Source organism: Necator americanus, chromosome X, assembly GCF_031761385.1.
Source record: "Necator americanus strain Aroian chromosome X, whole genome shotgun sequence".
Taxonomy (NCBI): domain Eukaryota; kingdom Metazoa; phylum Nematoda; class Chromadorea; order Rhabditida; family Ancylostomatidae; genus Necator; species Necator americanus.
Genome location: NC_087376.1, coordinates 28,752,634 through 28,896,812, shown reverse-complemented (window position 1 = coordinate 28,896,812; position 144,179 = coordinate 28,752,634). Strand labels below are relative to the sequence as shown.

The 144,179-nt window shown below is 37.3% G+C and overlaps 10 protein-coding genes across 17 annotated transcripts in view; 4 read left to right on the top strand and 6 right to left on the bottom strand.

The window, feature by feature from the left end:
* The window catches only part of RB195_025815 (uncharacterized protein), a gene marked incomplete at both ends in the record, with an annotated part of 5,204 nt that extends 2,961 nt beyond the window's left edge, over nt 1-2,243 (bottom strand). The window contains 3 exons of the mRNA XM_064214120.1: nt 1-28; nt 489-545; nt 2,136-2,243. The exon at nt 1-28 is cut by the window's left edge and continues 106 nt beyond it. Of these exons, the coding sequence (XP_064070001.1) occupies nt 1-28; nt 489-545; nt 2,136-2,243 (193 nt within the window). The remainder of the gene's footprint in view (nt 29-488; nt 546-2,135) is intronic.
* Nucleotides 2,244-4,039: 1,796 nt separating this feature from the next.
* On the bottom strand, nt 4,040-8,237 carry RB195_025814 (uncharacterized protein; the record flags this gene model as incomplete). The annotated part of the gene is made up of 10 exons (XM_064214119.1): nt 4,040-4,184; nt 4,702-4,868; nt 4,931-5,071; nt 6,321-6,488; nt 7,002-7,152; nt 7,214-7,365; nt 7,569-7,695; nt 7,791-7,924; nt 7,999-8,055; nt 8,130-8,237. 10 exons carry the CDS (start codon nt 8,235-8,237, stop codon nt 4,040-4,042), a joined length of 1,350 nt encoding a protein of 449 aa, XP_064070000.1.
* Nucleotides 8,238-14,291: 6,054 nt separating this feature from the next.
* RB195_025813 (uncharacterized protein) lies at nt 14,292-19,479 on the top strand (the record flags this gene model as incomplete). 2 transcript variants are annotated; one of them, XM_064214118.1, is made up of 8 exons in its annotated part: nt 14,292-14,462; nt 16,565-16,639; nt 17,205-17,272; nt 17,372-17,381; nt 17,446-17,448; nt 17,558-18,349; nt 19,251-19,364; nt 19,429-19,479. In XM_064214118.1, 8 exons carry the CDS (start codon nt 14,292-14,294, stop codon nt 19,477-19,479), a joined length of 1,284 nt encoding a protein of 427 aa, XP_064069998.1. The 2 variants fall into 2 exon arrangements, with proteins under 2 accessions (XP_064069998.1, XP_064069999.1); XM_064214117.1 differs by lacking the exons at nt 14,292-14,462; nt 16,565-16,639 and having other exon boundaries at nt 17,215-17,272; nt 17,372-17,448.
* Nucleotides 19,480-23,984: 4,505 nt separating this feature from the next.
* RB195_025812 (uncharacterized protein) lies at nt 23,985-29,311 on the top strand (the record flags this gene model as incomplete). Of its 2 annotated transcripts, XM_064214116.1 has the most annotated exons (9): nt 24,285-24,347; nt 24,398-24,418; nt 24,481-24,551; nt 24,665-24,782; nt 25,624-25,731; nt 28,535-28,656; nt 28,896-28,971; nt 29,036-29,138; nt 29,232-29,311. In XM_064214116.1, 9 exons carry the CDS (start codon nt 24,285-24,287, stop codon nt 29,309-29,311), a joined length of 762 nt encoding a protein of 253 aa, XP_064069997.1. The 2 variants fall into 2 exon arrangements, with proteins under 2 accessions (XP_064069996.1, XP_064069997.1); XM_064214115.1 differs by lacking the exon at nt 24,285-24,347 and adding an exon at nt 23,985-24,036 and having other exon boundaries at nt 24,398-24,551.
* Nucleotides 29,312-30,140: 829 nt separating this feature from the next.
* RB195_025811 (uncharacterized protein) lies at nt 30,141-39,427 on the bottom strand (the record flags this gene model as incomplete). Of its 2 annotated transcripts, none has more annotated exons than XM_013453971.2 (7): nt 30,141-30,282; nt 30,426-30,550; nt 30,624-30,668; nt 33,124-33,351; nt 33,488-33,722; nt 36,195-36,288; nt 39,340-39,427. In XM_013453971.2, 7 exons carry the CDS (start codon nt 39,425-39,427, stop codon nt 30,141-30,143), a joined length of 957 nt encoding a protein of 318 aa, XP_013309425.2. The 2 variants fall into 2 exon arrangements, with proteins under 2 accessions (XP_013309425.2, XP_064069995.1); XM_064214114.1 differs by having other exon boundaries at nt 39,367-39,427.
* An 11,635-nt stretch (nt 39,428-51,062) lies between these two features.
* On the bottom strand, nt 51,063-66,307 carry RB195_025810 (uncharacterized protein; the record flags this gene model as incomplete). Of its 2 annotated transcripts, XM_064214113.1 has the most annotated exons (27): nt 51,063-51,181; nt 51,410-51,474; nt 52,133-52,266; nt 52,865-52,985; nt 53,047-53,105; nt 53,828-53,908; nt 53,977-54,186; nt 54,252-54,308; nt 54,393-54,548; nt 54,617-54,711; nt 55,762-55,841; nt 56,479-56,550; nt 56,607-56,727; nt 57,727-57,831; nt 60,121-60,278; nt 60,371-60,482; nt 61,011-61,385; nt 61,448-61,510; nt 61,568-61,633; nt 61,696-61,865; nt 63,221-63,314; nt 63,944-64,189; nt 65,089-65,192; nt 65,255-65,380; nt 65,641-65,716; nt 65,780-65,868; nt 66,258-66,307. In XM_064214113.1, the coding sequence occupies 27 exons, from the start codon at nt 66,305-66,307 to the stop codon at nt 51,063-51,065; spliced, it is 3,204 nt and encodes a 1,067-aa protein (XP_064069994.1). The 2 variants fall into 2 exon arrangements, with proteins under 2 accessions (XP_064069994.1, XP_013309424.2); XM_013453970.2 differs by lacking the exon at nt 66,258-66,307 and having other exon boundaries at nt 65,780-65,849.
* A 23,954-nt stretch (nt 66,308-90,261) lies between these two features.
* RB195_025809 (uncharacterized protein) lies at nt 90,262-114,546 on the top strand (the record flags this gene model as incomplete). Of its 3 annotated transcripts, XM_013453964.2 has the most annotated exons (42): nt 90,262-90,386; nt 91,709-91,809; nt 92,187-92,329; nt 92,775-92,851; nt 94,340-94,480; nt 99,961-100,063; nt 100,248-100,330; nt 100,398-100,452; nt 100,529-100,606; nt 100,661-100,810; nt 101,241-101,374; nt 101,434-101,605; nt 102,871-102,995; nt 103,063-103,179; nt 103,236-103,407; nt 103,468-103,578; nt 103,696-103,821; nt 103,884-103,988; nt 104,043-104,141; nt 104,253-104,408; nt 106,132-106,249; nt 106,304-106,418; nt 106,484-106,582; nt 106,653-106,746; nt 106,802-106,936; nt 107,000-107,119; nt 107,174-107,251; nt 108,210-108,293; nt 108,351-108,463; nt 109,123-109,210; nt 109,267-109,396; nt 109,454-109,565; nt 109,643-109,796; nt 109,891-110,085; nt 110,157-110,257; nt 110,993-111,092; nt 111,159-111,232; nt 111,288-111,360; nt 111,830-111,948; nt 113,921-114,101; nt 114,185-114,327; nt 114,387-114,546. In XM_013453964.2, the coding sequence occupies 42 exons, from the start codon at nt 90,262-90,264 to the stop codon at nt 114,544-114,546; spliced, it is 4,959 nt and encodes a 1,652-aa protein (XP_013309418.2). The 3 variants fall into 3 exon arrangements, with proteins under 3 accessions (XP_013309418.2, XP_064069993.1, XP_064069992.1); XM_064214112.1 differs by lacking the exons at nt 90,262-90,386; nt 91,709-91,809; nt 92,187-92,329; ... (3 more) ...; nt 114,185-114,327; nt 114,387-114,546 and adding an exon at nt 112,113-112,194 and having other exon boundaries at nt 99,929-100,063; XM_064214111.1 differs by lacking the exons at nt 90,262-90,386; nt 91,709-91,809; nt 92,187-92,329; ... (34 more) ...; nt 111,288-111,360; nt 111,830-111,948 and having other exon boundaries at nt 113,937-114,101.
* A 330-nt stretch (nt 114,547-114,876) lies between these two features.
* Nucleotides 114,877-115,400, bottom strand: RB195_025808 (uncharacterized protein; the record flags this gene model as incomplete). Its single annotated transcript, XM_064214110.1, has 4 exons — nt 114,877-114,946; nt 115,053-115,108; nt 115,177-115,307; nt 115,394-115,400. 4 exons carry the CDS (start codon nt 115,398-115,400, stop codon nt 114,877-114,879), a joined length of 264 nt encoding a protein of 87 aa, XP_064069991.1.
* An 848-nt stretch (nt 115,401-116,248) lies between these two features.
* On the bottom strand, nt 116,249-129,030 carry RB195_025807 (uncharacterized protein; the record flags this gene model as incomplete). Of its 2 annotated transcripts, XM_064214109.1 has the most annotated exons (16): nt 116,249-116,321; nt 116,944-116,964; nt 118,268-118,350; nt 118,960-119,012; nt 119,681-119,721; nt 120,868-120,923; nt 121,363-121,513; nt 124,949-125,193; nt 125,252-125,390; nt 127,448-127,512; nt 127,583-127,637; nt 127,690-127,775; nt 127,885-127,999; nt 128,058-128,152; nt 128,858-128,954; nt 129,008-129,030. In XM_064214109.1, the coding sequence occupies 16 exons, from the start codon at nt 129,028-129,030 to the stop codon at nt 116,249-116,251; spliced, it is 1,398 nt and encodes a 465-aa protein (XP_064069989.1). The 2 variants fall into 2 exon arrangements, with proteins under 2 accessions (XP_064069989.1, XP_064069990.1); XM_064214108.1 differs by lacking the exons at nt 118,268-118,350; nt 118,960-119,012; nt 128,858-128,954; nt 129,008-129,030 and adding exons at nt 124,004-124,158; nt 128,551-128,571 and having other exon boundaries at nt 116,293-116,321; nt 116,944-117,052; nt 119,637-119,721; nt 121,363-121,487.
* A 13,070-nt stretch (nt 129,031-142,100) lies between these two features.
* RB195_025806 (uncharacterized protein) overlaps nt 142,101-144,179 on the top strand; it is a gene marked incomplete at both ends in the record, with an annotated part of 3,103 nt that continues 1,024 nt past the window's right edge. The window contains 3 exons of the mRNA XM_064214107.1: nt 142,101-142,164; nt 143,656-143,723; nt 144,157-144,179. The exon at nt 144,157-144,179 is cut by the window's right edge and continues 67 nt beyond it. Coding sequence (XP_064069988.1) covers nt 142,101-142,164; nt 143,656-143,723; nt 144,157-144,179 — 155 coding nt within the window. The remainder of the gene's footprint in view (nt 142,165-143,655; nt 143,724-144,156) is intronic.

Below are 144,179 nucleotides of genomic sequence, written 5' to 3'. Positions count from 1 at the left end.
TCCCTTTTCTGCCAATTAAGGTTGTTAGCTGAAATTTTCATAATCATTAAGAAAATGAATGCATTTCGCTTAAAGTAAATTTCACATAAAATTTGGAATTTTTGCTAGCAATCATTTCTGCTTTAGAAGAAGAGCACCACTAAAAGTTGAATAAAAGTATAAAAATACTCTAACAATAAGCGAAGAAAACATTTATTGGCACTGTATCATTTTTATATTTCACTTTTCTCAGCTATTCATTTCCTCTTTTTTCAAATAAAAAAAAGTACTTCATGCAAAAAGCTTTGCTTTAACTCCACCTGCAAATGTTGTTCACACTTCATTAAACATATCGAGAAGCAGAATCCATGAAGTAAATACATAGATCTCCCTCCCCCGCCTACTACGGCTCACAAACCAACAAAATAATACTGTTTGTGAAAAAAGTCAAAAAGATCTTAAAAATTACTACTTCAAAACAGAAAATATTCCAGCTACGAAAAACCAACCGTATAAAATGTAAGATATGTTCGCAACGAGACCCAAAACCCGTTAGGCGTTGCAACCTGAAATTTGAATTTCTTTTCCCCGTTTAAATCGGCGGATCGAAAAGGCAACAATAAAAAAAATAAAAACTTTTTCTGGTAAAAAAATGGAAAAGGTCATGATAAAAACATCCTTGAAAAGTGTGTTTTTAGAGTAAGGAACTAAATAAACTGAAGGTGAACTGATTGTTGGCAACTAGGATTCCTGAAGGCCGAATGACTCTGTTTTTTGATCGTTGTTAGACTTTATTTTTGATCAACAGTGAGTTCATGCGGAATTTATCCAATTTTTTCACATCATGGTTTTATAGAAATGTTTTGGTATTGTGTTCACAGACATGCACTTTGGAGATCGATGACGATACATTTGTATTATGGATGTGGATTCGAAAATGGTGCATGGATTTTTAGACTAAGGGTACAATCTGGTTGTTATCGGTCAATGACCGTAATTTTTCCAAACTTGCGTTCACAAACTCAAAATCTTCATTTTTGAAAATATTTTGTACCAACTACAGAGAGTGGTTTCGTAGTAAAACCTCCGTTGAATAAACCCCAACCTAAGAGGAGACGCCTGTGTATTAGATCCATATTCGTGGATCAACCGACCCGCTTTCTAAGCAGAACAAAGTATTTGAAAAAAAAAAACACGGCCATTACTGAATGGCACCAATTTGAAATTTTGCCATTAATTCTGTAGAGTTCCAAACTATACGACTAGGTTTTTCCAATTAAAAACCCGAAAAGAGTTTCAGCAATCCAGTCCTATGGTATACCCAATCAAATGACAGCAAATGCCCTGTTATTTTCGCGGAATTAGAAGATCGCAAGGAAAGCATGGTCCTATTTGTATTTTTCTTATTCGAGGAGAGGGATTAACGCATCGCAAGTCGGAGATGCGTCGCAGTAGCTCATTTCCACTTGGCGACATAAGCAGTAGCGTCTGTACAATCGTAAATAGCTTCACAGTCGCTTCCATTTACCAAAGGTTAGGCAAATAATGGCAATTTCTACAGTACACCTACTATGAGTCCAAAAAATATTCGACGCCATATGTAAAAACTAGGCTTCGAATATGCATCGATATTCGACGCCAAATGTATTTAACCGGGTGAGCGCAGTGCGTTGTCGCCCGTGCAGAATCCTAGGACGTGGAAGTGCTTCTCAAGCATGAGAGAATTGTGCGCTGCGACAAACGCGTCGCGCTCACACGGTTGAAAAAGGTCGAATTCGACTATGTACACAATCGGATAGGCATTGATTCTAAGTAAAATTCGAAGCAAAATAATTTCAAGGAAAAGGCACAAAAGACAGGACGTAACTGGTGGACACATACCTATTTATACGCAATCACACAAGAAAAAAAGTTGAAAAAAATGCGAAAAAATAAAGCATCAATAGTCAGTAGAAAACTACTGGGACGGGGGGCAATGCGACAAATGGATGGTCATATGCGAAAGATCAGAATAAACGACAGATTCCAAATTTCATTTTAAAAAATAAGAAACCGTCACTCGATGTCTGTAGGGGTTCAGAGCAGCAAAGATTGGCACAGTGCCAAAAAAGAGGTTGTTACGAAAGAAACTCAACTCAAATCATCAATTCACTTACCCAAATAGCCTTATAGCAATCAGGCTCCCAAGTATGAATGGTCTCATAGCAATTAGTTGTAAGTACTCGCATATTTAAAGCATGTGCTAATTTTGATAAGTACGCCATCTGTAATGAATATAGTACTATTCCAGAGTGACAGCATTCCAGAGACACGAACTGAGCGAATCAAAGCTTCCGTGATTACATACAGAGAAAAAAATGTGGTGGGAAACTAGAAAAAGGAAACTCTTTCATAGTTTTGTTAAAACGACATCCAAACTCAACTTTCTTCCTTATTTCAAAATAAAATTGGAAATAAGTAAAAGTTTTCTTAAGAAATAACTTAATAATTCTTGAAAATGTACAGCTAACTGTCACAGAAACAAGATTTTATTCTAAAATGTGAAACTTGTTCTGCTATTTAAAATAGTAGCAGAACATGAAGAATGACATAAATCATGGATGGAAAAAGCAGATATGGAAGAGTCCGGTAGCTTCCTCAAACAATGAAACGCCAAAAAAATATCAAGAAAAACAATAAATTTCAAATACTACCACATAGAGAAAAAAACCAACTAGTAATTTGTCAATTTGTAATGAAGAAAGAATCAAAGAGCACTGTTAAAGCAGACAAAACCCAAATTCAAGTTGAATTTGGAATTCTGTGGGATGCGCTGCATGATTAAAGAGAGCATATGTCCGTGATTACATAATGTACCACAAGAAATCACAGAAATTCCTGTAAATAGCGTATGATGAATGGAATCCATAAAATATGATAGCGTTTCGACCGTTCAAATCCAAAGTTCTCGTCGAGCAGACTACACTCCACGTGTAGTGTCTGATAGGCCCTTGTATTATTTATCAGTTGCTGATTCCCATCGAACATTTAAAAAATACGATACGCCCAAATACAATCGGGTTGCGAGAAGAATCTTATATCGTAGTCATATCAGATAATAAATCATGAGAAATGATTTCCTCGAATGTAAGGATCAACGATATAATGTCCTTTAGTAGATTTCTATTATAATTTTTTTTACGACACCGTGTTTTCAATGTATTTTAACCACTTGGATGTCCTACTGTCAATAATTTCCGAATTATTTGATAGATTTATAAATTAGAGCGAAATAACATGGATGTAAACAACGAGTATTTGTATATCACAACCTTTTGATTTTAGAACTTTCCGGAAATAAACAGCGATGATCATTCTTTAAATAGTGCTGCACAAAACTGTGTTCGACAACTGACTGGTTCGGAATTTTCCCATATCTTCAAAAAAAAGTTCAGATTTACGAAGAAAACACTTTTAAAAAATCTTTGTAATAAATTCACATTTACATATTTACTTGAAATCTTGTACAATACCAGTTTACAAAGCTTAACAATAAGAATTATTCTCAAGTAAATTATTTCACATAATAAACGTGATTTGAGAATATTTCAGTAATAAATAAACAAATAATTGCACATAGAAATTCTTACAAGACACCTATGGAGCGGTGAGTGAAAGTGTACAGTCTGATAAAAACATTTAAATGGTCACAAATTAAAGAAAAAGAAACAAGAAATCAATTTGTAATTGAATAAAATCACCAGAATGAACTATATACCCAATGACAACGATGAATACTCAAATATCATTCGAATAAAATCAATAAATGGTACAGGTATATAAAGGGAAACTTAGCCGGCGCCACAAATGATAACTCCAGTGGAGTAAGATTGCGGCCACACCGCACTATCGATTGCTCGGATACACGTACAAAAAACAAACCATGTTATTTACAAATAAATCAAATATATGGTCAATTAGGAACAATCTTAGACATAAAAAGCCACATTTCCACTGGAATAAACCCGAAAATTCCCATAAAAATACGTAGTAGAAGATCCTGTTATCGATTAATGACAGATCAAATTCCAGAACACGGAGCGATTGGTTGATAAAGCATTGGATTTATTGTAACATATTTGGTATTGAGCACTGGGCGATATGGAAACAATAAACGTGACTGGTAACCAAAATGTTCGTATAGATCACGATTCAGCAAAGACATCCTGAAAATTGTAACAAAAATAAATAAAAGAGTGAATGGATTAAGTGGAAGTTTGGGGTTTGTACGAATTAAATATATAACTAGCCAAGAATTTATGAAATGCAAGCATAAATTACTGAAAAAGCGCGTACGTGTCAGAAAAACCCAGATTACAAAAAATCAAACTCAGAAGCGCATTGGATCATTTCAAATAATACCGTTTTTCAATTGCATGCGAGAAAAAAACTCTGAGAAAATAGCTACAGCCATTCCTTATCTTATTATCTCCCATAATTTACATTTTTTTCTTTTCTTTCTTTATCTTTGCAAAAAAGATCGTAAATTATTGAAGAGAACATATTTTAGATAAAGAAGAACCTTGTCTATTTTATTCCTTCAAAAAAAAAACAACAAATCTGCGTTTTTGATTGAATGACTTAATGTTATAATAAGTCAAACATCTGTGTGAGCAAAAGTTAAAAAAAGGAAGTGGAAACCATCAGTTTTTTTTTTGTTCGATGAAATAACTTTAACCTTACCTATTTCCTGTGAGTCCCAGCAAAAATTTGAGATAACCTTTCCGAATCGCTTGTGGCTCAATAATAATTTGCCAAAGAACATAACCAGTAGATACGGTATATAACAGCAAATCCCCATATGGTAGTGGTCGGATTTTTCCTTGTTTTACAAGATCATAAAAAATTATCTGAAATAAAAGTTTTAATTCTAAAAATAAACTCAAATTGTTTTTCTCTAATCTATTTTTACCTCAATTGCTTTCCACATAACATACATGGCTATGGCAACATTTGGAAATGCTAACATTGCAAGACCAGAAGCAGCTCCCGCAATGATATTTCGACAAGTGTTACCGGATTGAGGGAAACGATTCATGGAACACCTCACCGTCTAAAAATGACTACTTTTTTGAAAAAAAAAACTAAGATAATATCGGTAACTAGTTTTGTTGTACACGATAAATTAATAACATAAGAGGGCATCAACAGTTTATGTTGTACTTATGGACATTGATGGATGCATAATGATCACTGATCAAACCACATGGATGTTTCCAGAAGCAGACTTGTGTCAAGCGCAATAGTTAGCAGTAGTTCAAATTCTTTTGGATTCAACCCTTACAACAAAGTCTTTGCCTCACAAGTGCGAACCATTCATTTTCTGTTATCTTTGGCTTGTAACTAATTTATTACGAATATATGGTGTTCTGTTCTCGGAGCGGATGTAGCGCAGACGGTAAAGAGGTTCCACTCTCTGCACGATCGATCGGAGGTTCGATTCCGCCCTAGTGCCAACCAAGGTTTTCATCCCTCCGTGGTTGATAAATTGGTATTAGGCCTGTCTGAGAAGATAAAGACGCTGATTTGGTACTTGGGATAGTCTCCGCAAGTCATTGTATAGGTATAACCGCAGTTGCACACTCGTAAACCTCAAACGATTCTGAATTGAAGTGGCGCATCCCGAACGAATTGATTAGCGCCAGACACCTTATCCTTAATCCTTCATTTTCTCGTATTGCAAACCTATACAAGAAGTTGACTGCGAAATAAACTTTGCCCATTCTCTGACTTTACAGAAGTTGATACGATCGGGAATGTAGCACCAAAACTAACTATGTGCACTAAAACAAATTGATATTACATATTTCTAAATAAATCCCTAAAAATAAAATAATAAAACTTTCTTAAATATCTATAAGGATAAAGGATAAAGTCACTGGCGTTAATCATTCCGCTTGGGGTGCGCCTCCACGTTCACTTCAATTCAGAATCGTTTGAGGATTACGAACGTGTAACTGGCCTATACAATGACTTGCGGGGGCCGGCCGATGTGTCAAGTCAGTGTTTTTATCCTCCCAGTCAAGTCTGGTACCAATTTATCGACTCCGGAGGGATGAAAGGCTTGGTTTGCACTAAGGCAGTTTCGAACCCTCGACCGTGTGGCTACAACGGACCTCTAACCGACTGCGCTACACCCGCCCAAAATATCAAAATATCTATATTATCCAAAATATCTATATGTATGTTATATGTGTACATATCTATATGGATGTTAGGACTGATAACTACAATCAACGAACGAAGGATTTATTTGTGGATTGTCTGGAATACTGGCCAAAGGCAATGACTAAAAAACTCACATGGAATATCAGTGGCATTAAACCAAAGAATGTAGGAATTCTAAGCGATGACTTGGAAAATAACTGTTCCAATATTTTTCTAGGATTCTTGAACAAAATTGTTATATTCTTAAGCAGCACCAGTGCAGAGCTCAATCCAATTCCAAACGTAAAATTGCTCATGAAACTCTGAAAAAGATCTCTTCAATAGTGCAAATCAAGATGAATTGTAATAAGGAGGGATTAGAGGTGTGGTACTCGCGTAATGCGGTGTTGTTATATATACTATACACATAGTTCAGCTCGGAATGTGTTCAGCCCGGTGAACGCGCCGCGCCCGCCACAAAGCACTTTTTTCTCCACCTGATGAACGCTCTATCGTTCTTCTGTGATGTTTCAGTAGAAAGTGAATCAAGTTCACCCGTTCGAAGACTTTTAGTGTCGGCTTAATTTTTCCACAATTTCAGAATTTTTACCTAGCTCTGGAAGAATAACCAGTCTTTCAAAATGAATTCAATCGCTAGTCATCGGTGATGTATTACTCCCCAATTTGCTAGATTATAAAAGCACACAACATCGAAAAGCACCCACGAGTACGAAAAGAAATATAAATCCATAAATATTATTCGTAACTTTCATGGTTGTGAACAAAATAATAGAAATGACTTAATAAAATACTTAAAATAAATAAAATACCCTTACCTCCGCAATATTACTGACACAAGAATGCCTATGTTCACATAGTTGAGATTTTCCATATTCTTTTCTGAGATCGTATAGGAATGCTTTGAATTGCTTTGGAACTGGATAGTCCTCAGCGATATCCCTCTCTTTGCAAGGATTATGTATAAGACTAAATTATTTTTTACATCATGAACTGGTTATTTGTATTATTGAAATGAGGTAGTGCTCACTTCAATGCTTTTTTCGCTCCACTCTCAAGTTTCTTCGTCGAATAGAGATGCGAGAATAGGCCCATTCCAATCACAAACGGTATAACTTCTGCATTTTTGACTTTTGGAATATATCCATGATTTGAGAGTTGCCGAAACAGAGTTTCAGATGCCTTCAAATTACCTTATTTTCAATGTAAACTATCATTCTTTCTGGTTTTAAAGGCTTACAGAGCAAAAAACTTAAGAGTAAGTTAATAAATTGTGATGATGCAAAAGATCTATCAGCAAAAAAAATAGTTATAGGAATTATAGCAAATTAATGCTCAGTATTAAAAGAAAAGAAAACATGAGAGGGAAATTAAAGGAAACTTACCAAATTAGTTAAGTAGAGCGCTAAAGCAGGCCAGCGACTACGTTTTTCAATTAGCAACGAAAAAAAACTTCCAATCATGCTACTAACCAAACCCATGGAGATAGGAGTGAAAAAGCCCAATACACTTCTGTAAAATTACATGAGCACAGATCAAAGAAATGAATTATCCATGAACATCCTTAGTATTCACAAAAAAAGAAATGTGGAAGATTGTTGAATCACCTTATCCGGCAAAGAAAGAAAATAAAAAATATCATATTAAAGTTGAGAAATATAGAAGATCGAATAACATCCCGAAAATAACGGATCCAATCAACTCGTCGCACATCACCTTTTTTCGCAATTAAAGAAGTTGTCTGAAGTAAAATAAAATATGAGAAGATATTTTCTTAAGATCATGTAAATTCTAAAATGGCAAAAAAAAACTAACCAAATAAAATGGAGCATAGACTTTTAGACAAAAGAGAATCCCCTCAGGAATAGTATCCTGAAAATGCTCTTCTATAGTATATCAGGGATGTAAAACTAACTAATCGTCATCATTTCAAAGTGATCACTTACAATTATTGCTTGATTACAATCCGGATTCCATGTATGCAGTGTTTCGTAGCAATTTGTGGTTAGCACAGGAAATCCAAGAGAATATGCCAGTTTCGATAATATAGGCATGAGGGAATTCTCCTGTCTCAGGATGAACTAAAATGGAAGTAGACCTGACCTGAAAGCAAAATATCTTAATCAGCACGACAACCATAAAATTAACGATTATTCGGGAGTTGTTCAAAAATTTTGACTGCAGAATTTCCAGGCTATTCCTCAAATAAGTGCATAATGATGTTGTTTCGGTTTTCTGAAATATTTCAAACTAGGAAGTAGAAAGAGCATATTCATACTCTGAGCAACAATTACATCAAATTATAATTAATACTTAGTTTTTAATTTTGGACAAAAAAAAAACACAAAAAAATGTAGTTTCGATCACATTTTACTTTATTTTTCTTTTTGATTTTTTTAATGTAGATTTTGTTAAACCTCAACTAAATATGGAAAGTAAGTTCTCTATGAAGTAAAAGAGAAAAACTAATTTCGAATGGATATCTTCGAGTGAATTTGGTCCTGCAATTCCTGGGAAGTCGCGTTTTCACAGAAGAAAACGCATATTGAAAACAGTCGTGAAGTTTCATCGCTTTTGAGTGGAGATTGAACGGAAATTTTTAAGAGGCTTGAAAATTGCGACGTTTGAAAAATAAAACTCTTTTTAAACATCACCTGAACTAAATGCGAATGAAGAATCAAATGATACATGAAGATTTCGTTTATAGAGTTCGTGAGAATTTTATCTATTCGATTTTCAAATTTCAACGCTCTTGTATAAAGTCCAGAACAGATTTTAACACAGCGGCGTTGAAAAATGAACGAAAAACTGGATCTGCTGATGTACACGTCACCAAACGTTATCGCGCTGATTTAGGTGGCAATGTTCCGATCGAGTGGTCTGATAATATCAAAGATAAAAGTGCCTGCTTAGAAGACTGGTATGTGCCTTATCAAAGACTACACGAAATTCATTCAAAAATAGCATTCCCTGAAATCTAAGGAAGGTTTTTTTTTTGGATAACTCTATCGAAAAAGAGCATTTAGGATGCGTTCTCGCTAAAATGTTATTCTACCAGAACGGAAAACCTTGTGACAGTTCACACTCGTCACTGACAAAAGCAACAAAACGTGGACATTGTGACTTCATATGCAGTGTTTATAACAGTAAAGGAATGTGTGCGTCACAACCGGCTAACAACTCGTCCATTCATGGACGAGTAATCTCTGATAATCATACGTTGGACTGTAGTATGATCAAAACCTCAAGAAGCACAGTACTGTTGCATAAGCGGCACGGAGGGGATAGCGACTGGAATCGAGGCGGGACCATCGCGAACTATAGCAAGGAATGGTGCCAGGAAGGGTCCTATCTTGACTCTAACCGCTACACTACGCTGCACCGCTTCGAACGCAGCTTATTCCGTAAATGTATCGTGCTTCATTTCGTTTTGACCCTACTAGAGTTATGTTAACTCCATTTAATGGTGCAATACGAGTGAGTGACATTTTAAAAAGTTAGTTGTAAGTCATACCGTAACAACCAATGCTTTGAAATGGTAAAAATAAATAAAATAAATAAATGTGCGTGTTTTCTAGTCAAACAGTTGAAAATCAAGAAATATGAACAATTATAACAGAGCTGTTAAAGCGTCTTTCGTAGCTTTCCTCTCCTTGGTAAACTCTACTGGTAAACTTTGAGAATTGATCTTCTCCGTTTAAGACAGACAAGTGGACATTGTTTAGGGGCTATTTTGCACGGATAACTATTCAGTTTAGAATGAAAAATTACCGTAAACCTGTTTTAAACAATATGAATATTTAGTGGTATGTGTTGTACTTGTATGGACTCTCAAAACAATTCTATCACTATAGTTCTTTGAGTGGAGGAAAAAATATTACTTTCCGAAAAGGACGCAGAAGGAAAGGAAGGAAATTTAGAGTGATTCCATATATGTGTCCATGAAATGCATATCCACAAATCTATAAGATGTGATTTTTTTTTTCTCTGGGAATAAAAAGGAACTAAAGTTATGAAACAGAAAACACAACGAAGTATTGCTCACGAAAATTGCACAAAAGTAGAAAATAAGTAAAATATCCATTAAATAGAGTAGAAGAGAACTGATAGACGTGAGAGCGATCGATATGCTGGCGAATAAAAGAATCTCTTAGACGCCAATTATATTCTCATCGACCATAATCAAGTCCCGATTGGCAGGAGTGATAGAGCGAGCGATAAGCAACGAAGAGATGGAAGTATTCCACGAAACGGTAACTCCAGTGATATTATGACGGATTCCCCCGTTAATGAAGTCTTGTTGAGTCGCTAGTGCTAAAAATTTATCGAGGATTTCGTGAAATTGTGAAGCATCATCTCAAATACAAACAATCCTGAATTCCACGAAAAAAGACTCCTGCGTACAAGGGGTATGCTATGAATGAAACTGTCCAATATACACAACTTCTTTTTTATAATTTAAATTCTTTTTCACCATCAGAGAAATTGTAAATAGTAGTGTAGTACAGAACACAGTCGAAAACATTGCGAATACATACACATAATCGCGTCAGGACCATAACTGTACCCGACGTGGTCCAGACAGACCTGGCAGACCTGGACCTTAATTTTAGTTACTTTGGCAGTATTTTAGCATTAGTTTTAGTTTCATCATTGGATTTGTGATATAACATTGGTCCACAACATGATGAGCGGAATTAATCTGCCTCTCCTCTCAATATTCCAATCTCTCCAGAAAACAAAATTGGTCGCTTCCTTCTGAATCATGTCACGATCGGGATCTGGTGGCCTTTCCAATGCGTGGAGAGTGTTTTGAAGCAGTAAAGCATCCGAGAAAACCTTTTCTAAGGATGCTTCAACTCCTTCGACTTCAACTCGGGTTCAGTAATGTATACTAATGTATATGAGATCCGATGAAAGACCTACGAAGCCAATTGTTGTATCAGGACAGTGCTCCTGTCCTAACAGCTTCTTATCCTTATCCTTCATCCTCACGGATCCATAAGTTGATTTCACTTGTGCACATCGGAAAAAGTCATATTGTCGACACAAAAAAAAGGATGTCTTGGTTAACCTTTGGTTGCTTCGAAAAATCGAGAGTTCTCAAGTCGTGAAAACCTCATACAACTCCGTTGGTCCCAATGGATACTTTCCTGAAATGTTTATAGAAAGAGAAAGGAAACCACCTCTGAAAAACAGAAAAAGCTTTCTGTTCTGTTTTTTTTTATATGTGTGGATGTCGTTTTGGCTTTATTACAGAAAGTTTCGCGTTACGATACGGTACGCAGTACGCACGTTGTCGTTACGGGCTACGATACTTGCGTTGCATCGACCGCTCACGACGTCATTGACTTCGCCCTTCCGGTTGCATTTTGGCGGTCTTTAGCACTTCCGCTCAGAATTCAGTTTTGTATCACGATTTCTCTCTAGCCAGTTGCTTCGTTTTCTCTAGTGACCACTAGGGAAAACGGGTAACTATGGACTACCGAGTTACTCATAGTTTCCCCGCCTACTCTGCAATTTATCCAACGCTTGGAATACTGTAATGTATGTGGTGATAGCTACGACAAGGTGAAATGGAAATTGTTCCGGCACATGTGTGCATCAGAAGCCTCAGGTATTCTTATTCCCTTAGGGAGAGAGCATTGGTGAGATATTTTTTCAGCCAAGCGCATGGCTTGTAGTTCGCATTCCAGCTGATATAGTCGTGTCAAAACGTCAGGAAACTCGGTGCAGTTACGTAAGCCCCTGCGTTCGAAGCTCAGCGGTGGAGCTAGGGGTTGCGGGGTTGGTTGGTTGAAGTGAGACCATCGCGAATTGCAGCAGCGAGTAGTGGTGCCAGCAAGGATCCCCCTCGATTATAATCGTTACACTCCCCTGCATCGCTTCGAGCGCAGCCGCTTAGAGGCAGCGTATCATGAAATAGACGAGTTCCGGAGACCCTAGGAAAAACGTGTACATTGTAGACTACGGAGACGAGCGTCGCCCCTTTCGATCTCCCCTAGTCGTCTAAAAAACCGGCGTGGGAATCGTTTAAGTTCCTACGATGGGCGTTAGAACGCGCCTGTGTCGTGTTTGTCCACGCTCCGGTCTCCTCAGCTGCCTCGATCATCGACGCAACGCGTGCACAAGAGTGGCGCGCTGCAACTGCTTCCGTAGGAAAGAACGCCGTCTTCCACGAATTTTTTTATGGTGATTAGGGAAAGATGAGCCGAGCCACACTTATTGCCGTAATCTACAAGCCGAACTCTACGTTTCCCTGAGGTTTCCGTACCACGTCAACTTCATGATACGCGGTCTTTAAGCAGCTGCACCGAGCTTCTTGTCGTTTTGGCCCGACTATTTATACGTCTCATACATCGGAATAAGTGCACGTCGAATACAGGATGCTGCTTCGACCACTGAGTTCATCTGTGAATAATACAACCATAAAGTTGCCCCCTTTTTCAAGCGGTAAGAAACTTCTAGTGTTTTGGCGCAGCGTTAGAGGGAACGTACCACGAAAATGCCGTAGTCGGGAAACCTATGCGATAATGTAAAGTTGTAGGTGAAGACTACGAGCACGGATGAGGTCTACTCTATTCCCCAATCGTTTTAAAAGTGGAGTAAGAAAGGGACGTTAAAGCGCTATCTTGAACACGTTCCGGTGCCCTCAACGCCCTATTCAGGATAAAATGTAGTTTGGGTGGGGGGAGGCGGCACCCTGACACGACGGGATCGAACTGTGCTGCTACCATGGTGTTATTATGACGGGTACGTTGACTGCGATACTACTGTAATAATGTGTACTCCCTTGCAATCAAAGCGCGAATAAGGTCACGGAGAAGTTCGTAGAGCACAGGAACCGTTCTTGTTGTTAAACCATTTCATTTGCATAATGGTTGCCGCCAACTTGCTGACTCCGTGACTTCACTCTGATTACTACTTGCCCAAAATTCGCATCGAAGTCCAGGGAGGAATTCAGCGAATGGCTCAGTGGTCGTGGATTACTGTGGAAGGAGCAACTTAACCCTAACTGTGGAACTCCCGTTGATGTCGCGAAGCAGGCGAATTTGAACAGCTTTCATAAAGGCATACTTGACGGGCCTTTCCAGGGCCATCAGCTGGCGATTACAAATCGAAAATGTGTGGATATAAGTTGTTGCGTGCATGCTTGGTGGATTTTCGGTCCTTTTATTTTCTTTGGACGTAATGCACGACATGACTTAGCTATTCGCTTCTGTTAAGGTTGTTTGGGTAAAATGTAGTTGAGGCGCCAATCAATGGCGCCCTAACTTCTGGAAGTAAATAACTAGGTCAGTCGGGGTCCTAAGGCCGAAGTTACGAAGAGACGAACTAAGATAGATCGTCCAGAAATGAGGGCGCCACTGAGTGGCTCCCCAAGTACATTTTAACCTTTGTTTGGAGGATTTGGTAGAGTTAAAACAGTAGTAGTTCCAGCTCTGTCCTCCTGTTTTCTCAGTAGCTTTAACTTACATGTCGTGGATCCTCTAAGACTGATGTTTAGGCCTTAAGTCCCCGAGTGACCCAGCTATTCACTTGTCCTCCATAACCTTTTTCGTGCTCTAAGTACACTCTATTACAGTAGTAGCACAGTCGATGGACACGCCATAATAACGCCATATACAGTAGTACAACATTGCAGTTCTGTCCCCCAACTAAATTTTACCCCCTATTCATTGGTTTCACATGAATAGGTCCTCAAGGAGACTTTATTAATCTTCAACTGCTCGCTAGTGGAACGCCGTGTGCAATGCTGGCACGTTTTTACTTGCCTCGCAGGAACAAACGTAATTTCCCACGCGGTTTTTCAGGACGATTAGGATTAATCCACATCCTAAACTCTATCTTGCCCATACAGACGTACCGACACAAGTTCAGAGAGAGTGCCACCGCGTAGACGTCTGCTGTAGATCCCTTAGCGTAGTCGAATCAAAATGACCTGGAACAGAAGCATTTGCGTTCGAAGCGGCGCGACGGAGCTGGCTAGCTGTAGCTCGAGTGGGTCCCACGCTGATCGCATCCGTTACTTCTACCGCATCGCTTCGAGCGCAGCCGCCTACGCAGTAGCACCAAGCTTCAGATCGTTTTGACCCGACTATAGCAGGATGGAACGTGTTGCAGAGATGGACAATTTTCTGCCGTGCTGGTATGTGCTGTCAGAACCTGTCCACATATTCTGTCCGGAGAACACGGCCACATCGCAACCGAATGCGGAACGCGCAGCTGTCTGGTACAGCACCAGTGGCACCTGTACATCTCCACTAGCTCTAAGGCAAGTGCTGAGACATCTTTTATTTTGAAAGAAATCACAAAAGAACGAATTCTAGAAAATCTACCTGGTTTTCAGACAATTTCGCACTATGTAATTGAAAAATTCAATCTCCATGAGAAAAGTTGCTCTGTTGGAAAGCCGCGCTGGATCCGTGGATTCCCGGTGTGCATCGTATGAGCAATGCGATCCTCGTACGGTAGTTTCCTTACTTTTGTACTTTAGATAGATAATGGTCATATTTGATCTATTTTTTACATATCCCAACCTCAGACAATGATTCAGAACAACGATTTAATAGGAATTGAGGAAACTACTTGTTTACAGTAAATGTCAAGGGACCTCCTGTAAACGAGTCTGATTGCTAGCTGGTTAGTGTTGCTCTGCTTGTACTTAAAGGCATCACCCCACGAATCTGAGGTGGCACGGATTTCAGGTGGAGTATTCGTATACGGCATCGTAGATTGTGGAGAGGTGGGTGATTCCGTCCATTTCTTGCTAATTGGCGTGGAAGACGGCAAGTAGGGTGTGACGTGTGCACACGGCTGGCGCGCTCCAGTCAAACTCTTAGCAGAAAGTGGCGCGCCGGAACGCTCCAAGTCGTGTCTTCAATTCCGTTTTTTACGGTAATTAGGAAGAAATAGACGGAATCGCCTCCCTCTCCATATTCTACGATCCCGTATACGAATACTCCACCTGAAATCCGTACCACCTCAGATTCGTGGGGTGATGTTTTTAATGCAGTCAGACGTTTGAATATACGTCCTGAGCTATATAACTTTCACAGCTGAAAAAGTGTTGTTATTCACCAAATTGCCAAAATCCAATCCAAATACCTCAAATACGCTGAGATAAGGTGGATTCCTTGGTAACAACTCTCCGTTTCGCTTCCCTGAACTGCTGAGGATCGTCGACCTGAGGTACTCAGATCACTCGGTGTCGATGAGCAGTTCACTGGAGATGCCAAATCTCGCAGGAAATGGAACAATGACGAATTGTTGGATTTGTGCGGGCTGTAGATCCAGAAGGATGGACAGAACTGTATTTCATGTCTGAAACCGCCTCAGGCAATCATACTGGCACGCCGATTATTTCAAGTAATTCTAGTAATACTGGTAATAAATTCGTAGATCAGGTTCTTCTACAGTGACAACAGTTTCGTTGTTCACTGCACACCTAATGCACCGTAACTGTGCGATGACATGCATAAATGTGATTGCTCAACTGACTGCCCCTGATTCATATCCACGGTCACGTCCCTGGATAACTCGCTTCGCATTGTTGGATGAGATCGTTAGAAGTTGAGTTCTACGAATATAAGAACTGTTGTTATCCAGACTAAGATTGTCGTGTACATCGGATTTTATCAGATGCTTCGTCGCGTGTAATAACTCCAAACAAGTTCCAATGAACAAAAATTCCAGAATTTTATGAGATGGTAAAGTTTAATTACCTTTTAAACAAAGCATTTAAAGTTTCTTTTCCTTGATTTGGGCATTTAAATCGCCTATTTCTCAAGTTCGGAACTAATTCCTCGCATTTATTTTCACTTAGTCGTGGAATTCTTCGATTTCTACTTTGTTTTGTATTTTTCTGTTTACTCTGGCTTGTATCTTGAAGGTTTTCAAATATGATATTTGAGCTAAACCATTCAAAACTATAAATACTCCGTCTCTTTTCTATTTCAGAACTTTTTTTACAATCATTCTAGCACAGTGTGCTGGAATTGTGTGCTAATAAAATATTACATTTTGTTAATTCATTAACAAGTTGTGTTATGTTCAGAAAATTTCTCAACTAACAAATGATTAAGTAATTTCTCGAGTATTTAAAATTCTGGAAACTTAAAACTCATTTAGATTCTTAGTTTAGTTTAATTTAGTTTGAAAAAGGCGGATATGCTGTAGTGTTGCGATCGTTCCATTCCCGCCCTTTTTCTCTCGGTAAGAGCTTCCACGTGCCATAACGTGCACAAACGTGTCACATACGCGCTGCTTTTGTCTAAATCATCCCATTTCTAGTGTTGTGCAGAATATAGTCGATATTATCGTTCAAATAATAGTTTTGTCAAGTTATGATGCACGTACAACAATTTTTCAAATATTTCAGACCGATTCTTCAGTCTTTCGTAGTCGTACGAACAAACGTGTCAACTCTGTTCGCAATTTGTGGAAGATCAAAAAGGTATTTTGCACAAGCATTTTGTTTTTTTCTTTTCAGAAGAATTTCTTCGAATTATAAAAGAATCGCATGGAATATGAAATTGCGTCCGAGATATCATCAGTTTCCTGAGTTGTAAGGATTGACGACTCGTACAATTTAATCTCTAAAAAAGAAAACTTCACAGTTAAAGAATGGCACGATTCCACTGATGTTTATGAAGCTACAACATCTCATAATCAATTTATGGAGAAAGTTTCAATGTTACATAAATGTGGAGGTAGAATTTCCTCTAACAGCACGTTGGAGTCAGGCCGCCCGTTACATGCTAACGGTACTGGTCCCAAACAGATCTCTTTTTCCGGGATTACCATGTGCGCAATGATGTCGCTAGACTCATTTGTCTTCTCTGATATTCTGGAAAGTTTCTTTGCTGTCAATTAGTAGAGTATTGTACCTACCGATTCCAATGTTAGGGCATGTTTTCTACTCTACACATGTGTTATCAAGTTTTGTTAGTTTAGTATAGTTTAGTATAAGCATGTATTGTCCTCGAAAGTAAATTGTACATTTGTAATTTTAATTTCAGATAAAGAGAGATGTCGATTTCGGCGCCGTTGAATACTCGTCCGATTTTTCGTTTCCCAACTTGCCCCGGTAAGTAAAGCTGTTGTTTTTAGTGTGCTATCTTACTTGTAATAAACAATACTTATAGAATTATTAGGTTTGAATTAGAAAATTGACAGATTATTTAAGGGTATTCGTGGTTGGTGGAATATGATATTTTGGAGCAGCGTATCTCAAGGACTCAATTCGTTCAAGATATTCAGCTCGTATGTTTTCTTTTTGTTTTCGATTTTTTTTTTGTGAATATTACACAATAGATAAGGATTCTAGTATAACGGTAGACGTACCAATGTTGGTCGTTCGTCACCTTTCCAGGTCGATATGATTCTCAACACTGCTTCTCATTTATCGATCCCGATCCTACAAAATTGGTTCTGTAACCCGGTTGGACAGGATATGTTCCACGTTCCTCTGTTCACCAACACTTCTGTACAGTTACCAATGCATCTGTATCATCATTTCAATGCAGCTATATTACAAAGTCTTCGTTTTTCTTCTTTTATGGGATGTCCTTTGCCCGGACTTACTATTCCATTCAATGTCTTCGCTACTGCTCAACAGCAAAGTTTCTTCCTGAACCCAAATCATCATTATGGTCCGCCGGTAGCAATGAATGGTCCCAATGTTCCAATTTACAACGAATATGGACAGCCCATACAAACATTGGCAGAAACTCGGGGACATCCTTCCGAAATGATTCTCACATCTGAGTTGGAACAAGCTACTGATGAAACTCTGAATATGAGTACTGTCAGTACCACATTCCCACAGTATGAAGGGAATTACTCAACTACGGAACTACCTGGAGAGAATCTTGCTGGAATGGAGCTCGACCATATGCCAATGCAAAGCTCCCCCTTCAAAGTAAATTTCAAAGGCATCGCCGAGCCGGAGTTTGCACAGAACAAGTCAGCTCCACCAGCACGTAGGAGAAGGAAAAGAGCTGCCCAGAAGAGAAGAAAACGCCGTTCGAAGCTTTCCGTTAAAGCTAACACTAAACGTACTTCTATGCCACCAAAACGTCGTCTGACGCCACAAAATACTCCGAACGAAGCAACCGATTGCAACAACGAGGCAGACGCAGAGGATCGGTTCCAGTTTTTACTGGTACGTACTGATACCGTGTTAAATTTTACATTTTTATTAGCGCAATACTTTCGAGCTTTGTACACGATGTTTCGTTTGTTTTTTTTTTCTTTACGCGTATGTATTTATGCTTAAATGATTCCCATCTACTTAAATTGATTTTCCAAGGCAGATTCAGCGACATTTTCCTCTGGTTTTCCTTTACGATGTAATTTTTGGTACATGTTTTTAAGGTGGATTTTCACTACCCTTCTAGAGGCATGGCGCCACTGTAGAAAAGCAATGAACCAGCTGTTCTAAGATATTTGCGATTTTTGTAGGCTACTATGTTTATATGTATAAAATCTATCACATTTGCAAATTGCTCATTTATGCTAAATAGTGTCAATCACTTCCAGACGCTTTCGCCGACATCCTTGTGGTTTTCCATCCAGTTTTCCGATGACTTTATCAAGCATTTCTCATCACATTGCACCATTTTGATAAAATCACTATCTTGCAGTTCTAACTTAGAGTGAACTGAAACTGCTGAGTTCTTGAGGAAACTCGTGCCTTTTCTAGAAAATTTATTAAACATATGAAAATATATATACATATATTTGTTTTGGGGTCACATTCTTTTGGTACTCTATTGAGGGCAAAAAATAAATGAACTCTTCACGAAAAGTAGAATATTTTGTGGTTTCCAAAGGTTGCAAAAGTCGTAGCAAATGTAGTCCAATTAAAATCTGCTTTTTTATTCTTCGAGTGGAGTTTACAAACATCCTTGAAAGTCGTGAGATTTATTCCAATCTACGGTGACTCAATAATAATCTCCCTTGTCCTCCTAACTCACCACCTGTAATTATTGATGACAACCATCTGCAACTCGTCTTTCAAAGCTCAAAAGTCGGCATGTTCCATTTATTTCTCAAAATTTCAGGATCATAAGCTTGCCAAATGTCACTGTCATTGTTGTGCTATCCTAAGATCTACATATATCACAATGGAAGTAATCGCTAAAAGCATCCTGAAGCGCGGCCGACGTTATTTTGAAGTAAAGATTATATTAGATCATGTCACAAGAAATGGTATGGTTTCACTATTTGTCATAATTTCAGGAACAATTTAACCTTGCTGGAAATAATCACTCTACTCCACAGCACAACTGAGGTACGGCGTATCTGAGTAATTTCATTTTCCTTTCTCTTGCCCTTTCGTCTTTGTTTTGGAGAGCTGTTCCAATTTTTTTCCTGGATGGAAACATTCGCAGAGGAAATCCGTCCGTGAATCTGTCCAAGGTTGACCAGCAAAACACTTCGGTTGCGTTGGTTACTCAAAGCGGTGGATATTTACTTCCGAAAAGGTCGTTTCTTGGAAAAAAAAAACTTATCATGTCCTCATTTCGATGAAATGAGGACTTGTTTCCTGGTAGATGTCAACAATGAGATCGGTCTTTTTTCATTTTTCTTTTATTTTTCATTTTCATTTAGATTATCAGCCGCTATGGTCCGGCCAGAACGACAAGAAAGTCGGTCCAGTTGCGTAAGCAGCTGTGCGATGGAAAGCAGAGCAGTTGGGATCGAGGTAGGACCCTCGCCCACTCCACTCACTGCAGCAGTCTGAGTCCTTCGCAACCACCAACACAGCCCTGTCGCTTCCATCGCCACCGCTTACGTAACTGTTCCGAGCCTCAGGTCGTTTCGATTTTTCATTCCAATGTAAGCAAACAAATATTTCACCCAAACTGGGCTTACGTACCATACATCCTGAATATTTGTGTTTGCTGTATCTAGGTCTTTTTCCCTTACCAAAGACCATGTGTGCCTACCCTGTTCCTGTTGAAGGCATCACCCCATGTATCTGGGGTGGTAGGGGGGGGGGGGGTTTCAGGCGGGTAATGCCTATAGGGGATCGTAGATTGTGGGGAAGAAGGTGATTCCGTTCGTCTCTCCCTGTATCAGGGTAAACGGACGAAGCCAGAACGCTGTTTCTTACGACGGCTTCTGTTGCGATGCCAACCCTTGCGCCCCGCCTCCGCCTGCGACTCGTCGAAAATCCATTCGGACTAATCGCATTACCCACCTGAAACTCGTACCACCCCAGATTCGTGGGGTGATACCTCTAATCGAGATGAAAAAGTGGACTCGTTTTTGTGATAATTCTATAACTGCATACTCACTATCAATATTCGAGGATATAAAGATATCTGACCTCATAAATAGATGCCTATAATGACAAGAAATAGAGCTTGTATCCTGAAGCGAACCGAGGTCAATCTAGCGATGCGATGGCGGACCCGAATGGACCCACGAATGCAACAGTAGGTCAAAAACGGTTTGACCTCTCATTATTAGTCGCCGCACGTTTCCTCTTCTGGATATTCTCGGGCCATCTATATCAACCCCTCTATTCACTACAGGAATTACGTAAAGGCAGTATCCACGGGAGTCTCCGAAACATTGTTCTTTATTTTAATCCTGTGGGGAAGTCTTTTTTTTTGTATTTTCGATTCATCCCGCTTTTAAAAATCCACAATTAAAAAGAAAGTGATGATTTTTTGATATTGGTATAGATTGTTGTGAGGAGAATAGTTCGCCTTGGCTTTGCCATAATTGGCTTGTTTATAAATACTCTCCTCGCTTATTTGAGTTCTTCTTTCGTCAATAGAACTTTATTCCTCATTTCTTCTTGTACTTTTACTCCAGATCTCTCTCGGTAAAATCAGTGGAAAAATAATTCTCGATTAGCTTTTTAAAAGCAGTTTTCGAAGTAAAAATTCTGGCTACTTACAGGTTGCTGCTTCCGTTGAGATTTTGGACGTTCATCATTGGAGTTTGCTTATTATTGTTGGTGCTGGGGATTTTTTTTTTTTGAAGCTACACATCATCTGTTGTAGGTTGTATTCTTCTTATTTTATCGTAATTTTCCAACTGGTACTGTTGGTTTGTATGTTTTAGAGCGTTTCGAAAACAACGGTATTTTCCCCTGACTTGTTTTCTTTAAATTCGTATATAATTAAATGTAGAGTGTTCTAACTCACTTAATGTACTTAGGAAAGGATTTTAAAAGTATCTCCGGTAGATAGTGCCTCTAGACCATTTATCAATTCAAACTTACCTGCTGATTAATTATAGATGAATGCTTTGAAGTTTACTATTTAGATGTACCACTACAGTGAACCCTTTATCGGTTCAAAATTAGACACTAACGATTTAAGAAAACGCGAAACAAAAGTCAAAAACTGAAAACGTCGGTGTTCTCAAGGAAAAAAAAACGTTATCCTTTTTAAAATCTTGGGATTTCCCCTTGTACGTATTTCTATTTAGGAACCTTTTCGAAATTACTGGTATTGTTCGATGATACAGGTAGCTGAGTCGGGTTGTCTTCATTTGATGTGCTTCGTTTCTGTTTATTATCCATAATGAAAAAGTAACTGCATCATGTTTATTATATTTTTTTTTCAATCAAATCAATCTATTTAAAGGCATCACTCCACGAATCGGAGGTGATACGGATTTCTGGTGGAGTATTCTCATACGGGATCGTAGATTATGGAGAGAAGGGTGATTCCGTCCATTTCTTCCTAATTGCCGTAAAAAATGGCCCTGAAGGTATGACTTCGAGCGTTCCGGCGCGCTATTTTCTACAAGGAGTTCGAATGGAGCACGCCAGCCTTGTGCTCACGTCGCATCTTCCGGGCGGTTCTTTACGCCAGGAAGAAGTGGACGGAATCACCCACTTGTCCATAATCTTCGATCCCGTATACGAATACTCCACATGAAATCAGTAGCACCTCAGATTCGTGGAGTGATGCCTTTAAACTTTCCCTATGGAACAGCTGCTCAAATCATTTTCTTCGGTTATTTCATGCAAAAGATTCTTCTTTCGTTATTTGTTTCTTGTGCGTTGAGCGGTTTTTTGTTGATTTTCGATCAAATGTTGTATTTCTGTTGTGTAGGCTCCTTTTTGGTCTTCTTTTTTGTTTGCAAAGCAAATGCAAGTCATTTCATTCTAACTGAATGAATTTGATTGAGCATCTGCGTTTGTTAGAATTCCACTGTTGTGTAATTTTTTTAGAGTTTTTCAATTATCGTAAATGTTTATTACATATGTTAATCAATTGTTCACGATTTGATTATGCAGGATTTTCTGGATCCGCTACTTGGAAATTTGAGGTTCTGTATTCGTTTATTAATAGGAAAATATCCATGTCTACGTCTGTTTATCTGTATCCATTTATCATCATTTTTTCTTGTTTCCGCCATCTTATTTTCCGTAGATTCTCTCCATTTTATGTGTTGAACGATATTTTCAATTTCAAACAAAGTTGTTGCTTACATGGGTCTCTTCGTTTCACTTTTTATTAACGTGTTAGTAGTCATGGATGTTCAAGATGTTTCGTTAGGCATTGCTTGATTTATTTGTGTTGTTGTAAATGTTTATTTTATGACACATGTACGCATCTACTCTTAATATTGTTAATATCGTTTTTCTGCACATAAACTTTTTTGTTGTTGTTGTTTCTTCTTGTCAGTACACAGGGTACAAGTCCTGCAGTTACTGAGCGTTTGAACCACATACAGTATGGAATTTGTGCTCGGAACAATGTTTTTCAACTCTGCGTCGTTTGACGATTTGTTAATTTAGGTTGTTTTTTTTTAGGTGATTGCCACATAATTGACATTTACATACTACACTTTTTCCAGTATTGACAGCGTAATTACTTCCCACATTTATTTCATGAATCATTTGGAGGATGACAGTGAGGATTTTTCTCGTAATAGCTTTAGAATGAATACGACAACAAACTGATGTCAAGCGTTACCACACAGGTTGATTGACGACAAGTCATGAAGTGGCGACGGTCCTGCCACGATAATGACGACTAACCGCGTAAGGGTATTGGGAAGAACTGTAGTTACTATTCAGACATCTCCATGTATTTTTAAATTGTAGGTTTGCTGACTGTTCTCGAGATTCGTGAGTAAGGAAGATCCGATTATACTCGTCCCAATCAATATTTATATGTAGTGGGTGTGGCACTTTGAAATTAAGGGAAAAGTCTTCAAAAAGATCCATGAAGGGCACGCTTATTTTGCTTTAGCAAATCTGCTATGTTTGTGCTGAGTGCCCCGTCCAGGAAGTAGACGTGACGGAAGTTTCGCTTCTCTCTTCTGGAATGAGTAACTCGTAGATCTATTTTGTACCTCCCTACCTTTCTTACTCAGCAGATTCAGGAAGGGAAATAGATATGTTTTGTCATACATACTTGGACAAGAATGAATGAAACATGGATAACACTCAAGAAGTAATCCCGGTCAAAATATGGTTTGGGGCCACTTAGTGGCCCCCTTATTTCTAGAAATAAATTACTAAATCAGTCGAGGCTCCAAGACTAACTTTACTAAGAGGGAAAAGTAAGATAGATTGTCCAGAAGTAATTGCACTACTGAATGCCTCCACCCCGTAACCTTCACTTTCAATTAAGAAAGTTTGTTGTTCAGGATTGATCCAGCACTTCATTAATGTCACATCCTCACCCACCGTCGCAGTCCGAAAAGTCAAGCATTTATGTACATCATCACCGTTTGATCGAGTGTCATCTCTGCACTTTACACTGCACTTATTTTACCCCACGTCTAAGATGAACAGGGCTGTGTGAGCAGTACACAAGATGTGCAGGCTGGTCATGAGTTACGATTGGTGTTTTGAGCTCTTTATGAGCTGTATGTATCCTGAAGGCTAAGGTTTTAATCTATAAGCTATCGCTTTGTGACTCGCTTGTAGGTCAAAGTCTGTCGTTCGAATTTAGTTTTATCTTGTTTTTTTTTTGTGGAAATAGATGTTCTTTGAAAGTTTGCCTTTGTGTCGTTGTTATTGCGAACGTTTCCTTTTAATCAGAGTGAGATGATAATATCGCGCCATGCAATACTCGGTCTTCCGTTTTTATTCCTGCCTTATCAGCACTGAGTTGATGTCCGGTCGTCGCTATGATAAACTAAAATCGTTGTTCGATGATTTTTCTTGTGGATGCGAAGTTTCTCATGTGTTCTTAAATGATATCTCTCAATAACAAGTCAATTTCAGTGGGAAAACTGGGTACAGGAGGTGCGGAATTTGTGCACCGTACCAGACAACTGTTAGCTGAACGTGGAAGATCCTCTTTACAGTTTGTCGACGATTCTATCATGAAACCAGCTCAATTGTATCTATTTGTCTACAATGCTGTCCAAGTTCTTGGGTAAGTATAATAGTTTTTTTTAGGGAGCTGATCATCATTCTCTGTTAACTTTAATCAAACGTTCTATACTCGCTTTTATTTCACTAAGAATGTGTCCATTGAGTTATTTGTAGATGGGGAGTCATCCTTATAAAAACAATCGACGGTCTCTCCAAACAGCTATCCTGGCCAGAACTCTACACATCTGTTGAGACTGAGGTGAAGATCTTCCAGACGCTTGCACTTCTTGAGGTAAGAGAGCTGATCTTGCGTACTTTTGCTGTTCTCTACAACTTTTTTTTTAACATTTCCATACAGAGATTCAAAGAAAAGAGGTGAGTGGAGAAATTTTTTGGTGATTTAAGCATATGAAGTGATAATTCCAAAAGTTGTATGAATGCTTCCTTCCGTTGTGGAATTAGATTTCATAGAAACGAGATTTTACAGTTTTATTTAAGCTATATTTCTGGACGAGTATATTTTCAAACATGTGTTATATCGAACACTAAATTTTGTTGTGTTAAACCCCATATCTGACCAGATGTCCAAAACCTATTTTTTTTTCATTGTGCTATGCCTTCAACTGATTGAATGATACAAATTTTATTCTATTTTTCGTTGTGGTCTATATATTTTGTGGAAGGCAAACCGAAAGCGCTTTGCAATTTTAGTTTCATTCATTTGATCCTTAGTACTGGAATTGGGTCTAACAAACCTGATTTATGGTGCAGCTTCCTAAGTGGCTGCGCCTGTAGTGGGACCTTTGTTGGCTGGAATCAGACTACGAAGCTGAACAGTGACCCTCACTTCTGTTTAGAAGTGTTTCCACAGTTAAGATAGTTCATCTCCTACTCTAAAGTTCTTCTTTTTTCCGTATCTACTGTGCCAGGATTTTCAGGAAGGGCTTCTATTGAAACAGCATTAGGTTTTAATCGAGGAATGCACATAGTAAAGCACATATTCAATTTCGTGCAAAGCTGTAGCAGCTCACTCTAATTAGTTATTTCTTTAAACAACCGTGTTGATCATATTTATATTTATAACATCATATTTATAACTGTTATCATATTCATAACTTCTCCACTTTTAACAGATAGTTCATGCATTGATTGGTATCGTTCGATCTCCCGTTGGAACAACCATCATGCAAGTTTGGAGCCGTTTGTTGTTAGTTTGGCCGATTCTGCACACGTGTGCTACTGTGAGTTGAAGATCTTTACTTATGCTTTCTTACTTATTTCCTGTTAACCATTCTCTCGCCACTACAGACAGTTTTTGCGCTGCAGAGGAAAGTTCCTCGTAGCTTTTTTTTTCCGAAAGGTTTTGTTTATTTGACAACGTTTGCGGAAGATCTGAAGTTGTCCTCTCTCTCTCTTTCACCAAATTCACATAGATTTCCATCTTGACGCCGTTTTTGCAGAAGGGTTTTTCATAGCTCTCAGTTGAAAAGTTCGAAGTTTTTAGTGTTGTTAAGACTGGATGATCCCGAACTTTGATAAGTAATCGTTAAATGGAAATTAAGGAGAATAAACATTACTAATTTGTGGAAGATTCTCAATCGTCTTAAGTTGACTTACTTGACTTGACTTAATCGACTCGGGCTGATGTCATCCCCTGACGCGATTATCCGCATCTTCGACGGGGTGTGCCGTCCTTGAACATAGCTCTACCCAACCTTCTCGATCTTCTGCGAGAGCTTGCACAGAATCAATCCATTCGTCGCTATTCCATATTCTGCGCAACCTTACGTCTCGCCTGAACTGCCTATCCACGCCGAGTATCCTCAGATTCTCTTTCACCACCTCAGTCCAAAACTTCCGTTTTCGGCCAGGTGGCTTCTTCCAGCTCGAACCCGACAAACTCTTCTGAACTCATTGAACAACGCGATCTGCCGGTCTCCTTAATACCCAAACCATGGCCAAAGAAGCGAAGACGATTTACTTTAGCCACTTTCGATGGAGCTAGATGTTGATCTCTTCCACGAGTCATCCGCCAGTATACCACATCAATTTCTGTGTAAAGATCTTCATTGTGACATACCCTAGGCCAAAAGTAGCCAAGTAGCCGTCTAAGCAGCTTTCGTTCCGTGCAGTCAAGCCTCTCCATAACCGTTGATGGTGCTGCCCAAGTCTCCGATCCGTACATCATGATGGGGCGAATCGCGGATAGGTAGACTCGCAGTTTGACTTCGTTGGTGATGGGGGTCGACCACAGGCATTTCGTTAAGGAGTTAAATGCAGAAGTGGCGTTAGCGCATCTTTGCTGAACATCTCTCTCGTAGCTGCCATTGTTCTTCAGCGTACAGCCTAGGTAACAGAACTCATCGACGAGTTCTATCGTTTGTCCGTCCACCCTGATTCCCGATCGCAGTCTCGAAGAGATCCACATTCGCTTGCATTTATCAGGGCGTAGGCGTAGTCCATAGGCTGCAGCCAGCTTCGATACAAGGTTGACAACATGTTGGAGTTTCGTACTTCTTTCTGCGAATATAACAACATCGCGCAGAGCGCGTTGAGAAGACGCCCTCGATGAGGAGAGTCGAAAGCGGCTTCAATGTCCAGAAACGTTAATTGTATTGGCTTCGAATACCGCTGCCAGATTTCGATCACTCTCCCGACGATGAACACCCGGTCAATCGTAGGTCGGTGAGGACGAAAGCCAGCTTGCTCGTCGCGCGTTGTTTCTTCGCGACGTTTAATGAGTTGGTCTAGAATAATCCGCTCCAATACCTTGTACATAACACACAGCAAATAAATTCCTCGATAATTCCTAGGGTCCATGACGGATAGCTTCTTGTAGAGGGGAATTATGATAGCGTGTCTCCCCTAGTCAGGTATCCTTTCGTCTATCCACATTGAACGGATGATCTTTGTTATTTCACGAATCCCAGATGGAGGAAAATATCTCAGTATTTCTGCGCTAATCCCGTCGTCTCCACCAGATTTTCCATTTTTAGTCTTTTGGATACAAACCAGAACCTCCGACTCGGTCGGTGGCTCCTCGTTAACCCCTTATGTCGGCCTATGAACGTGTTCGAGTTCAGAAGCTGACGGTGCGGGCCGGTTCAGCAGGGTCTTGAAATGATTCCTCCAAATTGGAGTAGTTGCTTCACCGACAGTCACTCCATTGGCAGTGTTAAGGACAGGAGAATACCTTTCCATTTTGCCGCTATACTGTCTTAGTAAAGCATAGGCTTTCCGCGGGTTCTTTTCCTCCCACGCCTCTTCATACTCCTTTGCTGTTGACGTCCACTCGTTATCGCGTTCTTGTTGCAGTTGCCGACGCAACTTGTTTCTAAGACGCTTTTCCTGGTTGAAGTCACCAGTGCAGCGCGCGACACAGACAGAATTGCACGTGGATTTTGTTTCCGCGGATGCAAAAGCAAACTTCTTCCGCGGCAATAGAACTGGGAACGTTTCCCTTGCAGCGTCCTGGATGCACTTTGTGAAGCACCGCTAAGCTTCTTCCTGGTCCGTACTCCAACATAAACAGACACATTGGCGGAATTTCCTTCTGCATTCTTCGTCTTTCAGACCTGCCTTGTCAATTTTCGGTGGAAGAGGAACTTCTCGATTTCTCTTATGGAACCGTAGCATGAAGCTGGGAAGAACTTGACAGTGATCAGAGTCGAACGCGACGTCCCAGACAGCTCTAGATTTTCGGATACCTGACGGAGGAATGTTTCTCGCCAGAACTTTGTCGAGCTGAAGTTTAAGAGTCCTCATCTTCCGCTTGCGCTGCTCTTCAGGCTTTAAAAGGGTTGACCTCTGCCACGTGAGCTGATGGCGTCGATGATTCCTCCTAAACGTGGAAGCTATGATGAGGCCCTTCTGTTCGCATAAGAGGTTCACCGTTGCGCACGTCTTAGAATAATATGTATATATTATGTTATTGTTGGCGACAATGGTCCAGCTTTTTTACATCCAAACAGTGAGGCAGGACTTTCTTCTCCAAATTTTCAGTGTTTTTTTTTCGTGTATATATGCACGATTTTTAATTTCCAGGCACGTCAGAGCGTTGGTGTTCCGATGTTTCTTGTTGCATGGTCTTTAACTGAAGTTATTAGATATTCGTTCTACGCACTCGGGCTGTTAAGCGCCGTTCCGTTTTTCCTCACATGGTTAAGGTAACATTTACGATCACCTCTTTATTCGTATATCTTTGAGGCTAGTCGTTTCTACCTCAGATTTATTTTTTTTTATTCACATTCTTCTTTTTAATTACGGGTATTGAACGTAGAAAATGGTTCTGTGCAGCGTATTACTCTGACATTCCTAGATGGATCTCTCTTTCGTGATTTGGAAGAAGGAACTTTTATTTATCATATGGGATTACATATACGCTTAAAAATATTTCCGTTTTAAGGTACACTTTATTCATTGTCTTGTATCCTCTCGGCGTTACCGGTGAGCTGCTGACTCTTTTTGGTGCTCTTCCTGAGGTGAGGTTTTCAGTTTTTTCTTTATTTCTGTTTCCATCCATTCAGTATATATGTTTTCTTCAAGGTCGCCGAAAAGAAGTATTACACCATTGAGATGCCAAATCCGGCAAATATGGGCTTCTCATTCTACGCAGTTTTGATCGCTTCAGCATTGTTCTACATTCCGGGTATGTATATTTCATTATTTCTTCAATTTGTTCTTTCACGTCCACATATTTTTTTAAATCTTTTTTTGCACAACTATGATTTGGTATCTGTAGGTTTCCCTCAACTCTACTTATACATGTTCGCTCAGCGCAAAAAGGTTCTTTATGTGGAAGCTGCAAAGAAGAAGCAATAAATTCTTGCTGTTCCAGTACAGTAGTCTTCAGAATGTTTTTTTTTTTTTTAAATTCCTGTAGACTTGAATTCCTTCCTTGAATTCCTGTAGTTGTTTGACCTCTGCCAAAATTTCCTCTAGTGGTATTTTACATCCCGTTGAAATGCTCATGTATCCTGACCTCTGCCAGAACTAGCTTGCGTTGCAAATGTGATACCTGAATTGTAATAAAGCATTTATTTGTTGAAGACGGTGTCAAATTGGCCTATTGAACTACAGACACTTCAGATCCGAAGCTACAGATACTACAGAAGAGTTGTAAATGATATCTGCAATGTGATTCTCCACATAGCAAAGAAACAACTCTATTTTTGTGGTAAGCTAATGCATACCGTGACCTGACTCTCCGACCCTTCCAGAAAGATTGGAATAGAAATGGAAAATTTTCTCGTTCGTAGAACGTTTGGAAAAAATCTGGAATGTAAACAGTTAGTTGACTTAGAAGGTGTGTTTTTACATCTGAAAAGAATTAATATATTTGACTAGATGTCTTCATTATATTGGACCACAGTGTTGCTTTCTAACACTTAGGAACTACCGGAATCATTGCTAGGTGCCGACATAATTTTTCATTTTATATTCGACTTTTTTCTATCGCCTTCTTTGTACGAAGTTGTGTGATTTATACTTCTTGGAAAAGATGTATCTTCTTCATAAGAAACTTATTCTCTTATCATAAAACTTTATTGTACGTGAAACATTCTGATGAAGGCGGTCCAGGTTGTTCACAATTGTAGACCATTTTGCTTGTACTTAATAACATAGCTGCACCAGGTACTTTTTTCTGCAGTTATTTCATAGAGTTCATTGCTGTCGCTTCGCTCTTTGAAGCGTCGGATACCTTTAAATGAATGCCAAGTAGTCTACGGACAGCATTATTGAATGGTCTTACAAAATACAGCGTCACTAGTGGACTTGTCGCCGGATAGAAGCTGAAAATGGGAGATTACTGTAAAGTGAAGCTGAATCTTAACATAAAATGTGAATCATTTGTGGGCAGAATACATGAACTCAGAAGCGCGACCACCTAATAAGTGTTGGGCATGTCAAGCACTCCTTATTGAGTCTAGCTAACCTGAAAATAACGTAGACGAGGTACTCTATTATAGTGAAATTTATGAGTTCAAGATGGTAGAAACCGTAGATAAGAATTGGTGGAAAGATGAAGAGAAGAGGTAGTGAAGCTTGAATAATAAGAGCCTAAAATTGAAAGTTATTAGTATTATTATTGTATTTATGAACCTTTTATGGTTCTTCAACGTTAAAACCATACCTGTATAAGCAGTTTGTGTCCTTTAACTGTTCCCTCGCGCATTTTCTAAAATAAGTTATCAATATTGCAGTAAAAATGCCAGAAAATACTTCAAAATCTATGTTGTTGACGAGTGCAATTAATTTCAATTGGAATTACTCTATTTCTCAGTGAGCAACTCTCTTTCACAAAGAAAACATCATCATTTGCGTATGTTGTTAACCTACAGTCGGGTCAAAACGACATGAAGCGCAGTGCATTTTCATACGCCCACGAGGTAGCAGTTGGAACCGAGGTGGGACCTTCGCAAACTGCAATGATGGGCGGTCCCAGCACGCTCCTAACCGCTATGCTCCACCGCACCGCCTCAGGAGAAGCCGCGTGCGCAACTGCACCGTACTTCATGTCGTTTACCCTTCTATAATTTGGCAGAAATGTCTATTTAATGCAAATCTACGACTGCTTGGGAAAGATGAACAAGGTTATACTTGCATGAAGGTGATCAACCATCAAATAAAACTCAAAATTGACCGCATGTCCGACTCGAACTCCCAACCGAGGCACTCAAGTGTCAAGAAAACCTCAAAGTTGGATAATTCAGCCGACGCATGGTATAGTCTGAGAAACTACCGTTGATGGGCACAGATTTGTACCGTTCTTCGCACAGGCATAATTTTGAGTTATATCAGGGTGAAAGCGAAATGGAGCACGGTACAGTTGCGTAAGCGGCTGCGCTCGAAACTTCGCGGAGGAGACAGCGTTTGAAATCGAGGTGGGACCATTGCGAACTCCAGCGACTGGAGGTGCTACCAAGCGTTCCAGCACGGTCCCAACCGCTATGCACCACCGCGCCTCATCGAGCGCAGCCGCCTATGCAACTGTACCGTGTTTTATGTCGTTTTACCCGACTATAGAGTGTATGATCAAATCTAGGAGACAACATTTTAACGAAAGGGCAGAGTAAGATTTTCGGCAACGCTTAAGCGAGTGGTTATGAGGGGCAAGTCAAGTGAACATTGCCTTAGGTAGTGTTTGGGATGGATTTGTATCAAATAGAATTGGACGGAAGTTGAGTTTAGTTCCCAGAAAGAGAGCTGTCATTACAGTTTCTCTCTTAAAAGTTGAATATGTTGTGTTCGCAGCGAATGGGAACGACTGTATGTGCAGCCTTTTGCCTCGTTCTATTTTTAATCCACATAGCGGCCTATGTGGCACTTTTCGTGAGGGATCTACCATTATTAAGTGTAAGTAGGTGGTCCTACAGGTTTTGTAAGGATTTGTTCCGGTTTACTAATCAGAAATTTCTGAAGTTCTTTTCGATATATTACATCGGTTTGTGTCAGAAAAAAAAACTACATGTAGGAGTATTGCTCATGTTAGACTATCCTTGAATCTTGGCATGTTGAATACGAGGCTTCTTCTTTATTTCTTTGTGCTGTTGTCAAGATTGGTACTGATCTTTATTAACGGCTAACGTTTCGGCGTTTTTTTTTCGCATTCGTCAGAGTCTGGGGAAAATCAAAGCCATCACTGATTTATTCTCTCAAGCTCTCCATCACCTTACAGAAAGCATTCAAATGGTAAGCAAACTCAAACAGTAACATATCGGATAATGCTTGCTTCATTTTCTGCTCCGATTTTGTAGCGTAACAGACCACCACGTACCACATCTTTGGGTCACAAAAGTTTTTGTAGGGACCTGACGGGCCCCCCCGAAGATCAAAACCCGCAGAAACCTTGATATGGAGCTAGTACGTTTGTGATCGCAATGCGCTCATCCTTCTTGTTCATTTTTAGACTTTTTGGCGACGATCCAGTTGCCTCTAGTGTTCTGCGCGCTGTGATCTCGGACCCGTAGGGTATAATACTAACCTGTACCTCTTCTTCGGAGTTTTGATGACATATTCTGCGGTGTGCACCGAATGTTGTGCAGAGCTTAGATTTTGTGAGTCCATCTAGATGCTCCTTGACCCTAATGCGCAGTGGACGCTCCGTTAACCCTATATAATCGCGGCAGCACAACCCGCTCGTGGTAGATACAACACACCTGATACCATGCAATCACCCTTTTCGTCATAAGAGCAAACCACGCAGCTGCGAGTTGTGCAGAGTCAGTCTTACGCACGATTACGTTCCAGCTGAGTCTTGAGGTTTGCTGCTGGTATTTTCACAACCCTTAGACCCGTAGCTAGCTCCACACCGCTCTGCTCAGATCATTAGATAAGTAAGGTAGACAGAACAGAATCTTTTATAGGCTATCCACTATATTGGATCGTAGAGAAAGAGATGTCGTGCTTGTCGTGTAACAGACACTGCTTTTTCCGTTTCGAATGTTTTCTGTAGAGCGATAAGGCGCTAGAGGAAATGAATTATTGACTACTCTGATTTTTTTCCATTCTCTAACGACGACGATAACGCTGAAGCGTTAGCTGTTAATAAAGATCAATATCAATTTTGACTACAACTCGAGGAAATCAAGAAAAGTTACATAACCATATTTTTTTGTATTCGATAAACTCACCCCTGCATTGCAACGAAGAAATGCATGAACCCTCCTGTAGAAAAATATCACCAATAAATAAATTGGAAACATTGGTAGAACAATAGTAGAAAGCGTAACAACAGTTAGAGGACTCTTGATCATATGGTTTCCAGAAATCACAAAATCAGTCAGATTGTATTCAGGTTTGTTGATAGACAGATATTCTCGGATAAAAGCTGGATCGGTTTCAGAATAAATAAAAATTACCTGAAAAATCAATATACACTCAATTTTATTTTTTGAGTTTTCAAAGAAGCAAGTGTCATTTATTCCTTAATTATTATTATCATTAGTTGGATTACTACTTTTCTTGCATACTACTTCTGAAAGATGATAAACTTACATGTTGGGCGAATGCAACTAGCCATAATCCCACGCATATAGGTATACAGTTTTTGATTTTTGGCATTGATTTAATTAGTACATAATATCGAAAACCGAATGATAGAGGGAATGACAGGAATGTATAGAATAGAGCATGTAGTTGAACACAATACGCCAAATATGATACATGTGAGCCGAAATATGCAGCTGGACCTAATGAAACGTAGGCAAATGCCCATTTATTCGGAATAATCCTGAAAAAAAAAATTAATTGGTTATAAAAAACACTACTGATACATTATGTGAGCGGACAGTTTCGAGTTGACGTCCTAGATCTGTACTACGACTCTCGACTCAAATCACTTTATGAAACGTTTTGTTAATTATATTAAGTCTATTATACAATGTTATGCATGAATCCTGAAACCTTTAGGATAACACGCTTAGAAAGTACGTAGCTGTCACGCTCATGGAATTAAAGACATCACCCCACGAATCTGAGGTGGTACTGATTTCAGGTGGATTATTCTTAGAAGGGATAGTAGATTATGGAGAGAAGGGTGATTCCGTCCATTTCTTCCTAACTGCCGTAGAAAAGGGCCCGAAAGTTGCGGCTTCGAGCGTTCCGGTGCACTATTTTCTACAGGGAGTTTGATTAGAGCGCGCCAGCCTTCTGCACGCGGCGCATCTTCCGGACCGTTTTTTTTACGGCAATTAGGAAGAAATGGATGGAATCACATCCCTCTCCATAATCTACTCTCCAGTATACGAATACTCCACCTGAAATCTGCACCACCTTAGATTCGTGGGGTGATGCCTTTGATTGAAATGTTTGCAACGTCTTCTTCATTTTTGGATAAAAAAAAAACACTTGGAACAGTTGCGCGGTGTTGGAGTCACCAATCAAACCGCTGATTACAATTCCTGGTGCTGGCACACCAATTTGACGTTGTAGGACCCGTCTCGCTGATTTCTGGGATTTCTTAGCAGATCTTCACGCATGCACACGTGACAGAATAAGTTCATTATTACATGGCATATATATTCATTTGTGGGAACAAGATGTGAAAATGTGACATCTACATAATGTTCTTTTCGAATGCTACAGCAATAATTCCCGATGGTACAATATGCAGCCCTGGATGTGATGCGAAAATAGCAGAGCTGCAGAGTCTCACAGAAAATAAATGGTCTCGAATCGTCTTGAAAATGACAGCATTCAGCAAAATGCTATGACGGATTTTTTTTTCTGTAAATTAGCTACTGAAGTGTTGTTAGAGTTACATTAAATTAATAGTTACATTAAATTTGCCCATATGATCATCTTATTCTTAGCTATGGAAAGTTATGATATGACGGTCTGAGAAGAGAATAAAGTGAGCAAGAAAATCTATCCAGAAAGAAACCATCTATTTAGATCGATCAAAATCGATGAGCAGGTCATCGGAGTTCTCGGAAGCTTTTTTTTTCGCGCAGATGCTGTTGCAGGGCCCGATAGTCGGATGGAGAAAAATCCTAGCTATGGGGAAGCTGGGGTATGGTCATTCGGTTCAAGCGCTCCAGAAATTGGTGCGCCACATTTGTATGTGAGTTCTCACGTTATCATGCAGCGGTGCGACTTCAAGGCGTTCTGGAAGTTTTTTTGCTAACAGCATCGGGCACCCCCTGGATTTGATTGATGTAGAGATTGGCGTTGATTGTCTGACTACCCGTTGACCGTTCCAGAAATTTCTCGAAAAATAAACTAGAGTGAAAATTTTAAATTTAAAGTCGGAAAAAGAATAGGCGAAGACCCAATATTTCCAGGAAATTTTAAGATGAGGCGTCCCTTTATTTTTTTTTTTTGCGCTGGAAAGCAACCTATAGGAGATTAGGATCAGCAAAGATTAATTGATAACCGTATCCCTACAAACTATGTACTTACCAATTGTTAGCGATTATCTAAATCTCAACATTAGTAAAGTAAACTGTTTTACAACGATAGAAACTAATCAAAATTCCAGAATTATCTGATCTTTCTCAGGATTTTAATGGATTTGACTTAGGCTCATGAAAAACCATTCTAATCCATCTCAACCTCTCTCACTATATAAGTGTAGTTGATACCGTGGACACCGCTTCATGGATTTTGTTCAACGTAGCTGGAACTTTCGTGCTCAGCTAACGCACAATTTCCATCTACATTTATATTATACAAAACTCTTAAGTTTGAAATTACTGTGTTTCTACAGTATTTCAAATAGATCAAATTACTATAAAACCAATCAACATAACAGATATGTTCATCTTATTCAGCTCTCCATTGATGAGGTTAGAAAACAGTTGATAATCCAGAGATCCAAGAGTGACGATGTTTGTTCAAGAAGATTTGGAACACCTTCCTTTTTCCTTAGATCTTTTACTGAAATACTAGAAAAATGGATCCGCCGATTCGTTTCCCAAGCAAACCTTCTTTTTAACAACTTTTTTGCAACCTGAGTGTATGAATGAATTTTCCATGGCTAGACAGTTTCCAATTAAAAATAGTACAGTGAATACTCAATAAATCCTAGTCAAAATGCTGGTAAATTTAGCATACATTCAATCATATAGCACTCATTTAGAGGTTAAGCCACTAAAAAAAACTAAGGAAAGAAAGTGGAGATCACTGCCAATATATGATCAATCTCAATATTGACTAATGAATTACTGTTTACAATATTACTTAATAATCATAAATAACTTACCTTATTTGTGCAAATGTTGTTGCAGCAGAGAATAGGAGATCACCAAGTGCGACATTTGCCAGAAATACACGATAAACCCTTAGCGTCTTTGGAGCTTGACAAAATATAAGATAAAGCACATAACAATTAAGAATAATAGCTATAGTTCCAGTAGTCCAAAAAATCGACGAAAATAAGTGATCATAAAGTGACCACATTTCTGCAAGCTCGGACAATCAGAAGGAGGTGATGGAAAGAAAAACAGAAACATAGCAGTTATAACTAATTCGACGAGAAATCCCAGGATGTACACATGGAGACATTGACTAATTCTGCTTCAGACCCGTTGTTTTGAGAGATTAATCCTCAATTTCATCGTTGTAACTGAATTTGTGTCGAATAGAGATCCATTATGGAGGATCTAGCAATGAAAAACTTTAGAACAAAGACTCTTCGTTCGGAGACGAGGTGTTATACTTTTAAGTACAACAGAGAATTACGGTAGCGAATAAAAACTCAAGAGAACACGTACTAGTAAAATGCGATAAGTTAGAGCTGGTTTTTTACTGGTTCCTTTGCTAAGTCTTCCGAATACAAAGAAGAACATGGCTTTTTTTAAAGGGAAAACATTTTCACGAGAAAAAAATATAGTAAACAAAAAACAAATAACAAGTTGTTTGCATGCTGGTTGGCTAATTGAACATGAAAACCCCGTGTATTTTGTGTACTAGATACGAGCGACGAAGCAATTCTATTCCTATAAGAAAATACGTTTATGCTATTATTAGAGGAAATATAGTAATAATATAGTATTATAATAATTAATTCTAAAAAAAACTACAAAAGCTCTATAGCGGATGGACTAGTGGAAAAATCTAGAGATTCTGAATAGTCTATTGCATGTGGGCGTTGCAACGATATCAATCTCAGTCGTAATGGTAAATAATTACTCGGATAATACATGAAATTTTCAAAAGTTATTTCAGCATAGTATCTTTAGCAGTATTACTGGATATATAAGTGAGCTCATTCGCAGCTGGCTGAAATGTTACAATCATTCGCAATCCCTATTCTTAAAATAAAATTATAACTAAGAACTTGATTAGATTTCTATGGGATTGTGGGTAATATGTGTAAATGTTGCAGAAATGTCAAAGAACTGCACTCGAAGATTTTCTTCTTGTTATTAGAGAAAGAAGAGGTGTGTAGGGGGAAACTATAATACTTTTGACTTACGAATTAACTTTGTGGATTTAACCAGATATTCAGAAGAAGCAGAATGTATTTAAATGTTTTTATAAGCACTTAAGGTTAGTAGATGAGCGTAGGGCATACGCATACGTCTCTCCGTCATAGAGGTGATCACATCCGAAGTGTTTTCTTGCAACGAGAAGGAATCCGTCAGTTTCCATTGTCAAGAAATTAAATAGATTAAATTTGTTTCAACTAGGAAAGCATACGGGTTTCTTTTAGTTCACGATTGGTATATTAATATAAAAACTGTATCATTTCTTTTTATAGTATAAAAAACTAAATATTGAGAAATTTCAGAGCGGAAATGATCACAATAAAACAACTTGACGGATGTTAAGTTCGATATATTATTATTATTATTGTATATTATTATTATTATTACTATTGGATGCGTCCTATAACAAAAACATTTAAACGTTTAAATAGGCGACATTAAAATGAAGAGGTAGAATTTTTGTGTTAAAACATTTCAGTGGCATGTTCATTTGGTGTACTAATGTCCATAAAAGATCACGCAACTAAATTTTAGTAGCAAAATGAAACCAGAATTAATAAGAGAGAAGATAGGCGGGGCCAACTCCAGAGATGATGAAAAGAAAACAAGAGAACAAGGAAATCTTCCAGTAATTGCCATTGCTTAAGGAAAAACTGATTCCTTATTCTTCTGTGGAATGTTTTTCAGCTTTCGATGATTGATTTAATTTCATAGAATATGTCAAATAAAGTACGCATTAAAGCAGGATTACTAATTAGTTCAAAGCAACTATATATTTTGCTGAGAACACTTCGACAACTGATACAAATCAATACACAAGAAACTGGTGATAGGGTGAAAAAAGTGTTACACTCATTTCTGAGGAAACCAATATTTATCTGATTTTGCAAGAAATCAGGATAACCAAAAAAACCATTAGTAATTGCCATAACTGAAGCACATAATGCTTTCTCATTCTTCTTTAGAATGCTTTTTGCATTAGATGATTGATAGAAATGCACGGAGTGCTTTAAAAAAAGTTCAAAAGCAAGATTATTCATTATTTCGAAACGGCTCCATATTTTGATGGGAACACTTGGATAACTGGTATGAATTAATATATATGGGAAGGCTGCAGCTGTTGGACAAAAGCAATTTTGCAATTTCTGCGAATTTCTCAGATAATTTTCAAATAAACACACACTAAAGAACGCTAATACTTTACCATTAAAGAAACTAACTATTATTACTGAGAACTTCATACAGCATATATTTTGAATGTAATCATTATAACATATATTGCACTTGTATTGAATTTTTACTTATTTAACTAAAAAACACTTCTTAATAATGTACGTGTAGAGAATTTTTAAAATTTTCTTTCTTTATTCCTTTTGAATGATTTCCATAGTTGATTAGCAGAGTCAGAAGTAAGTAGTTAAGTAGTAGACAGACATTTACTTACTTAAATTTAGTTAAAATTAAATTGAAAAAAAAACGTCTTTCTATAGATATGCTTGGTTTACTGCCGGTGTCCCAATTTTCCTAGGTGAGAACAAAGGAATACTGTAAAAACCAGGAACCCATTACCTCGTGATTTCGAAAAAGTAGCCAAGTTTATTTCCTCGTAAACGTTGAAATGTAGCGACAGATCTCTCGTCTAGAAACTTCCTATACGATTTTTTTATTGTAGTCGGCTATCAACAATGCACATGTTTGCATATTGTTTTAATCGAAAATAATTCTGTTAACCTCAAACATAGATGTAGCTTAGTAACTACAAAAACTGTTGTTTGCTCACGATTTCAAACTTTGCAGCAGTGAAAATACCTGACAAAATACAAAAAAAAAAACTACCGTATACTATAGGATTCGTAAGAAACGTCTTGTAGGGCATCGGATCCGACCCATACTATCCTGCGAGGATTGGCATCTCACGTGGACTTCCTATGAGCACCGAATGACCCGAGTACCTCAGGTCAACAGTGTCCGGGAGTTCAATGTAACGATACGCCCTCAGTGCCATTGTACTCCCTCTAGGAATTAGACCTATATGGAAGTGGGCTGGATGACTGCAACTTTTTGCAATAAATCATCGTGCAAGTTCTGCACCTTTGCAGATCTGGACAACTTCAAAGCACGTACAAATCCCTTTTATTGCATTCAGTGTTGAGAAATTAGTAGCGAGCGTTTGTTTGGAAGTATAAAAAAATGCATGCAGAAATAAAAAGTATTCCTAAAAAGTTATAAATAATTCAATAGAGAATTTCACGTTTTACGAGACAGCTTGATTCTTAATTTTAATTTTAATGACTCTCTTTTTTTTCTCAAATATATGCTTTGGGTTATCAAAGTGACAACTTCTTCATTGATACTTCACTTTATATTATTTGATACTTACTTATTATACTTATACTAACTATTATTTTACTATATCGTATACTTGTATTGCATTACTTGTAATACTCAAGTTACTATTGCACTATCTTCTGTATTGTATAGTGTTATATTTTTCTACATTGCTCCTCCATTATTCTACCTGTTTTTCACCTTGAAAAAACGCTCACGACTTGCTATTCAAATTAATCCGAGAAGGGACACCGCCATCAACTAGGAATCAAACTCGTATACTCACGACCTCAATATAGCCACTATAGAGAACAAAACGAGAAAAAAAAAAGAAAAGCTTAATCACGCTGAGTTGCTTTATCCAGCTCCTCTTGCAGGAAATGATCTGTGCACCTACTCCTACGTGTTCGGACATCATGGGAAATGTCCTGAACTTTTCCCATAAGGAACTAAGATCACCGATAATGATCTATATTTTCTTACGGCACATGTTCCTTACCATCCTTCATTAATTCCACAGTTTCATTTCTTAAGAGCTGTTCCTGAAAAAAACAATCTTTACAAGGGCGAAAGCAATCAGAGAAGATTAAAGAATGACTTCAGGAAGAGGGTCGTATCCGACATTCCGCGTACACAGAGACGATTATCGTAACAATACCTGCGTTTTCGAATTTATATCTTCTTTTCACTAATTAGTTTCTTGAAAAACATCATAACATCCTTGGTAGCTTGCCGTAGGTTTGTCGTGGCCACGACAGAAGTTATATGCATTCATAAGAAATAGATTTAAAATTGCTTTCCCTCACATTGAAGGAACACTCTGTGTAACATGAAGTTCAGGCAAATATTGGATAAAGAAATAAGTCGTAAGCACTCTTTTTTCATGGAAAAAAATGCATATGGAAAAGAGAAATATTTTGAAATTTTACATGGTATTCGACAGAGCATTTCTCACTCAACAAGCTGGTTTTATTCTAACTCCTCAATTCCATTGGTTGTCGTTTATTCAAATCTGCAAAATAAAGTGTAAAGCTGACGAAATGAAGTATTTTGCACACCTTCACTTTTTTTTTCAATTAATCGAGCTGATAGGGCAGGTGAAGCTCACAATATAAGATTTGTGTTTTGTTTCAAGACATCGAATGAGGTGCGAATATTTAAAGAAAAAGAACGGAGCAAAATTAGGGAATACGTGGAGAAAAATACAGAAAAAAGATGGGAAAAATAAGCTGCGTGAAAAAAAATCGAACGTTGAGAAGCAGTTGCAGGAAGGGATGGAAATACAACACTGGAGAGTATACTGTTGACTATTTGGTTATGTATTGCAGTTTACGGCACTACGGGGAGGATTTCAGCTTCAGCGGCCTTATAGCAAAAAAAAATATTGAATCGAATATATTATATTATGCAAAAAAAATTAAGTCGAAAATGCTCCATTCTGTCGTCGTGACAATTCAATTTAATAATCAGGAAATAAAGGAATTGATAAAATTAAAAGCTTAAAACATCGGAACTTCTAGAGTAAAAAGTTGTCTATCAAATGATGTCAAACATTTTTGAAATATTATCAATTTTTATATAATTTTCGCTTTGAAAAAAAAACTCAAGACTTTAATCTCTACCCAAGTTATTATCTACTTACTTTAAAACTGTGAAACGTGTTTTAGGTTCCTCTTATTTAATTATAAGAAGTGATTATGGTGGAGCAAATATTCTAGTACGATCGTAGTGAATTCAATCATGCACAACAGAAAAAAAGCAAGGGATTAAATTAAAAAGAGCAAATAAAAACTATTATTGCTGGTCTCGGAAGAAATTCAAATTTCTGGCTAATACTTTTGAGTGGATATAATATAGCGATAAGTAGATATTTTCAATAAAGGATCGAAAGCTCCGAAATGTTTGCATAGCAAAGGTTAACATTGACGGATGGTGAAGAGAGAAAAATCCGAATATTTCCATCCTTTGTCGAATTTTTCCCTCATTTAATAAAATAAAATAAAAAACAAAATTTAAAAAGTAAAATTGTAGCGGTCTACATGGATAAGAGATTCGAGGAAGCTATTTCATGGAGAAAAGCTTCATGGTTTCATTCTTTTAATTCTCGGAATACAATTTATAGAACACGATGCTAAACCGTGAGCTCCTCAGAAAAAAAAAAAACGCTTCAGGCTCTGGACGAACGCTAAGAATTTTAATCTCCCTTATTTTCATGGCAAAAGTGTAGCTTTGAGAAAATTGTTTCCCAGAACATCAAAAAATTGCACATATTTCCATTCTGGATCCCCGATAATTTTAGGGTAAGGAATTGTGTACATAGTTTCCTGATTACAGGCCACTCTAACAAACTCCACTTTTCCTTTTTCATGGGTCCAATTCGAAGGAATAGGAACAATTTGAATGTGAATACTGCCTTAATTGTAATCTTTCTTCACCTAAAAACTTTGATTTTTTTTTGCAAGTTCCTTTCCTTAAAAACATCCCGTTCCTACTTACTAAAACATTAAGATAAACATTTGTTTGAGTAACGATCTCCGAGAGGAGTGAATTATGAAAAAATGAGTCAGTCGATGGATGCTGTCACTTCCAGCTTTCATCGTGTGAAACCATAAATAATTTTGTCAACCTGTTTATATTCAACATCAGTATTACGTCGAAGAAAAATTGAAAAACGACAAACGTGAAATTAATAGAAAAAGGGGGGGGGTGGAAGGGGGTAAAGGATTTTGAAAAACGGCTCAGAAGGAATTAATGCTTAATTTTTCCTTCTTTTTAAAAGATTGAACACCTCAATAACGATTAGCGAAGAATGATTAGATCAGTTAAAATTATTGATGTATTAAAGTAAAACACAAGGAAGCAAATAAGGATTAGGAAATAATAAATAAATAAACAAAGATATATGACGAATAAGTGAATAAAGAAATAAGAAAGACACAGCTGTGACCTTGTTTTACATACAGTTATTTAATCTCCGGTGCTAAGAGGAAATTGAGACCCACTTTTCCGGGAGAAACTGAGATAATGTAACAAAAAAGGAGGTCATTTAAATGAATACCATTTATGAGAATAGGATGGAAAAACTGACTTCATCGAACCAGCGTTGAGCCACAACGGAGACATTAGGTGATCAACCCTACTCCCCGGGATGAAATCTGCCAAGATGGTGCTACTCTGGAAACGGGCGTGGCCTCGTATAACCCACAGAAATTTATGAACTTATAAAAAAACCCTTGTGATTCATAATTGTGGTAAGTACATGGTGTGTTACGTCACCTTTTTTTTCAACAAATTAGGTAAGCACTAGCCGATGTGTTGTTCGTTGAACTCGTTTATCGTTTGAATGATTTCTCGTTGGGTGATTAGGGACTTGAGAGGATAAATTACTGATCGCTTTGATTTCTTCCAAGATCTAACGGATCTTCATTAACAGGTAACGCCGAAACTTTACCTCTTAATAAAGATCATTACCAATCCTGGCCACAAATCAAGCAAATCGATATAAAAACTACGAATAGAAACTTGGATGAGCGATTAGGACTAGGAATCCTAATTATCACTCTGACATTCACAACATTATGTATTCAGTTTAAACGAGAAATTAACTTTAAAAACTGGTGCTTGGATGAGAAAAAAAGTATTATTTTCATAAGCTGTTCAGAAAATCTCAAAAATTTACAGCTGTTGAGCAGCTGTTTTTGCTTCAATTTCTGCTCGAAAAAAAAGCATTAGTTGAAAATATACATTTGATTAGTAGTAATGAAACGAAAAACTTTCATATTTGACTACGTGTGCAAGGAAAAGTAGGTCAAATAGCTTGGTGCGTATTTACTCTGTACCTCTAATTATGCACTTGAAACCTCACTCAAAGGAAAGGTTTTTGAAAGATCAAATCCTCATAAGCTAGATGAACAACAAATTAAATACAAAATGCAAAATTTCTAATAATTTTCTGGAGGCAACTTAAAAATAGCCCTTTTACATATTTAGCCGCTGTTTACTAAAATCCTGAAGGTCATCTTACGCTGAGAACGAATTCTTTGAGGACCACTATTTCTACCTCTGTGTGAGCGAAATTCCATCAATGGAAGACTTTCGAATCAAACAGAAAATATCAAATTCTGTTTTTGTTTGGTATTTTTTGTGGGTAACATTGAGTAGGTCACGAGGACAGCATTCATACAAGTTTTTTTTCGTTTTTCTCGTCTTTTTTTCAAACGCGCAAAAGAATGAACGTATGTAGATGAAGAAGTGTGCATCGGCGAGCACTCGATATCTATGAAAACTATGGCGAAATTTAGGTTGCGTGATATTATTGATTGTATACATATCAACATCGTTTTAATTTTTTTTGAAGGGATCAATGACATGAAAACGTGGCTGAAAATTGAAATAACATTTTCCCTTATTCGTTTTTCATGTCCATTCATTTAAAATGAAGTTTAATTTTGCATTTACTTACGCGTTCGACTTAATAGTGCCTAGTCAAGGAAATGAAATCAATTCTTTCTTTCTGAAAAAAAACAAATAATATAGCTTAGTTACGAGTCATCTGATTTTAAATTCTTCCATTTTCCTTTGTGCATAGGACATAATAGCAATACTCATATTAGTCGTGCTTACGCATTTCGGTTAGTAATTTTGTTTACGTTTACGTAGTGGATCCTCAGTAAATACCATTGTGGTTGCAATTAGTTTTATCCGTAGATTTGCCGACGGTCTTGCAACACATTCCAGCTTTTTTTAAAAAGCAAACGCGGTAGTATGGATTTGGAAGAGAATGGCTGCTTCTAGTTGAGTTAGCTAGTTAGTTAGTTTAGTTAGTAGATGTTAGGGAAGGAATCGAATGAGGTTTTTTTTCAAACACTTTAAAAACAAAGATGAGTTAAAAATTCTGGAAGAAAAATTGTTAGAGAAGGGGCAAAACGAAGATAAAAATTTTTCGAAAGGTTTAATTTCATGCTTGGAAGATGCTAAAATTCATATACATTTGTCACAGATTTTATGTCTCATAGAGTAAAAAATTGGAAAAAAAAGCGCTGAAATGGTTTTTCCAAGAATTCGTAACGAAATTTTCAGTGCAATCACGAAAGTACCTCTCATGGTTTCAACAACCTTTATTCTATGAGGACTACGGATCAGTAGGAGTGAATCGTGCACAAGTCATCATCGTAATGGATTACTAAATAACGAGATGGTCATTAACGTGGAAATAATTAAGCTTCAATTACGGACGAGGAAAATGTCATACTTTAGTTAGTAGTGGAGGACAATTCAGGTGTAGGTTCATCAAAAAAATATGCTGGATTGAGACCAGCATCGTAATATTGAAGCACAAGTTTTCTCAAAGTAGCAAAGAAAACAAAATCTTTTCTCCTGCAGCTCAATGGGCAACGAATTTCTCTTTCAGGAAAAAATTAAACATCTAACACTCATATTAATTGTGAGGGGAAATGAGGACAGTCCAACGTTTCATCCTCGAACCATTTTCGTTAAACACAATTGATTCTCCCCATTCCACGACAGGGGCATTAACTTCCATCTTTTTGCGGAGCGTAAATCCTGAAATGGTGCTACGCTGTCCGTTGAACTTGCAGGAAGCGAATTTGTTCTCTGGAATAAATAGGGGTGTGAGCTTTTATATACGTGCAACGGGTATGGTTTGTTGAAGACACGACACAGATAATTACCATCTCTGGAGAGGAAAAATAAACTTTCTGAAAAACTTTCAAAAAATGAAATTGGAGAAGAATTACCATTAGATGTTCTGGAATGCATTCCTACAAATGGAAATGGGGAATATAAATAGAGAGAATACTAGTAATTTTTTTAAAGGAAGTAAATAATAGGCTGTTGCTAAGGTTAAGGTTGTTCCGCTCTTCGGTTGCAATTATTTTGGAAAAAGTTAAAATATGTATATGAAGATACAAAAAATAAATTTGTTATATAGAAATAGATGTAATAATATATAGAACATGAACTGCTACATTTTGACGCAAATCCTTGGATAGGTGGATGTTTTGTTCTCCAAAACACTACTGCTCCCTTAATTGGGTCATTGAAACGTACCGTTTTCAATTACTCTCCTCCCGAAAAAAGCCTAATAATCCGAAAAAGCAGGCTAATCCACGCTTAAAGGAAATATCCATGTCATAACAATTTGTAGTTATTTTAGGTGGATCAAGAGGACATGAAGCTTGACGTTGTTGCGTAGGCGGTTGCGCTCGAGGTGGGACCGTAACTGCAGTGAGGCTGCTGAGAAGTGTAAGGGTCTCGTCGTGTCACTTTGAGCCCAATCGCTTGCGCAATAACACTAGGCTTCAAACCGTTTTAACCTGCAGAGCATGTGCTAAGGAGAGGTGAATTTTGTATTGCTCATTAAAAAAAATCATTGAAGAGGACTTCCGCATGATTACGTAAACAGGTCCTTGACAACAAACACCTTCGATACAAACATGGGCTTTACGTTGAAACAAATTATCCAGAAGACATTGTAATTTTCTCGCAATTCTCTATGAGCATATTCGAGAAAGTGCTTCAAGTTCTTTCCTGAAACATATATTTATCAGACATTTATATCCCAATAAAAGAAGTTGACGCGGAAAAGGCAATTTATTGTGCACTTTCTTACATGAGTTCATGCAATAGCAGCTGACAGAAAAAACTCCAATAATGTCCGGAGAAACTGGAACCACCACCTACATCTGAGAGGTTGAACTGATCTGAAAGTAAACTCAAGCACCTTGCAGCGGAAACACTAATATTTGACAACTTTTCTCGAGTAGTGTCATTTTTTTTTCAAAAAATATTTTCCGAAATTGCAACCTTATCCGCTACGAGATTTAGAATGATTGGACTATCCAGAAAAAAAGCACCATTTTGTTTGAGAAGGATGAATTTTGCAGGAAATTCTCTTTTTTTACAAAAAAAAAATAAATTAAATGCTAGCACAGACGGAATAGTTATCCACTGAAATGTAATTACCAGTACTCTTTTTCTATGCTTGTACTTAGTTGAAACACTATATTCTTTTCATTGGATGTCAGAGATATGTCCGAAATCAGAAAGAAAACAAAATAAGAAAAGAATTTTGAGCAGACGAAAAAATTAAAATCAGGTTTGTTTAGGCGTTTGAAGGTAGCAGTGGGAAAAACTGAATGGCAGATGATAGAAGACTTTTTCCTTTAACTTTAAATTCCTTCAGCTAACTGTGTACTGGTCTATGGATTTTTTCTTCAAAATTAAAGAAAAGTCTAAGCATTTGTCATAAACATAGCGAAGTAGACTTCAAAAATTACTACCTCTTGAAATATGAAATCACAAACGAGCATTGAATAGATAAACAATAGTTGAAAATTATAGAGTTACTGCTGCCATCGTGATCTCGACACTATTTTTTTTTATAATTCATTTATGATCTTTGAAAGTTCGACAGCAGAATAGACTATTACATTCGAAATGAACTAATAAACAAAACAAACGCATTTGAGTGCTCATTCAATGGGACAGGTGATTTTCTAAGAAACATGATCTACTAATTTCAATCTATGTATTAACGTTTGAAAAGTTTCACCAACCTATTGCTGAAGAACGTTCTGCTTATAGACCAAAATTTTCAGATAATTAAAATAGCTCGACAATTTTTTTCTAGCAGAAGAACGTGAAAACGAGGAGCTTGGTGATGATCATTCTCTCCGTGACTTCGATTTTAATTCATAACTGCAGTTGGTTCATGAACGTCCATAAAATGTGTTGAAGAGGTCATACAAAGCATCAATTCATGTTTTTATTCTTCCAGCGGAGTGTAGGTAGTATTAATTCAAGAATGACAAATGCATAGATAGCTTAGTTGGCCATGATCAGTTTCGAACCTTTAGGAAATGTAAGAACTTCTCATCACTGAGCTACGGCCGCCTAAAAACTCAGTGGATTTTTCTATATAGTAATATTATTATTGTTTTAAGTTGCCCCAGGGGTAAATAGAATTCGTTAATGTTGCTATGTGGAATCTAAGTATTATCTTGAGAAATACTGCTATTGCTATTAGAATGGATCAATAATATAGTGCTGCAAAATATAGAGTTTTTGCATAGAAATGAGCTTTCAAAGAGAGCTGGATAATAAATTTTCCAGGTAAAATGTGATTGAATGTGTGCTTGGAGTAGTAGTTCTGGTGGCTCAACAGTTATACCCTACTACTTAATTGACGTCTAATTTTTGTAGCAGATTAATGGGGATGACAACAACAGCACTGGAAATAGTACTGGGTAATATAAGATTGATCAATTTTCATTACACTACAATTTGTTTTGCTTTGTATAAAAATTTACGTGAATGTTTTAGTGCCGCAATAAAATTGTCAAATTTTCAAGCAGGAGAAATTATAGGCGTAAAGCCTCGGAAATGAGAAAATTTGAATAGAACACCTAAGATTATCAAAGAATTTTTGATTTTTTTAACTTCTTGAAAAACGGAGTCTTTTGAAGGATTCTCAAATTCTAAATGACAATAAATTGAAATTGTTACTACATAATAAGAAATGAATTCGTGTAAAGTTTGAGATTTGCTGTGGGTTGGAAGCAAATTAGAAGCTCCTACAATGGTGTGACGAAGCAATAGAAAAAAAACTTTTTTGGAGGGAATAAGTGACCCTTCATTGTTTGCATTTGATGACATAAGATTGCTGATTAAATGTTTGTTTTCATCAAAATTGATTTTCTTGATTTCCTTTGCAGAACCTCTTTTTTATAATATAGAAAAAACATTGAAATAACATTGTAACTAGGATCTGTTTCCATAGATTTCATTTTAAGCTCACTTCATGAAAAGCAAATTATAGATTATTTTTTTGTTATTTGCATTTTTCTCGCAGGAGTATAACGTCCTTCAACGATCATCATTTAGGTTAATTTGGGGTTATTTATTTATTTATTCATTTATTTATTTATTTAATACGGTCAATGATGTCCCAAAAGGATGTGACAATGATGAACCCAAATAAAAACAGAAAATACAGTAAAAAGAATAGAATGAGCTGGGATTAGTCCTGTGTACAATTTCAGCAGAAGGATCATTTAGTAATCAAAATCAAAAGCAAAACTTAACAAAGGTAGGCACTGAGACATTTTATAGGATTTTAGAAAGAAAGAAGAAAGAAACTAATTGATTATATTTATGTTATTATTTATAGATTCAAAGAAATTTATTTATATTTGTAGAAAGAAACACATTTATACTGTGATAGCCAGTATTTATGGGTGCTGTTCAAAACAAGAATCTAGCAAAAATTCAAAAAAAAATCACTGATTGAAAATAGATACCTCTATGATTAGATAAGGAGTTACAAATGATTTAAACCAATGTTTTTTTTTTAAATATTTAATATATTAAAGAGCAAATGTACTTAGAAAAGGGTAAGTTCATGTGCAGTACAATAAACGTCCTAACAGACTTTACCTATACGCTGAATGTTGTTTAGCGGGTAATATGATTCGCTGTAATCAATTTTACTAATCAGTAATAGTAATAAAACACGCAGGTGAAGAACGACTTGTTGAAGCGTAAACTTCACGAATCTACGTTGACAATTTGATAATATTCCAACCTCAATTAGGCAAAACACAAAATTCTGTCTGATTAGAAAAGAAGTTACAAATGCTTTTAAGCTAATGTTTTTTAATGTTCAAAAGAGCAAATGTGCTTGGGAAATGGTAAGTTCGAGCAGTACAAAAAAATTCATGACTCTTTCATTCATAGAAATGATGAGTCGATAGCCAGTAGATAGTAATTTTTCATTTCTTGGTTCACTTATGTTATTGGAAAAAGGTTGCCCTTTAAAATATGGCAGATGATTATTTAATTTTTTTTTTTGCAAAATATCGAGCCATATGTCTAGGTTTCTTGGTTCACTTATGTTAAAAAAAGTTTTTTTCCAGCACTCGAAGGAAAGATGAATATTTTTACGTATATAACAAGTAACTACTGAGTTAGAACAGAGTATACTAGTTACTGTATGAGGAGTGCTCAAAAAAAACTAGGAAATTCAAGGTTTAGGAAATGATTAACGTTAAAGTATTGGTGGCATACGCACTGTTTCCTTTGTTTCTTTTTATTTCTTTGTTATTTTTTGTTAAAAGATTCAGTTTTAATTAAGTTTAACGTAGTATTGAGCAAAAATTTTCAGTGCACTCGAATTTTTGGAGAGAAAAAAAATAAGGCAAGTTATATCTACTACTATATGATGGTATTGTTTGTAAATAAAATGCAGTGTTGAATAATTGTTAAGGAAAAGCGAAAATTCAATAAAAAGGTAACGCACGAAGACATCATTCATTTCTACTTCCTTTACTTCTCTTTCTTTTACTTCTTTTATTTCTCGAACTGCACTCACTACTTACGAAGAATAGAAAAAAAACTAAGCGATAAGTACAACTGGAGTGATTTTCCAGGATTCGAAATTGATTTATGTATGGTTCTTTGTGAGAAACTTTGTCTTGTTGAACTTCTTACAAAGAACCAAGTTTTTTTTTTCGACAAATTGTGTAAGATTTTAGAAAATAATGTATACATCGAATTCAAACAGCTGCCCACTCCAGGCTATACAAAATAAGTGGTGATTTTTAATAATTACGATGAACGAACGGTAGGGAGGATAGTAGTAGCGATTAAATTCCCTGTACTATGAACAGAGAAAGCGATAATATTAATGTTATGTGAATGTGAATTTTGCCTCCGCAAATGCTCCTTTATAAGACTGGATGAGTTACGGAGGAAAAAACAATCCCGTCGTTCTACCAATCTTAATTTGTTCGCTATTCGCCGCTTAATTTGCATCTCCACATGAGGCATTACTATTATACATCGGATGACCGTATTCAAATTGCATTATTTTATTTTTTTTAAATTGAATACACAACAATCGCAACAAAACAAATTGGTATTGAAATTATAAGACATGTTGTAGATATAAATAATTTATTTTCACTGTATCCTGAGCAACACATGTTTATAAGATTCGTTCGATAACAGTATATGATGTTCAGATGTCAAAAGCATTGTATGATTACCACAACTCCGACTAAGTAATGGGAAAAAAAAGAACCCGTAAAAATTTGCACAAAAACGACCAATACATATAGTAGTAAGGTGACTAACTACTATTAGGCACATACGTTGAACGGTTTTCGATGCTACATAAATTTCTATTCGTACGATAGTTTACAGACAACTGATTCGTTCGTTACTACATAGTAATATGTATATATGAATGGTAATGACACACAAGCGTATATACGATGTAAAACGGTACGTAACTACGGTCCATCGCATTTAATTCCATCAAAGTAGACGGTTGAACCATCGTAGGATATCATACCAATGCTACGATAGTCGATTATTGAGTCACGATACAGTTCACATGTGTTCATCGCTCCTTAAACAGTCATCGAAAACTTCACGATTTATAATACAGTAAATTAGCTGCAAAAAACACTATGTTTACTACTTGTAAATTGTAATTTTATCTGAATGAAAATTAGATATCCTACAAAGAAAACGTTACAAATGTTGTTGAAGCTAGATTTGAAAAAGAAAGAGAAAAAGAAAGGGTAGAAGAGAAAATTTCGAGACATTCGAAGAAACCGGAAGAGGAAGTGCTTACCGTTCGATATAAGATTTGCGGAACGGCAACCGTGAGCATAGCAAGCGGCGAAGCAGTCGCCAGGACTGGAAAAAATCCATTTGTTTGTTCTTTATACACCTTATAATACTTACATTATATTTTATACATACACTGTAATATAAATATTAGAAAACATACCATTTTATTTTACTTTTATACATATGTTTTCTTGCCTTCTGTTATTAAAAGTATAAAAACCGTTGTGTTTATTTCTTGTAGAAATGAGCGTAGCAATACTAAACAAATATTCGAAACATAAATGCTAAATAATTCATTTAGTTTGTTTTTTTTCCTAATCCTGAGTTATTATAAAGTTAAGTTTCTGGCGTTAACCAATCCGCTTGGGATGCGCTCCCACGCTCACTTCAATTCAGAATCGTTGAGGTTCACGATCGCGTAACTGCCCTATACAATGACTTACGGTGGCTAGCCGATGAGTCAAGTCAGTGCTTTTATCCTCCCAGACAAGTCTGGTACCAATTTATCGACCCCGGAGGGATGAAAGGCTTGGTGAGCACTAGGGCGGATTCGAACCTACGATCGATCGTGCCGGAAGCGGAACCTCTAACCGCTACACTACACCCACCCAATCCTGAGTTATTATATTTCAGAAATATTCATGGCGACAAAAAACACATCTACATTGTAAACTACTTTATAACTTTGCAAAAAGAAAACCAATAAACAATAATTATAATTTACCTTTTCACATAAATACTTCTGATTAATTTAGTTCCCTGGAAAGCTGTTTGATACATAGCACTGTAAGTACAGCGTCCTACGGAAGGATAAACGAGCGCTGACGGTGGAGTGAAATCCGGAGCTTTGGTAGTTGTCTAAAATGATTAATAGTAAGAACTTTTAAAAATAACTGCAGTGAAATTTTCCAATAACCACTTAGAATTGTACTCCAGTATATGTTTATCAGAAATGAACGGTTATCAGAAAGTAATAAAATTTATTTGACTTCCCTTTTACGACTTATCGTTAATGTTCTCTAATTGAGAACGTTTATACGATAATTTCGTGTAGTTCCCAAGCGTAATATTTTCTTTTCGGCAATATTTTCGATCCGACGAAACTTTTTGAGGGCAACTGTGTAATTTGCACAAATCTCGAAGGTTTCACACAGATCTGCGCAACTAACACACGAAAAAACCAAGTTTGTATCCTTCTCAGCTGACTGAAACTAGTACCGAATAGTTCGAAGTAGTGGGGTGTGCTAAATCGAACTATTTTTTTTAAAAAATTTGCTGGACGAAATATTTTGAGTGAAGGTACAGTTTTATTCGAAAACGTAAGCTCAGAATAAACTAAAGTTTTACTGATTAAAAATCTGCATTCTACGTTTTATTATATTACTTGATTATATTTTGTGCATTTTATTCATTAAAAATTCGAGCTACGGTTAATAATATTAAGTGATTGACAAACCGTAGAAGTTGTAGTTGTAGTCGTTGTCGTTGTCGTCACATCTTCTTCCAGCCACTTTTTTCTTTTTGTGTCAAATTTTACACTTCTGACTCCAGAAAGACGTGATGGATATTGTACTACTCTTTAAGACCAAACAAATTATTTCTTATTTAATACGTTATTTTCTTGAAAAGTTTACTTACACATCCTCTGCATCCAAAGGCGGTACAAACTTGGAAGGGTCACCTTTGTAATCATCGGGCTGGAAATGGCATTTAATTTTCAAATAATACGGTATTACTTAAAAAAGCAGATTTTGTAGTGGGTGGAATTGAGGAGTTCCAAGAAAAAGGGTTGATCTCTGAGATTTGATCCATTATTCGGCAACTCTATTGCAGCATCTTTTAACAAGATAACTGTTACGATAGATATCTAACGAGTAATAGTTGATTACCACAGACGTCAGTCCCTGACCTGGATACGATTTTTGTTCCAAGAAGATTGCATAAATGTGTTGAGCTCACTTTCTTGGAATAATGTAACACCCCCAAGGGAAAAGAGTACGAGAGATGCACCAATATGCAAATTAGATCAATTATCAAAGATTAATTTAAAAAATGATTTGTGAATTGGAAAAACTCATGTGGGGAACGTCAATGCGTACGTGCTCAGAATGTCTGAAAATTGAAAATGTTTTCCAGTTTCTTCAAAAAAGCCACAAATGTTAATGCTTCGAAAAGGCCGGATTGGTGAGGTATTGCGTGTTTTTTTCATTTTTCATTTTCATTTATTTTATCCTGCGCAATGTGTTACCATTGAAAACGCAAGCATTTCTCTTCAAATTATTCATAAATGCGAGAAAATCGTGGGAAATCAGGAAATTGAACAAAGAAAGTGCCAAGTTAACAAATGAGATTTCCTCTGAAGTTTACGATTATTATTATTATTATTGCGTTTTATAATATACTATTAATGTAAACTTACCAGTTCTAATTCAATAATCTTATCAAACTCCCTTTCATCCAGACCATCTGTTTCCGGTATATTTTTGTTCACATAGGCTCTCTAAATATTCATCTTGACATTATTTAAAATGTTTTTTTGGCTGGTACCCTTTTGCTGAAATATCTCACCACTATGTATCGTTTCAGTTTCGGTTTTCGTGTTGGAGGAGCTGCGGTCGTACGATGTTTGCGATTTTTTCGTCGGCGAGTTTGACTCTCTTCACTTTCGGCTTCGGGAATTTCGTAGGCTGTGGATTTTTGTTTGTTTTCATCAACATGCGAATTTAAGCCACCACTCGTTCGACTGTCGCTATTCCACTTAGGTGGTTTGGGGTTTCCCTGGAAAATTTTTGCTACAACGTAGGATACAGAGTCGATAGGCGATACAGTAGCTATAATTTTACCCTCTTATAGACCATTGTCACAGTTGATGGAAAAGGTATGGTTGTAGTCTTTTCGGCCTAAGAATTACAAATTGTTTCTATTTTATTTTCCTCAAAACATTTATTGTTTACAGTTACGTTCTGAAAAATTTCTATTCTCACCTGACCAGCATCTCCTTCGATTAATAACGTCTTCTTCGAAGTAGTAAACCTAGGGACCTCCACAATTTTACTATCCGTAAAGTGTGCTCTAGATGTACTCGTAATCGGTATGCTACTGGTTTCTTCAAATTCATTTTCATTTGCCTCGCGTTTCGACTAAATTACGTGGATGTTCTTAATTAACAATATCATTTAGGGCATGTTAGCATTTTTTAACTTTTTACCTCGCTTGGATTTCCTTCAACACCGACTTTATTGTCTTGTAGATCATTAGAGTCGGTTGCGCAATATTCTGCGAGGTATTTCTTGCGAATTTCATCTGCAATTATTACTTAATAAATCCAATTTTTTCTTGTTAGTGAAAATCTATAGGTCAAACTAAGTCGAAACCTAACCTTTTCAATTTTTGACTATATTAAAAAAAAAAAACCAAACTGACAGAAACTCTTCGCAGCGCTTCCATTAATGTGACAAATCTATTTATTTATTTGCCTATTTATAAATCAAAACTTATTCTTGTTCGTACTCATTTATTACTATGTATTATAAATATTTATTGTTCTATCCATATTTGTATTCATATTTGTTTTGAATGCAGCAAAAAGGACCAGATACAAGGACAACCAAAATCAGTAGTTAGCAATTAGCAACCAAATAAAATGTTCGAATGTAAAAATGTAAACGTTCGAAAAAAAAATCGAAAAATTCCTCGAAAAATAGTTCAGAAAAAAATTTTGAATTCGGAAATCACAAATTTGATCACCAAATAGACCAGAAATTCTTTCTATTAGTTCTATTACATCCTTTTTACTTATTACTCGGTGTAGTTGTAATAGAAATCCTTTCTATTACAACTACACCGAGTTTGTTCTAGTGAGATAGAAATAATCCGCATAACATCTTTCTCAATTTGATCTATTTTTTTCTGCTTACAAATGGCTTTTCTTTCCTAATGTGGTTTCACAGGGAACAATTCTCGCAATCCAAAACAGGAATTTTTTCGTAACTCAACAGACTTCTTGTCAATCGTTGAAATACGTACGAAATTTAGAATGTTTTTTTTGGAAGAAGAATTACTGGCTTTATTGTTTCCGCTTCTTTTTTCTAAAAATTCCCTAAAATTCTGGAATATGATAGTTCAAAGTGGTTATAATTCAGTTGCAAATCAAAGTTAATGGAACAGCGCCTAATTCATTTTATATCCAACATATTTCTTATTCATTCTACTGAAACGATTCCGTGAAATACTGAACCTCTGAGGTGCTAATGTTTTTGCATTGAACTTCGCTCTCTGAGAATGAATTAATTTAATTGTTCAATTAATAACTAGAGTGTATTGTGTCATTAACGAAGTTGTTTGATGTCTTACCTCGTGTAGCACATTTCTGCTCGAAATAACTACGTGGTGGAGAGTTTGGGACGAAGTTGAAATGTTCTGGAGTTGAGAACCTGGGAAATTCTTTGAAGGATTAACTAAAAATGATGTCTCTGACGTATAAATTCGTTTGGGATCCACAAACGCGTATGACTGCAATTCGGAATCACTGAGGTCATAGATAATCAAGTTAGTGTTCTCAGACAGGCCTTGTACCAATTTATCGACTCCGGAGGGATGAAAGACCCGGTCTGCACTAGGGAGGTTTCGAACCATCAACCGTGTAGCTACAACGGACCTCTGGCCAACTGCGTTACATCCTTTTTTTTGTCTTACAAGTACGCCCAGAACAACTTGTGGCAGAACAACCAGAACACTGCGCTACACCCACCCCAATAAAGTATTACTAGTAAGCTCTACAGAGTACTAATTATATGAATATATTAAATTACGTGCCTTCAATTCAGCTGCATTGTGAGCGCTAAAATCATGTAAAGGTACGTATATGAATTGAGTATGAGTGACTGATCTGATTCTATCAAAAATTCCAGAAGAAAGAAATACTTTCTTCTGCACCCACATTGTATGGATCGTTGGCAGCGCATTCTAAATGGCTCCTTTGCCATCTTCGTACTCGTTCTTTTGTTTTTAACGGTGCGAAATTTCCTGCTAAAAGACATGGATAATCCTGAAATGAAATGATAAGTTTACCTGTTTTGCTTATTAATAAGGCATGTGTTACTGTCGAAATAGTACTCGAATGATTGACAACCTTCTCCATACCTTAACAATAGAAGTGAAGTTAACATTTGTTTTCTGGATAAATCCTTCATTCTTACGTCGATTCTCCTCTAATACAACGACATTTACATTGTTGCACAGAAATAGAAGTCTCAATGGCCAATGCTGTGCCTTCGAGAACAAAATCGGAGAACTCAAGGAAACAGTCATCTGAATTTGCTGGAAATAAAAATCATCAGGAAAAAAAAATCAAGCAGGAAAAAAGGAGACTGCCTGGATCTCTGTACATCTATGAGACGATCACTGAGAATAATGATCAGAAAATTAATTGGATAGTTGCCCACAGTGTTCGTATTTTTTAAATTATGGAGATAAACTAACACATATTAAGATACGACTAATTCTATGGAATAAAGTAGTGAAATCCTTAACCCAGAATGCATACTGCGACCGAAATCAGAAGATGACAACAATTTTGAAAAAAAAAACCGGTTGGGAACCTACATGCGTATTCTATTTTTCTAAACTATTCTATCGATCTTTTTTCTAAACAATTCTATCATCTTCGATACAGTTCATGAGCTTCCTCAACTCTGTCGAAGTTAGGTGGCACTCCGTAGATGAATACGAGGGTTTCGCGTAGCGCAGAGAATTATAATGGTGGGTACTTGATTTTATTTCAATATTGCTCTTTTTGCAGCGCTACTCAATATCAGCACCTCTACCTCGTTCGTCTCTCTCTCTCTCTCCTTCCTTCGATGTATTTATAACTATAAAAGGAACAACAACTACGGTATAGTACAGTATAAAAATGTCGGAAGCGGAAAAATATGGGTCTGAACGCATCAAATACAAACGGTATGAATGGTATGACTGTATGATTTTCTTAAAGAATCAGGGCAGTAATAGTGGATTTATGTCAATCACATACAATAAGGTTATTACTTGACCTCCTTTTATCGAGTAACGCTGGGCGCACTGTGAACGGAGCAAATTTGTGGGAACACTTACGAACAATGCACCAGTTACAGCAACGCTTTTTTTGTCGTTTGCGTGAACGTTCTCGTACGTTATGCATACGTTTAGTGGATTTCTTTCCCTGACCGATATCGAAATGAATCAGTTGAAATGGAATCCTAATCTTTTTCCGGAACGATTCCAAGTTAGTATTTTTTTTTTGTTTAAAAAAAATCAAAAATTATAAGAACACATACGAACCTCCCATTTTACGCTTCATTGGTGTCATTGTCGTCGTTGGAGCGGATGTGGTTCCTCTACAATTTGCATCAAGTGAACTATTGGCAAGCGAAGCGATCGTTTCATCTGGAAAATGTGGTTCATGGATAACTTTAAGGATAATAGGATAAAATACTTGATGGGGTTGATCAATTCCTTTCAGATGAGCGGGAGCATTCTTCATCATTTCAAGATCGAAAAACTACAACATTTGCCGCTAAGCTGAACTCTACCACATTGTAATTATTTTAAACAACAGTTAAATGGGCAATAGGACTACAGGACTACCATAAGTCTTCTATCCTCTAATGATCATCCCTCATCCGGAATGCATCCAAAACCTGGTGCGATAGAAATTTTTTCCTGTATCCAAATAATTTTCAGCTCTTTTCTTCGAAATGTTTCTAACCGCTTTTGATTATTCACTTTTTGCAGATACAGCTCTTTGTGCTCAAGGAATGAAGCCCATAATTTAAACAATAACTTAAAGGGATCACCACACAAATCTGGAGTGGTGCGGATTTCCGGTGGAGTATTCGTATACGTAGATACGGGATCGTAGGTTATTGAGAGAAGGGTGATTCCGTTCATTTCTTCCTAATTGCCGTAGAAAACGGCCCGGAAGATACGGCTTCGAGCGTTCTGGCGCACTATTTTCTAGAAGGAGTTCGATTGGAGCGCGCCACCATTGTGCACTCGCGCATCTTCCGGGCCGTTTTTTACGGCAATTAGAAAGGAGTAGACGAAATCACACTCCTCTCCACAATCTACTATCCCGTGTACAAATACTCCACTTGAAATCCGCACCACCTCAGATTCGTGGGATGCTGCCTTTAAAGCTATACATATCACAAGTGTTCAAATGTGGAACAGTTTAGATAACGGAAGAAAAATTTTGGAAGAAGCAGTAAAAAAATTCACAGTGAAAGCTGAGAAAGTGCCCGAGAGGCAATTATGAATCGAGGAGACAACAGTAGAACAGGTTTAGATGGAGCGAAAGCACAATAAAGAAGGAGGTCTCTCAACATGAACTTGGTAAGTATTTATGATCAAAGTTGATCTGAATATTTAATTCACAGATGAATTCATACTTATGTTTAGCAGCTGTAAAGACGAAAAATTCCGAGCATTATTAAAATAATTAGTACAGGACTGAAAAAGAAGCTGTGAGCTCTCTGCAAACGCAACTGGTCCTTAAGCGAACAGAGACTGAGAAAGTAAAATTAGAAGGTCTACTACAATTGCGTAGGTAGAGAGTACTGTATTTATGTAGCACTGAGGAATTCTTCGAATTTTCAATAACTGCACCTAACTGATATTAATATATGTTGGCTGCTTTTTTTAGTAAGCAGTTGGCTTCTATAAATGATCCAGAAATTAAAAAAAATCCATTACTCCCAATATTTTCTTTTTTTGAGAAAAATACTAAGATTTATTGAGAATTACTCGTAAAAATGTCTCCTTAGCTGTAGCTTTTGAACCACCAAAGAAATATTGTATAACCATTACGGCACTAAAGCTGGACTACCGTAGACACCCAGCAAGTCCGTAAATGAAGGAAAAGGTAAAAAGTGGAACAGTTTGAGACCACATTGAACTATTAAATGTGAAATTAAAAGGAAAGAAGTCCGAGAAATTGAGAATTTCGCTTTTCTAGTCTAAAAGTTAACGAAATACTTCTCATGTACTTTTAGCCCGGACCGGAAAGACTGTTTACGTTTTGGCAATGTTTCTAAGAACTTTATACTCAGTAGTCCCTTAAATAAAACGAATAGACTCCCTCTGAGAATCCCTAGCGATGAGTTAAAAGCCCGACCGCTTGACGATTGTTGAGGACCGATTTTCTTCAGCAATAGGCTGATCCTCACTTTCTCGGATGTAGCCACTTCGATTGTGGTCATGTGCGCCGAATTCGGGATTTTCTACATTTAAAAGTCAGCGGGCGCTCTATGTTATCCGTCACTTAAGAGAACTGGATTTTTTGATGTATGAGGCTTTGAACGAGAACTGGAAAAAGGCTGGCATTTTGCTAGGATTTTATCAAAATTGATTTCTGATGGTCACGCAGTCGCAGTCAGTTTTGTGACGTATGCTGTGGAAAGCGCTGAAAAAATGCATTAAAAATTGATTGGCTTCAAAATATTGTCAATTGCAGTATTGCAAAAGTTAGGATTTGAAATCTTTATCCACATTTAATGAATCCTAGATGATTTCGGATTATACGAAGACAAGTTCACGAAATTCACGTTCACGTGATGAGGCGTTCTTTTTCTTCCTAGGGATGTTTTTTTTTTCGCAAACCGGCTCGATGTAGGCGTTTCCGTAAGGAAATTGAGGGCGCCGAACGCACAAAAAATGTCTTTCAAACAACCACACCTTTTCCACACGTTGTTCCGATGTAAGTAACGGTTATATCGGTTTGTTTTTCCAGAAGTTGAGGACTTCTATTTCGATCATCCAGATTCAGAATACAATCACGTTCATCAGGATAGTATGTGGCTGATAGACATGAAAATGAGTATCGTCGAGAAGTTCTGGAAGTATTAATTTGTAACCGAAGAGTAGAAGAACAAATTGGGAACTTGACGGCTAAAACTTTATATGGGGATTATAGAAGTCACCCTACTTGCTATTTGCACAGAAACATTTGCATTCCTCTATGGAAACATCATGTTCGAGTCCACCAGCGACGTTGGTCATTATGTATCCGGAGATTTCCTCGAAACAGCCATTTCTCACTGAAATGAAAAGATTCTTGAACAGTACCAAGTCTTAAACGAAAAAAAAAAGATTGATGCAACGCAATGACTACGCTCAAAAATCCTTTAAGAATATCGAAGAACAGATAAAAATTATAGACATCGAACAACATAAAATAGTAAAAATAGTATGGTTGGATGATATTATGCATCAATGGCTAATTTAATCATCTCTCGAACTGTTCGATTTGAAGAAAGAAGCTGAATTCCAAAAAAGCTTTCATGCGTATTTGTCCTGAAAATACAGCATATTGGTATTTTCTGCTTCCTTATAAGCATTGAGGGCATAGATGGCCTCAATCAATATGAGACACAACATTAGCAGTCGAAAAAAAGAACTTCTGCACTTGAAAACAGGGAAAACAAGTTTAAAAATAAAAAATCTGTGGTTTCTGGAAGAAATTCAGCAAATTTCTATCCAAGCATTCTTTTGTAAAAATTTTCTACAAGTACAAATTTATTTTTGATTCAAATAAATTCTAAGGAGAACACAGAAGAATAAGGTACCTATTTCAAACGAGGGAGTCTCCCTTTCACTCTCTTTCCCCGGAAGGCTCTCTTCTGGAGAAGTAGTCGTTATCATTGTTATCGGCGAACTCTCAGCTTCAACTTCCGTTGTATTCGGAGGTTCCGTGACCTCTTGATGTTCTTCTTCTGTGGTACTGGGTTCAGAAGGCAATGATACAGTGCTTGTTATTGATTCAGTCGTTGTAATTTCCGTTGGAGTAGTAGATTCAACGTCCATCTCTGAACTTTCTGTGGATGTTATTTTTTCCACTGGATGAACGGTAGAGGTTGTAGTCTCTGCAGTCTCCGTCGTTACGGTAGTGTACGATGTTGTTGACGGTTCTGTCATAAAGTTCCACATAGTTGTACGAATTTCTGAACCAAATTGATCAGAAAACGTTTCCTCATGCCTGAACGAAGAAGATTTCGAGACTTACCAGGGAAAGTATCACCGCTTGATTTTTTAATGTTCGGCAATGAAGTCGTAGCTAGAGTTTCCTCTTAAATAGATTGATTTTGGAAGAATTAAAGAAGTGAAAAATTAATGACGATCTGACCAGTCCCGTTAAATCCTACAGCTTTTCCATCTTCGTTACATACTTTGTTGGCTACACCGAGAAGCACTGAAAGTAATAGATCCATCGATTAATGAAAATATATTTGTAGAAGATAAAAACGTTTCCACCTTGAACTTCACAGCTAACGAATTGATAAGTTGCTTCTAAATCCTCAATGAGATCATATTTCCCCATATGAGAGCCTCTGTTAAGAGTACATTTTCCGGATTTATTATACCATTGGAAAGATCGGCAGTGATGAAGACGCGTAGCAGAGTATGTTTCTGCACAAAGACATCTGAAATATAAATTTGAAAGTGTGAGAGAGGATTTTGATAGTGTACGTTAAAGGAAGAGCGTAACGCATGATGCATAGTAGTCATGAGCTCAAATACAAGTATAAAATATTTTTCTGTGGATCCATAGAAAATATTCAGGTGAAAAATTGTCCATCTTGATGAAAGAGAAGGGAAAATCACCTCAACCTCTACAAAAACACACAATTGACCCGTAGTGAAGTTACAGCACGACGTATAAAGTAGAAAGTTATAGTACTGGTAAGTTATAGGAGTGAGTATGAGGATTGAAATCATGTTGCTAACTCTTTTTCGCTAATCAGTCATTTAAAAAGAAACTAGTTAGAATGATCAGCCTACGGATCATGAACTCATCCAAAACAGCAACAATTTACCTTAGCAGTGTTTAAATTGTCAAAGTACCACACAGTTACACTGTGACGGCAGTGAGGGATAAAGGAGAACGATCTATGCGGAGAAGAGGAGGGCGCAAAAAAATTCTGAACATTCTCCTCAAACCTCTCAGTATCATCCTTTCTCATTGAATGTGACCGATGTTTGACGTTTTTTCGTGGATTATTAGTTATGGATAAACACTGTATTAACACTATATTGCCTCTGAAAAAGTACATGATGCATATTGTGCAAATAATGTGAAATAACGGATTAACAAGCGGATTTGAAAAATTTTCAACAATTTCCAGGAGATCGTTTCGCCATCTGTGTGCGTAGCGCAGCCTGACGATCAAGTCCATGTCATCCGAAATGCAAAGTTTTGCAATTTTGGAAGTCGATTTTTTTTTCAAGAAAGAACTTTCGGCGAGTGTAAAGTGCTACGAATTATCGCACCCAGGAAAAGGTTTTAGGGAAATCGGGATGAGTCTGGATCTCCAATGAAAACCATTTTATCTTAGAATATTTAGGATTGTATTGAAATGATCACAATCGTCACCGAATACGTTCAACCACGTGATAGCGACGCATCCGCTGCAATATATATACACACACACACACACACACACACACACACACACACACACACACACACACACACACACACACACACACACACACACACACACACACACACACACACACACACACACAGACACACACACATACACACATACACACACACACCGTCTTTCTTTTTTCTTTCTATTTTTTTCCTGGATACTCTTACAATATTCAACTCGCTCTTTCATAGCGGTGTAATATTAGTCCTCATGTTAAACCTAAAAAAAAAACCAAAAAAAAACCAAAACCTTATGATTGCATCTGTTTTTATGAAAATTGTTCTAAGAATTGCATCATACTAAATCTTATTTAAGGGTAAGTAAGAGGATTTTGAACTCACCTGCATTCATCAATGGTAGTATCGCTGTGTTGTTCGAACGATCCTCCCAGCAAATATCGATGTTCAATCGTTCGGAAACAAACTAAGGAAGATCCTTAAATCATCGAATAAATAAAACCTCGAGATATGTTACACAGATTCACTAAATCTAAATAATTCTTAAATTACTTAAGATTATTAAAGATTGGTTCTCTTGAAACTTCTCAAGACAGGAGCCCTAATTGATGAATTTAACAATGGGGAAATCAATTTAATATGAGATCACAATTGTCCGTTCCTCCGTAATTTTCCGAAGTTTGTTTTTTGCTTGCTGTTTGGAAAACAACAGGTTGTTATGGAATGTCGACACAAAATAGCTTATAAAAAAGGTTAATGATATGCTTGCGATGAATCGCCAGGCAGTTGTGACCAATTATTACTGAAAAACTGTAGAAAACCCAAGACGACGACGGCGACGATAGACGACGAAAAAAACTAAGGACGATTTTGATAGGGCATTTACTAAAAGGAATAGATCTGGTAATCTCTTGAAACGTTTCCTATAATTGGAAAATTATGATCAAGGGATGTTAAGATGAGGTTGAACACTTATGAACCAACACATATTTCAAAAGAAAATAAAAATAAAATGATCCTTATTCTTAAACAAAATAGAACGTTTAGACTAGAAGTTTTAATTCTTCTACATTTACGCTCACATTCCATTATAGACTCAAAACTTACCGCTTTTCTTTAAGGAATCAACGAAGGCATCCTCGACTAGCAGTGTTCGCGAATCGTTCGCCGTAGACACTCTGTTCCGAATTTTTTCCGTCGGCACGTTTGAGGACATCCTTAGTTGCGTTGCCAAACGTATTTCCTTTGGTGACGTGTTGGAACCATGAATTCCATCGTGTGGCTCACCAGTGATCAGCTCTACCTTTTTCAATGTTTGCGGAAGTTCCGCACCTTCTGCCGTCGTTAATGGCACTAAATGTGGCATTACGAGATTAATTTAAAAGAAAATTTACAGGAAAAAAAGACAACAATCCGTACAACGTTATGGTTTTCAGTATTTTAAAATTTCACTGAATTTTTGTGCTAGTGAACTGTCGTTAATTCCTCCGAACAACCGTACCAATGCCCTCAGTCTCTTTCCAGTGGAACGAAGGCAAATGAATCGGCTAACGAGAAGAAAAAAAAACTATATTCTTCTGGAAGGGAATTAGCAAGGATTTTCAACATATATCTCATATGGAGTATTTATATTACATTGTTTTAGATTTTCATATTAGATTACATCATACATGTAGTGTTTATATTACATTTATTATTTACATATAAAATTTACTACAATCATATTGTTTAGAATTATTCCAGTACTATATAATTTAGGAAGTTTGGAGGAAATTTTATACACCGCCGATGAATCTGTTGGGCGATTAGAGATGTAACCCATACTTTGAAGAAAAGTAATGATTAGACTCCGGTGCGCAGTACTGCAACATATGTCACCCTCCTGGATCCGTTATTTTTGCTATCTATCTGGCACAATTACTACATATTCGGCACAAGTTATGGTAAGCCGATCATTGGAAATAAACTGTTTTTACAGTTATGAACTGTGCCGCGCTGAATCACATTCTACATTCGAATATGGTAATTTTTGGATACGAAACGGATAACGATATGTCACATTTTTGAATCGCATGATAGTATCGTAAATTCCTTTTCGAGGATCCCATAGAACGATTTAAACATCATTTTACGATCTGATCAATGAACCATAACTGAGGAAAAGATTGAGGTTGCATGATCACGAAATGATCGTCGGGTTGCATTGAGTTTGACTACGGATGACCTCAAAAGAGACTATTCCGAAAACTTACTATGGGAAGAGCGTTCATCGTCGCATTTCGATACACAAGCCACTTGAATCAAATGACTTGTCGTGTGTCTCACATCAAAATCCGTATATCGATTCTTATTATACCTATAAAACAATTTATAATAATTTATAGATGCAAAAAATACTTAATAAAATTATTTTTATACCGGCAATTCAGTGTATATTCATAGGAAATCGCGCAGGTCCTTGTGAAAGAATTAAAGATGGCCGTTCGACAGAACCTTCTTGCTCCACAAAACTCAGCACAAGCACTCACTGATACGATATTTATCCTGAAAATAATCTGGATAGACCATGATAACATTTTGTAGACCAATCGCTATACATGACAATTCTCCATTGGTGTAAATGTACTGTTAATACATGTAGGTAATAATCAATAATGCAACTTGTTTCCTGGAATAATTTTCCGACACAAATTGGGCGACAGAAACGCAGGTTAATTTTCATTTTCTACGTGAAACATTGAAACAAGACGGAAATTTGCTTAAACCAAATTTTTCGACGATACAAAAAAGAAAAAAAAGCATACCCAGTAAAGTAGAAATCAATACCCATAGCTTTGTCATAGATCACTGGTTGAGCAAAGAAATTTCGAGTGCAAAGACCTGTAAGGAGGGAGGTGTGAGTCAAATTGAAGGAAAAAGACACTTATGCAGAAGCAGTGTTACCTCGACATAACTGTAGTAATCCTAATGATAAAGTAGCGAGAAGGAGTGTGGAAGCCCTGAGGCTCCCCATTCTGATGAACTGCCCTTGTCTACAACAACACAATTGTACAGAGTGAAAGTGGATTTTCTTTTGAATCCCGTAGAGTCAAAGAAAACGACAGAAACGTGTGAAATCCAGAAAAGTCTAGAAAAGAGACATAGAATAGCTACGAAGCTGAAACCGAAACGGGATCTGATTTTTAAAAAAAAAGAACTAGATCTACCACTCTTTTACAGTCACGTGTGCTTTCAATACTTCGCACGCTCTCTTTCGCACGTTTCTTTCAAAAAATGCAAATATGAAGGGATCATGATGTTTTAGTCGTTGTCGTACACGGATTTCGGAGGTTATACAAATATTGGAAGTGTTTGAACAGTTGTATTTCTAAATTTGAAAGAAAAAAAGATTGCTTCTAGCGACATCCGCAAAGCAACTTACTTCAGAGCGTCGGTAAGACCGTCAGTAAGTCCGAACGGATCGCACCGCATCCTTTCGGAATGTAGGTCGTCAATTTTGTAGAATTTAAGGCAATCTTCCTGTAGAAACGTTAGTCTCTCGAACTTGTTCCTAGTTTAAACAGACAGCTATTAACCCTTAGCAGGCCTGTCTCTCTCCAGTTTGCATGCGGTTTCTGTTTTCACTCAAATTTCCCATTTGTTGAGGATTTAAACATGTTAAAAGTTTCTACTCTAAACTCACTATTCATCTGCCAGGTAACATCCGGATTGTTAATAACCTTCAAACCTCGGACAACCTCATTCTGACAGAGATACCATAACATAATAGACACGAGAGGCGCTGAGAAGGGTTAAGAGGGCGGAAGGAATGGATTAGGGATTATCTATATGAATGAGGGTCCAGGAATAGAAGAGCTTGAAGAAAGAGATTACTTTGGTTTTTTTTTTTGATATGCCTGGTTACACAGGTGTTCAACCAAGAAAAATCAAATTTCTCTACATGCTCAGAAATTGTCCATGTTTGCTAATAGAGTAAAATCCGAACGTGAGCTTGGAGCATTTGTGACTACATCCATAAGATTCTTTCAAGAATACTAGCGCGTCATGCAAGAGAACTGATTCAAGGGAAAAGTAAAAAAAAGTTCAAAACCTCATTTAGAGAAAGAATTCGAAGATACCAAGAAACGAAATAAGACATTTCGGCATTGGTGTCTCAAAAATGGATCAAAGGACGAATGGATTTGCATTGACGGTTACTACAAAGACAAGAACTGTTCCAGAACGAGACGTGAAATGATCGAGAAGGCGTGATTGTCCACGGAGGAGCGCGGAAAACAGGTGTTAACACGATAAACAACATACTTTTCAACACCATATAAATATAATCAAATCAATGACGAAAAGAGAAAGCGAAGTCATTCTTTAGTAAACTCAAGTTTTCTGAAATTTGAAAGAACAGGGAGTCCAGCAGGATCTGGAAAAGAAAAAGACTTTGTTCGGAACAACAGTTCGCGTGAAAACTTCTGTATTCGTGCAAAAATCTTCTAAAGGATGGACAAAAGAACGTAAGAAGATACTGTGAAAAAATGTTGATCACAAGTCGACTCCGATGAGGCAGCCGGAGAACAACAATGAAACAAAAATCGCATCGCGATCCGGTCCATCAGCCGGAATCGCACGCCCACAATCGCAGTCGCTCGACGACGCCCTCGCCCTCGTCGAAGCCGACGAGAAACGGCGACAGACGGGTTCATCGAGTCGCTTAGGCTTCCCCATTTAATCGGTTCAATTGAGCCATCAAGAGATTTCAGTTGTAGGCACCGGCATATGAATGCGTGCGTAGGATTGCTGGATTTCCTAGCGGAAAAGCCGGCGAAATCGAATCGGGAGTGAAATGATTGAAAATCAGACTTCTAGCGTTCGATAAAAAACAAAAGCTATTTTTTTTCTTCACTCATGATAAGGTTGTGCTATTTTTTGCGAGGCTAACACTTCGAAACAACTAATTTCTAACCTCAAACCACCAAGAAATAATTGTAGAAATGATGAAGTAACAGGATAAGAACGCTACCTAATTTTTTGTCTCCGTAAACAACTAATTTCTGGAAGATGAAGGTGCAGTTTAAGTTCATAATTGTTGTTGCAGCGAAAAAAAAAGACAGTTCAAGGTTCGAATGAATGCTTGAGGGCCGAGAGTGTCCAAATCATGCGGTTGACCTCTAATTGGAAAATATTACAACACAAAAGTCACTAAATAAATATTGATATTTAGTATTTTTTATTTTCTGCGGATTATTTTCTTAAACAAACATTTTTTAAACAAACAACGAAATATTTTACTGAGCTCTTTTTTTGAATGATGACGCAAAATTAGCGAAGTTTGAGAATCGTATTACGCAGACATAAAAACTACTATGTGATTGATTATAAGAGAACTGTTGAGGATATAAAACCATCAGGAATGATTGCTTCCTTAAGGATTCTCCCTACCAAAATTATCTTAACAACGTTCAAAGTACGGGCAAAACAACATTCAAAGTACAATGTGTTTGTGAAGAAAGGCAAACCAGTAATGTTCGTGTCAAGTTTATAAAGAAACATTGATAGGTAGAGAGTAAGAATTTGTGGGGAATACAAAGAGATCTACAAAATTTAATGACAGCCATTTGCAACCAGAACAAGTTCCCATCCAAAATATACAGAAATAAAGTGAAGGGTAGAAATTTCTGGTAACCTTAGAATTAATTTAAATAGGGAAGCATCGTCGAAAGAAATCATCTACACCGTTCATTTCGTGTAGATGCAGTTCAAGGTGGTTGTGAGGTAAACACAACCTCAAAGTTCATAGGAACCTCATTTGTTCTTCAAAAAAAAAATGAATGATGTGAATTCCACAATTGATGTGAGTTAGGTATCGTGAACGGATCATTAAAGAGTAGAATTGATTCTGAATTCATTTTAAAAAAAAGGGATGTTGATGAAGAGAAAAATGTGTGTAGATCATAGAAATATTCAATTTACATTAAACAAGTTTCAAATAAATCTTGTACAATTTTTTTGGATTGGTTGGTCCTTCGAAAAAAATCCAAGAATGTTCAAGAAGAAAGAATCTGTCATGATAAAGTATCTGTGAAGAAATAAGTCAATTACTGCTATGTATGTGTCAAAATATGAACGATCTGGTTTCCTAACACAATAGAACCTACACTCTGAGGATAATTTCTGGAATCATCAGCTATGTAATTAAGCGCAGCAAGTTTCAGTTATCGTATTTAATGAGCGTATAACGCAACGTCGGTCAGTACCCGATACATAGATAAGCGATCAAGCTCCGAGACCACTGGTTTCTTACGAAACCCGACAAGCGCTCTCGTTCATGGATTTGATGATGTGAGAGACTATGGAAGTGGTGTGAAGAGTCCACGTATACCGACAACGATCAGATAGCTCTGAACGTGATAATTGTATGGATGAGGCGTGGCCTTCGGAAACGTCAAAAAAGGAACTCGAAATGTCTCGCATTTCATTTTGCATGCGAAAAGACGTGATGTAGGTCGACTATAGGGCGAGCGAATTCGCAATTTTCAAGCGACGATCTCGCTGAGCTGTAAAAGAGTATGTTGAGGCGACAAATGAATTTCTTGTTGGTCGCGTAAAATCCATTGTAATGTGTGCTCGTTTACCGATTTTTTTTCTGAGATTCAAAAATCTAATCGTTCTCCGGTAAGGTTTTCGTTAGACCACGTAAAAGATGATGATGGTTTTTATTAGGACGACACAGCGGTTCACAACAAAGCGCTCTTTCATGTCCTGTTTCTGAAACGAACAAGTGTGTCAAAATGCAACTTTCGAGGATGGTTCGGCTAAGGCCTAATCGGCAGCGCATCGCTCTCGATCGCTATCTTCATAGCCGTCTTGCGCATTTTAGGATAAATGTTTGTGGAATCCCCTGAAATCCCCCCCCCCCCCCCTTCCCCTATGTTTTTGCATTAATACGAAACCGGTAAATGATTTTAGAAAGATTTCGGTGCAAAAAAAAACAGACCACATCGCCATATATGTAAAATTCTCCTGGAAATTTCACTGCCCCCATCGTCGTGAGCAACAATTTCCCATAAAAAAGAAACAGAAGGAAGGGAGGACTTGAGGTGATATCATTTTTCTATCAAATGAGTCCTCTAAACTAGCCTTGGAGGCGCAACAAACTAACGTTCCTTTTCATGGATCCAGGACATGGCAATAGTAGTGAGAAGATAAAACGAAATGATACTTCTTTCTCGACTAGAATTGCGAGATTTCCCTCATAGTAATTAGAAAGGAGAGCGATGGGAGGTAGACAAATCCAACAAAAGAACAGATACGGCTTCCATAACAGGTTGGTACCTCAGAAGCGGACTGACATCTCACATGCGCCCTTTTTGCATGAATCATCTCAAAGAATAGTGCGCAATTATTGCGATGAAAGTCGCGATTTCCTTGTCCCGTGTTTGAAGAAATTTTAGTTGTTCTTTTATATTCGTCTAACTTTTAAATAACTAAATCTTTTAGTTTCAAATGAAAACACATGCATGGAATTTTCCAACCATAAAAGACCTTCAGACTCCGGCTATACTTCCCAAAGTTGAGGGGAAATGCACATTACGAGAATAGGCAAGTAAATTCTACGTAACCAGGATTTTTCGAAATTTTACGTAACCAGTATTTTTCAGGTATTTTTGCAATTCAAAAGCCTGGATTTTTGACGGATACAACTTTCGCTAGGTATTATGGTCTTCTCCACAAATTTTGCACGTACAATTTTACAAGATATGCATTCTATAGATTTAGGAAGATACTACGTGAATTCTTTGATGGAAGAGATTCCGTAAAAAGTACAAAATTCTTGATTAAATTGATATTCATTCAGTCCTAAATCCATAAAATTTCCAGGCAACGTTTGTATGCTCATCGAACAAATATTCGTGAAGCATTAGAAATTTGTAACTAAATCAAATAGCTCATTCTGGATCGCAAAAAACGAGATTTTTCTCACGATTTAATCTCTTTACTTCAAATAAATGTAATTATCTGTTTCAAGTATCTTTCGGGCACAAAAGTTCTTTAAAGGTATGCATACATACATACTATCATAATTCACAATTCGTAGAAGTATCATGCACAGTATAGTTTAAAAAAATGATTCTGGTGTCACTAATTTTCTGTGAAATTATTGAAAACTTTAAAAAGAATGAAGTTCATGTGGATAAGGAGGATAGATGTGAATTGCAGAAAACGGGTGCTTCATCGGTCACATTTGTGACCCTAATAATCTGTTCGTCGTTCTTTTTCCTGTCAATTTCAAAACGTACCAATAATTCTAATCAAAGCTTAGCAGTCGAAAAGCGACCAACTAAGTGGAAATCATTTTGGCAAATGCTTCCTTATTTAAAAAAAACCAGATCGGAAAATAAGCAGAAATTCATAGTCGAAAAAAGCTTAGCGATTTTTATCGACGTTAAAAATTTGTTTGAGTTGTCCTTTGAATTCTCGCGTTACGGTATCATTAAATCAAGATAAATCAACACTCAAAATAATCAATTAGAACGCGTTAGACTTACGACAGGTACCGTTTTATGAGGGTCAAAGATCAGGTCTTATTTATTTTGCTACACCGAATACCATAGACGTGAAAGAATAACGGATGAGGTTCGATTTGTGTCCAACTGATCAACATCCGACCACATTCATCGAACGAATGGATTGAAGAAAGTGCGCAGTGAAAACGTTAACAACACCAATTCCCATGACATTCCAGCAAAAAAAGGGGTTCCTGGAGCACGCAATAACAATAGAAACACAAAAAACATTGGATTATCCATATCCGTAAGGAAAATTAGAGTAATCTGATGTTAACTGAAAATTGAAATAGTCTTATCACAATAAATGGTTAAAACTAGATATGGTATGGTATTCTGTGCAGCAAAATGAACAGGAGCTCATCTGGGACCTTCACAAAATATGTAGTACATGCCGTAAGTGTAATAAGTATAATTTTGAGCGTTGTTTTATCTTGAATAAATGATATCGTAATATGAGAGTTTAAAGGACAATTCAAACAAATTTTTAACATCGATAAAAATCGCTAAACCTTTTTCGCTTATAAATTTCTGCTTATTCTCCGACCTGACCTTCTTTTAAAAAAAAGGAAACATTTACAAAAATAGGTAAACCACCCGCGTTCTGCAGTTCACCAATTCAGATCCTCAATATCTACATGAAGCTCACTATTTTTAAAGTTCTCAAAAATTTCACAGAAAACTTGCAAGGATAGTACTAATTTTTAACTACATTGTTCATGATACTTCCACGAGCTATGATCCAGTTGCATATGTATGTAAACCTTCAAAGAAATTTTTTGTCTAGAAAGTATGCTGTACCAGTAGTAACAATCTATTTTTTTAATGAATATTCGCAAATGCTCAGATTTGTCGACGTTCAGTCGAATACATTATTATTTGTGAGTTAAGAAGAATAAAAAATAAGGCTATACACCATAAAACTAAATGAGAGTACGCCAACTTTGCCCAACCGTAATCACCAAACACAGAAGAACCAAATTTTCCTATTTTTACTGTTTAAAGTTTGAAAGCTAATTATTATTGTCCCTCTTCATTTTGCAACACTGCATATCAGGTATTTTTTTCCAAAATAATTTCAATCTCATATGTTTGACGTTTGCGTTTGTAGGTGAGGGTCATTTGAAACTAGAAATCTGTAGAAAAAAAACCAAAAAATTTTACTTTTTCAAGAATGTAATCGATAACAGAATCTCAATTGGCAATTTATCACTGAGACAAGAAATGCTTAAAAACCAGGAGATCGAGGATTTCCAACCATGTGGTTACCATCTTATTAAAGTTACCCTATCAAAAAACTGACATTTGGGATACTGTATGCAAAAATAGAGTTCGGGGTATAGATTTGGAGCGCGAGTGTGGCCCCATTTCATTTTCCCTAACCGTCCTGAAAAACGGTGTGGAAAACGAGCGGATCACTAATTTCCCGATGAGTAATTTACATACAGGGTGGACACAAGGAACGGGAAATTTTGAATGTGGTGGTATGAGCCCCTTAGAATTTGCTACATAGGTGGAAATGGCATCTTTCAGTACACAGCTACTTGCCATTTGCTAATCACAAAACCAGTGTATTGGTTCACAGCGTTCATTTTTTGTGAAATATTCTATTTCTTTATCTTTTTTTACTTTTTATCATTCTACAAAAATTGCGATTCAAAGCGAATTCTGACACCAGTACAATTTAGGACGTCTTGGCGGCGTTCCAATTTCCCACGCCATCAATGTACGAGCTCAGAATTTTGGAAGAGATGACCTCGATTTTATTGGTAATTTTTTGAAATCATTTACTTTTAGCTAGTTGTAATGACGTTGGAATTTCTGTTGAGCTGCAGTCGTACTAATATTATTTTTTAAAATGATCTTCCAACTTCCCAGAACTACCTCTACCGTTTCTTGGGCCATCCCGTATAATCTGCACGGTGAATCACTGAGATCTAAATAGCATATATGCATATATACACGTAACTATCACCAATCCTTTCCTTTATGTATGACATCTTTTTGAACTTATATTGTAATATTTATACAATAATTGAAGCAAATATGAAATATATGTACACTTATGTATAATCTCATTTCAACTTTGAACAGAATAAAAATAGCTTCTCAGATTTTCTATTTCCATGGGAAAAAACAAAAGCATCGAAACTGCTGAAATTCGCAAATACTTAAAATCAAATTGAAGTGGAACCCAGTCGAAGAGTTCATAACAGTGGCTCTAAAATATCTTCGACGTAAAATACCGGAAAAGAACAGACATTCTTACCAGAAAAGCAAATATAGACTGCCAGAACTATTATTTCAGTTAGAAAAAAACACAACTTTCATTTGTATCAATTGAGAATTGTCTATAAGAGAAATTTAACTCTTCCAAAGTGTATTACTGTTCCTAACAATCCGTTAAAATCTGTGAATTGCATTTTTTTTTGTCTCTCCGTCATCCAACAAAAATTCTCTCCTTGTTTCTTAACTGAGAAGTAACTATAGTAGAATAATAAGAACTTCCTGAAATATTTTCGTTGAATGACTCCTTCCACTGTTGTAATATTAACATTATAAACAAGCATTTTATGTTGTCGATAAATCCAGGATGTGCTCTAAACATATCGAAGCGGCCTGATCAGTCGAATCCATTGTACTTGTACTTACGTACTAGAGACATTTTAGCTTGAATAATAATGTTGGCAAAAATATTAGATTTCTAGGTAACGGAAGTAAAGTAAGTATAATAAATTTAAAAGTGTAATAATACTAAAGCGTATAGCTGAGTAATTCCACGAATAGCTTTACTTCCGCAATAATTCTTTATGGAATTAATTTTTTAGGACTAGTAATTACGTGCTGATATGCACAAAATCGACCCCTTCCCCGTTAATCATGGATGTAAAAGACCATTCTCTGGACCAAACGCGTCACTCTTTCTAATTATTGAAAAACATTTCTAAGTAGACCTTCTCTGTCATCATCAATTTTTCTCAACAAAACGTACAGAGCGCTCGATGGATGACATTGTAACTCCAATCCCATTTAGAAGGAGAGAAACATACTTGAAAGACGAGGAGTCAAATCCTGTTATCTTGTTAAAGAGATTTCGTTCCTCCAAAAAATCAGAACAAGTAGGTGATTTACGCAATAAAAAACGTTTTTCATCAGAAACCATCACTTCTGATTTTTGTTACCATCACAAGACTTGTTTAAAAAAATAGGAACTTGAGCATATTTGGCTGCCGTAATGCATTGAAGTGAGGATGCTAATTAAGAAACATGAACGCACTGTAAATAAACGCACTATTACTATTAAAATTAAATAATGTAAATTAAAACATCCTTACTAATTTGTTATCGTGTACTAACTCTGAGTGTATGCGAACACGATCGTGTTTCCCTTTTTACGTTTCACCTTTTCAAAATTTAACGGTAACCCTTTTAATTTTCTTTGGGTTTTTTCTTTGAATTTTCAAAAATAAACTTCTAAATAAGTTGTATATTTGGTTCCATCGCATCTCCGGAGCTGCTTCAAGTGTATCCATGTAAATCAAAGCATACTAGCGCACCTCGTTGGATTCAAATAGCTGCGAAATGTCGTCCATCAGTTTCGGAATGTTACCATCGTCAGCGTCAGCCCGTTTGAAACGCTCGAACCATTTTTCGGCACTTCTTTCACTGACTGATTGGTGTATTTTCTCGTATACAGCGAAAATGTATCGACTGACGACTGCCGCATTTGAACTACAATTTAATCTTTTAATAAAAAGGTGGAGGTGGAGATTTTTATTTCGCGGACACTTAACGATTCTAATAAGTAAATGCGTAAAATTAATTAATTAACTCGAAAATTCTCAGAAATTTCTGAGCTGACGCTAGCAGACGAAGAGGAATTATTTTATACAACATATCCAAATGACAACTGTTTTAATTATGTAAGGTTTCGCATTCGGGAAAAAAACATTGTTTTATGTTCATATTTTGTGACTAAACGTAGACGAGATGCAAGGTTTGGAGACGAAATCCATAGAAATTCCTGTTGTAAATGGTTTTAAACCTAGAATCAAAATTTGACTCTCATGCTAATCCGTCAATCTCAATACCCGAATGACTCCCAAGAAGTTACACAGAGAGTGAGGCGAGGTAATAATTTAATCGGCACCTGCAATCGAAATAACCTCAATGTAAACCATTGACCTGAAAGAATTGCGAAGTCGTTCTTCATACGTTGCATGGAAGGAACAAAATCAGTCATGTACTTATTAACTATATAAGCATGAATATTAAAAAAAACGAGAAAAGTTACTCTGAGACACAGAAACTTTTCTACTCAAACCTAAATCTCTCTTAAATATTTTTATCCTAAAACAAAATAAATAAATAATAAATAATAAATCTATCTTAAAATTTAGATTCAGAAAGAATTTATCTATCATTGGGTTGCTATCTTCAGGATCCGTGGAAAAGTCATAATATCGTTGAAAAAAAGCAAAATAATCAAATATTTGCTTTAAAAAAAGACAATAACTGCAACCTTTTATGAGCTGAGGTCATAGCTGGAAGGATATCCAGGAATTCAAACTTCGATATTTTATTAAAAAAAAATCAAATAATTGTTTAATCTGACCACGAAAATACGAAATTCTTCATTCATTGCTTTTCTCATTTCAATGATGATTACGACTTTGACTGTTGCGCAAAATTATGGTTTTTCTTTACTTTGGCCTTTTGTTGTGAGAGCAGAAATTAATAAAATAACCACTGAAACAGCAAATAAGCAGAATTATATCCGAAATTTCCACAAACAAGTGATCACTATCGTACAATAAAATAGATAAACATTGAATATCCCCCTCTATTCCCTTTGCAATCTCCAGAAAATAAAATTTGGAACATCTTGAAAATCTCAAAACAAAATGCAAAATCATGAAAGGATATCTTTCTCTAATTTGAAAAACTGAAGAACGGGGAAATTTTCCCGTTCTTCAATTTTTCAAAGTTTGCTTTTCCGTTTTTGTGGGGCAAAAACAAATAATTCCGGGTTCACTACCTTGAGTCATATTTGGGGAATAAAGAAGTTATAACCGATGAATTCGATGTTGAGGTTATTTTTCTTTCCTGTTCAAAGCTTCGAAATTCCAATGTTTTTATAACGTTCACGTTCAGGATTATCTCAATTTTCATTTGGATTCTAAACGCGCAACAAACACATGTTCAAAAATCATTCGGAGCGGTAGATCCTGATTATGGAACTTGTGAATCCAAGCAGGCAGATATGGAAGGAATATTGTGCACTGCTTCTCATTAAATGCTCACTTGTTCCAGTGAATGCAGTTAGTTAAGCGAATAAAGGTGATTTAGTACCTTTTAGCTCGTTGTAGTGGCTACAAGGATTCGTTATCCGTAACCGTTGTCGATTATCGTCGTTTGTAATTTCATAAAAACACATTGTTTTGCTTGAATCAGCAGAAATGCTGAAAATTCTTTATTATTTCAAAGAATACGTGACATTTTAAAAAATCTGAAAACAAAGAAATTTTTCACAGTTGATGTTTTAATATTGTTACAACGTTTACACATAGATCAGAAATCGATTGGGCACCTTTTAACTTCATTGGATGCGAGCTGGATGAGATCCTTAACCCCTAGATTCTTACGAAGCTGTGCATCCTCATTTCTCATCGGGATCGCATTTATATCCTGGCATTCAAAATCCACTCTTGTTTCACACTATAATTACTTTTTAATTCCGCCATGCGCAAGCGTCATCAAGTTCCATGGAATACAGCAGTTCCTTTTCGTTTGTTTCCAGAAAAAAAAATTGATATTGCAAGTAGTGGTCAGGATAATCATCAACAGTTTGTTTTATTCATTTTGATATTTGTATGTATTTGTTTGTATTATAATAAGATCGGGATTTTACAAAATATCCTGACAAATAGGCGCATTTAAAATCTCATTCTCTAACGAGACTCTTTTTTAGGGACGTGCTCGATGTTCTCTTATTTTTTTAGACCTAATTATTTTCCTGCATTTTATATAGCATCCGTAATTATTCACAATCACATGATTAAGCTGATTTTTTTTAAACTGATGAACTAAGTGCACAGAATTCGTTTATATGCATTTTTCTGCGTTCCTGTTGGTAACTTTTCTATCCTAGGTTTTTTTTAAATCGATTTTTGCTGTACTATTTACAAAATGCACATTCTTACCAAAACACAACTGGTATGATCATTTAATAAGTAATGATAATAGTAGGATAATAATACTGTAGTAATGGAGATGTTCGACACGTTAACCGCCACGAAAACGATTGTACCAGGTTCTAGTGACAATAAATTAAGTTCCGATTTTTGTTTTCAAATTATCTGACTCAGACTCATTTATATTTGTGATAACTCTTTCCACTACAGAACCATCTCCAAACCTCAGCAATGTAGATGATATTTTTCCTCTCTGGATTTATTTACTTACGATTCAAAACAGAAAACACACATAATGTTTAGATGTTTACTCACATAAATACGTTTTATACACGTAAATGTTATTATTGAAACAGGTTTTGTATAAATTAGCTTTTTGAAAGCCTATAATCAAAGAATTTCTCTTAGCATCCTTGATGTTCTTTAAAGATACTCGGGTGCACAGCACGAAAATAATTCATTCAATTCAATATAATGACCTCAACTAAAGAGAATGCTTAAACCAAGGAAAACTACTGAATTGTGTAGAATTTTGAAAGCGCAACTCTTCGCCTTTTATAGAATGTATAGAAGAAATTGACCTGAAACTCATCTGAGAAGATCTTTGATTTATAAGAAAGTGACACCGTTTTTTCAGCTACCCGGAACGGATGTTGATTCGGAGCAACTCAGTTCGCAGCCCGCTTTCAGCTCTAATTTACTTGTTAATTACTTGATTAGTTCTGGAAATAATTAATTATTCATTCAGTTCCTACTTTATTGAGCTGTTGCAACGGAGACATGCAGAGTGTTATTTTCAATAAAGTTGAGATAATGGATACAGTTTTGAGGTAACGAGGAAAATGATCTCGTGCATTTTTTCTTAACGGAAGAGTAGGTTATGGATGATAGGAGTCAACCTGCGAATAACAAATGTGAAATAAAGGCAAATGCAGTTAATACTTCTAACCACGGCTGACTCTTCTGCCTCATCACCTTTGCCATTGAGGATTTTGATTTACGGAGTCATTTGCGGATCTAACTAGTATTAATGAGGCAATTCTGTCTTACTGTGGTAAACTATACATTCCGATGTGAACTCTTTTGTTTTTGGTTCAGGATGTGATCCTTCATGAGCTGATGACTTGTTGTGGATGAGAGATTTGAGAGGATACATCATACTGCGCTGATTTCCCGTGAATAAGACTACCTGATCTGGACAGAAAGATCTCAGAAGTTGTCGATATGAAAATGAGAGATTTTCTCGTGGATTTGGTTGGTTTTTTCTTATTGTAGAACTGTTTCATCTCTTCTTATCTGCGCCAATTTAGAAAATAAGCATAATTTTTCACATGTGTAAAATTGGTTTTCTACCTGGGGAATTAGGATATCGACAAGTAGAGAAACCTGGAAATAATCAGGCAAGATCGGAAATAGTTTGAAGAAGCTTACTTGTAGCAACAATTCACTTTAGACGTAAACATCACTTTATCACACAATTATAGTAATTTTACACATACCAATTCAATGTTTCTAGAAATTAACGGTCTGAACCAGCGATCAGTGATCAAAAATTTCAAAAAAAGGAGAAAGAACATCTTTATTCAACTGTTTCTATTGCAGTAGCAGCGAAATGTACCACTTTTTTTTCGTCGAGGGCTGCAACTTTGGAGGCCATTCAATGACGTAGGTTGAAACAAATAAATAGATTAAAAAATAATTTGGAGTCAATTTATCTCTTCTCGATACGCCATCGTTTTCGAATTCATTTCAAATTATGTGAGATTTTATAAAAGTGAATGTGGCTTATTCGATTTCTTTCCAGCGGCAGGATCATGGGATACTTCGAATCAATATTTTATCCTCCCATATAAGTCTGGTATCAATTTATCAGAAGATGTAATGACTGCTTCGTCTGAGGCACTTATGAACGATTGACTGCGGGGGCGTGGCGGAACTGACGCTTCTCCTACATCCGCTTCATTGAAAACCATTTAATCTCCGATATCGTCCAGCTTATATAACTGAAGCTCCACATTGATATATGAGTGCATCTTAGTTCCTTATTTATATTTCAGCTGACGAACCAATTTACGGAAAGCTGTAGTTACGACAATATTTGCTGAAAAAAATTACGTGAAAAACGACAAGGCTAGAGAACGACCAGAAGTGATGGCAAAATTTTTAGCAAGTAGTCAAGAACTGTCTAAATGATATCAATCTACAATATATATATATATATATATATATCAAGTATCAAATAAGTTCTATAATGTTCTACAATGCAGTTGCATGCAAACGTTTTCCATCTATTTATTTTTTTATTTTTATTGTTTTATTTCAAAGGCAACGTATTTCGACAATGTTGGCACCTCTCCACAAAACCAGTAGCAATAGGAGCAAAGATCTCAAGTATGAGAGTAATCACGCTCAATTCCGCCTAATAATCCAGAAAAAAAGCCTGAGAAATAGTATTTGTTGCACCTGTGCCCGCTACAATGCAACTTATTACGCAAGAGAACGTGGGCAATCTATTCGACGTTCAACGTCCTCAACTCAACTGAACACAAATGAGCAGCAGAAGCTCCTCAACTTGCACAATCACAGAAGCGTTGTACTGCCACTATTATATTGCTCGTAATAAGTTGTAACGTTATAAACACAGGTGCAACCAAGAGCTGTTTCGCACGCGTTTTTTTGGATTACTAGGAGGAACTGAGCCTGATCACGCTTATATTCGTCAACCACGCCCATTGATAATTTTTATTCTCCCGGAGTTCCCAACATCGTCAGTTTTGTGATATACAGCATTTAAAGCTGTTTTGTTGTTCTTTACATTTTTTTGCTCATTTTTTAATGTCTATTTTCAGAAAAGACGAAACCCTAGATAAATGATACATAAATCAAGATAAGATGAATGAACATAAGAAGTACAGAAAAATACACAGATATGTATTTCTCGATCGAAGAAAAACTTTTTTTCTGCCCTCGTAGTACTGTCTTCTTAACAAAATCAGAAAATTTTAAAAGAAAATCATTTTGTTCTGGGTACACGTGTAAGATACAATAAGAACGTAACGTAGTTGGTAAGAGATCCTCTGTTACTCCACGATAGATGGTTCGGAATCGCCCAATGCCAACCAAGCCTTTCATCTTTCTTTGTTCGATGAATTGGTACCTGACTTATTTGGGAATATAAAAATACCTGCTCCATGTCATTCATTGTGGAGGCCAACATGCGTTTTAAACCTCAACAATTCCGAATTACAGTAAAAGGAGTTGGCGAATCCCAAGCAGATTGATACCCAGAGACTCTTATCCTTCACAAAAAAGCGACATTTCAATGCCACCAAAAATTTTGGAAGCGTTAAAATGTCGCCTCCAGAATTTGTGCTTTTTTTCCATTCAGTTCTTCAGCATAACACACCACTACCATGTAAATGTCAGATCCAGATTTCAATACTTTATCCTGGAAACTGGCTACGGAAGAGAACTTTCGAAATGGTTTTCTTACCTCATTTACACTAGGAGCTGAGGAAAGAGGCGAATTTCAAAGTCTTATGACGTTTGAACGCTTTCACATTTAATGAATGAAAGAATCGTGAGGTCATTGAGTGCAAGAAAACCACGTCTTCAACGTAAAGCAGCAGAAAAATGGAATGATTATTTTCGAAATTCATCCGAAAAATCCCGAAATGAGACTTTCTTCTGCTCTCTCAACGCTTTCAACCTTCTTTATAGGATAACGTAATCCATATCTCAATGCAAGCTGAAAAACTTACATATTCATCCCGCCTACTCGCACTCAATAGTAAGATGAAAGCGCAGTCTCAATATATTCGCGGTGAGAACTCTCCTGCTATTAATATTTATTTGTTTTGTTTCATGGAATAAGACCAATGTTGAATTGAACGTTCACTTTCCTCCTAATGTTATCGTCTATACATTTCTTTTAACCAACATCGAAATAAAATGCTGTGAATAAATTATTTATAATGTTGAATTAGATTAGTGCTCAAAACAAAATGTGTATAAAAAGGCAGATTATAAAATTTCTTAATAAACTATATTTTCACAAAAAGAAAGACGAAAATCATATATTTTTACACATGCACAGTTCCATATTAAGCTATAACAATGTAACTAGAAAAAACTAAGAAGTAGAAGTAAGTGAATTGTGCGATATTGTTGAGTAAGTGAAACGTCACATTTCAACTAAAAATCTTTTATTTTCCCACAAAACTTTACTCTTGTTCAGAAGTAGTCAGAATTATTGAAAATTTAATTATTCCCAAGAAATCATATCTCCTGCTTTAATTTCCGTTAATTGTCATTGCAAATCAACATCTGCTCGTGATTTCCTTATTCATTCATCAATTCTTTCCGATTTCGTCGCTAACAATAAATTTATTAGTGAGATTTTTATATTTCTAAGTACGTCTGTTCACATATTCTGTTATATTGATTTCTTTTGATCTGGATAACTTTCTATGCTCCATAGCCTTATACAACACACTTATAGAAATGATACAGTAGTATAAGGAAATAGGAAATTTTAAATGTAGTGGCGGCAGCCCTGAGGAGGTGATCGGCAGGTGGAAGTAACATCCTTGTAGGCATCACACCACGAATGTGAAGTAGTACGGATTTCACGTGGAGTATTCATATCCGGCATAGTAGATTATGGAGAGGAATGTGAGTCCGTCCATTTCTTTCTAATTGCCGTAAAAAATGGTTTGGAAGATGCGGCGCCGCACAAGGTTGGCGCGCTCCAGTCGAACTCCTTGTGGAAAATAGCGCGCCGAAACGTTCGAAGCCGCATCATCCGGGCCGTTTTTACGGGAATTAGGAAGAAATGGACGGAATCACATTCCTCTCCAGAATCTACTATCCCTTATAAGAATACTCCACCTGAAATCTGCACCACCTCAGATTCGTGGGGTGATGCCTTTGAGTGTACAAGAGAGTGCCTTGGCATTTAGTAACCAATGACCAGTGGATCAGTTTAGTGCGGGCGTTTACTGTGGAGTAATTTTACAAAATAGGTAATAGGCCGACTGCTGCTCAAAAGGAATTCCGACGTCATAACTATTTGAGACCTCATGCACGCATTTCAATTTGTCACGCCATCAACAAATGCGTTTAAGAATTTCGTGAAGACAACCGCGTACATGTTGGCAGTTTTTTCTCTTGTATTTAGTTTAATTCCAATTAATTGTAATTGTACGTTCCCGTTGATACCCGTTAAGCAGCTGTCCCACTATCATCATCATTTCTGTAAAATAACTTCCTTGTGAACCGATCTACGGGTCAATGATTACTAAGTAGGAAGTAGTTGTATAGTGAAGGATGCCGCTCCCATCTCTCTTCCAACTCTTCAGATCTGCCACTACTGCATTCAACATTTCCCATTTTCCTGTTCCACCCTGTAATTTTCCGAAAATATATAGGATTTCCGTACACAATGACGTACTGCATCCATCATTGATCTTCCACCAGAAAACGAAAGACGAGAAAATTCGTCTGAGAAACGTTGACGATTCAAATTACGCCTGAGTGGTTAACATATTAAGTAGTTAATTTTACCTGTAGGGCCTACATCATAGAAATTAGGTGAGAAGTCTACTCAAGACAATTTGACTAACTATAAACTTGATATTGTACCCAAACATTAGCCGAGCAGAGCGAATCAGTAGAACATTTTTGAATGAAGATATATTTATATTCGGATCAAAACGACATGACGGACCGAGGAGGGATCCTTGCTAGCACCACTCAATCGCTGCAGTTTACGATGGTCCCACCTTGATCGCAATCGCTTGCACAAGTGCACCGAGCTTCACGTCGTTTTCACCCGACTATATCATCGTTGATGGATCCAGAATAGAGCTGTACCATCTCTCATCTCTAACAGATAATAGCAGTTCACTAACACTTCTAACTGGGACCTCTAATTATGCTGTTATTTTATTTCCGCCTAATTTTGCTTTTCTTCCTGCTTATGTCACGCTTGATGACCTTTGCGATTGAGAGTGTTGCAAATCCCGCAAATTCCCATTGTCAAAGTGGGTCCAGAAAAAGAAGCAAAAGATTTGAGAGTCTTTTTAGCCAGGGAGGGAGCTGATTTTAAGAAAAACTTTCCCTAATATTAGACGAATTGTTTATCCACAATAATCGCACCACAGAACACCCTTAAAAACTAGAATTAAGCAGAACAGTTTTCACAAACAATCTTTTCTGTGTATTCCACTGCCTTCCTCACCATTAAATGTTGATTACATAGGACGAGCATCAATACTTAATTGTTATCCAGAGCAAGAAAATAGTAGATGCGAACACAGTATTCGCTGAAGATAAGAAAATTTGAGTCATTCTATGAAAAACATGTCTACTTTACGGTTATAACGTCACATTTAAAAATGTTTTCTTCATCATATATATGAGTGAGAGAGAATTCACTTATATGTGCTTACAATAAAATCCTTCAACTCTAGTGATGTGATCCACGTTTGCGATTTCTCTATACCATACGTCCTCTGAATAGAGTTTTCGAAATCGACAATATGTGAAATTTCGGCTTTGATTTTTAGAAGGAAGGTAAGAGCTGTACATTTGTTTCTTCGCTTATGTCAAAATCGACTTACGCTACTTTTTCCATTTTTTTCTGTAGCATTTCCTTCGTCCACAAGTTTACTAAGAACTTGTTACTACATTATTCGGGCAATGTGCAAGCCAAATACAATAGTAGAGGTTAGGATCCATGAGAATGCCATAGGCAATTACATGGATAACGGATCTACGACTTAAATCAAGAAACGGCTGTATTTCGCTTGAAGAAAGGGGAAAAAAGCATTTTCTGAAGCATTCTGGGTTTTTTTTGTGAATATTTATTATTTATTGCACATTTTCCGCGAATAATGAGTTGTTAATGAGATATTGGTGAATACAAAACTCGTGACATCATTTTCGTTTGAAGGAAAGTCCTCACGTGCATATTTTTAACCTGTCCCTGAATAAATGAGCGTAATTTGAAACCTATAAATACGTATAAGAAGATTAAGCTCATATCAAATGACCTAGTGTATTCTTGCGAAAAATGCTGAGCAAAGTTTTGTTCGAAGCTGCATGAGAACTTCCGACATCCGGTTATTTAGAGGAGACCAGTTCATCAATAAACTATTTCTCATATTAGAGAGCATTTCAGTAGCAGTACTAAAGCTCATTGATGTCGATGCTGTAACAGAAGATTCTCATGTGATTGCCATTTCGCCTCCTTTAACTCTGAATTATCTTTTCATCTCACAAAAAGTTACTTTCCAGGTTTTTCACAACTTCAGCATTTCTTGAAATCTTGAATATGGATGCCCATGAACATAGTTCTAAGCAGCAAAACTTGTTATTATGATTGACTTCCTTTGTAGTAAAATTTTGATTGGTCCCGCAGGTTGCGTACTTAACCGTCATAATCAAAAATCACGTGATCCTGTTTATGTTTTAATTTAAAGTCTGCCGTTCATTCATTCGGCACAATATCCATTCACTTGCCGCCATTTGAACACGAAAGAATAGTCAAAGAGAATATATAATTAACAAAAGTTGTGGACATCGAAATTAGAAAAAAAAACTAGATGGTTGCCGCTATTCATTCAAAGCAAGAACCTCCTAAGAAACTTTTGAAAGAACTGAATAGACGAGAACTTCAGCTTTTTTCGCTTTTGTCTGTAGTGAAAATATGTTATTGTGCACAGTAACAAAATGAGTGATTTTTGAAATCTAAAAACTATTTTTCGGTAATCTTCCAGACTAGCAGTGGTTGTGCACCACTCTTCGGCTTAAAGGCATCACCCCACGAATCTGAGGTGGTACGGATTTCAGGTGGAGTATTCGTATACGGGATCGTAGATTATGGAGAGGTGGGTGATTCCGTCCATTTCTTCCTAATTCGGGTGGAAGACGGCCCGGAGGATGCGGCGTGTGCGTACGACTGGCGCGCTCCAATCGAACTCGTTGTAGGAAATAGCGCGCCGGAACGTTCGAAGCCGCATCTTCCGGGCCGTTTTTCACGGCAATTAAGAAGAAATGGACGGAATCACACTCCTCTCCATAATCTACTATCCCGTATACGAATACTCCACCTGAAATCCGTACCACCTCAGATTTGTGGGGTGATGCCTTTAATCCACATATGTACATATAGCATCCAGGGACCGTAAATGACAACATATCTATCGTATTGATATAACATTTTGTAAAACCTCTCCGAATCCGTAGAAATATCGCAATTTCCGTTACCTGTGATATATCACTATCCACGTTAAAAAAACTTCCTGACACAGAAAATTCGGAAATTCATTCAGAAAATTTAGAACATACCCACAATATTTGTGGACGTGTTTGCAATTCGACCACTATCTAACAAAAACAAGGAGGCGCATATTCTTGAGTACTTCCACAGTTTAATATCGATTTTTATGTGTGTCCCCTCACATATGTAAATCTAAGAGGATAAGAGTCAATCATAGAACTATCCTTATGTCGATCAACATAAGGATAGTTCTATGTGTCTGACGTTTCACTATTTTTTATGAAAGACTCTGTAGCTGACCTATAAAATATCCTCAGCTGTAAATCTTGAGATTTCTAGAACTGACTTGCAGAAAATAGAAATTCCCTAGATTGCCCGATCACCTCCATAGTGCTAGTTTAACTGTTACAAGAGTTAGTAAAGTATAGCTATGAGCAAGCAGAGCTCAGTTTGTAGAAATTAGGAAATTGGAGAGAGCGAGAAAATAAATATGTTATTTCCAATTTGACTCCAATTAAGCCGAGAGGAAGAGGAAGAGTTAATATTTCATTCTGATGTGTTTTAAAACTTTGATCCTTTACATTGCAAGAAGAATAGTGCATTAATTTTTAGAAGTAATTCATAGAGTTAGAGGTCTCGTGCCTCCTTCACTCCTTACTTTGCTCACGTCTCTCAAGACACAGTGCAAACAAACTGGCAGGAAAAAAATGGACTTTTTTTAGTTAGCGGAAGTAGGGCGGAGGTAGCGTAGCCGGTAAGAGGTTCCGCTCCCTGCATGATCGATCGGAGGTTCGAATTCGACCTAGTGCTCACCAGGCCTTTCCTCCCTCCGGGGTCGATGAATTGAAAGCAGACTTGTCTGGGAGGATAAAAAGACTGACTTGACACATCGGCTAATACCCATACCGGCTAGCCAAGTCAATGTAAAGCCAGTTACAATTTCGTGAATCTCAAACGTTTCTGAATTGAAGTGGTTGGCATTCGAAGCGCCTGACACTTTATCCTTATTCTCTATCAGAATCTTAGCATTAACCTGTTGAACATCTTGAGCAGAAAGGCTGAGATGATTGCCATGAAACGTTCAACAAAAGAAACTTCTCTGTTGAATTCACTTACACTTTCGAAGAGATATTGTGACTTCAACCAGACATTTCTATCAAGCAGATCTTAGTTTCTTTCTCACCGAAAATGAAGCGCAGATAAACCTAAATCCAACAACCACCGTAGCTTTTTTCCATCGGATATTACGAACTTCAGCAAAATTATGGTGTAAAATTACTAGAGTGAACCAATAGTATGTACTTCAACCTTTTTCTGGAAAATACCAGTCGAAGGACGGTTACTCTGACCCGTATAGGTTAGAGACAACGCGCAATGAAGATTGAATACTCCATGACAATATTGATGAGTACGAAAAGAAAATTTCTTGCTTTTCCACCACGATTTCTGTCTTCTTGCATTCCAAAATGAGTTCTACCATGCCAAAAATCGGAGAGTACGATTAACTATGAAAACTGATCAAAACGACAACTCTTTGATCTGACGGAATTGCACCAGGATCCTCAGATAATGAACCTACATATGCTTCTCAAACCCGCAGAGTACATTAAATTCCACGTCATTGCTCTCCAGATGCAAATCCAGAAAGGCAGATCATCGACAGTATACTAGTTATTAGGTGAAATCTGTCACATTCTACTTTCACGACCCAACGGAATATATATATATATATATATATATATATATCGAAGGTCAACTGCAGAGAGGCCGAACTCGTTATGAGAGAAACCGATACCAGATGCTTTAGAAGGACGTTAGAGGGTGCAAAACGCCCTCGAGGAAAATCTCCTACGAACTGGTATGCTAGTAGCACGAACTAAACAACTGATCGCTCATCTGAGCATGAGCAGAAGACCCAGACCTCGTCATCGTCATCACTCACAAAATTTGTTGATTAACTGGACGACGACTAAAAAGAAAAAAAAAATCCTGTGGAGATGATATTTGGACACTGTGGATCTGTGAAAACTGGCGATCTAAATATTTAAGTAAGCAATTTTGTAAAATTATCATCACAATCTGAGCATCTTACGCATTTTGCAAGCGTAAACCTCAACATTATACGGGAAAATGAACACAAATAATGGTAAAACCAGACGCTTTTAATTTGTACGACACGAAAAAAAAAACATTTTCTCTAGCTTAAACGTCTAAAAGAATCCTGGTGCACCAATTACAGTATCCCCATTGAAAAACAGGACACATTTCCAGGGATTCTCTCCTCATACCTCATATAGGTGAATCATTTTGTAACGTTTCACGAAGACTTGTCGTTTCATATGGTAAACAGTATACTCAAACATATGAGTTCTAAAATAAGGAACTTACTGAAATCTCACTGGATTGTAATAGTGGACTGAACAGGAACGGTTATTTTTACCTCCTTTATTTTTACTTCCTAAGTTTCTATTATCTCCAACTATCCAGTCTATTGACTGAAATGTTGTTTTTCAATAGGAGCTGAGAAGAGGTACACGAGGGAAATCAAAATATTCTAATACTACTACTCATTTTCCAAATAGAATAAATTGTAAGTTACCATACTAGAAAACAATCACGTATTTTTATCTGAATATTTATCCCGGTAATTTTGTGAAAGCCATCAAATGAGGCATCTGCATTGCATGAGATATAGTAGTAGTTATTTCAAATCTTCGTAAACATAGAAAAGAGGTAGATTATCTGTAGGAAAAAAACATTTCTTTTACTTTTCCTACCAAATGTCTGTTTTTATAGATTTTCAGCCAGCAAATTAAACGTTAGGAGAAATCCGAAAAAGAAAAATGTCCAGTTATCACGTTTTTGAAACCTCTTAATTTCATCGCTATACGACGTGCATTTCTCAGAAACTACTTCTGCTAATCGAGTTCTTCTAATTGGTATGCTACGACTACATAATTAAAGTGGTCTTCAATGAATTAATTCTTTATACCTCCTTAGTCTAGCTGGTACCAGATCACTTGAAAAAAAAGTGTTTCAGCTATACTATTGAGGCTCTCGTGTTGGTAAGTGTGCAGGAAACTGCTGAATTATTTTATATACGACGTCATCACCATAAAAAATTCTTAATTCACATTTGCGTTCCATTAAAGGTCAAGAAAAAAATATTTGATCCTTCGGAATTCCTTCTTAGTCTCGTAGTCTCCTAGAAGTACAACTCCTTGTTGGTAGCACAATTCCACACTCGCGGAGGAAAGTTAGGGAGGAGGGATGAAATCTAAAACAAAAGAAATTTATCAGTAAGTTTTCACGGATTTCTTTTACGTTCAAATACTGAAACAGTTCTTCTTAATCTTTTGTTTCCCTTCTGTTCCTTTAACTATCCACCAGGCTTACTGAACCTTTCAATCTTCTGATTTCACCATTTACATTGACATGTATAGAAGCAGACAATTTTTTTTATTTTTAATAAATTATTTGTAATTTTTTGTGCCTCCAAATTGAGTGAGAGTCTTGCTAACGTTGAAGCCTAATGTCTGATAGCTAAGGTCAAAAATCGGAAGCTTCCATAGTGTCGAGCAGAAGCACTGAATTTTTGGAGCATAGCAGTTCGCTGAACAACAAAATTCTTCCTCAGCTTTAGTTTAGAATAAATAAAATTTTGTTTTCACAAAGGAACATTATAGAAAAATCTCTATACATCATAAATACTGCGTATCTAACCAGATAGAATCCTTGTAAGGCAAGTTTTCATAGAATTTTCCTCTCCTTTTCATTCTCTTCTTCTTTTTTTAAGCTATTTATCATCAACTGTTGCGTTTGAACTTCTTTCTGAAGCCAAACTACGTTTAATCTACGTCTCAAATGTGGTTCTAATTATTTATTCCTCTTCCAAATTGCCTCGTTACTCAACATTGTTAGTCCCTGCTCTTTCCATGTTTTACATTATTTAGGCAAGTGGTAAACATCAGTGAGTCTTAGCCGCATTTGTATTCATTCTTCCGATCACTTCCATTCAAGAAGAACCATGTGTATTACTACTACTATTATTACTCCGTTGAATATGTGAAATTCAATTTTTTTTAGTTGAACTGCATCGTTAGGAAGAGTAATGTTTTAAAGTGAATGAAAAATGGTATCTAAATTACCATCCTCCGTCAAAAGCTCACTGAAACTCATGAATGTTTTTTAATTTAAAATTATTTCTGGTTATTGTTTCACATATTGTTATATAACAGTCATCCTGTAGTTCATGATCGAATTCGTATACAGACATCAAATGTTTACGTTTGTATTATTCAGCGCATTTCTGATGAAGTTTCCTGTCTGGTTTACAGTATACCTGATACGCGGCTTATTTCTGGAATGCTTATTATTATGCAATATTTTCAGATGACCACTTCAGAATGGATTAATCTATTTTGTTTGCTTCTTGTTTTCCTAGTCAGGCCAGTTTTAACAAATGTTACTGCTACTGTTCCGGAATTTCGAGATTGGGTTGAGGATCGTTACATTGAGTAAGTTTGATAGTGAACAGGGATTCCGATGCAAAATAGTCTGGATTCTACTCCGTAGAGTTTTTCAAAGCACAACCCAGACTACACTCAGCAAAGATCACTGACATGCCCATACCGATATTTACATAATAGGATTAGTTTAGCATTGAGCAACAGCTCTGAATTACCGTTACACTATACTCGAATAGAATAAAAACTCGTTCATTTGAATAATAAAAATACACTGAACGAATGTGAGGTCTTCGATCCTCAATCGTTTGAAACAGAATTGCGTTAGGAATAACGAGGGCTAAGCTGATGTTCATTATGGAACAAACCCCATACAAATTTCTTTCTCCTGATTTCTGCAAAATCATTGCTTATATTATAATGCATGCTAACCTGATCCAAGAAAATGTATATCATGTCTGGAATTACTGCTGAGTAAATGACACTACATAGACCTTTTTCTTCGCTGCTGAACATTATTAACATTTCAGACGACGTTTGCTACAGATCAGCAAATTTTTTAGAGAAATCCAACTGTTCTGAATTATGCAAAATACTGTACTTATTCCACTACTTGTACGTATCTTGTATTTCACTGAATTCTTTACCACTGCACCTAATAGTTATGCATTTGTTAGGTGCCCTGATCCTTTATGAGGAGGTTTTTATGTAGTTCGCTGCTAAAAAATAACTATTTAATTATTCCTTTTAGCTGCATAAATCCTTATAAAAAACATTGGATTGTTTAGTATAACGTATAAGTATTTATGTTTAGTAACCCATGGACGCCGTGGGACTTGAAACTAACCATCTGTCGTTCACAATTAAACTGAAAAAAGAATGAACGATAACTAAACTGAATCGCTGAAGTGGGTTCCTGGACTCCCAACGCTGCAGCGAGGCATTTTAGTTCAGCGATAAAGTAACAAAGTAAATCTAAATTTCAAAAAAGCACCTAAGCGAACCTTAAACTTGTGAACAAATAGAAACATTTTATTAATAGTAGACGCGACCATATAACACTCCTCATAACACTCCTCATGAATTGAGGGAAGGAAAGATTTTTCGAAAAATTTCCCGTGGCATTGAATTATATAAATAGTCTCAAAAACTTCCCATTCCTACAAGTCGCAGCTTCCAGACCACTAATTCCTGTTTGCAGTGGTTGTTCAGATGTGACAGAGTGCAACTGAATTTAAGGTCCTTTATAACAGATTCAATTGACGTTTTTTCAATAATATTTGCTGATGTAACATTTTCCTCGGAGTAGTTCCTGAATACTCACAAAGAAAATTTCCGTGTTCTCAACACCGATCAATATGTTTACATTTTAGTTGTATATTCTGCATTGATTACGATAACTTCAAGTTGACAAGTGTTACTGGATGCGCCTCCACGAATCCAATCACTTGCCGAGGAAACATATGCTTTATGCGTAAGTGATTTATACTATTTTTTGCTGCATGCTTCGATGTCCTAAAACCAATTTCTACCGTGGAAAAAGCGGGCAAAGTCAAATTAATCGGAATTATCCAACGCATTTTATCACACCAAGATCGTCACAGGAATAGACGGTAGAAAAGGAGGGAGATGTTCAACAGTTTCTTTACATCCTCAGTAGTAAGCTGAATTTCAGCCGAAAATTTTGCAGTGATACTATTTTTAGTCTTTCTTGACCCCTTCGTTTGTTCATTACATATTTTTGAATTAGTTCGTTTTATAAACTCAAGAAAGTAAGTATCTTGTAGAAAAAGACAAAAAGTTATTGAAATGAACGGCAACGACATCGTCTTTGTAATGTAACACTTTCAGGACAGCATAAAAGCAACGTCTTTTTCCTGTACACAAGTGGCTGCCTTAATCTCACCAAAATAGAATATGAGGAGATAGCAAATGAACGAAAACAACTAAATGGTGAAACAAACTTAACATTTGAAGAAACACTACTTTGTGAGGTTAGTAAACTGTTACTTTAAAGGCATCAATCCACGAATCTGAGGTGGTACGGATTTCAGGTGGAGTATTCGTATACGGGATAGCAGATTATGAAGAGGGGGGTGTTTCCGTCTATTTCTTCCTAATTGCCGTAAAAAGTGGCACGGAAGATACGACTTCGGATGTTCCGGCGCGCTAGTTTCTACAAGAAGTTCGATTGGAGCGCGCCAGCCTTGTGCACGCGCCGCATCTTCCGGGCCGTTTTTTACAGCCATTGGGAAGAAATGGACGGAGTCACCCTTCTCTCCATAATCTACGATCCCGTATACGAATACTTCACCTGGAAACCGTACCACCTCAGATTCGTGGGGTGATGCCTTTAATCACTATTAGAGGCTTGAGTAACGTATCACTGTTTAAAGTATACTGCATTTCATGCTCATTCACTTCAACTATTGTATTTAGGTATCCAAGAAGTCAAATACTTGCTTATGCACGGATTCTGGTAGATGTAACAATGTAAGCATACCTGCACCGTTCAGGTAGGCTAGACCTGCGTCTTTACTAATTATTTACATACAGCCGCTCATATTAAAAATCTCACAGATAGATAGATTAATATGAAGAAAATACAGCTCAGAAAAAAAAACAGAATGCTGATCGTTTCGAGGCTCCTAAAAAAACTACAGAAAAAAAAATAATGAGAAATAAATCCCTGAACAAACCACTTTTGAAAACCGAATTATGGAAGATAGAAAAGGAAAAAAACCAAAACACAGCTTTGCTGTAAACCTTTAATCCACTATATTTTAGAGACAGTGCCAATAGATTATTATGAAAAAAGAAAATGAGTAGTAATTCTGAAGTTTTCGGAAAAAGAAATCATTGAAATATCTTTCAAAACCTTAACTTAAAACTTCATCTTCCTTAAAAACACTTTTTCTGAAGTCATGTAGATAGCTGGTTAACTTTAAACACTCTTTACTCCTCTTGATAATTTCATATTTATCCATATATGTTTTTGCACGCAAAAGAGAAAGAAACATTTTCAAAAAAAAATCTTGTCATTATCTTCGCTGACTAGAATTGAAACGGAATTTAAAGGCATCCCCCACGAATTTGAGGTGGTGCAAATTTCAGGTGGAGTATTCTTATAATGGATAGTAGATTATGGAGAGGAGGGTGATTCCGTCCATTTCTTCCTGATTGCCGTAAGAAACGGCCCGGAAGATGAGGCGCGTGCGCTCCAATCGAACTCCTTGTAGAAAATAGTGCGCCAAAACGCCTGAAGTCGCATCTTCCGGACCGTTTTTTACGGCAAATAGGAAGAAATGGGCAGAATCACCCCCTCTCCACAATCTACTATCCCGTATATGAATACTCCACTTGAAATCCGTACCAGCTCAGATTCGTGGAGTGATGCCTTTGACACTTTCTGATTTATGTTAGAAGTTCTCCATAACTGACGCAAACGTTTTTTTATGTGCTCACATCGGCCATATCAGTAGAATACCTGATAAAAAAAACAACGGAAAGACTTTTTAAAAACTTACAATTTTCGATACAAGAAGAAAGTGGAAAGAGATGAACGATCACAGTTTCTTACTCATAAATGAAGAGCCGGAAATTTTCAAATCCTATTCTTTAGTAGGTCAAAGAGGCTTTAAAGAGAAGGAGACTGCACCACATAATTGAGATTTGCTGTCATGTACACGATAATTAGTGTGTATATACACAGTGTCCTGGTAACCTCGATCATGAGGACATTATTTCTCCTGTTTTGAAAAAATCAAGACTTCATAAGGGGATAAAGAAGAAACGATTTTCCTAAATCATAATTCTCAAGAGTTCGCACGCTAAGTTCTTATATCATTTTCTCTTGCACATAACCAATTGTTTTAAAAAAATGAGGTAAACGATAAATGAGCGTTGCTAATGCTGTAGATTTCCATTTAAAAAATTAAAAAAAATAGAAAGAGCTCTGCAACGATAAAATGTAATGGACCATTCTTGCAATTTCACAATTTCAGTGAATTTCATACCGCATCACTGTTCGGTCGATTGCAATTCCACGAAATGCTACATTTTCGAATGTTCATACCGAATGAACCAGTTCTTCGGCATTCTGACATTGACGAGTTGGATCAACTGCTTCACTACTACGTTCCTGGGTATTCGTCGTCGTCAATTTTGTGTGCATCCATTTTTCTGTTAATTGTAATATTCCTTATAGTTATGTAACAAAGATCTTCTTTGTTTCCATTCCTATGGCGGCCCTTTTCGTTCGATACATTTTGGCTTCATCTTCAAGTATAGTACCAGAACAACATTTCTCTATTTCTAAAAAATCCTTGATAAGCTTTGTCTGAGGTCATGTAATGTGATAGTAGAAATTATTAGCATGTTTCCACGGGTTCGATGAAAATTCAAACAAATATTGTTTCTTTTTTTGGAAAGCCGCCAGTCATTAACATAGGTAAGAGTGTCTTTTGATTTGTATTAGAATCATGTTTCGAATTAAATGAAAATAATGCAGCTTACACGTTATTGCGGTAGATAAAAATAAAAACTTAGAAAAAGGCTCTTAAAGGCAGCACAGCATTATCTGACGTGGTGAGGGAATCCATGGGAAAAGCTAGAGACGGGGGTGTAGATTCGGGATCAAGGGTGGTTCCGGTCGTCTCTCCCTGATCATCAAAAGAAACCGAGTGGGAACAATGTTGGTTATTATGAGGTACGTTAGAACACCCCTCCATGCACACGTTCCGGTCTCCTTAGAAGCCTATCCATTGGTTTTACTTGAAAAGGCCGGTTGGAAGACATCATTGATCTTCTACCGCTCGCACGTGGATGCGGCGCGTGCGCAAGTATGACGGGTTGCAAATCAGTTCGTCGGAAAGAACACCGTCTTTAGCTGAATTCGCTTAATACTCTTCAGTTAAAATCATCTTAAAAAAACGTCCTCGTCCATCTCGTTTCTTACGACGATCAAGGGGAGATGAACGGAACCACCTGTGATCCTTCTATCTACATCCCTCATTCTTAATTCCAGATTTTCCTGCGGATTCCTTGACCACATCAGATTGGTGGAATGCTGGCTTTCATGAGGATAAAATTATGTCATTGTTATGGTTCCAATTACACGCAAATTTACTCATTTTTAAGACAATCCAATTCAAGCGATTGCTGAGGTTTAGGAATAAAGATCGGATAAAAAACTGCCCATATTCCCCACATATACAACAAAATTTGAATGATATTGAATTGAATGATATTGAATAAATGATATGATATTCTTAACTAAGTCGAAGCCGTCCGTTAAAATCGATCAGCGTTTGCTCTCATTTTTCTTGCAAACTGTACACATGCTGGTCGTCTTGCAGGTAGGAGAAGTGTTTACAAATCGACCTTCTTAAACTGTGTTTGTAGCGAATGTTTGAACGGATAAGATTAGTTGACGCTTAAGTGACTCTCAACGAACAATTCGAAAAAAAGGAAATCTTATTAAAGTACAGAAAACTCCACTGCAGAACACAAGTCAGAAATAGCAGAGATGGCTTACATTCTTTCGGTATCAAAGAAAACAAAACTTCATGAATTTCGATGAACTGCCATACCTTTCCAGAAATTGTATGCATATGACAGCATCTCTTACTACCTTCCCTTTTCCCAAACGTACGAAATAAGGATGAAAAAAAAAAGATCGAAAAAGTTTTGTGGTAAGTGGAAAGAGGAATATGAATAGGACCCGTTCAGCGATGATTCACGAGAGAACTTCTTTGTCAGATTTTATTCAAATTTGCTTTTATTACTTTTAAAGGACTGCAATGCTGTCAGCTAATGTAAATTCTTTTTGTACATTTTTTTTTGTACAATTCTCATGTCATAGGTAGCAATAGTTCATATTTGATTGTTTCACGTCAATGAATAGGATGCAACCACCGACGTTTATTTAATTCAACAAAATAAAAGTGGGACAAAATTGCTTACTTCGTTTTACAAGAGAACTGTTCATTTTTCACCTAAGCCTCAGATTTTCGTTGTTGTCATCATTTTAAGTCTGTGACTAAATAAACTTCTTATTTGCTTATCCACAAGCAAACGTTAGAGTTTCTGTTTTACGTGAAAACGGCACGAAGTACATTTGCACAAACACATCCATGTATTACCATCGTTAGCAGCTTGTAAATTTTCCAACAAAACGCAACAAAAATCTACATTCTAACCAAAAAATTGTAGTGCATATCCAGAAACTTTACTATTTCTAAAATTATGACTTCTCCTTATATTGTTATCTCTTTTCAAGTGTTACTTTCATCAAAAATTGGATGGCATCACTTTGTTCCATTCATGATGGAGGAGAACAAATGTTGTAGAGCAAACTTAACCTCATTAGAGTCTTCTTTATATCCTATATTTTATATTTTATTATAATTCCATCTTATAAACGTCTCAGTTTTTCTCTTTCGTTATGTAGGCCTCAGTGATCTTTAGGTTCATGGAATAAACCGGTATTAATCGCTGCAATCTGTGCACATTGACGAGCAAATGTACAAGTAGAGATCATTATACACTTGTTTTCCTTTAAAATATACATTCTTGAGACATTTTTACAGTAAGAGAACGATACAACACCACTACGAGGCTACGAAAGAGATTGAGTCTAGTGGTTGTATAAGTGAGTGATGACTCTTCCCCCATAGTTCCCCAGAAGGCCTTTATGTGGTTGTACTTGAAAAAAACTTGAAAAAAAAATAAAACCGACTATTAATTAAAAGAAAAGAAATAAAACATTTATCAACTTTATTGGAAGACTGGATATAACATTAAGTTATCCGCACTGTCTTTAGATAAAAGTGTCTTTTCGGGGCCATTTTGATCCATTCAGTCTATTTGCAGGAATTTACAGGAAAAGTTTGGATCTTGCAAGAATTAGAAGTGGATTATCTAGGTTATTATTGCAAAAAATGTGTTATTTTTCGCACCACACATAAACAACTTAGATTTAAACTATGAGATAAGTCGATTGATTCCTAATTGAGTACAGATTGGAATTCAGTGCTAGAATCAATAAAACAAGAGACAATCAAACAGAAACAATAATCAATTCGCCTAAAGAAAAAAAAGAAGGAAAATAGCGTTTATTGTTTATCTTATTGTGAGCAAGATGAAGGAGAAGAATATATGCTTACTGTCACCGCCTCCTGTATTGACAATTGATCTCGCATTCGCTTTTCAATGGTATCTGTCGTAAGCATTCTGATATCACACACTTTCCAGTGTTTCTTCCAGAATGAGATGAACCTGCGTTCATCTAGTTGCGCACTTTTGGGGAAACATCCTCTTCTAACACTCCTACACGACTTGTTTTTATGGAAGCTTCTTGAATTATGAAGTGAGTGAGGAGTCAATATCAAAGGATAGTGCGTTATGTTGTGCAATCTTGAACAAAATGTCGTTCAAATTGCCTCATAAAAGTTTAATATAATGCACGCTCTTGCAAATCCGATCAAAAAATTGTGTGGTTTGTGTTTTCCGCCCTCATTTTGTATTCTTAGGATCATCCATATATAGGCATAGTTGTTCCAGAAAAAACAACATATCTACGGAAGTTCCATCAGTTCTCGGTGAGCTATGTCTACGGCACAGGACTATAGGGACATCCGGAATTTTCTGCACATTTTCTCCAAAACTTTTATACCTTTTTTTCTGTGTTGTTTTTTTTTTCTTTCTGTTATAAACGAAATCATCGTTCTCTTCCGTTGACAAAATAATAACTTCCATTCACAATCATAAAAAGAATCTGTCACGGTACTTTACCATCCATTGAATTGTTACCAGTGTATATCCTTATCCGAACATAGAGGAAAGCGAAAAATTCAAAGGAAAAACTCCAAAAAGGTTCTACAAGCAAACTCTTAGTGCCTTCAAAAAAGATGCCTACAAGCGAATAATTCCCTAGGATACAATCCCAGTTAGATTTCTCAGAATTTGTCTCAGAAATAGATTTGCTCTGAATTATCGAAACATCAGCCACAACGGTAGCAACTTTTTTAACTTTTCTGATTCCCATATATCAATCTTTCAAGTGCATCAATAATCCGTAAATCTAAATCAGATTATTCATTATACAGTACTAGGCAGCATTTATCATTGTGACTTTAACTAACTTTTAAATTTAATAGAGAAATGGCGATTGAACACTAGGAAATTTATACATATGTGAGAAATTTCTCATTGATGTTAGATTACTGAGGAAGTTTTACAAAGGTAATCCTAACTATTTTTGGTAGAACACAACTTCATTGTGTGTTATGAAGTCTTCTTTATTATTTTCAATCAACTATCCGTAAAGTTTAGAGTTTTATTTCATTATCATTTACTTTTTTTGCAAACAGCTTTGAGAGCCACTATGTAGTTGGAAAGATATGAAGTCTCAATTTCTCAATTGAATATCATTCTCAAACTTCCACTCGAAGCTACTGCTGGAGTTTTCACAACAAAGTACAACTGACTTAGAAAAGAACAAGTGAGCAAAGGTTTCCAATCCATTTTCATTGTCCACTGTCACTTCTTCCATAAAACTCATGATAAGGAGTAACTTCTTCCCACAAAAAAGATACACTGGGAAATTATCAGAAGAAAGAAAGAAAGAAGAAGTTCCTCTGAAGTTGTGTGCATTTTTAATGTCTATAATATTCAATACGATACCAACTGTTTTTGATTGTAATGTGTCATAAAAATATAAAATATAAAAGGAAAAAAATCCGTTGACAGCTAACATCACCGTTTTGCGAGCACCCATTGCTAATAAGAACCGCTAAGAGCAAAACAGAATTCCCAGGTCCTACTCCTATGTGAATGTATATTGTATTTATGATATTTATATTATATATATTATATTGTATTTTTATGGCATTCATATATTTATATATGGTATTTATATAAATATTTTGGTATATATATTTAGATTTTTGATCACTGCCAGAATTATTTCTAAGCAGCTGTGGCTTTTCTATAAAAATCCTGAAAATCTTTGACATTTTTGCTCAGTTGAAATTGCAAAAAAAAAAATCACTTCTGAATTGCTAGAAGATGAAGCCTATATAGATCCTTCACAAAACTCAAATTTGGCAAAAAGGAACGTTTTCCATCGAAATGATTTTCTTCCGTGTCTTCAACATTATTAACGACTCTATGCGTTTGCCATCTTCCTGTCTGGGGATATTTCCCTCTCAGATCTTTACAGGATGTTTTTTTTTGAAAAAAGAGAATAACAGAATAAAATCTAAAAAATCTCGTTCACACTACACGATTATCAACATCCCACAACCACTGGAAGCGTTTGTAAGCTCACGTTTCAGAGGTGAACACATGAATATAGACTGATAAATTCTGCCAAAATAAGACAATGTGGCTGCAGCTTCAAAAAAATGATGAGTGAACAGAGAACAAAAGCAGCGTTAACCGAATTTTATCCCTAAAATAAGAAAAAAACTATCAGTCTTTAATGTATCGTGATTGTCTATTTTCCTAGAAGATCGTGTCCTCATTTTCGCTGAGGCTCCTCCAATGGTAATGTAATCTACTTCGATTTCAGAATTATTTAAAAACAAATAATGACAATAAATGCAAATGGCCGGAATATCAGAAACCTAAATCCGGAAGAAGAAGGACAAAAGTCTGGAGACAATTTCAAAAATCAGGCTAAGGAAGGTGTGAAAGTCACAATTCCGGAGAAGAGTGCTGAACAGGTGCAAACTTATCAATAAGTGTCTTCGTTTACCTCTACAGGAAGCGAAAAGAAAAGAAAAATCTCTTTCTGTGAGCTACAGTAAATTTCATCTAATATTGAAGTGAGCAAAATCCGGAGAAGAGAAACAAATTGAAAATTTACACAATTCGATTCGTTCGTATCCAGAATGCTGAATGTTTTAGGTGACAAGTGGAGATGAAGACGAAGATGATGTACCAGTGCAGAAATCTAGATGTGATAAGTTCATTGATTACTTGTTCTGCAGGTCAGCTTCGCTCCATGACATATCCGGTCCAGAGTTAAACTTCTTTCGAAAGCATGGTTCTTTTTAGAGGTGATCTAGCTAGCAAAACACTTGCACGGAAGCCAGTGCCTCTCTTAGGATTGGTATCGTAATTGAACTTTATTTTGTAAAAAATCATTTTGTCAATTTCGCTCGATTCATCTTTTTATTTCACTTCAGTTCCGCTACACAACTAAATTCGATGTCATCTTACTGATTCTGGGTGCAGTTGGAGCAATTATAAGTGGTTGCTGTCAGGTATGACTAAATTTTAATGCGAATATATGCTAAGGACTAACGAAATCACTTCAGCCTTTCCTGGCATTGATTTCTGGAAAAGTATTCGGTGTTCTAACAAGTGGAAACATGACAAACAATATAGCTGCAGAGCAGGAGCTCTTCACATATGTCTACATCTACGTTGGTGTAGGAATCTTCATTCTACTAGTTCAGTTTGTGCAGGTAGGCTTAAGAATACACCATAATCCCAGGTGTACATTAATACAGCTTGGAAAAACCAAATATTGTTTGAAAAATTCATTTTATTGAGGTCGAACACCGACCGATGAAAAACAGAACAGTTTTCATTTATTACATTCACTGGGATAACCGTTAATCTTTATTTTCTTCATGATGGAATCTTTTTTAAAGTCAAACGAATTTTTTTCCCAAAATAAAACAGAGTAGACACTAACTGTTAGCTAGCCACATGCAAACACTTTTTATTAAGTCAAATAAAAAGACGCCCCATCATAACATCCTCTTATAAATTCCTCAAAGGTTTCAGTCCTCCCTTAGCTGGAATTCACAAGGAACCTTTTACTTCTTTTGGCCTTTTGCCTTTTATCCAGAAATATATATCACCTCAAATCGGAAACATATTTCTTTTCAGTTTCTCTGCTTCTATACGGTGTGTTGTCGACTGATTGCAAAGATTCGACATCATTACCTCAAGGCCATATTGCGGCAGAATGCCGGCTGGACCGACAAGCATCATAGTGGAGTCTTGACAACTCAGCTGAATGAGTAAGACTGAATGAGTAAGCTGAATGAGTGAAAAAAAAACTGTTTTTTCTTTAATTTAGCAACGTTGAACGAATTCGCGAAGGTGTTGGCGATAAGATGGGATTACTGCTTCGTGGATTCGCGATGGTCTTCGCTGCACTCATACTTTCCTTCGCAACTGAGTGGAGATTGGCGCTTTTCATGTGCCCTGTAGCACCACTTTCATGCTTTTGCATGGGAATTATGTCACGGGTAAGTTAAAAGCGAATGTGACAAGATGCTGCCGTTACATCCACGAATGTTATCCGTGGAAGTACTTCTGAGCTTGTGGAGAAGAAAAACTACACACTTTAGAATGTAATTTGGCAAAAAAAACAAGAGTGTAGTCGCTGAGATCTCTTTCCTTGTCAGATGAAGAGCTAGAAAATGTAGGAAAATAAGGGATATTTCCTCACCTGAACAATTAGCTCCGTTTTACTTTCATAAGATAGATCGAACGCATCAGAAGGGGTTATCTGTTTTGGTGATCCCAGGATCGCTGTTTGGTACGTCAAACAGATAAAATGAGAACGTAAAACTTTCAGATATGAAAAAATAAGATAATTTGAACCTCGTTTATTAGACATGCGCTGCAGAGTAACCTCATATGATCACGAACCCAAGGCGTAAATATAATATATATATATATATTATATAATATGATAAATATAATCAACGTTACGTAAGCAATTCGAGGTTCAGTATTGAAAATGAGAATATTCCACTCCTTTACAACATAAATAAAAATCGACCAAAAACGATTTTTAAAACGCATCGAAAAATATCAAAGAGATTTCACGTAGCACTTTTTCATCTTCCAGAAAATGCTTCAGCTTGATCTCAACATCCAAAACAAATTACTAAATTGTATATAATAAACTATAAGCATAGCTACTATGTATATCTTTTGCGGTATTTCTCCAAATCTTCCAGAACCTTAAGTTGGAGAATATTTGAATCGGTGAACATGATAATGATGTCTATTTTGAAGCATAGCCAGAGTTTTGTAATTGACGGTGTTGTGCTGTAAGAAGCACAGTTTTGGTTATTTTGAATGAATCAAGTTTCGATCAATATGCTCCAAATTTGTGTGTATTGATGCTGAAATTAACACTAATTTTTGAACGTACCGTTAACTAGCACCTCTTCCAAAACTCTTTTTAAAAAAAAGAGAAGTTCAAAAAGTGAGTGAGAAGGTGAATACTGTATGATTGAATAACTGAAAAACAGAACTGAATTATAACTCCCCAATCACAAGTGAATACAAATGGTATGTATGAAGGAGTAAGAAGATTTTGAGGCGTATTTGACTAGAAGTGATCTTCACCATACAATTTTTTCCACAAAAAATACAACCACTAGACATCTACTTTTCAAAGTTTAAGGGAAAAAAACACACACATCATCCACAAAAGAAATTTCAGCGACTGGGATTTTTGGAAATCAATTTGAAAAATGCTGAAAGAACAAATTTTCAGAAAATATCCGAATCTACCTCCAAAGAGCTTAAAGATGTCGGAAAAGCTGGTGCTATCGCAGAAGAAGCTGTATTGGGTGTTAAGACGGTACAAGCTCTGAACGGTCAAGAAGAAATGGTAGAAAGGTGATTTTTTTTCACATTTAAAGGAATGCTGATATCTTTGGTGATCATAGGAAAATTTCCTTTGTAGATATGGCAGAGAACTCTGCAAGGGGAAAAATCACGCTAGGACAAAGTGTTTTTGGAGCGGGTTTTGGGGCGGAATTTTCTACATAGTCTTGTTCTTATTCATTGGAGGCGGTTTCTTGTAAGTTCCAGAAACACATGTGCGTATATAGTAATGACGAAGTGTTGATCTTTTAGGTTCGGCGGTCACTTGGTCAGGATTGGCGTTATCACAAACACAGGTGATGTGGTAACCGTCGTCATATCCATGATGATTGGGGCATATTTCCTCGGCGTGATTTCACCTCATCTTATGGTCTTGTTAAATGCACGTGTAGCAGCTGCAGCAATCTACCATATAATTGACAGAGTACATTACTTTGAAATGAAATTCAGTGACCGATTGCATACAAATATCGTTCCTCTCTAGATCCCAGAAATTGATGTTTACTCATCGGAAGGAAAACTTCCACTACAAATTCGAGGAGATATTCAATTCAGTGATGTACACTTCCGCTACCCAACAAGAAAAGACGTAAAGGTAAAAAAAACCAGGAAGAGCTAGGATGCACATCGTTTTTTGGACAGCTTCATTTCTCCATAACCACTTTCCCGAAATCCAGCTCCTAAGACCGGTATAGGAGAACCAAACTTTTAGGTCCTCAATGGCCTCAATATTACCATACGAGCAGGTGAAACAGTTGCATTTGTGGGACACAGCGGTTGTGGAAAATCAACTGCTGTTGGTCTTATTACACGACTTTACGAAGCAGAATCTGGCACGGTAATCGAAACAATATTGTGACCGAGGAAAATGAGTTTAAAACAGTATGGAAGTGTTCTTAGGTAGAAATCGATGGCAATGACGTGCGTAGTGTGAACATAGAATGGTTGCGTAACATAGTCGGTATCGTCCAGCAGGAACCAACATTATTTAATGGAACTGTTGAGGTAAAATCAATACTGACGGCATTGGTGATTCGCGTGAGTTGTTTGATGTTCCAGGAGAATCTCCGGGTAGGAAGCATTTCTATAACAAGCGAGGAAATGATTCATGTATGTAAAATTGCAAACGCACACGATTTCATCATGAAACTGCCTAAGGTAATAATTTTAAACATCCTTACAAAAATTCTCCGTTTTGCTTCTTCTACACACAATATATCTGTATTTATATTCATCAATCAGCGATCTAAGAACAACAAGAAATTTAAGGGCTACTCTACCGTCATTGGAGAAGGAGCAGTGCAATTATCCGGTGGTCAAAAGCAGCGTATTGCAATTGCACGCACACTTGCACGGAATCCACGAATCCTGCTACTTGACGAGGCGACGTCTGCACTTGATGCCAACAGCGAAAGCATTGTCCAGGTACAACAGATTTTATGTGGAACACATAAGATCTTCCACTGGTCATTAATGGTACCATAGTCTGAAATTGACCATGTTCGGATCTCTCCACGAAAAGACAGGATAAGGAGTGTAAATTACGACTATAAGCGCGTTCACGGTGAATTTCCTCTCATAGTCCTCGTCCACATGTCTTGAAATAGTAGTCTAATTCAGTAGAATAATAGAAAGTAGATTAGTATATAACTGAATATTAGGGAAATAGTTTAGAATATAGTAATTACTTCCGTTTCGCCTCTACCCTTAGACAGAAGGAGCAGAATATAGAAGAGGAAGTAGAGAATAAGTAGGAATAATAAGTGCTATTCACTCCCGAGGCTCTTCAGTAAGGAAGAGTGAATATAATGTGGAATTAATCTAGAGCCTGCTATTTATAGCCGACTAAGGCGCCAAAAAACGATCAAAATATGAGTAAGTGTTAGGTCAAGGGAATCATAAAAACAGACTGGATACAAGCGTATTAGTAAATGTTTTAAAACTACGTACTCTATATAATTCAGGATACTTATAAATGATATGTTTGTTGTTAATGAAGCATTTAAAAATAGCCTGAATAATAATGTTCTTGTCATATTTTAAAGTACTCAGAAGCTTGAGCATCATCTGTAGTCTGCCTATAAAATCTGAATAAAAACTACAGTTTCTAGATATTCGGAGAGTCTCAGTATATATGATAGCGATTTTAAGAGTATTAGAAATAAAAGAATTGCCATGGCAGAATCTAGAGACAGTAAAATTGAATAAGTCTGTCTTGTTGTATTGTTTAGTGTACAAAAGGTCGTTAGAACAGTAAATATGTAGGCCTAAAAAATAACATTCGTAATTTGTACTATTAGTTTTTTCCAACGTCAAAACATTATGGTATGTTTGGTCTAGAATATTTGTAAAGATTTTTTCTTCGGCATTATGTATGATTAGTAGATCATCCATATGTCTAAATAGATGAAAATTAAATTTGGGTTTATAAATATTAGAGGCGTAAATGTATTCATAATATGACAGGGTAAGGCCCGCTAGAACTGGCCTGGTATTACTACCTTGTGGGACTCCTACGATTTGTTTAAATAATCTGTTTCCTACTTTACAAAAACTATTCTGTAGAATATATTCGAGTAAAGTTATAATGTCATAAATGCTATAATTTCTATCATTAAGTTTATCTATAGATACATCGGAGTAGAATTGAAAAACTGCGTAGGAAACGGCCTTCCTCTACGAATTTTCCTGCGAGGCGCCTTTGTAAAGGAACCGCTTCGCTCTATAGTCTAACCATTGGTTTCACTTGAATAGGCACTTAGGGAAACCTCATTGATTATCGCACGCTCCCTCGCGGACACCGCGCGTGTACAATGTTCTATCGTGTCTCGTACGAAAGTTCGTACAGGAAGGCCATTCCACACGCCGTGTTCCAGAACTACTACTTGAGCGTGGAACATGCTAAACTCGTGACCTATACCTTTAAGTTTCTCCTACCGTGGAGAGAACTCAACATCATTAATTTCTTGGTATGCTGCTAAAAAAAAACACGTTTCTTCGACCGGCAGTTGGATGCCTGGGAGTGAGGTATTAGTATTGTTGCTATTATGATTACTATTAGTGTTACCACCACTATTGACCTACATGTATCTGATGACCTTGAGTGACTAACGCAAACTACTCTTCGAAATTGGTTTACTACTTACAGCAAGCCCTTGATAATGCGTCAGAAGGACGAACTACGATTGTTATTGCGCATCGTCTCTCCACAATCCGCAAAGCTGATAAAATTGCAGTTTTTGAAAAAGGGATAATCATAGAGCAAGGTAAGTACTTCATCAAAGCAGGAATTCATAGCTTACGAATGAGCACTAGTTCAGGAACCCACCAAGAACTCATCGAATTAGGTCAACGGTATGCAGAGTTGGTTCGAGCGCAACGGCTTCAACCTGAGGCAGACGAAAATCTGCCGCCTGAAGAGCGGCAAGACGAAGAGTAAGTTTATAGTATAGCTCTTCAAAAAAGTACATAGACACTCTACACTAATTCGTCACGTTTAGTGAGATTTTGGAGGGAGAAGTGACCCGTAAAAGCAGTGAAAACCTCTCGATTGGCAGCTCAGCGTTTGTTAGAGGAGTTCTTGCTCAGGACTCTTTCAGGTTACAAATCATTCACCTCAATTGTTAAAAAAAAAACTAAAAACTTACTGAAACAGTCTACCTTTTTTAGCAGGAGCAGTTATGTTATGTCCACTGGTGAGCAGATTACTGTCACTCCTGAAAGTGTTGCGTTTGAACAGCAAGTACAAGCGGACATGGTTCAAGTTAGTTACAATATCAGATTATGGTATGATATTTCTAAAAACGTCCCTATTAAAGGATGGACAGATCAGAGCCGGTTTAGCAAGCGTATTTGCAAACGCAAAAGCGCACTACTGCACAATGTTCCTTTCGCTAATAGCCGCAATAGGTCGGGGATTGGAGCATCCTTCTATGGCATTTGTCTACGCCATGGTAAGCTCTTGCGTTCTCCAAAAAATTACAGTATACTCACATAACTATTCCCAATTATTTGAGGTATTTGAAGCTTTTAAACAATACGACGACAATATAGAGATGATGATACCAAGTTTGGTTATTTGCTTCGTTATTTACATCTCTATTGGAATTGGCACCTTCGCACTTCAATTTATTGCAGTAGGTGGATCTTTTATTCTCGAAAAAAATGACAATTAAAATAACGAATTTCAGTCTATTCTGTTTGGAAAAGTGTCTGAAGAGCTAACATTATCTTACAGAATGAAGGCATTCCGGAATATTCTCTACCAGGTGAAACACCCTAAAGCCTATTACTAAATTCAAAAATTTCGCACTTATAAGAAGAGTTGGGTCGCGCAAACATTGTTGGCCCTGTCAGTACACGATCTAGCCTAAATGAGTGAGTTCAAATATAGGGATAATGAGGGTAAAGAATAAAGTGTCTTGCGCTGTTCAATCCGCTTAGGATGCGTCAACGCGTTCACTTCAACTCAGGACCGTTCGAGGTTCATGAACGCGTGTCTATCCTTTGCAATGACTTTCGGAGGCTATTCGATCTATTGAGCCAGTGTTTTTACCCTCCCAAACAGTTCTGGGTTTATATCATCGATCACAGAAGAATAAAGGGTTTGGCTGGCACTAGTTCAGTTTCGAACCATCGACTGTGCAGTCACAACGGAACGTCTTACCGACTGCGCTAAACCCACGCTCATACACCTATGCGGGTAGTTACTAATCTTGCTTGATAATTCCGCCGAATTCACTGCAAAAGTCATGTTTTTTGTCGTAAGCCTCAGTTTTTACCATTTCATTCATTCACACCTTAGTTAGTGTTCGGTGAAGAATAAAGAAGGAACTCATTGCTAAGTATCTGTTTTTTAGCTGGTAGGAACAAAAAGAGCTCAGCCACATGAAACGTCGAAACGAAAAGTGCCTAGGATTTTGTACACGTACGCCATTGTAAAACTTGCGCACACAATCCGTCCATAATCCTGGACAGCACAGAAAAATTGGGACGCTTCATGCGTGTAACTCAGACGACTGCAATGCTGTAAATATTTTCGCTAACGAATGACTCAAGATCCAGAAATCGCCATCCCAAACACGTTTGACAACCAGCAAAAAACTTTAAATTCCAGTGAAAGGAGCTGAACTCGCATAAGTGGGTAATGATGTTTCAACGTCCATCTATAAACTATACCTCGGTACTGTAGCTCTAATAATAGTCAATAAATCAATAATATCTTAGGACGCGGCTTACTTCGATAATCCACAACACGCACCAGGTCGCCTTATCACAAGATTAGCTACGGATGCTCCCAATGTCAAAGCTGTAAGCTTTCAGTTTATGAAGCAGAAGCGATTACGCAAAAAAAAAAAATCGTTCCAGGTTGTTGACAGTCGAATGATGCATGTCATCTACAACATGACATCATGGGCAATATGCATTATCCTTGCATTCACTTCGTGTTGGCAAATAGGAGTTGTTGGACTCGTACTGAGGTGAACATGAGTTTCAGCTCAGCATTTCTCACAACTGAACCTCTTAAATGTGCATCCTCGCATATCAATCGATGTAAGCGCAAGAAAACTCATAGAGATCTCAAAAGAAGTTAATGGATCACACATCTACCAACTACCCATCCTTAGCAAGAGAATGAAATTCTCGGGTATTTTGGCAATGGCTGCTATCGCTGTATATGTATACGTACAAACTCGAACACTTAATTAGTTAATTAATTAAATTTAATTAATTTTGAGGATAAAAAACACATCCATATAGGGGATTTAAGAAGAATACGTTACATTCGATCTTCAACTCAAGAACCAATTCCACATATTTGTAAACTCTCCCTTTACCACTTGAATAGAACAAAAAAAAATGGATACTAACTTCTCTGATTAGTAATTCATCATTATTTATAATTTATAATTCAATTAACACTACAGTTGTGTTTGTACTCTGATCATAAACACTGGTAATAAAAGAAGGAAAAAATTCTGTATCACCCCCAGAAAAGACTAGGATCTCAAAATATTATTGAATGAGCGTGAGAAGCTAATGTAACCAAATAACACTGGTATTGAAATTAGGTTGTGAAAATTCGATCAATAGGCATGTTCTTTACAAAGATAACCTTATACTTACCTTTGTTTTCCAGTGTTACCCTGGGTATTATAATGGTTTCACTGGCAAGAATCATCCAGAAAATGAATCTCCTTATAGTGAAGGAAAATCAAAGTGGAAAGGTGATTAAAGCAAAAATCTATGTACGAAATCTTTTTTTTTAACCTGCAACTTTCAGGTCTCCATTGAAATTATTGAAAATGTTCGGACTATACAGTTACTTACCAGAGAACGTTACTTCTACAACAAATACGAGACTGCTTCGAAAGAACAAAAACGAAATGAAATAAGAAAAGGCTATTATGAGGGTAAAGGAATCCATTTATTCAATTTTTTTTAGCAGTAACAAAACATGTCAAATTTAGCTGCAAGTTTCTCTATATCGCAAACATTCGTCTACTTCTCATTGGCTGCTGCACTAGCGGTTGGGATTCCGCTCATAATAAGATGGGAATTTGATCCTCAAGACGCTTATAGGTAAATATTATGATGTCTAAGTAATCTCAACCATAAAGTTAAAAAAAAGGTCTCAGAGAAAATTTTATGGGTTTTAGAGCAGTATTTACTGTACTGCTTTCCTGTTTGGGAGTGATGAATAGTTCCACATTATTCCCTGAGTTCACAAAAGCTCGAACAGCAGCTGGATTGTTGTTCAACATGATCAATCGACAACCAAGAACTGGAGACATCAATGAGGGAATCAAAGCGGTAATTTTAACTATTCTCCTTGGTGGTACAGGTGGCTGAGTGACCACAACAGTTTCACGCTTCCGGCAGATCACGGTATAGTACTACTCTTCAGACCCTCAGAGGAAACTTGCTCTTCGAAGATGTGCATTTTTCCTATCCTCAAAGACCTCATCAACCAATAATGCGTGGACTTCAGTTCACTGTTCAAAAGGGTCAGACAGTAGCAATTGTTGGACCCTCTGGATCTGGAAAAAGTACTGTGATTTCGCTACTAGAACGCTTTTATGATCCTGCCACTGGCGCTGTCGTGAGTTTACTGTAAAACCATAATTAAATCCTAATATGAACGCTAAGATCATCGCCACGTTGTATTTGTAGCGTTTCGATGGACAAGATATTCGCAAACTATCTTTGCGACACGTCCGGACGCAAGTCGCTCTTGTTGGACAGGAGCCAAAGCTATTTGCTGGCACTATAAAGTGAGCGTTTATAATTCCGGAGGTGTAGTCGGGTCAAAACGACATGAAACTCAATGCAGTTGCGTAAGCGGATGAACTCGAAGCGGTGCAGTGGAGCGTAACTGTTAGGATCGCGGAGGAGCCTTACTACCACCTTGCTCATCGTTACAGTTCGCGACGGTCCCACCTCGATCCCAAACGCTAGCTTCAAAGCGCCGCTTGGAGTACAATCGCTTACGTATCTGCACTGAGCTTCATGTCGTTTTGACACGACTGCGGTATTGGTGAGCACATCCAGTGGATGTGTTTGTTTAGAGAATTAAATAAATACCAAACCGTAGAGCTACAGTAGAAATTTCTAGGAGACAATAATATCAATCCTGAACAAAATAAAGTGCAGCAATCTGTTACAACAGGAAACTTTTTTGCGCAAATTGCGACTGCAAATGACTCGACTCATGACTCAAATGCTTGACTGAATCTTTAGTTTGAATGGATGAGTAATCAGTTCGAATGAATCGCTAGGGCAGCTAGATTTCGGTGCTCATATTCGTTCAGCTACTGTCTTTTAATAATTATGGTAATCCACAGGCAAAAGCATGGATTTTCGCAGTCAAAAAGAAGGTGCGAATAAAATATGGAACAATTATGATTGTATTTATTGCAACAGATGAAAATTCTCAAGAGTTCAAACACTGACCAAAGCACATCCTTTCGACAATACTTTTATTTACCATTATTATTTCATATTTACAGGGAAAACATCTGCTTAGGCCTGAAACGTGTTGACGATGCAAAAATTCGAGAAGCTATCGAGATCGCAAATGCATCAAAATTCCTCAGCAATCTTCCACAGGTCTAACACTAACTCGCTGCTCTTTTACAAGCTAAAAACTAACTATGAGGCAGAATTACATTTTAGGGACTCGACACTGAGGTTGGAGAGAAAGGAACTCAGCTGTCTGGCGGACAAAAACAACGCATTGCTATTGCTAGGTTATTTTACATATTTTCTCATTATCAATGCCACACATTCTTTAATTTGATTAAGGGCTTTGGTTCGGAATCCAGTCATTCTACTTCTGGACGAGGCAACAAGTGCTTTAGATTCAGAAAGCGAAAAAGTGGGACATCAGTAATATTTTTTTCATTTCCTATCCACAGAGGGCGAGTGTAGTGTAGCGATTAGAGGTTCCGCTTCCTGCACGGTTCGAATCCGCCCTGCTGCTCACCAAGCCTTTCCTCCCTTCAGGATCAATAAATTGATACCAGATTGTCTGGGAGGATAAAAACACTGACTTCACACATCAGATAACCACCGCAAGTCATTGTATAGCCCAGTTACACGTTCGTGAACCGCAAACAATTCTGAATTGAAGTGAACGTGGGGGAGCATCTGAAGCGGATTGATTCACGCAAGACACTTTATCCACACTTTCCTATCCAAAAAAGCGATTCGATAAAATAAGCACCAAGAAAATATAAGAAGTTCCTATTTTTCGAGATTCTAACCGTTTTGCTCCTCTAGGAATCAGTGATATACAACTGCTGAACATCTTACCACAACAGCTCCACTATTTCTTTGTTGTTTAGGCAGTCCAAGAGGCACTTGAACGAGCACAAGCTGGAAGAACATGCATAATAATTGCTCATCGCCTGTCTAGCATACAGAAGGCAGACGTCATCTTATATGTGGAAAATGGAAAAGTGCGGTAAGTCCTCTAAAATTTCGTCTATTAGGAAGATTTCTTCGATTACAACTAACAACAACAATATGTGTGATTGTAAGCAACTAAAGCAAATTACTGTACAGCAAACATCAGCAGTTTTATTCCAGACAGCACCATCTCATAGCTGTAAAAACTTTCTGTTTTAGAGAATGCGGCAGTCACTCAGTGCTAATGAACATAAAAGGACGCTACTATCAACTTATACGGAAACAAGACCTCGCCGCTTAAACAATCTCACACAATCCTTATTCGTTACCATACTGCTACAAAGATTTAGTACAATTGGTCTATTATCGTATATTCCCTTATCTGTCACGTATTGTTACTGTAGTAAATTTCCGTGTGTAAAGTATAGGTGGGGGGCACTCTCCACCACGTTGTTATTTCTGGAAGTAGGTAGCTAAATCACTCAGGTAACATTAACCAGGAAAAAAAAGGAAAATAGAACTTCCAGAAGTAAGAATGCTGTTGAGTCATCTTCCCCCACCCCCCGTAATGACATGTTAGCCCATTTACACCTTATATGTCAATCATTCCTCCAAAAATCTCAAGTAATACGTGGCACACGCTCGAGTTACACGATGTAGGTCGCGGAAAATCCATGATGAAGAGAGGTTCAGTACTGTGTTGTACATACTGTTTCCATTAAACTGTTATTTTGACATAAGAAAAATAATAATAAATGCATAACAGTACATTGAACCACATCGCCTATATGCAAAATCTCCATTGTCAATCAAACTGAAAGGAATTACACAATATGAGTAAAACTACGCTTTCCAAGATCATCAACATATTCCGAACACACAGGTTGTCAAAAAAACAACTCTCAAGAAAAAGCAGAAACATATATACAGGAACAAAATAAAGATATACAGGTATTCACAAGAAATTAATATTCAATTTGCTGAACTCTTGAAGACGTCAACTAAAGGTCCCACGGTGAATACTGAATTTGCGAAATTGTGGAGGAGTGCATCAGGAGTTGGATAAGATTTTCACAGCAAAAGGATCTGAATAGGCTAGAAGTAGAACCTCGAAGATAAAGAGGAAGTTTATTTATTCCTACAAAGTCTAACTCGAAAGATATAAACAAGGAGCAGTGATAAAAAATGGTAGCAACAGTTCCCCTTAGAATAACACTCATCAAAATACACAAATCCTAAAAATCAGCGTAGTTTTCCAATTCAGATTTTTCTTTGAACAGAAAAGGATCATAAAAGAACAAATTAAGATATCTGGCCACTAAAATAGATAAAATTAACCAAGGATGGACCAGACGAACTGCACAACGTTTACACATTACCTCGTCATTTCTTCATGTCACAGAGTGAACATTACAGGACATCGAAAAATAAGTAAGAGAAATAAGCGTAAACACTACTAATAGTAAACAAACATTGTTTAAAGGAAAAATGAGCTATCTTAAACAATGAGTTCGAAAAGCAAGCATTTTCAGAACGGCGCAGAAGAAAAAATACTAGGATGCAATGTTCGACACACTCTCGTAACGACGTCCACAGATACATGAGTTGATCTGATTCTCTTCTAATCCTGACTAATATTTACTTTCTTTTTGATGGTGGACCGTTCGGAACAGAAAAAGGTGGTCTTCAGAAAAAAATATTGACGAAAATCCGGCATTTGCTAATATCTTGAACAGAACATCGTAGCAGCACTAATTCATTGGAGGTCAAACGATTTGGCGCCAATTTCCTGAGACCCACCCCTTTTCTAGAACTATCTCAGGCCTTATAAATACCTGACCGTTTTCTTAAGAAAACAGTCTTCGCCATGTCTGGTTCATTCTCACTCTTCTGTGATGGTTCTTCTGGTTGTTGGTTTTAGGGAGGTTACGATTTAATGTTGTGGAGGTCGTCTTCATCGTGTCCCAACATAAGATACGTCGTGATTTTAAACATGGCTGTTTGCTTTTGAAGTCTCGAATTTTCAGAGGAAGCCGTGTCGAAATGGCTCTCTGGCCTTCTCGTATGCACCCGCGAGTTCTGGATGACTGCTTCCATGATATAGATCGCATGGAAAGACGTATGATGCATGATCTGGAGCGTGGAATCATGCCATACTGGAGAGATGCGGACCATTCCATTCTTCACGTGGCTAATCAGACTCAAGAGGTCTGGATAGTAATTACTATGTTGACCGGATGAGTTCTTTGTGGAGCTGTCATGTGAAGAATTTCTTTCAAAATGATTTTAAGGTGGTCAACGACGATAAGAAGTTCGCTGTTTCTTTGGATGTTTCACAGTTCAAACCCGAAGAACTAAAAGTGCATATCGATGGTCGTGACCTAACAATCGAGGGTAGGCAAGAACAGAAGAGTGAGCACGGGTACATCGAGAGGTGAGACCTCTACTGATAATGCAGCCGTCGGCTTTGAGACATGCGCGGGACTGTTCTAGATCGTTCGTTCGCAAGTGGGCACTTCCTGAGGAGGTGGATCTTGATGCGGTCCACACTCAGTTAAATGACGTAGGACAGCTGTCCATTGAAGCGCCAAAGACAGGGCAACACACAAACAGAAGAAATCTTCCGATAATGGCTGCCCCCAAAAAGAAGTAATTAGACCTATAAATGTAATAATAAAGAGTTGATAGTTATGACTCATTCTTCACAGGATATATACAAATCCATTTGTAGTTGAAAGTACTGTGGGTTGCCTCAAAATTTTTTTTGGTCTCGTTTTCTATTGGGGAAGAGTGATTGGCTAACATTTTTTTCGAAACTATTGATCCTTTTCGTTAATGATTAAGAAGTCAAGGGCTGAAGGTTGAATAAAGGACCGCTAGAAGATGAGTTATTGCAAGGCTGAGGAGCAGAAACAACCTCAATGCTTTAACATAACAATTTATTCTGTCCGAAGCGAAGTGAACGATCTGTTGTTTGTCATGTCTATGGAGGGAGAACTATGATCGACACCTGAGCTGCTGGCTCGAGAACGATGCGACCGAAGCTGGTGTATCTGAACAAAACGTATTTACTGTTCTGCACGATCGTTTTGGAAGTAAGAATTGTAGTCTAAGTATAGTCACTACCAGTGTACATTGCCACTTAGTAAGGAAAAATACCTTCTTTCAAGAAGCACCGTGGTCCTATCCTGACAAAGCCGCAGCGGAGGGAAAGCCTAAGACATAATTATAACTATGGACTGTCAAGAAATCCACAGATGAATTGGATAACGAGTGTTCATACTTGCAGGACAAGGTCTCGAATAGCCATTACATTAGTTCTCTTGGGAGAGATGAGCCAAGCATGTTCCCTACCAACGCGCAAACGTGAGTTCCCGAGAAAGACGATTTTTATGAACACGTATTCTGGATCTTCTGGAAGAAAAAAAGTAGCTAGCAGTTTGTAGTTAAAGTCAATTAATAGTTAAATAATTAGGAAAGGGTAGCAAATAGGTGCGCACCTGTCATAGGGAGTAGACGGCTATTCTATGAAGAGAATGGTGACCCTAGAAAGCATATATTCCTAGTGTATAGATTCCTCTCAGAGAAATTGACGCTTGTCCACAGAGTGCTGAATTCTACTACATCGGTTAGTTTAGTTTAAGTTGGAACTTCCTCCTGTAGAGGAATTCACATTGTAGGTCGTTTTCCGAGGGATCGTGGATAAAGCACGTTGTTGTAGTGAAGATATCATTTCTTCAAAAATATGAGGGTTCTCAAAACATAAAAAAAAGTGCGGGATTGTGAAAATATCCAGTAACATAGATGATATTACAACACTGATCCTTGCACGAATGTGGAGTTCCACACATTCGCACGGATCAGGACCTTCATCCTTGCACAGATAGCGTATCGTTTAGAACATCATATCGTAGTCTATATACACCTGTACAAGAATATGGTCATTTTAATCAACAATTCTGTTCTTTTTATGAAAAGTAGGGAAGAAAAAGAGAAATAAAAAGGTGGTAAACGTTGTTTCTAGTAACTGAACACAACATTTGATAGAACTAGCTGAATTAGATGGAATAAAAATGCTGAAGAACATATCAAATCCTTTTGATATGTCCTTGTTGCGGTAAAAAGTGATAGAAACACGAAATTGTTGAAATGAAGTAGAAGAAAAGGACATTTTATACTATGTATTGTATGAACTTGCACACATATCTATCTTACATGTGCTCTAACACTCCTAAAGCTGGAGCACACATAGCTTTATGCGATTTACAACACAAATTACAGGGAATTCTAAACTGAGATTTCAAGGATTTTGAATTCTGACAAGTCTACAGGAAGTTTTGTCAGGAAGTCAGGTGTCATGTGGCGTCAAGAAGACCTGTTGCGACCGTGTGGATCGTAATCAAGCCGTCACAAAGACGGTGAAGGTACCTGCAAATAAGTGCATATCAGTTCAATTTTTCTACAATTCTCTTACAATTTCTTATTCTTTAGTTGTAAGGCTAGAAATATAAGCGATTTCGTTATTAGTAGATTTGGGCAAATGTTAGTGCAATAACTCTTACGTGAGAATAACCTTGTGTGTCATAAATTGGATTGACATGGATCATCGAAGAATGAGAGAATCTACACATTGCGAAAGTTACGTAACTTCAGATAACTACTTTCTTGGAAGCTTACATGGTTTAACATGTTTTTACATGTTTGAGAGATAGGAGGTAAGAATGTCACAAGTACATATACATCAGACATCCCTTCCAGGCTCCATACCCATTCGACCCCGTGGAGACGAAGCCTGATGCATACTTATGACATTCTTACCTGATACCTCCCAAACAAGTAAGAACATGTTAGTAAGTAACAACATATGATCCTGCAAGGAAGTCATTATCTGAGGTTCCGGAACTTTCACAAGGTGCGAATTCTACACGTTTATTAGGTGATTTGCGATCACATACTACCGACCACAAAATTACTACCATTGCAATCAGTAGAAAGACCCAAGCGTGTAATTTCTTAACGTTCTTAAGAAATTGAAAGAATGATTCCGTACCTGTTATGCGTTGCTTCCAAACTGAAAAGTAATGGTATACTCCTGGTTTTAATCGTCTTAGCATTGATTCCGTCTTGTTAGCAACAGAAACACAGGATAGCAAAGAAATCTATAGTGAAAGGATATTGAAGAAGTGAACATACATCAAATTGTGTTAATGCATTTTGAGGAGGTATACGCACAGAAACTGTTAAACATGATAAAAGTCATCATAAATTATACTGTATGGATAAAATTGCATGAGAGTATTGGTAAGTGGCGGCGAGTGAAAGAAGAAGCAATCTGCTCGGGCATCCAGCCAGCTACCATAAACTGCAATCTGCAAAAAAGACTTGGAAAATTGTCGATATAGTACTCCATGATTATTGCATAATAAACTCCTACTAAAAAAAAGACGGAGAAGCAGACATTATTTGAAGAAAAGACACAGGAACCTCGTCTTTTTTGTTACCAAAGTGAGTGAAAATCGGCGCAAGAATGAGAGTGGAAAAGTTACGCAAGGGAGGTGGAGGCAATACCGTCAGCGGACCACGTTGAAGATACCTACATGGAGTTTACACAGACGCACGAAACAGCGAACATTTCTTTTATCAATCCAGGAAGTCCAGCTATATCCAAATCAAGGACGGGGAAGATTGTTTGAAGGCGTTAGCGGTGAACATTGCCGCCATCAAGCCAATGAACAAATGGCATAAGGTAATAATGACTGAGTGATTTTTTCGGGGATATCTGTACATGATCAACGATTATATCCGTGAGAGACTAGGCATCACTCTTAGAAGTAATAGGGCAGGATCATTTTGAATGGTGTACTTCTTCGTGGTTACAACAAGACTCGCTGCAAGATCAATAACCATCTCTATGTAAAGTCGGGTCAAAACGGTATGAGTCTCGTTGCAGCAGCGTAAGCGGCTGCGCTAGCAGTGGTATGGTGAAGCGCAGCGGTTAGGAGCGAGAGGGCCCGTGTTATCACCACTGGTCGCTGCAGTTCGCGATGGTCCCACGTCGATTCGGCGCAGTCGCTTACAGAGCTGCATCCGAGCTTCATGTCATTTTGATCCAACTGTAAGCGGAAAGTGATCAACGTACCGTAAGAAGCAACTCTGCCGAGACTCCGGGAATTAAGACGCAGTTCCACAGATAATCAATTGTTAATCACCCACTATTGCTCGAGTGATTATGTAAGAAAGGGGGAGATTTTACGCGCTTGCAGATGGTTCCGTTCACATCGAGCCCCTGAGCGGAGTCACGCCGTTGCACAGAAGCCTACTGTAGATTTCTCGGAAACAACAGCAGAAAGCGGCTCGTCGGCGGATTTTTTGACCGAAATGGAGCTGGGCTTGAACCAGAGCCGGAATGATGTGATAAAATTGTGCCAGCAGAATCCTCCAACAAAAGTAATGCACTCTGAAAAAGAAATATGTGATATAAAATTCGAACATTAAATAGATGTTTTGGAAATTCTCTGCTTCAAAACAACACTCGTCAAAATTCAGTCGCGCTTTTTTCATGCAAAAACTTTCAAGTGAATTTATTTTATTTCTTCTACGTGGATAAAGAACACATAAGAATATTTTGTTAAAAATGCTCTTCAACTCTAAGTGTTTCAAATAATAAGTTGTGACCAACTCAGTTGACCGAAACAAAAGTGAGTGGAATAAATTAAGAAAAAGTTACTCGATGGAGTGAAAACGAGTTGGCGTAATTTTGAGAAGCAAAGCGTGTTATTTCTCCAAGCTGTAAGTCTGTTATAAACACCTTTTCATTTCTCTCATAGGAAAGTAGGATTTCTTGAACAAAGGATAAAATATTACACCGTAATGCCCTGCGCTAGGCTTCTGCGATAACTCTGAAGAGAGTAAAAAGATGGAACGAAAGAAAAATGAAACGCAGGTATTCTAAACGTACCCCACAGAAGACAAGTTCTCTAAACCGTATCCTTGTCAGCACAACTGCGGAATGAACAATTTCGTCTCCAGCATTCTTGAGAACTTGAATATTTGCTAAGAAAATTACCTGGCTGTGAACTTCGTTTTCATTCATTCCTTCTGGATGAAGGCAAGAGTATTCTGAAGATCAAAAACACACCGAACGGCTCCTTGCAATCTGCGTAAGCCAAAAAATGGAGTTCGATGAAAAATAAGGAATAAGAAACACCAATGGTAAGATACAATAACCAAATGGAGTAAAGTAAACCTTCGATCAACGATACCACAATTCAAAGACATTTATCTCGGAGATCCGTTAAGGAGAGGTATTGATGGTGATGGTATTGAGACCCAAACAAGCAATTTTATAATTTAAATATTTCACAACTTAATTTACAGCGTAAAAGAAATCTGGAATGAACTATAAAACGAGGTCATTTGTATAATAAATCAACATTCAAATGTGGAGATTATATACAGAATTACAAACGAGTCTCAACTATTTACATGAAAATCTAAAATGAGGATTAACGTAGAAGAGATGATTGTCCCACAAAATGGAAATAACGAATAACTCAATAAAACAATAACTCCCAATTTCAAAAACTCAACAACATCCTCAAAAAAAAAAATGAAGCAGTGAAAATATGACGCTTTGCAGTACTCAATGGAAAGAAAAAATATTACAAGAACTAGCGTATTAAAGTAAAATTACTTGAACCTCGAAGGGGAACGACAGTAGCGGAAGCGGGAAAGTTCACATACATTTAAAGGTGTCGCATCCTTTCTGCTAATAATTGAAATCTCACTTTCGTTACCGAAAACAACCATCGCACCATGACGAACGCATCTGAAATAAATTTCCGACTGATCTCCTTTAAAGAAGCAAACATTTGAAATATCAGAAAAAAATGTAGTGCTAGAACAAATATAAAAGATATTCCAAGGAGACAACCTAAATATCATTTCCTCTCGACAAACGTGGACGAGTTCGGTCTTTTAAAATTTTGCATTTGGTAGCGTGCATTTAAGACATACATATATGAATTATAAATATATTTCGCCAAATTATATATGTATATATAAGTCTGCCGACCACATGGATAGTACTGCCACCTAGTAAGGCCAATTACCACCGTAATTGCCTTTGAACTAATTCGGAATCCCCTAAAATTTCATTAAAAACTGAATCTGTAAACAAAAATCGTTCCCCAATAATTTTACAAAAGCCGAAAGATAAGTGCTACCAGAAACGGCTCCACATCCTTGAGTTTTGTGAAACGACAGCTTCTGATGGAACGCTAATCAGCTTTGGCTGCTTTATGAAGTACTAATAACTAACAATCATAATGACCAGCCGAGTTGAACACTATGAAAACGAATTTTCTCCCATTACCGATTGTTAGTTACAGGATTTATGCCAGACATGTTTGAGGTATTTTCGAACTTCGAGAGTCCACGGGATATCGCAGGACGGGGAAAGAAACCAACAATTTTGTTTTATATAATAGTAGATGGTCAGCGCGAAGATCTAGGTTGAAAAAAAGTGTTGAAGGCCTTACGCGGTGCGCAGAGGTACAGAGGTGCATCGTCGTTATGAGTAAGAATCCAAAATTCCTGCCTCTCATTGCATAGGGGTCGCAGCACGAAAGCACGCACTATGATTTCTAGGCTTTCTGCTACGTGTTCGTCCTTTGTTATTAATAACTTTAATGAGATTGTCTTAATTAATTAATTTAATTGTCCAAAGAACAAATAACGCTAACATTTTGTATGTTCGCAATTATTTTTTTCCTTTAATAGTTCGTTTAAATTAAATGAGGTGATGATAAAGGGTAGACCACTTGCAAGCTATACACAAGCTAAACTTTCTTACTACAAAAGCTTCAAGGCGAATTTCTCTTATTCCATACACCTGAGTGACAGGAACGGGGAACACTAACCTATGGGTAGCCGACATAACTTGGGTGTAAATTACGTAAACAACAACACGTACCTCAAGTCAAGAACAAGCTCCATCTCAGATCTGACAGCTCCAAGTTTTCGGAAGTGCTGGAAGAAATGCGATTAGATATGCTTCTAAAATCATTCGTGACATTTTTCAAATTGGCTGCTAAACATTCAGTTAAAAAAACACGTTAGAAATGTTCGACAGTTTCAACTATCGCAATTTGAGAAGTACTGCGTTCGTTTGTGAAACCGAGTTGGCGTCAGATGCCTTCAGACAGCTGACCGTGGAACTTCTGCTGCAATAAATGCTACTCATTCCCCAGATGCGCACTTCTTTTTCCTGCCCAAATCGAAAGCTCATGGAATTTTCCTGTTTGAAAACATTTGCGAACGACTGCACGGAGAAAATCAACGGATGGTACATATAGAGGCTGATTACGAGATTTCCGAATTCTGACGAGCAAGGCAAAAACACCCTCAGGGCGAACAATTTTCCTTCCCACAGCAATGATGTCGAAGGGCGCACATTTGAAAAACTTACCACACTGAATATGAACTCGCACAGTCGTTGGGTTGACATTATCTTTGGAACCCAGACGGATTTTTCACTAACTTTCATCCAACGACGAGCTTTCCCGAAAAATCTCACGTTTAAACGTGTGTATTCTGTAGGCATGACAAATCCAGGAACGCTGAAATAGACGTTTAGTAGAACCTCCTTGTTCTAAATGATGATGTCACCCATTAGTTCTTGCAGTTACCACATAGTTGCACGAAAAAAAACCTACAAAACACGAAAATTGTAGGGTAAAACAGTTTTTTAATGACGTGTAAACAAACATATGATACGAGCAGGAACGAATCTAGAAGGTTGAAACTGTATCATCCCGACTAAACTTACAAAAAGAAAGTGCAATAACCTATTTCCCTACCAAGTAACAACATATCGATGCATCAGACTCGATTCTCATCCAATATACAATAAAAGAACAATTGTAACAACAAAAATTATGATAAATACGTAAACTTGAAAGTGACGCATACCTGACCGGTCATGCACGACATTGCGTACGTGCACACACGCATGGGAAGTGTGATTACACACATTACGTGCATCATTACGACAGTCTTCAATATTGTCCATCACATTATGGAGTATATCACGATACAAACTAATCTATTCCAAGTTTAACAAGAAATTGTCTGCATACTTCGTCAGTTCAGCACGGACATTAGGATTCAGTTTTGTTTTCTGGATATTTTCTTCCTTCGCTCGTGTAACTTTTACGGATTTGACGAACATACATGTAAGTACGCTTTTAAGGGTAAAGAGTAGTTGGGGGGGGGGGGGGGGGTGCACTCAGTGACGCCCTTATTTCTCGAAGTAAATAATCAAATCGATCGCGGCCCTGAGGTCTAAGCATTAGTTTTTAGAGGATCTATGACACGTAAACTAAAGTTACTAAAAAAGCAAGTTAGAGCGTCGGGAAATAAGGGCTGAGTGCCCCCTCCCCTAACTACATTTTACCCCAGTTTTAGAACTAAGACTTAGCATTTCTCTTATATATCAGCTCTTCGACAGTTCACTATCCAATAAACTCTGAAATCCCCTTACTTTGATGGTTACTACCGGACCACAAAATATTTCAGCTACGCTGCAGTAAAGGAACTATTATTGGATCTTGACCATTACGTTCCGACCACTATTTGATTTTCTTGTTAATCTGCATACTTGTTCTCCTTCTACTCACTGTAAAATGTCAAATTAGTGCTGTAGTTCCCTAAAAATTATCAAAACAAGTCCAATGCTTCAGTGTTTTCAAAACAATGCAGAAATAAGGAATGTAATAGCAAGGATAGATGAAAGGATATTCTTGAATATTTTTTTCCTATTCAAAATTTGATTGCACCATAGCTGAATCCAAACATTTATGTAGTATTTGGACTCTTCCAACTTCTTTTAATTCTCCCATTTGGGTTGGTTTACATCTAACAATAAAACAATCAAGAGTAAATATGGTCGCGGTTGATCCTAGCGCGAATGAGTGGATACTGTAATACTGCAGACTGCTGCCACCCACTTAAGGCGGTGCGCCGTTTCTCTTGGATCGGGGTGGGGAGGTTTTTTCAACGTATTTCTACTAGTCATGTTCTAAAAGTTTCAGAAAGATGGTTAGGACATTAATTAGGATGATTTTATGTGGTGATGTGGTGTTTACTGCGAATGCGATGGTTCTTTTTCCGTAACACCATCGCTTGTGCCTGTTACAGTACTTTTAGTGGAGGAGTTACCTTAGTCGAAATCTCGTCAAACACTCTCGTAGTGCTATTAGAGATGCTGGCTACAAATTTAACTTAACTTTAATTTCAGAGATTTATCCTCCAATTTTGTACAATGTTACGCAGCTAGGATACAATACTATATTCGCGCAGAAGTAGATTTCCCTTTCGTGGTAAATGTTTGTAATAAACTGCACAAAATTAGTGCTGCTGCACAAAGCGAACGACATATTCGTAGCCAGCATGGGACACAAATCTTGAAAACAGTGTTTTACAGCGAGAAAAAAGCGTTATATGGAGTTTGTTTCCATGTTTCTTGAGCTCAGGAAACCGAAGGTGAATGACAACAGTCCTCGAACTATCATTGAAATGAACCAGTGAAGGAAAAAGGAAGATCAAGTAAATCTAGGAGCATAATAGGAAGAGACCCATACAAATGTAATCGAGGAAAAGTCTAGAAAGAGAGAAAATTCGACAATTTTTCTTCCAATTCAAGATCCTCTCAGGGTCTTCTTTCACCGTGATTGTGTTCCACCAGTTCTTATCTTCATTTATTTCAAAAACCGATTGAACCGATTGATTGAACCGAAGGATTAAAAGAATATTCACTCTAGCAATAAGTAGTGATGTGACTATTGATGAACCATCAGTGAATAGTAGCGAGTAAATAGAAAAATTGTCTTTTTGAAAGCGATGAAATTGAAGAAATATTCAATGAAAAGCAATAAACTGTAGGATGATGACAAAAAACATTCGATGTCCTCTGTAAATTGCTTATTTTTTACAAGCTCCAACAAAAGCTCTGATCTATATACATTGGAAATAAATGAAATAATGCACTGTTGAGAAAGCATCAAGTGTTACTTTTTAAAGACAACAACTAAGTTACATACGAGGTTCACCTGTCATAAGGTTATTATAGTACGATTGGAAAGATTGAGGAGTACAATTGGAGAGCAATGGTGGAGGAGGAGGAAGGAGCGGAGATGATTGTGATACTGATGATGTGCACTGCTGCATCTGTGATTGATATTGGTACATTTGAGGATGACCAGGCCTAAATTAAAAGAAACAATGAAATGATTTTTATTAATTCTACCCGTTATCAAAAATTTAACATTTTTTCAAATGCAGACATAAACCTTTCCTTAATCAATCTTTCTCAGATGCGCCGACGCGTTCAATTCAAAATCGTTGGAGGTTTGGGACGTGTGTGCAGCCTTACGATGACTTGCAACCGCCGGTGGGTAAAATGTAGTTAGAATGGGAGGGGGGAGGGAGAATCTCAACACTGCTCTAATCGAACTGTATTTTTGAACGAATAAAGACGTTCTCAGAAAGAAAAAAAACCTTCTTTCCTGTCAAATGTGGGCTGCGAATAAAGCCATCCCACAGGGAATTTTCGGTTTCATTGGAGGTACTGTGTGGTACTATTACGTTCTTCATCACTAGTGAGACTGTTCGGAAGATTTGATAACGCTAAAACATTATTATTTCAATCTCTATCTTCTTTTTTAGGGAGAGTTAGCCTACATATCATGGATCTCAAAGGCTAAAGCTTAGGCTTTTAGGGCCGTGACTGACTCAGCTATTCACTCTTCCAGTGAGGACCAGACGACCAATGAACTATTCGCCTTTGTATTAGGAAAACTATTTGTCAGTTAAAAACGTTCTTTATGCTCTTAGAATGTTTCTGGCGCTCCAAAATACAGCTCGATTAGAGCAGTGTTGAAATCCCATTCAACCTCCTCCCCCAACCTCGTTTTGCACCGGTATTATTTCGAATACATGCAATTGTGTTTTTAATATTATTTTGATTGTTTCCAAGATACAGAAGAAAAATTTACCAGTAATATGATGCAGGTGGCTGAAGGAGCGGCGACTTGAACATCATGGAATTGAGATGCATGCTCGTTTGAGAACTGTACTCCGTGGTATTGGTGATCTGGTGCTCGGAGTTGTGTGTATACATCATTCGGAACTGTTCATCAACGTTCCTGTCATGAAACACATTCGACACCGTTTCCTGCTCTTCACTGTTCACTTCGACCGTAGCTGTTTTGCATCTTTTCTGCCCATAATTTAATCCACGCTAAATGCTTCTAACATTCAATGATTACGTCCAGAAATGATTTAGAAAAAAAAACAACCTTCAAGCCAATTCGTTTCTTAGTAGATTTCCGAATTTTTGGTTTTGCTTCGCCATAATCCGTGTAATTAGAAGGATCCAGACAAGGGTGAAGTTGCGGCGATGCTTCGTTCATTTCTCGAACCAAAAGTTCCCAGAAACTAAAAAGGGGATATAATGCGGACAGACGAAAATATGATTGTCCAGAGTTTTTGAGCACTGTACAGATATCCACCTGATAAGTGAACGATTTTGATAGGATTTAAAGGCAGCATACCATGGATCTGACGTGGTTAAGGAATCCGTGGGAAAAGTTTGAGATCGGGTTTTGAATCGCCAGTGCCAGGTCGATTCCGCTCATTTCTCCCTAATCGTTGTGAAAAACGGTGCGAAAGATACACCGGCTACTCTTGCGCACGCGACGCATCCAGCTGCAAGCGGTCGAAGGTCAGTGATGTTTTCTCACCACCCTCTGCAAGTAAAGCCAATGAATAGGTTGCTAAAGGGACCAGAACGTGTACATAAAGGAATATTTTAAGGAATCTCTTAGGAACTAAGACGGTTCCCAGGTCGTTTTCTGCGACGATTAGGAATGGATGAACGGAGTTACCCCATATCCAGGATGCCGCAATCTACACCTCCATCTCTAGCCTTTCACGCCGAGTCCCTCATCACGTCAGATTTGTGGTATGCCTTAAAAACGACTGGATTAAGTAGCTGAAACACTACTTAAGCCAGTATTCAAATTAAAAAGAAATCCTTCCCCATTTTATGTGTTTTTTCTTCATAAGCAAATGAAGATAAAGAAGAAAATAAGAACTGATTAAATAAGTTGCTGTTAGCTGTCCAATACACGAACGGTTGTCATCAAGTTGGGACCTTCTTTAGCTCCACTTCTCTGCAGGCTTAGCAGAGTTAGCTATTGTCCCACCTCGATCGCAAGCGCTGGCTTCATCCCGCGCTTCGACCGCAGCTGAACACGCAATTGCACCGGGCTTCAGGTCGTTTTGACCCGACTATACTAATTGCTGCTCGTACATTATGACTACAAGCAATGTAATCAAAGAGTTTTCTTTTGTCAGAAATTTGTTTTTACTTGATCAGAAAAATAGAAAACAGTCTTCTATTGCTGCAGAAATAGTTCGAGGACATGCACGAGAGGCTTCAATACGCACTAATGAAAAGGCTGCTTCCTAACCTTGTGAAATGAGTCTAATGTCCAAGATGACATGCGCATGGCGGAAAGGGGAAACTATTCTAGTAGATTGTTCTAGTAGAGGTGGTTTCCATGGAGGCTACCCATAGAGCTTCACCTACACCCCAGAAACGTATTTTTTACGCTTTATTTGAATCCCTATTATTCCTATTCCTATTATTCCTTACTCTTATTTAAAGAGTATTCCTTACTCTTAGTTAAACTGCGTTTCAAAGTGGAGGCAAAGTCTCGGAAGATGCACGTGCAAGCTGCGCTTTCCTCATTTCACCGAACATCATCTATTATCAGAGATTTCTACACCGTGGTTCTCTGATTCCCTAGTCGTTCAAAGAACTAATTCAATTAACTTTGATATCATTTGATGTATAATTTCCTCATCAGTGAAACTGTCTAGCTCCAATATGGAAATGTCCTTTAAGAGTTACTGAAATCGGGCTATTGTAGAAACTGGAAGAGTTTTCCCTCACCTTGTCCATCTGATATCTACCTTCAACTCTCATAGCTTGTAAATTCCGATGTGATATCTTAGAGAAATGGAAGAGTTCTATAAAAGTACCAAGATCCTGTACTGAAAACTATAGCATAAATCGGGGACAGGTACTCAAAAATCCGAGTGAGTGATGACAAACAGAAAAGTTGTGTATTCGACTTCGAGAAAGCCACGTACTTTCCAGAAGAGAACCTTAGAAATTAATTTGTCGTTGAAAATAAATAGTGAAAATATAGAAACCCGTACTAATCTTCTCCTAAATGATCGATGAAATGGGATGTTAAAAGATGAGGATCGGGATTATTTCTGGTGAAGAACTACCGTGGGTACTGTATCATTCGCAACAAACCATTTTTCTTTTAATTTATTGAATATTTACCGTTGGACATGTACGAAATATTTGAAGTAGCGTATATTTTTGTTTTACTTTACACATCCTATCTCTTCAGTCGTATCAGAGAATCCAACCGACAGTTTTACTCGGATGGTGGTAAAGAACCCTTCGATTATACCTCATGTTACAAGTGTCCTTTGTTGGTAGAGACGCGTTGTCAACAAGAGTTTTGTTCTCGTTACTCTAAAAAAGCGATATTAATCTTAATAACAATGTGAATAAAAGAGAGGAATGAAATATAAGATTCTCTCACTTGTACAACTGAATATATGATAGGAATTGGACCTAGTTCAGGAATACGAGGTATTCTGGAAGAAATGCACTTACGAGTGGTGAATCTTAGAAGGTGGTGAGACTCACATTCTCTGTTTCGTCTCAAAATGACCACCTTTCTGTTGAATAAACAAGGCAGCCATATCGTCTTCGGATTCAGGATCGTTGAGAGGCTAAAATACCAGAATACATAAGGAAGAAAATGTAATGTAATGGGAGTAATATAAGCCTAACCGCTAAAATAGTTTGAAAACTATTACACAGATTTAAGAATAAACATACCAGTGGGGTGGTCGATCTTTGTGGGATGAAAACTGGTTGATAAAATGGTTCCGGAACAAATCTATATTCCCTGGGGATTATGGCTTCTCCCACTTTTCTGCCGTATTCCAGTGTCCTGAGTCGAATAATGATTTATATTTGAATATTTGGCTACATTAGGCGTATGTAAATACCTAATATGGCTTGCTGGGACATCACAAGGATGTTCGGCATTTACGAAAGCTATAGGCGTACTGCATCTGTTTTGGGACCAACACTCATATGTGAGCTGTAATGGAAAAATAATCAAAAGACGTAACTCATTACAATGTCACTTAGCTTTTTAATTGTTTACTGTTTACAAAAATACGTCAAAGAGCTGTTACTTCAAAATCCGGAACCAACAATCCTTTATAGAAGTGGGATTCAAGGATTTTACATGCCTTTTTAAAAGAAACCAGATCTCTGAAGAGCATAGACTTCATAGGAAAAGTCTTTGTTGACCTTGGGTTTTCACTACGTATTTTTTATACTTCAAAGACAGATTACCTGGGAATAAAAGATGTTGAGGTCTCTCCACGAAAAGTTGGGGTTAAAGGTTTATATCACGAATATGAAATATAAAATATTTTCCTGAAAAATGGAATGGGAAGTGGCATTGTCGTTCGGATTTTTGTACGTACATACTGTTGGAAGCTGTCGTGTCATAAGGTGTCTCGTAGAGAAATTCAGTCGATAAGGCCGTTTCCCACGATATTTTCCTGTAGATTAGAAGGAATTGAGCGTGATCGCGTTCACACTCGCGATCTATTATACATCCTTAGTCCTAACCTTTCCTGGAAAGGTCCCAACATCGTCACTTTTGTGGTATGCTGCCTTTAACACTACGGTAGAACACACCAGAGTCCTTAGCGGTGCATTATATATTCATAAATTTACATTTATTTATATTTGTATTTACACAGGTATTTTCAGCAAAACTAGAATTTCTTACCATTGACCTGAGCATCCGAACGAGAAGTGTATTGATTGTTGATTGTATATCCAGAGGATGCACCACGTTGACGTTCTCGGGGTTAAGCAAAAACTCACTCGAAAGCCCTGTTACTGTTACTTTTTAAGGATATTATGCCCATGCACTCACCCGTTGGAATTCGTTTTTATCATCGACTTTGGTATTTTTCTAAGGAAGAAAGCCAGTGAATCTGCTGGTTTGGACTGAAATACAAGGTAATACTAAAACAAATAACTCAATTGTTCGCAAAGTGATTAAGGAACATGCCTGATCGCTACACCTATGCATAACTTTTGTTTTTAGCTCCCCGTTGTTTGTAATTAGAATGAAATCTGGAAGATAACTTAAATTTCTGTAAGGAAAAGGAAAATAACAAGAGTTTAGAGCTTTCCAAATGTTCTTCGTAAACCCCTGCAACAGGCAACAAAGCGAGCACTACAGGCAGAAAAATCACGACTTGCTAAACATTATTTGTTATCCAAAAATATAAGTGACAATTTCCCGGAAAAATAAAAGGAAAAGTAAATGACTGACATAGCGGACCGTAATCACTGGTCCACTTCAAGGAAACCGTCTTTATATCCGTTGCGGTTTTTCGATTTATCACTGCCAGCGATGATGACGTGGTGACCTTAAACACTTGTCTTCAGACGACGTTCCTACTGAGTCCTGAGAATCGATGGATGCAGCTGCGCTTTGAATGAAATGTTACATAAAACATTACGAAGACTGCATCAACTCCGCGCCTCCAAAAAACCGCATGCTTGCAAATAATATAGGTTTTGAAAGGAAGGGAAAGTTATTTTCCAGCACTTTCCAACACAAAACTAATTGCTAAGAAGGATCCAAGTACGGTTTTGCTAAGGAAGATGCTTCAAGCTTCAGAATAAAATTTTAGACTTCTTTGGTCCTCCTCATTCCCTCCTTTCCTCCTACATAGAAGAATTTGAAGAATGTGATCACTGAAAAACTGACGAACTCTAACTAGAGAGTGTTGCAAGCGTTTTGATTTAAAATAAGAAATTGGGAGCACACAAACACTCTCCTGGATATCTCTTAGTACTACTCTTTATTTAAACGTAATCAATAAGCCTTTTTTCAGAAAAGAAAAGAAGAACAACGAGAAATTGTTTTTGTTCGGAAAATTTTCAGTCTTTCTCAACGAGATAAAATCTCGAAGAACCAACAGTGTTTGAGACATTTTTGGTTTGAGAAAATTGTTAGGGATATCCTGTTAATTTGTATAAAAGGAGTGTTCCATGTTCAAAAGAATACTTATTGAAACCGGAGTCTATGAGATAAGATCACAATGTTTCTACAAGCCGAAGCTGTAAATGAATGGAATATCAAATAATAAAATTTTAGCGAAAAGCTCCAGCTTATATCTTTCAAAAGGCATTTAGTTGTTTGAAAATTGGATGAAGGTTTCTAGCGCTGTTGTATTCACCGATTTTTGTGTAATTGCGTGCAGCCGAATTGATTCCTATCCACAAAAAACGGAAATGATTGAAATTTTCGATGACACGAATCCTCCTCTACACTCTGACGCCTTCCGATACTCATCGCATACCGGCGCTCGTCCTACAACGCCCTCATTGGTTGGGACGTTCGGAGCGGCTGTCTTTTTATGTCTGCACTCTCTCCGGCAAGTTAATATGTGCGGATAAACAAAGAGTTAAGGATAAAAGGATAAAGTTTCTGGTGTTAATCAATCCGCTTGGGATGCGCCTCCACGTTAACGGGTTAAAGGCATCACTCCACGAATCTGAGGTGGTACGGATTTCAGGTGGAGTATTCGTATACGGCATAGTAGATTATGAGGAGGAGAGTGATTCCGTCCATTTCATCCTATTTACCGTAAAAACGGCCCGGAAGATACGGCTTCGGGCGTTCTGCCGCACTTTTTTCCACAAGGAGTTCGAGTGGAGCGCGCCAGCCTTGTGCGGCGGAATCACCCTCCTCTCCATAATCTACTATCCGTTATAAGAATACTCCACCTGAAATCTGCACCACCTCAGATTCCTGGGGTGATGCCTATAAGGATATCTGGCATTATTCTGAAGTCCTTATGAGACCAAAATCTCTTAATATATATATATATATATATATATATCTGTTTAGGTTTCAGTCCTATACAGATATATTTAAATTCAAACTCTCTTCGTAAGAATACCTATAGCTCATCATTCAACTATAGAATACGGAATGCATCCCGTTAAATGAGAATGAGAAATGGATTATAAGCAGTTTCAGTTCTCCACCAATCTCTAGGAAAATTCCCAGCTGATCAAAAAGTTTACGTAGAGATTTCAATATTCCGTGAATACATATCAAAATTTATCCTAATTAACTTGCAGATTAAAAAAAGAAACTTTTGGTTCCGTATCTGATTAGGATTTAAGTTTACTTGCAATTAATGGGGATAAAGGAAACTTTTATGCATCCTAATATCCTATCTCCTGACCCGAACTACTAAGCTGACTCACTCAGGAATCATCACGAGTATGTCCATTTTATGCTAAAATGTAAATGAAAGAAGTGGGTCTCTATATCTTTTAAATTTGGGTACGCAAGGAAAAATAATTTTCAAAATAAATCTTATAGCACAGCATGAGGTATTTTCAAATCCAATATTATGAAATCTCAGGCTAATGGACAGAGACAAAAACAAAAGGAAAATTGCCTCTTCTCTATGAAAATCCTGTTAAGAGTAGTTTACGACTAACCCTCCATGGGATGCTCGGGGTGCATTAAACAAGAGGTCCAATCACTTCATTTTTTTTCTTCATATTCATATTAAAAAAAACTGAAGTGCGTTGATGATAAACATATACTTAGAAAAAAAACCCTCAGAACATCAACAGTTGAGTCAAAAATGAAACGTCATATTTCATTAACATTAAATCATTGAATTTTAAACGGTACAGGTTTTGTTTGTTGGAAAAATGACCACAATAAGGAGTAATGCAAGTGTAATTAATTTCAAATCATATTGTTTGAAGAAGTTGCGTACATAAACGCCTGTTATACAATTTGCAATCTAAGGGACGAAAGCGTATTTTACCAGAGTTATTTTGTTATGCCTATAACTTGTAATTTGAAGGTAAGACTTGTCACATTTGTCTTCTAGAGCATCTATCTTTTCCACAGTATTTCGATTTAGTCTTTCATGATCCAGTGGAATCATTTTCTCATGTTTCGAATGTGAAACACTACAGTGTTTGAAACAGAAAAATGTATACTATCCAAGAACTATCCATGAACATGAATCCATGAACACAGAATTTACGGTGATTGACGGTGCGATAATTTAGACAATTTATATATCATTGGATTCCTCTCTCTCTCTCTCTCTCTCTGAAATCTATCCAGAAACCGGCATATCGTTGAGAAACGAGCAGAATGACGCCAACTACATATTTGACAAGATTCAGTTGCAAAATGCAATTGTAACCTAACATATGTATCTCGAACTTACTGTTGATTGTTGAAAAGTTACTCAAGTACTCATATTTCCATGTTTCATCAAAGCGTCAAAAATTGCTGAACCCAATGAAATTGCTTTATTTTATTGTTATTTCCTCAGTTGTGGAATTTTGATTAATGGTAAAATTCGATCTTCTCCAATAGTATTGTACATATATAGCTGCGGTTAGTTGTAATGTAGTTGGCATCTGGCATCAAACGATTAAAAAAAAGATTTTATTTTTAGAGATTTCGATCTAAAAGATCCAATTTCAGAATCCACTACGATTTCCATTGATATAACGAGTAAACAAATAGGTTCAATCCTTAATTTACTTCTCCTTCTGCACTCTCCAACCTATTTTCGGCCTCGTTAATCATAAACTGTGCAACTTGTTAGCTTCTGGCGGAGATCCTTTAAAAAATGCCGTGATTTCATCTGATAACCGCCCTTTAACATCTGTTTCGAATGCCGATATTTTGCTGAGATCGCAAAAAGGAGAACATCTGACACATGTTGATATCATTCCTTCGCTGTGAACCAAGGAAACATCAGAATGTTGGAAAAAAATTCTGCGTCATAGCAGCAAAGCTCTACGAGTGTCCGGTCTCTTTGTACACGACGTTGGTCAAAAATAGTGTGAGAAAGATGACAAATATTTTGTTTACTAATTTATTTAATGACCTTAATATGGAGATGGAGGTGTAGAACCGTGAGCTTCGAATCTGGAAGATTTTCATTGGCTTTCTTGTTCTGACAGTGGGATTTGCAAATTATTTTCAATGTCGACTATCCCGAATCATTTGAGGTATATGAAAGCGTGTTCAGTCCAACAATTACTTGTGAGTCTAGCCGATGGATTAAAGGCATCACCCCAGGAATCTGAGGTGGTGCAGATTTCAGGTGGAGTACTCTTATAAGGGATAATAGATTATGGAGAGGAGGGTGATTCCGTTTATTTCTTCCTAATTGCCGTCAAAAACGGCACGGAAGATGTGGCGCCGCACAAGGCTGGCGCTCTCCAGTCGAACTCCTTGTAGAAAATAGTGCGCCAGAACGCCTGAAGCCGTATCTTCCGGGCACTATCCTCTCCAGAATCTACTATCCCTTATACGAATGCTCCACCTGAAATTCGTACAACCTCAGATTCGTGGAGTGATGCCTTTAAGAAGTAAATTCTCAATAAATTCCTAGCAGTTGAGAATTTTATTTTTGTGCAACCCGGCTGTCCCGTCCACTAACCGATGAGAAAGTCTAGGACCTTGATCAAGAAAATAGTTCTATTGGTTCTATTGGTTCTATTTCGTCAAAAATCACAGCTGTCTTTAAGGATTTTTGTTTAAATTCCTGAATCCTTTTCTCTCGACATGGGCCAGAAAACTGACCACGTTAAAAAAGGCATATATCGAGAAAAACCCATCATTTACCCCAAAAAAATTCCACAGGATTCTAAAGTGATTAACGTACCTTCCTCCGTCTGCACTGCTTTTCAACAGCTTTACCATGGTCTGATACAGGGAAATTACTGGAACAAAGTAGTCAAATAAACAAGTTGCATTTAATGAAAGTTGTCACGACAAATCGCAGTGCATTTTTCTTCTTAGACTCGAAGCTAAATTCGCATGAATTCAAAATTTTACCAGAACACCCCATAAAGCTCATTCTTTGAAATATTTACAAATTTCTGTCAAGAACGTAATTTGCATTGCGTTCTCCTGTCTGAACATCCAGCTAACATGGACGTCAGACTTCTTGTGGTGCTAGCTTTGTCCGCTTTCCCTGATCAGTAGAAATTAAAAGTAGTACTTTGGATCAGTGAGAGCGAGCAGCACCCTCAATACTTGGACATTCCCTGGTTCCTTGGTATTTGAAGGATTTCACATTATTCAGCATTTGCACAGAAAATTTTTAATTTGTTAATTTTTTCTGTCTGGTTCACGTTTACTATTTCGCCCGTGTATTTCTTCGTTAAGAATCACTGAATCTTCGGTATCCCAGTTTTTTGATATGAAGAAACTATTAAAACCAAACCAGTACAACAAGCTTCCTCATCTAGTTCTTCTATTCGTTGTGTTTAAGTTGAGCTCCTGAGCATCATCAAATCTTTTCGCTAGAACGCAATGAGATGGGCTGGGACGGGTTCCACTGCATCAGCTGGGGTTGTTGACAGAAGACAGCGTGAGAGGTTCAATAGCATCAGTTAGAGACGGGCCAGGATCCCACTGTGGTGTGCTAGGACGGGACCCACAGCGCCCAATTAGTGTGCAAGCGCCAGAAAACAGAAAATGGAGTGGGACCTAGCGGTAGATTGGTGCAGCGGTATCAGAAGACGGTGAAATGGTTCCAAGTGTCAGTTAGACTTTCTTACACGAGAACGTCATAAGGCAGTCTCACGTCGACGTCAAAAAGCAGTGAGACGGTGTAAGAGGAATCGCTTGCTTAGCGGTTTACCTAAATTTACGCCTTTGCTCCTCTAAACTTACCCTTATCATGCTTGGAAAATCCGTTACAAGGACAACTGCTTAAGCAGCAACTAGTAGTTTTATGACTTGATCTAGCGCCTTCTTCGTCACTACGATGGTGCTGTTTACGTCATTTCATGTAAACACGTCAACGTCTGTTAATTTTCGGAAAAGAAGACGAGAAGAGCACTGTTATTGTAGCTGTCTCGAAGTAATATAGATGTTAGATCATGTTTAAATATTCTTCAAAGGCATCAACCCACGAACCTGAGGTGGTATGAATTTCCGATGGCTAATGACTGTACGGGATCATAGATTGCAGAAACGGGTGGGATAACGCGCTCATTTCTTCTTAATTGCCGTAAAGAACGGCCAGGAAGATGCGGTGCGTGTACGAGGATAGCGCGCTCCAATGGAACTCGTCGTAGAGAACAGCGTCTCGGAGCGCGCCATACCAGTGCATGCGCTGCATCTTCCAGGCTGTTTTTTGCGGCAATTGGGAAGAAATGAGCGTTATCCCACCCGTTTCTGGAATCTGACCCCGTATAGTCATTAGCCATCAGAAATCCATACCACCCCAGATTCACGGGGTGATGCCATTAAATGTAGTACTGACGCTTTTAGAAAGAAGATTCCAAAATCTTCCAACAGTGCTCATGTTTGTGGAAACACAGTTGTTTTCGACAAATTTCTGCTACAGACTTTGTTCTGTGGCAGAAATTTAAGGAACGGCTTACGCTTAAGGCGTTTTTACGTTTCTTCTACTTCTTATGAGACTCTATCAAAGGTGTAAAGATTTGGTGATAAGGTTCTTAATGTTAGCACATTACAAACGACAAGGCAACTGATAGCATTCGTTTACGACGTGAAAAAAATCATCATTTTTTAATGATGTGGTGCTCTTGTACATTCACCTATCACCTTCCAAAGATCACGAGTTCACGCTACGGAGTAAAACAACTGAAATTCACTTATTCGAGTCGTTTTCATATTGGTTGTAATAAACGGGAACTATCAGAAAGTTATGTTATGTTAAAGGCATCACCCCACGAATCTGAGGTGGTGCAGATTTCAGGTGGAGTATTCGTATACGGGATGGGAGACTACGGGGAGGGGGGTGATTCCGTTCATTTCTTCCTAATTGCCGTAAAAAACGGCCCGAAAGATACTGCTTCATTCGTTTTGGCGCACCATTTTGTACAAGAGGTTCGATTGGAGCGCGCCAGTCTTGTGCGGCGCCGCACATTCCGGGCCGTTTTTTACGGCAATTAGGAAGAAATGGACGGAATCACCCCCCTCTCCGTAGTCTCCCATCCCGTATACGAATACTCCACCTAAAATCTGCACCACCTCAGATTCGTGGAGTGATGCCTTTAACCATAACATATAGTTTCGAAAAGTAATGTTATATAGTACGTAACTGACAACTACATTTTCTCATTCGGATCCTCCTCTATTTTCTTTCATGAAGTTTTTAGTGGGATTTCATAGGAAATTTATTCACATCTTCTACCTGAATAGCTGTTTTCTGAAGAGTTAGGAACCTCTATTAATCCTATCCCGGAAGACAAACAGTTGTTTAACCTTGCTTCCCATGGAGTCATGTGACTGATGTACATAGGATATGAACTACCCTTGCCAATTTATAAGGGTTGCCTCTCCCTCCCTATCCTCATCGAGGATCACTGAGGAAGCTTGCTGCAAAATGTTTATGCCAATATGCCAAATATACAAGGTGTGCTGTTCGAATCCGGACAAAAAAAACGTTCTGTGCAGAAGGTTGTTTATTTGAACTGATATACAAAGATATCAAAAATGCTGTGATATCTGTTTAAAAGGGTCTTTGCCGAGAACTTCCATTCAATGCTCTGCGCTTCTGTCACCTGCTGGATCCTGGACTCGGGGAGTGAGTACGATTACCTGGACTTGCTGCTCTGCTCGAGTACACCCCACAGGATGTAGTTCAGAGTGTTTTTAGCGACAGCTAAGAGGTGAAAAGTCAAATTGCAGGGTTTATTTCTTTTGAACTTGGTGGCCTTGAAGAACATTTGGCGGAACTTTAAGGTGCAGAATTTATGTGAGATCCGCTATCCGGTATGCAATGAACGGTCGTTATGTTTCTTCCTCCTAAAACCGAAGTCTATCTCCGAAGAAAAGTCTTCATACCTTCCAAAAGCGTGTCTTGGGTCCGTTAGGCTGGAAACCTTTTTCTTTTCAAACCTTCATTTCCCGGAGAAAAGAGCTCTCGTCGAACTTCTCTGAGACTGAGACTCCTCCTTGAGTTTTCTCTTTGCAACGTGATGTGCAGTCGAAAGAGTTTTGGTTTTTCGAGGAATTCAGTGATTTAGACGTACATTTTCCCTGGATAAACGAATACTACAATCATCACTGCTCTATTTTACGTAATGCTTCCCTAGTCGAGCTCGGCAATTCCGAGGTTATAGAAGTCTTAAAGATTTTTAGCTAACTTTAGCACAAATCAGTGCCACGCCGGAATTCAAAAATAGTCGGAGACTTAAATACACTTTTGTCGTTATTCTAACTGCGCATCCTGTAAACATATGGATACAAATAGAGCAACTCGTCAATGGAGTGTGTTTCAGAATGTTTGAATACATATATATTTCAATAAGGAACTTCGTACACGGGTTTTCAACATCACAAAAACAATGAATCACGTAATTATTTGAAGAACATTTGGCACTTGAAATGCGATACATTTCGGAGTCGACAAACTTGAAGTTTACTGAAATTAATATGACTTATATATAAATGCATATAATGGTCTCTCATCTTTTGCTGCAATGCTGCAAAGACGTCAAGATGAAATGCGCTCATTTATTTGCTATTCGGCTCTTTTGCAGAAAAAAGAAAAATTCTTTGGTGTTGTTTAGTTTTTGTTGTGCAAATAGACATATGCACAGAGTTCATGAACGTTCAATGAACGATGAATACCCTTTTTTTATCGGATCGTCTTGTTGGTAGCAACTCGTCCTCCTCATATTCATTTTCTATTTGTGTTAGTTCCCAGATTATTTTCCATACATCATGACGTTTTTGTTGTCAGACGATCAAGTTCACCTTATTCTGGAGTTTCAGTTTCATGAAAAAGTTTCGGTGATAAAGTCGAGAAGAAATGCTGGGGGGTCACTATAAAAATACCAAGTACCTGTACATCTGCAATATTTTTCTATATGTTCTGCTCGCTCTGCAAACAACAGGAGACTCTCCCTCTCGTGAATTGATGACTTATCTATAATCCTTTCACTCAACATGATTCCTGATAAACTTGTCAGCGATCACTTTGGATTTAGATTTAGAGCTCTCCCAGAGATCCCAGAGTAAGCATAGGAGAACTGAAAAAAGCTCCAGTATTCCCCTAGAAATGCTCAGCTATAAAAAACTGTTAGTTAGTTGCAAAGAAAATTAATTATGATAAATCTGGCAGTAATAAATCAATTAGAAAAAGAAACCAAAAGAATTTGTCGGGCGTACAACTAATCAACCGCCACCTCTCCATAAATTCCCCTTCTCTCTGTTGATGTTTAGGCGACGTTGACAATAGCAAAGATCAGCACCAGTTTTTTTCAACGCCAACATCAGCGCCGATATCGGTGGCGATCATAAAAGCGACACGGGATGACGTATTCTGAGCGTTGCGCGCGTTGCAGATTCGTATGTACCTGATCTTTGAGGTTTGCTTAAGTGCAGCTCGAACCTTTACTTCTAACATTCTGCTCCTTATCGGATCCACACTATATAAAAGAGTATTTGAGACCACTTGCAGTCAGTTCACTTCAAATTGTCGACTACGCGGAATAGTCGGTCTTCGTGCGATTTATTTTCGTCATAGTATCGTTACCGTTCTGGATATTCGTATCTCAGTTCTTCATCCATAGTCTAATTCTGATACCTAAAAAGTGATGAGAGTTCAGTGGCCATTGTGATTAATATGCATAGGAATACCAAAAGATCCAGAAAGTCTCAAGCGTATCTATATCTCTAACCACGTAGGGTTCAAGATGCTCTGACATCGGAGTTCAAAACTTTTCGAGTCTAAATGGTTCCAATGTCATCACCGTGGGGATTTTGAAGCTCTATTGCACCTCTATAGAGTCTATTCAGGGTCTTGTCACAAAGCAATGACAAATAAATGAAGTGCTAGGAACTGGTAGGATGACAACAGTAACAATTCATAGTTAGTCTATAGTTAACGAAAAATTAGAGTAGGATATTTGAAATTTTGCGATTTGTTGTGATCTTTAGCAGAGAACTCTTAGATGACAGTAGAAGATTATTCGTGGATCCACTCATATACCGGTAAGATACGAGTTACTTTTAAACTGGTTACCATTAAATAAGTGACGTGACAAGTTCTCCGAGCTGAATTTGTTCCACACGTTCCAAACAGTCGTAAGTTCTACCGGGCAGTTTTCAGGGCTTTTCGACGATCGACTCAATAGTTTACCTAAATAGCGTACAAAACAGTACAGATCACTTACTTATTCCTTACCTACATGAACAACTGGTAACTCCTAAATATAAAAGGTGATTTTTCTAATAGTTTTGCTGCGCCATATGACTGTAACTCTCAGTCGAAGTGAATTTCCACACGATAACATTTGGGCAGGCATTTCTTGGTGAGACCTTTCAGTTGTTTGCTAGCAGGTAACCTGGAGGTCTTCCCACGAAATGCCTGTTACAAAGTCATCTCGCGCGCTGTTCGCGACCATACAACTTGCGCCGATATTTTCATTCCGATTCGTTCGACTATGAACTTTTATGTTTGTTTTTAGTTGTGGAACTAGTGCGCATATTCACTCCTAAGAGTTCCTCCATTCGGATTTTTTTATTGCGTAATTGAGTACCTTTTGGAAATTCTCATTGGTGCAATTGAAATATCCTGGACTATTGTAGATTTTGGGACGTGTACTGCTATGTACAGATGGTTGTTAGAAGATGTAAAGGGTGCCGGTTCCTTTTTTTGTAGTTCTCTTTTAATCCCTGGTTACCTACCGACTTTTATGTTGTATGAGATGAAACATTTGTTCAAATAAGATGTGTCGTTCGAAACACTTCATGTTGAAACAACCGCTCATCCTTGTAGTGTTCTTTTTAAGATTTCAACCTAGGTAATTGTAGTGTAAATAAGATACTAATTTCTGTGGTTTGGAAAGCATCGAAGACAGTTCAAGTCTTTGGGCAGGAACTGGTTTTTGCACATCCATCAATCACAAATGTCCTTGTCCTTGCCCTTGCGAGATCATGATTCTTAGGCGTAGTGAACAAAAAAATATTTGAACTCTTCTTCAGAACGACCTCAGGAATTTATGTTTGTTCTTGTTGGTCACAACGAACTCACCTCCAATCTCATAGCAGACTATTGACAACCCGTTCAGATTTGCATGATCTCCTGACGTTTCTGTCTTCCAATGTGTATGTGTTTTTTTGAACGGAAGTTAACGGACATTTCAGGGATTTTGTAAGTAATGCGGGTGACAGTAAGATGTTTTCATGGGGAACTAAAAAGGTGAAGTACTGAAAAATGAAATTCAAGTATCCGGATGTCTCTTTCCACCTACCACAGTCCCTTTTTGGAACAATCAATACGAGATGGTGCAATTCTTTTTTGTTTAAACATACACGAAAGAAAATGTTATTCCTCAGAATCGGAAACATTCAAAAATTAATGGTTCCCGCAAATAGTGAAATGAGCGGGAAATTCACTTAGGAAACAAGGCGAACTATGGATAATCAATGATTTTGTTGGGGATTGCGGGATCGACGTCCTTCTTTTTGTCTACACTGAAGGGGATTTCTTTCTTTCTTGAGGATTCTTGATTTTTTTGAAAACCGAAAGTGTGATGGTAGATTCATTTCTTTTTTAATTTGCAATTTACTACAATTGAAGTGTCCTAAAAAATTATTGAAGTTAGTATGTAAAAGTGGAATCACTCATGTGATGAACTCATTTGAAACTCTACTACATAATGAAACAACATTTTGGAAACTTTGTAACATTGCTTTTTTTCACCCTTTCATCGTTAATTTTTCTTCTTCGTCTCTTTTAATGGTTTGTTTTTTGAGCTCGTGCAACAATTAAAATTTTTTTCGTGACCGATGATGCATGTGCTTTCATTCCGGATCTGTTCGTAGAGTCGGACTTTTTCCAGACTGGATATTGCCATCTATGTATTAGTGCATTCCATTATCGCGCGTAATTTCTATATACATTCCTTTACCTTTCTATTTCTCCTACAAAACTTTCTGCGATGAATAATTAAAGTTCCCAAATTTTCTTTAATTTTTGAGATACGTCTTCTTTTTTCATTATTTGATTTCTGATCACTTGATCACATCTTGCGCTCATGTTTAAACAGTGATACTTTTATCACTCTTTCGGTGCATTCTTATCAAATTTTATGTCACCGTTTCTTTGTCCTTTCGCGTTTACAATGTGTCATTAGCAGTGCGTACATACTCACATTCTCGGAACTATACAGCCTTATCTTAACACTTCTTTTATATTCGGAGTATATTTGAACAGTTCACGTCAGGTCATTAGAAACTAGAGCAATAAAAGAATGAAATAAATATTTAGAAATTATTATCCAAGATAACAATATGTGTAACATAAGACAAAATTAATTGTAAAAGAAGTATGATCGTTTGAATTGAAAGATGACGATATGCATATTACTTACTGTTAACGGTAAGAATTTTTTTTTTTTTTGAGCTAGAAATTCGTTCCAACAGACCTACTCATTCCAACATAATTATTGAGATTATATTTTTTTTTAAATTCAACTATTTCAATCCTTCTTATGAAACTCATAAAAATTGAGGAAACTGATAAGAATTTATATGCAAAAATTTTACATTTCCACCGCATTTATGTGTCGGTCGCAAAGGGGGACTCTATTTATAAAGCTGGATCTGGAAGTCCCGGGAAGTAGTCTCATCTTTTTTGTCCTTCGTCCTCCTACAATGCACCTAAAGTGTCTCTTCTTCGCAATCTGACGTGATGTGTTTTTTTTTAAATTACTTCTTATTTACTTCTTGTTGCTTTTGTATTTATTATAGGCAAATTTTTTCGGTGCCTTATGTAAGACACTGTCTTTTTTCTTTACATCATGTCTACTTCTCTACCACGTTAAAAATAATTAGTTCCTTGATCGGCATATTTCCGACATCCTTTCTTCTTTTTCCTGGAAGACAGGATAGTAACTGGAATCAGACATCATCTGTTTCCTTTAAGTTTTCCATCGGACAAGGTGGTCCCCAAAACCAAGCAATGGAACAAACATTGCAAGTGACGCGACACACCATGCTGTTATTTCAGTTGTTGATCCTTGGTTGTGAGCTGTTTTCTGTTTAAATGTTTCCTGTTCTATCTCTTTTGGATCTCTTTTTCTTTCCTTTTTCATCCCAACCTTTGCTAATTGCATTCCTTGCATTAAACAGCTTTGCATTAAACTTCAGCATCCCTCCTGATTTCTACAATGAAATTCGACCACGACACAATCATTCGTTGCAGTACTGTTCTCGTTAGAAACAAATTCCTTATAGTTTTTTTTTAAAAGTAGTTTTCGACAAAACGTACCAAAGAACTAATGATGTATTAGTGTTCCAATCTTGGGTCATAGGTGCGATAGTCGGACTCGATGCTCCAACCCCCTCAATTTTGGATGGTTGGCGAAGGGACCCCCTTCACTTTTGGACGGTTGGAGGAGGGACCTTCTCACCTTTGGACGGTTGGTAAAGGAACCTCCTTCACTTCTGGACGATTGGCGAAGGGGTCCTCATCACATGAGGCTCACCCCATGAGCTAGACCTCCTTCATGTGAGAAGGGTCTGTCTCCTCCCCATCGCACCTATGACCACCATCACACGTTCAACCTGAATATTTTTAAAAGCTGAGAAATTTTCTTTTTTGTTTCCCTAGAGAAAAAGAGAAAATAGTCGCTAAATGACAGTTTACAACGAATTTTTTTCGTGGTTTGAGTCTTTTTTCTTTGTGGAAATTAAGAGCGATGTTGAAGAAATGCTCTGGATCGTGATATTGCATGATTTTTTTTCCAAGTAGCACTTTTCCAGTTGGAAAAAAGAGATTGTCATAGTCCGTCTGTACTTCCTTTTCTGTAGTAAATAATTTACGTGAACATTCCTTATAGTTAACCTTTTCTAGTCATTTTGGTTTCTATTCCTGTACGGCACGCACGACGTACATTAAACAGTGGATCCTGTTCCAAATAACTAGGTTTTCGAGATTTTGGTGGCTTTGTTCACTGAACAACACTATTTCGGGAAATCTTCAATAATAGGACATTTTAATTGTCTGAAAATGCGATTTATTCGGAAATGTGGTCGTTTTGACTGGAACAGAGCAATGTATAATGTACAGTGTATATTTGGAATATGCTTGGGATGGGGACAGTGATGAGAGAAAAGGGCGTGGCAGTGATGCTGCGATTAGCTCATTCATTCACCTCCTCTTTTAATGGTAACTCTTACTACTGTTTACTACTTAAGGTCATCTCACCATAGCTCAAATATTCTTTAAAAAAAACGTGACCTAGGTAAGATTAGGAAGATGTTGTGCGCCAGTCATCGCATTTCAAGCCACCCTCTTTTTCCTCATACTTGTACTTACTACGATGGATTCGCTGCAGGAAGGGAAAATACTACGGTTGCTTCGCGAATAATCCCAACACCTATAGCTCTAGTTTCTTGTTGACTACCTTCTTCTATTAACAATTCATCTTTCCTTCTTTCTTTCCTTCTTTCTTAAACATGTCAACCGCTAGTAGTTTCCTTATGTTTACTTTGCCTAATTTCTCTCATTCCAGATATGGCAACAGTTTCAAAGAGCTATAGAAACACTAGCGGTGATCCTGTAATCGACTATTGTGCTAAGGTTCGGATTTAAAAATTCTAATCCTTCACCTTACGTTTTCGAAAAGGCGTCATTCAAGGTAGTACATTAATGGATCATTAAGAAGTAATAATGAAAAAGGAGAAAGAAAAGAAAAGGAGCACGATTTTTGTAAACACCAAAAACACTTAGCAACTCCACACATAGCTCAGCACATTTTGTTGCTTTCTTTTCTTTCTTCTTCACAAGTAATTTAAAGTAGATGAAAATGACTTCTTAATTGTCCAAGTAAAAATACACAAGTATATCTTTGTCTTAAAAGAAGGTGATAATACTATTTAGTAGTAAGTATTGTATTTAGAGTTCTAGAACTATTCAGATCAGAAATCCTACGCATAATTCTCTCTCAGTAACGATTTGTTTTTGATTTTTGCAATTTTTTATTCGAGTCCTATTAAACTGGAGGAGAATTTAGCATACGATCAAACAAGAACCGAT